General features: G+C 42.2%; 4 protein-coding genes across 10 annotated transcripts; 3 read left to right on the forward strand and 1 right to left on the reverse strand.

Annotated features, from left to right (window-relative positions):
• Window positions 1-4,662: 4,662 nt before the first annotated feature.
• Habp4 (hyaluronan binding protein 4) lies at window positions 4,663-29,969 on the reverse strand. Of its 2 annotated transcripts, XM_052156958.1 has the most exons (8): window positions 29,509-29,969; window positions 21,486-21,648; window positions 17,525-17,683; window positions 17,135-17,203; window positions 15,508-15,591; window positions 9,453-9,624; window positions 6,885-7,070; window positions 4,663-5,973 (listed from the first exon to the last, which is right to left on the reverse strand). In XM_052156958.1, exons 1-8 carry the CDS (start codon window positions 29,852-29,854, stop codon window positions 5,917-5,919), a joined length of 1,236 nt encoding a protein of 411 aa, XP_052012918.1. In that variant the 5' UTR covers window positions 29,855-29,969; the 3' UTR covers window positions 4,663-5,916. The 2 variants fall into 2 exon arrangements, with proteins under 2 accessions (XP_052012918.1, XP_052012919.1); XM_052156959.1 differs by lacking the exons at window positions 4,663-5,973; window positions 6,885-7,070 and adding an exon at window positions 7,092-7,289.
• An 8,528-nt stretch (window positions 29,970-38,497) lies between these two features.
• Znf367 (zinc finger protein 367) lies at window positions 38,498-58,447 on the forward strand. The gene is made up of 5 exons (XM_052156834.1): window positions 38,498-38,969; window positions 45,435-45,585; window positions 45,866-45,985; window positions 47,885-48,023; window positions 55,931-58,447. Exons 1-5 carry the CDS (start codon window positions 38,580-38,582, stop codon window positions 56,151-56,153), a joined length of 1,023 nt encoding a protein of 340 aa, XP_052012794.1. The 5' UTR covers window positions 38,498-38,579; the 3' UTR covers window positions 56,154-58,447.
• Window positions 58,448-62,442: 3,995 nt separating this feature from the next.
• On the forward strand, window positions 62,443-89,950 carry Slc35d2 (solute carrier family 35 member D2). Of its 6 annotated transcripts, XM_052157095.1 has the most exons (14): window positions 62,500-62,587; window positions 62,676-62,800; window positions 63,149-63,219; window positions 67,609-67,642; window positions 69,741-69,827; window positions 71,499-71,566; window positions 74,165-74,236; window positions 75,361-75,429; window positions 79,069-79,171; window positions 80,419-80,511; window positions 83,037-83,104; window positions 86,846-86,924; window positions 88,042-88,124; window positions 88,737-89,950. In XM_052157095.1, the coding sequence occupies exons 5-14, from the start codon at window positions 69,741-69,743 to the stop codon at window positions 88,837-88,839; spliced, it is 825 nt and encodes a 274-aa protein (XP_052013055.1). In that variant the 5' UTR covers window positions 62,500-62,587; window positions 62,676-62,800; window positions 63,149-63,219; window positions 67,609-67,642; the 3' UTR covers window positions 88,840-89,950. The 6 variants fall into 6 exon arrangements, 5 of the variants coding, with proteins under 5 accessions (XP_052013051.1, XP_052013054.1, XP_052013053.1 ...); XM_052157096.1 differs by lacking the exon at window positions 62,676-62,800 and having other exon boundaries at window positions 62,527-62,587; XM_052157091.1 differs by lacking the exons at window positions 62,676-62,800; window positions 63,149-63,219 and having other exon boundaries at window positions 62,443-62,587.
• A 6,789-nt stretch (window positions 89,951-96,739) lies between these two features.
• Window positions 96,740-131,245, forward strand: Hsd17b3 (hydroxysteroid 17-beta dehydrogenase 3). Its single transcript, XM_052157459.1, has 11 exons — window positions 96,740-96,881; window positions 98,631-98,677; window positions 111,361-111,436; window positions 113,638-113,745; window positions 115,405-115,472; window positions 121,361-121,396; window positions 125,386-125,420; window positions 126,580-126,661; window positions 126,803-126,868; window positions 130,284-130,430; window positions 131,135-131,245. The coding sequence occupies exons 1-11, from the start codon at window positions 96,740-96,742 to the stop codon at window positions 131,243-131,245; spliced, it is 918 nt and encodes a 305-aa protein (XP_052013419.1).
• The last annotated feature ends 12,934 nt before the right edge of the window (window positions 131,246-144,179 follow it).

The following is a 144,179-nucleotide window of genomic DNA, read 5'->3' on the forward strand; positions in this document are numbered from 1 at the left end:
GCCACCCTCCTGGCCTCAATTACATTTGCCTCTTTAAAGGTCCTGTCTCCAGATGTAGCCAGCTGTAAGGTACAGAGGGGTTAAGGCTTCAGAACTCAATTTTAAGGTGTCCAGGAAGCAAGTGAGTGAATTCCTGTTATGAGATCACCCCATATGCACCTCTGCAACAGCTTGAACAACTTGGAGATTTGTTAGACTAGAGGATAAGACTCAAGAATCCTATAGACCATGGATCTATAAAGATTGATTTTAGTAGATAATAGTCTCGTTTCTGATATTTTTGGTATGTAATCTTATGCACCTGAGTGTGATAACTCACATTGTCTTTACCTGAAGGTGGGAATAATCTCTATGCAGGTAAGTCTTGGCTTGTACAGAGGTCTTGCTAAGGGATTGTGAGCAAAAAGATAAGCAAAAATGCTACCAAGATGGCACAACAGATAAACACATTTCCCAAACAGGTCTGGTGACTTAAGTGCTATCCTAGACCCACATAAAAGTAGCAGGAAAGAACTGACTCCACAGAACTGTCTTCAGCTCTCTATAGAATGCACATGCCCCAGTCCCACCACACACACACACACACACACACACACCCAATGCCCTGCCCTGCCCCCATAGAATGTACTTGCCCTATCTCAACACACGCACATAAAAATTTTCTCTTGAAAAGCAAAGCCAGTTTTCAAGCCTGTGTTATATCCTGCATGAAGAAGTCGTTTGATAGAAGCATCTGGAGCCCAGACTATTTTGTACAAAACTTGGCTTTGGCCATTTACTTATTGATTGTGCTTAGCTAGCCTACAGAGATCTGTTTCTACTCATGAAATGGGGATAGTAATAGTCCATCTAGATAGGGTATGAGTGATCTGTGATAATGCCACGAGCCACTCAGTGCAAGAGCTTGGCATATATTAATATATCCGTATTATGTTAAGTTAAAAAATGAAAATATTGCTATAATGCTTTTCAAATGGATGGTGACAGCTCCCATTAGCAGCTATTGGGACATGCATGAGCTAGTTAGTAAAATAACAGGACATTGACACCTAATAATTGACACCTGAGGTCATGGGGGACTTTTCCTTTTTCCATTATCCAGTGTTTTTTGTTCTTGGTAGTTGGCACAGTATGACCCCATCTCTATCATATTTGTCAGGGCAAGGGGTGGACCCTTCTAAGCAATCTGTACAGTCTCCTTCCCAGCTCCCTTTCTGAGTGCATTGGTTTTGTGTGTGTGTGTGTGTGTGTGTGTGTGTGTGTGTGTGTGTGTGTAAGTTCTTATGTGCTGCCCTGTACCACATCTGCTGCCTTGCCTTGTTTCTAACTAAATCTCATCTTTTTGCCAGCAAGTCTGCATGGCTTTGACGAGCTCCTGGATGACCAATGTTCTGTCCAAACGGAAATGGCCAGGTAAGGAAGCTCTTGGCCTGGAGGGCCAGATATCATAGAGTGATACCAGTGGCTTCACAGAGCAGCACAGTTTTGGAACAGAGGCTCTGGGTAGGAAGAGAAATCGGAGGAGGTGATGGTGCAGGCTGGTGGGTAGGTGGTGCTTTACTGCGTGTGGAACAAAATCTTTTCAGATAGGTCAATTCTTCCTTGTGTAGGAAGGGTGTCTAGAGAATGCAGGGTGTCCATTCCCCTCCTCCCCAGTTTCTATTTCAGGGGGTCCAGCTGCCCCCCACCCCCAGAATGGCAAAGCGCATGTAGAACTTTTGTTAGAAGCATCAAAGCAGCTGCCCAAGCACTGTAGGGATCCTGTTGAGATAGTGATTCCTTGCCCTTAGATCAGTGGGAAGGAAAAAGACCTCACTTAGAGATAGTGGAGAAGTGGAGTTTCTAAGGACTGAGGTTCCAGGGTGGACCTCAGGTTGTCTAGCCAAATGCCTTCCTGTCTGAATCTAGATGTCTTTGCAGTAACCTGTGTCTATTATTCCCAGCCCCTGGGAATAAAGGAGGTCTGCTGAGGGTCTTGCTGGAAAACACAGGAAACACCTTAGGCCTAGGGTTGACAAGTCCTCTGGCATTGTGGATGGGAAGGGGAACCAGTGGCTGCCACTGTATGGCTTTATTCATATGGAGTGACAGTTCTGCAAGGGTCTCATTGGACATGCCTTGCCTTGAGCACAATGGCTTGCCTTGGACTGAGGATGAGAACAGATTAGAGAACAACTTAACCATCTCCTCCTTTTTCAGTGATGGCTGGCTGTCTCGGGCTGTAACCTTTCTAGACCGGCTATTGATGTGGCTTGGGGTCCGCAGGGCCTAGCCCTCTGGAGGTCCCTCTGACTTCGGTGCTGCTCTCCCCACTGCGATTCCTTGTCCAGTGCAATGTAAGCCTGATTTTTTAGGCTGGTGCCTCAGCCACCCAGCAAATGTGTCTGTCTCATTCTTCCAGTATTTCCCCTGGGTGTCACAATAGCTCTGTTGGTGGTTGAGAAGGGGGCCAACTTGAAGCCCAGGTTTGGAACTGGTGAATGCCTCAGTCAACTTCAGCAGTGTGGCAGGTTCCACAGATATACAGTAGGCCTGGGAGGCACTGCTGGGGTTTACAACACCTACTTGCCTGCAACCCCCAATACATTATAGAGATTCTTGGTGAACATCCTTTGCAGTGTTTTCACGTCATTCACAGTTCTCTTCCCTCACAGAGTGCCTGGCATATTATTATATACCCTTTCTCCCCTTCCAAAAATGACTCTGTGGCCCCATTCATTATCAACTGCATCCCTGACCATTTGGGCCTTGGTGTTGTACCATGAGGCCACCCAGCTAGTGCCTCAGTGTGTCACTGGTACAGTTCTGTGGATTCTGTGGGTTCATCATGAATGAGCACACAGGTACCCTTTGGTTCCTTTAGTACTTGACAACTCTCAGTAATGCCTCTCTATTCTCCTGACTTAACAAATGCTTCTGTTCCCAGTTACAGTCAGTACCAGGAACTGGGTGTTCTTGGAAAGAATACTTTGTCACTCTTTTCTGGGTTGTAGGTACCTTTGTGCTTTGATTAGGGACATTCCTGTTACCAAGTCACTGGAAACTTGACCCCTAGTCTACCCCAGTACCCCTGGTAGTGGCCCTTGTAGCTAAAACAAAAGCATGCCACACATATCCCACGGATTCCTGTGTCCTGTTAGACACACATGGCCTTTTGTCTCATGATTATAGTGTCTAGGACACTGGGCTCAGGGACAGGCCTTTGTCTGCCTGGTCCTCTTTTCATCTCTGGTCACCTTTGTGGATGATCAGGCACCTACAGGGCAGATGTCCTCCTTTAAGAAGATACTCACACTTGAGCCACAGATAGGTGGGTCATCCTTCAGACTGCAAAGAAGCCCAAGTGCCCAAGAGAAGATATAACTGGAGCATGATGGGAGCACCCATGCCTGTGGGATCTGAGTTGCACTATTTCAGTAATAGTTCTGGTGGGTGAGGATGTGGTGCTTTACAGAGAGGGGAGGTGGCGGTTGGCATGGCCCCTGAGGCAAAGTGTCTTGGTGTGGGCCTCAGTCATCAGGAGTTCTGCACTTTCAGGTATTTAAGGAAGGTTTCAGGTGGACCTGTTTTTTTCTTAATCCATTCCCTTACTGTATTATAAACAGGTGACTGACTATAGGACAGTACCAAGCCAAGTTTTCAATGTGGTCCACTCAGGATTGTCCACTGAGTGTCCTTGGGACACAGTGGGAGCATATCGGACCCTAGAAGGTTGATCCTCACAGGAAACTGTGTGGGAGGTAGCAGTAGCAAGAGAATGTGGGCAGACCTTCCTCTCCTTACAGTACTGCATGGTATGTCTGCAGTGGACAGCACTTGTTCACAAGAGAGTATAGCTACTTTGAGACAGACCCTCTGCTGAATCCTTTGTAGCTGACATCTCTAGCAGCAGCTTCTGGGTCACAAGTGCCACAAGTCATCATCCTGAGACAGGAAACATCTGTGCCAGCCACACTAACCTATTTAGACATGTTGACATGACTCATGACCATGCCCCAGCTGGGCAAGCAGAATTCCTTTGCCAGGCTGTTTGACAGCCCATGAACACTCAGCTCAGATGCCTAAAAAACCCTCTAGCTCAGAAGTGATATCCCTGCCTTGCCTCCAAATTCGAAGACTAAGTTTCTTTGGTGAGGCTGATCAGCTTCAGTTTTAAGTTACCAGCCAGAAGCTCAGGCTGAGGAGCTCACCTCATGACATGTCTAGGAAATTCTGAGCTTAGGTCCTGTTTTGGGTATACATCCATGCAGAATGAGCCTGCTGATGACTTTATCTGCCTGTGACTTCTGTTCTTCTGGCTTGTCTGGAACACTCAAGCTGTGGCCCACGCTACAAGCAAAAATTATATCCATTTCCCCCATTAAATCAAGGTGGCCCCTCGGTAAAAAAGCCTATTGCAGGGGCATCTGCTGTCTGATGGTATGAATCAAGGCTGCATTGCTTCAAGCTTTCCAGTGTCATTAACAACTCAAAGGGGAATGTTCTTAAGAGAAAGCTTGCTTCGTAGACCTTCAAAGCCAAGGGGAGGCTGAATGCTTCACAGAGCAGCCATCACTACCTCAGTGACTGTCATGACTAATGTCAATGCAGGCTTCTTCAGTCAGATCACAGTACTCACAAGCAGTGTGCCAGCCCCAGGAAAAATGAATAAGGCAGTTAAAATACCTTTGTACTCATTCATTTATTAAACATGGGGTCAGAAGCAGGTGGTCACCCAAAACAAACATCCTCAACAGTTCTATCTAGGGCTTCAACTTTGATAACTCAACCAAACCTCGAGTTCAGTTTTTATACAAAGTTCAGAGGGAATACAATACCAACCTTCATTTACACCTGGGTTCCAGTTCAGCACCATCTCAGACTTTGCGACCAAGAGAAGGAAAGCACAGGTCTTGGGAGTAAGGTTCCATTGCAAGCACAACAAACTTCCCTAATCTCTACAGCTGTCCAACACCTTGGCTGGTCCTTCCCACATACAATGAATCTTCCCTAGTTTTGCCAGTGGGTGAGTGGGTGGCCCTGGGTCTCAAGCTGTTTGGGGTGATTGAGCCTCTGAGGTGGTCCCTAACCCTAAACCTCCACCAAAGGCCTTAACAACACAGGAACTAGAGCACAGCCCAGGGGAGGGGCCAGCCCATGTTCACAGTCAGTAAGTTCGATTGAGTTACAAGTCAGTCTGCTCAGAATACACAATGCTGAATTCCAACACTAGGGTTGAGGGAGAAAAAGATACTTTTACCAGGAAGCCTTTTCATTTGATTAGTGAGTTAAATAACATAATTATACTCAACAGCCACCTAAACCCTAAGTCTGCACACACATACTAAGGATGTGTGCACACACTGACCACGAGGTAGTTTAATTCACCACTGAAAACCAGTACTTCCTCTGCTTCAGAGTGGTTGTCCCTGATACACAATGTCTAAACCACAACTCAGGAATTTTCTCAGAATTGAGCAATAACTGGTGAATGGTGTCAAAATTAGGGTAGGACTGCTCTACATGAGCAGTTCTCCATGTCTTCACATGTCCTGAAACACTAAAGGACTTTTCTCATCTTGTTTTTCAAGACTCACTCTGTAGACCAGGCTGGTCTTAAACTCAGGATCTGCCTGCCACTGTTTCCCAAGAGCTAGGTTTAAAGACATGCACCACCATGTCCAGCAGTTCTATTACTCTGTACTTCTGTGCTGGAATTGTTAGAATCTATGTACATATTTTAAACATTATTCCTTACAAAAGTCTCCATCTGGGGAAAGGGCTTGACCTCATGGGAACTCCACATCCCACAGAGCAAAAAAGTGCAACAATTTCACACGACACGGGAAAAGCAACATCTATTGTTCTTAGAGTCTGACTCTTCTCGCGGCAAGGAAAGTCTCTTCATAGTGCTGCTCTGCTGCAGGGGAGTGGCTGTTAGGCCAGGGCGGGAAAGTCCTCAGGGTCATCCGGGTTGGGAGCAACATCTTGGGTCTAAAGAAAAGAGAGGTCCTTATTGTTACTTTTGTCCTTTGCCTGCGTGTACACCTGTGTGAGGGTGTTGGAACCCCTGGAACTGGAGTTACAGACAGTTGTGACCCGCCATGTGCGTGCTGGGAACTGAACTTGGGTTCTCTGGGAGACCAGCCAGTCCCTTTAAACCACTGAGCCATCATCCCTCCAGCCCTTTACCTACCCAGCTGTGCCCAGCACCAGACAGCTTACTGTGTGACACATGTAACCCCATTCCACCCTGCCAGCACTGATGGAGCCACAGTGGAAGGAGACCACTTTACCTGCTTTGAGGGCCACTGTCAGGAGCTATCTCCCTTTAGCCCTTTAAATAACTGTTTAGTGCTGGAGAGTTGCCTCAGTGGTTAAGAACCCCGGCTGCTCTTCCAAAGGATCAGGGTTTGATCCCCAGCATTCACAGCCATCTATAACTCAGATTCCAGGGATCCAAAGGCACCAGGCATCTATGTGGTGCTCACACACACACAGGCAATATACATATACATACCCATAAACCTTATTACATGCTAGGTACCCACCAAGTAGGCAAGGATGAATTCACACAGCTTCTCACGGAGAGCTAGTGTTTTAGGTAAAGACATGAAGTGGGGAAATTAAGTCATAGAAAGTCCAGTGCTAAGCAAGGTTTTCTGCAAAGAGCTCTCCCTGACATGAACCTTGGCCTAGGAGCAGAAGGCAGATGTGACGCCTGTGGCCCACCTGAGGGAATTATGTGATTATGTCAGTAAAGTGACAGTGTTCAAAATTGCTCCAGATCAGACTCTCACTAGCTCTCGGAGGCAACCAGAAAACCAGACCATTGTAGCCTAAAGCAGTTGCCCTCTTCTTCAGCAAGCCATTGGGGGGGGGATGTTTACAATACAGCTACTTACCACCACTTCTGCTCGGGGGCCATAGTTTTCTGTTCTTCTGATTCTTCCTCGGCCTCCCCGGGTGCTGCCTCTGGCTCCCCGTCCAGGGCGAGGGAGGTTACCAAAGTTAATCTCCAGCTGGGATGTGATATCATTGGCAGCTTTCCGGAAGACATGAGACTCATCCTCATAGTCATCCTTCACGATCTGAAAGTTATAAGGTCAGATGAGCACAGGCTCAGCAATGAGCATTTTTAATGTGCTGCCCTAGTGGTCTGTGTGACCCTGTGGACAAGGAAGACCCTGGATGTGTCCCAGTCCTGAATGTCTGTGCTGGACACCAAGACACTTGTCTAACACAAGCAAAACTATACCTCAGGCTGGCCTGAAACTTTGGCGATCCTCTTGCCCTCAGGCTCCCAAGCACTGAAAATATAGGCATGAGATCCTAGTTAGTCTTAATCCAAACACCTTTGAATTTACTATTCAAGTAGAAGTAAATCCTGCTAGGTGTAGCAGCTCACTCCTTTAGTCCCAGCATTCAGGAGGCAGAGGCAGGTGGATCTCTGAGATTGAAGCCAGTCCAGATCTACAGAATGAGTTCCAAGACAACCAGGGAACTCAGAGAAACCCAGTGTTGAAAAAACAAAAACGAGATTTGGTTCATGCTTTAAGAACAATCCCTGGCTAAATTCTGCAATGCCCAGAAGATTAACAAAGACATTCACTTTATTGAAATCAACTAATCAAGCTCAATGCCTCAGCCAACTTGGTTACCTCAAATATTCCAATAGATCTCTGGAGCCAGGGAAGATGGATCTGATGTAGTTTGAGGAATTGGCTTCTATTTTTACCTGTTTCACAACCTGAAGGCACAGTGGTTTCACAGGAAGCTTTATCCTGCCTCTGGTGGAACATCCCAAAACTTATTAGTAAAGTGTCTTAGACTTTGAACTGACCAAATAGAGGAGAGTGGGTATGCTGTGCCACCAGTTACGGCTGACAGAAGTATACCCGAAAACTGCCATGATGTGGATCTCAAAGAACCCAGAAGTCTTGGCAGGTGGTGATACAATCTTAAAGAGGTAGGGTACGGTATACAAGGGAGTACGGCTTTAGTCTATATCCTGGATAGAGACACTTGGACACTTGGCTGGGGTTTGTTTTTTGGACATAGTCTGGCAAGCAAATAAGGTTTTCTGCTATCTGTTTGCATTTTGATGTGATAGGCCCAAAGCCACAGAGCCATACAACCTGAGGCTGAACCCAAACCTTTTCTCACTATAAATGACCTCAGGCATTTTGCAACAGCACTGGGAATCTAACAAACGCAGACAAAAACTACACAGTGTTCTGAATTTCTGACTGCAAGTCAAGGAGTAATATCCAGCAGGGAAGATTGACTGCTTGTCACAGCCATCTGCATGGTTTCATGCTGCGACTGAACAAGAGGAATTCTAAATTCTACACCTGGTGCTTCGGTGTTCCTTTAACTTCAGCAACAAACAAATGCAATTAAATACCTTGTCATTAGAGACTGATACTTTTCCCTGGAATATCTATCTCTGTTCAGGCATCTGGTAAAAAGCCTGATGTTGGTTTCTGGAAATAGCCAAGTTGGTAAAGTACTTGCACAATGATTTGAGTTTGTATGCCCAACACTCAATTAAAAACCTGACTGTGGCAGGGCACATCTATGGCTGCAGCACCAGGAAGGCAAAGACAAGCCTTCTTGGAGCTTACTAGCCAGTCTAGTTGCATCGGTGAGTCTCAGGTTCACTGAGATCTTATCTCAAAAAATAAAGTGGAGAGTGACAGGCACACACACAGGGATAGAGCTATACAGAAACCATGAAGAATAAGGTCTGCACAACACTGAAGTCCTTAATAATGCCTTCAGAGCAGCAGGTTGTAGAATGGTACCTGACCATGCCATCAGTAGAAGTCCAGGGGCTTCTCTATTGTTTCTAGAGCTAGATAGAGGGAGCAGCAGGGCTACTGAAATACTGTACAAAGGGATCATAGAAATTTAAGTTCCCAGCTATTGCTTCAACTGATCAACTGATCCAATGGAAGATAAGCAATCATGCTCGTGCACACCTCAGGATGCTGAAGCCAGAGGATAATGAGTTTTACACTAGACAAAGCTACATACTGAAGATGTTGTCTGAAACCAAAGAACCTGAGAGGACTGCATTCTAATTACCAAAATGCAGAGTCAGTAATGTTTGAAATGTCTCCTCTGTGCTTTCACCAAGAGAGCAAACTATCAAGGCTGGCAGAGAATGGTAGTACATACCAAGTTCTATTCCTTTCCATCATCCTTGATGATGCTTGAGCAGAAACAAGAATGGCAAGTGGCAAGCCAACAAGATGGCTAAGTGGGTACCAAGTCTGATGACTTCACACGTTCCTGACAACCACAAGTTCTCCTTTGACATGTATTCCCCAAATACAAAATAAATGATTTTGGTGGTGGGGAGGGGAAAATGAGAATGCCAAATGGCAAGGTCCTATTTCCACACTGAGACTGGTCTATTATGTCCCTGATGAGGTGAATAGTACAGATTTTCCCTGAGACAAGCTTACATCATCTCTGTATCTGGACTTGTGAATCACCACTGCCTTGGAAGGAACTGTGGACTCTGGCTTCCGGATATTGAACTCAGGCTTTGGTCTGGTTTGTTCTTGAAGGTTTTTCCACTCATCTAAGGTCATCTCTTGGACTTGATTTTCCTCTTCTACCTCCAACTCAGGAACTCTGTAAGGATAATCATAAGAAACAGATTTTTTTTTTTTTTTTTTTTTTTTTTTTGGCTGATGGAACCAAATGACTACTTCAGAAAACCAAGTTAAGCATTTGTGGGACTGCATCAGAAATGTAAATTAGGTTAAAAGTAACCCAAACCCTTATGAGTTATCTCTACCACCCTATGCCTTCACTGTAAACTGAAGGTACATTCTGTGCTCCACAATAGTCTGTGGAAATGATGTCATCTCCATCACACTGCACCACCATGTACCCTTCCTGAAGGCAGATGGACAATATGATAACTGTGGGAAAAAATAAGAGATGCTGTGGACACAAGGTAATAGGAAGCCATGGACAGAAGTCTTAAAGCAATGGGTCACAAGTGCACTTTTATAGATCTCTTCCTTATACATGTTTTTGATCAGTTTTCTTATGGACCTCGAATTTTCACTTTTTTTCCCCACATTTGTCTGATATCTTAATGAGAACCCATTGAAAAGGTTTTCATGTTTTACTTTCTTCTCTGACTCATGGTTTTAAGTGAGGTTTTAGTGATTTATTTAATATTATGTACATTGGTGATTTGACTGCATGTATATCAGTATCAGGGTGTTGGATCCTCTGGAACTGGAGTTACAGATAGTTGTGAGCTGCCATGTTGGTGCTGGGAATTGAACCGGGGTCCTCTGGAAGAGTAGCCAGTGTTTTTAACCACTGAGCCAACTCTCTAGCCCCCTGGAGACTTTTTATTGTAGACTTTTTTAGAGTGCTGTGAGTGGAGCTCAGGGCCATGTGCTAAGCAAGTATTCTAGCCCCATTCTAGCTAACAATTCGAAATGTTTAAAGCAGGCTGAGTGGAGGAATTAGGAGCACCTGAGTCCAAATCCCTAGCATCCTGTGCCCTCTTCTGGCTTCTACAAGTATTGCATGCAGATATACATGCAGGCAAGATACACAAATTAAACACTTTTCTCTTTCTTTTTTTTTTTTGAGACAGGGTTTCTCAGTGTAGACCAGGCTGGCCTCAAACTCAGAAATCCACCTGCCTCTGCCTCTTGCCTCCCAAGTGCTGGGATTAAAGGCATGTGCCACCACCGCCTGGCTGTTAAACACTTTTCAAATGTCCACTGTCATTAGTCATCAGAGAAATGTGGATCAAACCACAAGGAGTTACACCATCCCACATCCAATAGTCAGCTAGTATCAAAAAGGCATTCAGGGTCTGGAGAGACAGTTCATCAGTTAAGAGCACTTGCTGTTCTTGCAGAAGACTTTGGGTCTTAGCATCCACTTGGTGGCTCACAAGCAGCTGTAGCATTGGTTCAAAGGAATCTACTGCTCTTTTCTGGCCCCACAAGTACTAGGCATTCTTGTGGCACACATATATACATACATACATACATGCAAGCAAAACATACATGTAAAAATAAATCATTTTTTAAAAGGAAAAAAGGGGGGGTGTCTTTAAAGGCAATTAACAAGTGTTGACAAAGACATCAAAAATTGGAACCCACATAGGAGGTGTGATGTATCAACTTAGAAAACAGTCTGGGGGCTGTAGAGATGGTTCAGTGGTTAAGAGTTCTGTCTGTTCTTCCAGAGGTTCTATGTTCAATTCCCACCAACCACATGGTGGCTCAAAACCATCTATATTGGGATCTGGTGCCCTCTTCTGGTATGTAAGTGCATTCATACATAGTATAAATAAATATTTGAAAGAAAGAAAGAAAGAAAGAGAAAGAAAGAAAGAAAGAAAGAAAGAAAGAAAGAAAGAAAGAAAGAAAGAAAGAAAGAAAGAAAGAAAGATAGATAGATAGATAGATAGATAGATAGATAGATAGATAGATAGATAGATAGATCTGGTCTTAATTTTTACAGTCGAGTATAGTGGCTCACATCTTTAATCTCAGACCTAGGCAGGCAGAAACAAGTGGATCTCTATGAGTTTGATGCCATCCTGGTCTACACATCAAGCTCCAGGACAGCTGGGACTACATAGCAAGTTCCAAGACATCCTACATAGATATATTCTCAAAATAATTTTCTCCCTAGGGGCAAGAGAGATGGCTCAGTGGTTAAGAGCACTGGATACTCTTCCAGAGGACCTGGGTTCTCTCAATTCCCACCACCCACATGGCAATTCACATGGCTGTCTGTATGAGGGGGATCCAACACCCTCATACAGACAGATATGCAGTCAAATCACCAATGTACATAAAATTAAAATGAAAAAAGTATTAAATTTTCTGAGAGTTCATTATATGATCCAGGAGTTTTGTACCTGAGAGAAATGAGAACGTGCATCCGTATCAAACACGTACATGAATGTTTACAATGGCTGCTATGCATAGCAGCCTCAAACTAGAAACTACCAGTATGTCTGTCAACTGACAAGTAGATAAAATAGGGCTTTTAAAAAGTATTAACATAGGCCATAACATGACAGAAATTTGGAAACATGAAACAAGTGGAATAAGCCAATGTGTCTTTTCTGTGTGAGATCCCATTGATATGAACTCTTCAGAAGAGGCAGGCTCACAGACAAAGCGGGTCTGTAGCAGACGCCCTCAAACATCAGAACACAAGGGAAGGATGGGTGTGACACTCCAGTAAACCAGCTAAGTTGGAAGAATAAGCATGGATTTTAGGTTGTTCACTAAAACACTGGCATACAGGACTTTATGCTCTTCCATCAAGTTCTAAGCCCAGGAGGTGAAGGTCCACTGTGTCTGAATGGGGAAAGCCCCAATGTCAAATGAATCAGCCAGACCTGGGATAGCAGGCCATCGATCACATCAAGGAATGGAATTTTTAAACCATCAAAAATGACACAATTGCTGGGAAATTTCTGTGATTTTAAAGTCTGACAGAGCCACAGAAACGACCTCTCCCTGAAGATTCCCACATAACTCACTTTCCCAGCTTGTAGAAATGAGTGCATCTGTGACTTTAGTTAACGCAGTCTAAATAGGCACGTTAACTGTGAATCCTATTTTAAAAACACATTCTTAGTTGTTTTGAGCAGTAAATTCACAGCTGTCACAACCGTCAGTCACTGTCACTTTTGTAAGAGATGACACTGGCAGATATTTATATAGCATCCACGTTCTGGGCCCCACTCTAGGTGGCCCCTCCCTCTTTCCTACTTGTAGATAGGAACACAGCTGAGCATAAAACACAGTCAGCCCTCACAACTCCAGCTGATTATTTCTTTTAACAAATGAGGGCAGATTAATAACTGGATCAAACTGGCTCAGTCTGCTCTGGCAGCTAAAGGGGGAGAAAGGGAGAATCAGCAGCAGGGTGAAGGGCAAGAATTCAGCAAACAGGGAAGCATGCCTACACCTGCCAGCGGAGTGAGGATAAGGTGTGCTCAAAAAAAACGTGAAATGGGGCCCACAAAATGGTTCCTGAGAAGGCACAAGAGTGATCAAACTTGAGGGTCCTATGGGGGCCAGGCCATTTGGGACTGTGCACATCACGATAAAAGCAAGGAATCAGGAAGCCACTGGAAGGGTCTTAAGGGGTCAGAGAACTTGACACTTGAACGCCTGGTGCAAAGAGAATGTAGAGGCTCAGGAGCTGCAATGGCAACCGGACATCAGAAGTTTAGGTTGTGCTGGTGACAAAGATGGTGAACAGATAGGGGCACAATGAAGGCCTGAACTGGGGGTAGGAGAGGACTGAAAACAGGACTGCCGAGGGAGACTTATCGGCTTCTGCTTGGGGAAGCTGATGAGTGATAATGCTGTTCTGGAGCACAGACACCTGCTGAGGTTCAGAGGTTTGTGGGGAAGCAGGCAAGCAGTTCAGTCATGCTGAGCATGAGAGATCGGTGGGGAAGCTGGCATAGGTATGCAGGAGACAGACACACAGACCTCAGAACTTGGACTTGGGTTGAAGGATGGAGGCAAAGACCTGTATTTTGGTGTCAAAACATACATGACAATTTAAGAGCAGGGTACATAAGATCACATAAAAGATGGAGGAAGAGAACAGGCCTGAGGCAAAACTAATGAGTCATGAAGGAGATGCTCAAGGCGAGGAAAACCAGAGTGCAATTAGCCAGAGGGCTGAGCTTCAGTCAACACAGATTCAGACTGAGGCAGCCGTTAGGCCTGGTGAGGTGGGGGTTGGGGGTAGTATTCAGATGGTGATGACAATGGGAAGCAGGCCTGGAGTTATAGAAACAAGTGATAGAGGAATACAGCCCCATGCAGGGTTAAGGGGAGACTTCAACACGAGACTGCATATACTTAAACTGTCCAGAAGACCAGAGCTGGGGAAAAAGAAATGCACAAACTGAGGGTTGAGAAGATCAGTGGGAATGACCCAAAACTGCAAGAGGTGGGAGAGGAGATGGTGCTGTGCTTTGTCTTTGGGAACGGGAAAACCATCAACTTCCCATCTGGGGAATTTCCCTAGCTGTGGCAACGATGTGGGGAAGTATTGTCAAGGTTTTAAAGATTCCGTGAAGTAGTGATGCTGGACAGTGCTGACTGTTCATCTCAGAAACCACAGTCAAGAGGGGGGCTGGTGAGATGGCTCAGTGGTTAAGAGCAGAGTGCTCTTCCAGAGGTCCTGAGAAGTTCAGTTCCCAACAACTGCAGGGTGGCTCTCAACTACCTGTAATGGGATCTGATGCCCTCTGGTGTGTCTGAAGACAGAGACAGTGTACTCATACATACACACACACACACACACACACACACACACACGAATTTAAAAAGAGAAAAAGATATTACCAAGTGGCTGGCAAGATGGCTCAGTGGGTAAAGCTGCTTGTTACACAAGCCTAGTGACCTGAGATTGAACTGATCCCTGGAACCCACATAAAGGTGGGAGGAGAGAAACAACTCTACAAAGTTGTTCTCTGACCTCCACATGGGAAACATATGCACACATAATAGGAATAAAGTAAACAAGCCAAACAAAGACAAAAAGCTTTTACAAAAGTTCCAAGCACCCTGCCTTGTGACTTGCTTGACTATGGATTCTGATAGGGAGAAGGCTGAGTGAAGAGTTATCCAGGAGGTGGCCTTGCCTTAAGAGACAATGCTAGGACACAGGAGGGTCCTAAGTGTTCATTGGCTAGCTAGCTCAGCTAAGATACGGAGCTTTCATTCATGAGGGACCCTGGCTCATTTACAGGGAAAGGAGGCTTGGCTTACAGCTTAAGTGTGCTGGATATGGAATAGATAGAGACGGTCATGAAAAAAAGGAAGACAAGAATAAAGAGACAAGAGCAAGACAGAAGGGACAGAGGACACATTCTTAAATTTAACATACTCTCATTAAAAACAAAAAAACTATCAGATTACTTAATTAGTTTGATCATTATCCATTAACAAATAAACAGAATCACCCAGTGTGATATTAGAAAGGATTCAGCTTTTAAAACCCTTAAGAGAAAAGTCTAGGGAGATGGCTCAATGGGTTAAAAGAATGCTTGCTTGCTTTAGCTGGGTACGGTTGTACACACCTTTCATCCCAGCATGGGGGGGGGATGGGGGACAAACAGAGTACATAAAGACACCCTGTCTTTTTTGGAGAGTACTTGAGGGGCTGATTATGAATGTCCAACACCCACATAAAAAGCCAGCACTGGAGAGTGGAGATAGGAGGAGCCTAAGAGTTCGATGGCTAACCAGCTTAGTGTGAGAGTGGGATCTTTCATTTTGTGAGGGACCCTGTCTCAAGGCAATAAGGTACAGAGCCATACAGAAAGATAGCTGGGATCTTCCTCTGACCTCCACATTCACGCAAACACCAGCACATTCACTACACCCACACCTTTGTGCTCAATAAACATAATATCCAATCAGAGAAAGAGAGAGAGATCATTAAGAGACATTACAAGATAACCCATAGGCATAAGAAGCAGCTCCTTACTTGGCTGCAGACTCCTCGTCAAGGGCGCCCTGGCACTCCTCCATCATCAAGCTCTCTTCCATGGGTGCAGGTGGCTCTGTATCACTGAAAAGCATCAAGAACATTCATCACAGAAGTCTCATGCTCTCCGATGCCCTTGTCTAGTTAAGGCCAAGGAAACACATTTTAGGCCCTGCTTCTTAAGGGCAAATCCTTGAAGGGATCACATCCACATCACATGGAAAGAAAGGAAGGAGTCAGGAATTCTTAAAAATATGTTATTTCAAGCCGGGCAGTGGTGGCGCACGCCTGTAATCCCAGCACTCTGGGAGGCAGAGGCAGGCGGATTTCTGAGTTCAAGGCCAGCCTGGTCTACAGAGTGAGTTCCAGGACAGCCAGGGCTACACAGAGAAACCCTGTCTCCAAAAAACCAAAAAAAAAAATCCAAAAAAATATGTTATTTCAAAAATTTCAAAGGTAAATAAATGAAAATTAAAAACAGAGACGATGATTGGGGGAGGGGATCCAAACTCCTATTATACTGGAGAATTCCAGCTTTTTTTACTTTGTGTGTATGTGTATATATATGTGTCTATGTATGTGTAGCTATATATGTGTATATATACATGTATGTATATATATACACACATATACATATATATACACACATACATACACATATACACATGAATTTTTTTTTTTTGAGGAAAGGTCTCGATCAATGTGTAGTCCTTTGGGCTTAGAACTCACTGTATATACCAGGATAGTCTCAAACTCACAGAGTAACCTACCTCCCTCTGCAATGCTTCCTCCCTCCAAGTGCTTGGGATCAATGCCTGGCAAGAATTCCATCTTTTAACTTTTTTTTGAGGTTTATTTTATGAGCAGAAGTAATGAGTTCACTGACAGTATGGGTCAAACAGTGAGACACTGTCTCAAAAAAAATACATTCTGAGATTTGCAAATGTGCCACATTATATGCTTAAAATAATGAACATATATGTGGTCATCTAACAAGTATTACTTAGCCAAAATTAAGAGAAAATAATAGACCAGACCCAGGGGCTTGGTATGGTAGCATATGCTTTTGATTGGGAGGTAGAGGCAGGATGATCTCCATGGATTCTAGTCTAGCCTGGTCTATACAATGAGTTCCAGACTAGCCAGGCTACATTGTAAGACTCATGAATAAAATAAAAAAGTAAGTGCATAAACACATAGACTTTTAAAAGCAGTTTTGAGTCTAAGTTTTAAAAAAACTGTTAGCCAGGCGGTGGTGGCACACACCTGTAATCCAAGCACTCTGAGAGGCAGAGGCAGGCAGATTTCTGAGTTCGAGGTCAGCCTGGTCTACAGAGTGAGTTCCAGGACAGCCAGGGCTATACAGAGAAACCCTGTCTTGAAAAAAAACCAAATCCAAAAAACCAAAACAAAAAACAAACAAACAAACAAAAAAAACCAAAACTATGTTTAAAAAAAATTAGTTTTCTCCTGATTCGGTCGGTCCTAGGTATGTACGTACATACATTTCATATGTACACACACTCATGCACACAAAGTTAGCCTCACTAAGAGAACATTTTTAAGCCAAGGTTCAAAGACTCCCACTCCATGGCAGGCTCTCAGAGGAAACATCCTTGTGCCTTACCTAGTATCTTTACCTGATCCCCAGGGACGAATGCCACAGCCACCCATACTGTCCTCCATTCTGTTTGCTCTGGAGAAACAGAATATTTGTGTTAACTTGAGGTGTAGGCTGCTCCTCATCAGTCAGTCTCCCAGTCAGAGAACCCTGCCCAGGGCGTCTGCAGAGAAGGCTCAGTGCATACTGCTCTAACAGAAGAACTGAGTCTAACTTCTAGTTCTCACATCAGACAGCACACAACTGTCTGTAATTCTAGCACCAGGGGATCTAAAGTCATCTTCTGGCCTCTGTAGGCACAGCTCATGCACACTGTAACTTGAACCCACTCACACATCTCATATCATCAACAGACATAAAATCTAAAGTGGAAACAGCACAGGCAAAGGAGCTTACTTATCATTGCTACTATATCTTTCAAAATCTCGTTTCCCTCTTTGGTCAAAGGAGTCAAAAGCTCTGTTCCCAGGACCGCCTCGGCCTCTGTTCCTCAGGCCTCCTCTGGGGCCTCCACGTCCTCTCAGTGGTCTGTCCCGATCAAATCTGTCAACCGGTCTGGGAAAAGATGGGTATCATGAAATGTGGTGAAATGCACTTGAAAGGTCTGAAGACTTTTTGAAACAAACAAACTAGAAAGCACTCATGGTTGTAATTTATCAGAAAGTATGGTAGCTTGTCTAGACTAATAGTTAACCACTGAGCATCCTGTTCCTGGCACTGTCGGAGCACTGTACATACAGCACCTGAATTCTCACAACCAAGTTTAATACACAGAACTGCTGCTAAAGAGAAGGGAACCCAAAGCAGCATAGAGAGGGATTTGTCAGAGGTCACACAGGTGCCAGGCAGGGAGCATGGGCCCTAGTTCTCACCTGATAGGGCCACAGTCTTCACTCTCTAGAGCCTTACTTCCTCATTTATATGCAACGATTGTGCTAGTTAAATGTGAAGGTTCTTTCCTGTCTTGGTACTAAATTTTAATTTGGAAATATTTTGTATAAGAGAAATGCTTCAGTTTTAAATCTTGTCCTTCCAAATCTTCCTTGTAAATATATGGCCACAAGGTGGTATTTAGAGTTGAAATCATTAACATACTAAACCTTCTTCTACTCTGTGACTTCACACAAATGCTCAAAGACAGTAAGGATTTTGGTGTTTTTAAGATTTATTTGATTTTAGTTTCTGTGTATGCCTGTGTAAGTCTCTATATATGTAAACATACCTATGTGGGCCCTTGGAGGGCATCAGATCCCCTGGAGCTGTAGTTACAAGCAATTGTGAGCTGCCTGGTAAATGTGCTGGAAACCAAACTCAGGTCCTCTGGAAGAACAGCAAGTTCTCTTACCTGCAAAGCTACCTCTGCAGCCTGATACACTAATTTCTTAATAAGTGTATATACAAGGAATTCAGTTAAGTTCATTAGAGACCCAACGGAAAGCTACTGCTTGGTTGAGAGAACATCTGCATCCAAGATCCACGCACAACAACATGACATGACTGTTCTCTGCATCTGATCCTGGTTCAGTCAATCCCTCACACTTAGGATGTGGCTTCTGAGGGAAAACACGTTCTGCTTAGACAGAGTCAAAATCCTTGTCAAACTAGTCTAGACCAGAGCCACTCCAAGTCTCTATCTCTGTTTTTCATCTGTAAGTTGGCAGGGCCAAATTTAGATTCTTTTAAGATAACAAAGATTTTGTAATTCTGTCCAGTAATTTGTATCAAGAAATTCAAAGTTGCTGGGCAGTGGTGGAGTGGGCCTTTGATACCAGTGCTCAGGGGGCTGAGGCAGGTGGATCTCAAGACCAGCCTGGTCTACAGATAAAGTTCCAGGGACAGCCAGCGATGCACAGAGAAACCCTGTCTTGAAAAACAAACACAAATTCAAAAAGAGAACACTTTAATTCAAATAAGCAAAAAACAAAACAAAACATCAACCCAGATTACAGCCCAGTTTGCAAAATATAATGTGGGAGATGCCGTTACATATTAGTGACAAACCAAACCAGCAACAGTGGTTAGTCACTGTGGGTCTAAAGCTCCCTGACCCCAATTTTGTCTGTTTTTATGCAAACAGTGCCCATTCAATCTTATAAAGCCTAATGCTTTATAAGACATATAGGACACATCCAGATAATGAGTCACAATACAGCATTGAATACAGGTCTTCCATCATGTGCATTAATACACAACTAGAAACACTGAGCAAACACTGTTCATCACAGGTGGAAAACACTATTGTGTTTCATTTCAGAAGAAATGAAAGCATATAGAGCAGTCAGTGTGTATGCACTACCATCTGTGGTAGTTTGAATGAAAACAGTCCTATAGGGTCATGTTTGACCTTAGTTGGTGGAACTGTTTGGGAAGAAGTAGAAGGTGTGGGAAGATTTAGGAAGTGTGGCCCTTGTTGAAGGAGTTATGTCATGGGTGTGGGCTTTGAGGTTTCAAAAGCTGTGGGACCATAAAAAGTAGTGTGGTCCCAGTTGAGCTAATGCTAGAAGCCCTAGAGACCCTGAAGAGATGGTAGGAGCTTTGCCTGTTCCTGAGCACCAGGCCCCTGTCACTGGCCACAGCCCCCCGCCCCATTGATTTATGGCCGTCAGTCACGTAAGGGCAACACCCCGAACCCCTCCACATGTAGAGAACATGTGGTCACGTAGGCTCAAGACAGATCTTCATGCTAGGGAGGTAGATAGAGGCCTAAAGGGCTTAGCCAATAAGCTTTCCTTCCTAGATATTCCTCCTAGCAAAAGGTATTTAACCTCAGTCCCACCTGGAGAAGTGGAGTATGGTATTACACATCCACTTTCCGACAAGACAATAAATGCCTTAGAACCACGGATTGCCTCTTCCCTGCCCCACCCCAGCCCTGGGCTAGATCCAGCCCAAGGGCCCCCACTCTTTCTCTGCTCTTCCACAGCTTCCAGCAGCATATGTCCAGGAGCCTGAGAACCAGATGGTCCTGAGCCAGATACAGCTAGCTGGTCCTGTGCCTCAAACTACACTTCCCCCACCACTGAAGCAGTATCCTGGAGCTTCCCTACAGTCCAACCACCTCCCCAAGCAGCCATGCCCTGTGGCGGAGTGGAAGTGGGACCAACAAACCCTACAAAAAGCCCTTATTATTCCATTGCTGTTCATCTCAGCCTTGTGGTTATGGCTCAGATGTGAGCTCTCAGCTATTCAGCTATTGCTTCAACACCACACTTAACTGCCATGCTTTCCAACACAATAGTCATAGTTTCATACTCTGAAACTTTAGGGCCCCAGTTAAATGACTTTAAAAAAAAAAGTTGCCTTGGTCAGGTGTTTCTTCACAGCAATAGAAAAGTAGCTGAGACACACACCATTTACCACCTCTGTAGATCAATAGGCAGGAAAATGGGCCAAAGCCTGAAAGGTGATCATCTTGGGTGGCAAGATGGGTTGGGTGTTTATTTGTTTTGGTTTTGTTTTTTCATGTTTTCTTTTTATTTATTTTCTTAGTTGTGTGCATGTGCACCACAGTGCACATGAGGTCATAGGACAGCTGCTAAATCTCATCATGATTATATCCCGAAGCCCAAAATTAGTTTCCTAACTTCCAAAGAATTTTTAATCTTTTTATTATACTTCTGTGTTTTGTTTTGTTTTGTTTTAAAGATTTATTTATTATAAGTACACTGTAGCTGTCCTCAGATACTCCAGAAGAGGGAGTCAGATCTTGTTATGGATGGTTATGGGCCACCGTGTGGTTGCTGGGACTTGAACTCAGGTCCTTTCGGAAGAGCAGTCGGGCCTCTTAACCGCTGAGCCATCTCTCCAGCCCTACTTCTGTGTTTTTAAATGAGGGGTTTTCAGGGCCTGGATAGATGGCTCAGTGGTTAAAACTATTGACTGCTCTTCCAAATGACCTGAGTTTGGGTTCCAGCACCCACATGGTAGCTTGCAACCATCTGTATCTCTAGTTCCAGGGAATCTGACACCCACTTCTGGCCTCCATGGGCACCAGGCACTTCATGTGGTATACATACATGCAGGCAAAATACACATACACATAAAATAAAAATAAAAGTTTTTTCCCACATACCCCAAATACTTCTGTTCTTTGAACTTTGTGTATGGTAGGCAGGTGATCAACCACTGATCCATACCCCAAGCCCACAATTAATTTTTAATTGTATAATCATTTCCTGAACTAATAAATAAATAAATGGCAGAACCTTCATATTCTATTGAAGGTAACATGCATGACTTGTGACTTACCTTGGCAGATTATTCTTAGAACTGCCACCACAGAAATGTCAGAAAGCCCAGTAGTGATCTGCAAACCTCAGGGACCCTGGCCACCCTAATGGAGGACTGAGGTACGTACTTTTCATCGGTAAACTTCTCCGCTGTCAAGTCAGCCTGTCTCTCGGTGTCATAGGGCCGGTATTCCCTGTAGGACCTTCGCTCTGCTCTATCAAGCACCACGTCTGTCCCCCTGTTGTCATTCCATCCTTGCTGCTCCCCTCTCCTAGGAGTCCGCTTCTGGCCTGCCGGGAGAATGAGGGCAAAGCTGGAACACAGCATCCACAGCAGCACGGGTACAGCATGGGCATGGGGTTTAGAGTTTTCTACCAAAAGCCAAAGTCACTGGAAAGTGGGTGTTTCAGAGAGAAACGGTTACTGCCTACTGCTGCCTTGTCTACTAATTATCAATAAGACTTTACCAAGTTCTAGAAATGACAGGGTTAACCCATGCAAACTATAGATTTAGAGAATGTTACCACTGAGCCTAGGCCAGCCTTGAATTGATCCACCTGTGTCAGGGGCCACCATGTGTGGCTAGTTTTCTTTCTTTCTTTTTTCAGCGCCTCTCTGTTGTTAGGTATATTTTATTGAATGGATGGTATTTCACAAACAGCTTAACAAGTCATAGTGATAAAGCCTATGTAAGGAAATTAAAGGATAAAAGCTGTACCTCAGACTGAACTTTTAGAATCCCGGCTGTAGTCAGGCTTGGTGGTCCATGCCTTTCACCCCAGGCCTCGGGAGGTAGAGGCAGATGGATCTCTGAGCGAGTTCCAGGATGCCAGGACTACAGAGAGAACTGGGCCTTGAAAAACCAAAACCAACCAAACAGCCAAACAGACAACCCCCCTTCAACCAAAATAAAAAAAAAAATCCCAACTACCAACAAACCAAGGGCAATTAGGGGCTGTCATCTAACATGAAAATGTTTTTTTCACACAGGGTGTGCATGATTATTAAGATTTTCCTGGTTTTAAAATATGTCTCATTTATAAATGTCACACATTTACATACGTGACACCACCCATTCACACACACTCCCTGACCCATTCACGAGGCAGCCATTACTGACATAGGGTGGACTGGCTGGCTTCGTGTGTCAACTTGACACAAGCTAGAAGCATCAGAGGAAGGAGCCTCGGTTGAGAAAATGCCTCCAACTCTAAGGAAATGAGATCCAGCTGTAAGGCATTTTCTCAATTAGTGATCAATAAGACCCATGGTGAGTGCTGCCCTCCCTGGGTTGGAGGTCCTGGGTTCTCTAAGAAATCTGGCCGAGCAAGCCAGTAAATGGCCCTCCTCCAAGGCCTCTGAATCAGCTCCTGACCTCCAGGTTCCAGTACTGCTTGAGTTCCTGTCCTGACTTCTCCCCATGATTAACTGTGATCTGAAGAGTAAGCCAAATAAACCCTTTCCTCCCCAACTTGCTTTGGGGTCATGGTGTTTCACCGCAGCAATGAAACACTAAGCACAGAAAATCCAGGCCAGCTGGGGCAAGGCTGCTGCCAACTTCTTCCCCTCTCCCTTTTTTCTCTTCTCTACTTTTTGTGGGTTTTTTGTTTTTGTTTAAGACGGGGTTTATACATAGCCCTGGCTGTCCTGGAACTGGCTATGTAGACAAAGCTGGCCATGAACTCAGAGATCCACCTGCCTCTGCCTCCTGATTGCTGAGATCAAAGGGGTACACCACTACTGTCAGGCCCTGTTCTCAGCTTTTTATTCGTAGCTTTTTAAACTCAGAAGTTTTAAGCTATCTGACACTGTAGTATGTTGTGCAGAGTTTCACCGCTTTTTACGATCCCCAAAACACTATGTGTAGCTTCTAGTCCAATGGCTTTCACTTTCTTAGTAGAACTTATTCTTTGCATTGATTTATAATTATAAAAGGTTTAATTTCTTCAAATAGGTACATTTTAACTGTTACATTCTGTTGCGGTTATTAATAAAAAGGTGCCACCTCGCCAGGCCTCTCTGCACCATGTCCCGGCGGGTCTCTGGACAACTCTCACTGCATCCCAGCTGTGTTTCCTCCTACCATATATTCTGTAAATGGCAGGAATCCCACGTTTCTGTCCAGCACCCATGCCTTCCAAGTATTTAGTAAAGCCTGAGTCTTAAACATCAATAGTTAACCAAATATATTTATGAATATAAAACTCCCAATTACATAATGCCAATTTACAATGATAAAGTATTATGCCAATATTTCTAACCTCTCCAAAACACCAGAAACACATCTGATGCCATCTGGATATCTGCGTCTCCACTCTGCTCCGTCTCTCCCTCTCCACTCTTCACTTCCCTTAGCTCCTCCTGCTCTCTCCCCTCCAGTCACCGACCTCTCACTGCCTCAATGTGAATGGACAGGAAATATCTTGCAACAACATTCTTCTCATAGGCAACATAAATACACTTATACACACATTCTTATGAGATACAGTCACATATATATTTCCACAGTATTTCCTACTTATTCTTTAAAGTCTAACATGCATGTATATATACATATATATGTGTATATATATAATCAGTTATTTTAAGGCAATAATCATGTTTGTGATATCATTAACTATACACTTAAAACTATACAGCTTATTACTTTTTATGCACAGTAGTTTTTGAGTGTGATAAACTATACCACAAACATAAATTCAGTTTCTGTCTCTCTTTGAGTTCCTGGCTGGCCTGGAACTCCCTATGTAGATCAGGCTGGTCTCAAACTCACAAGAAGTCCACCTGCCTCTTGGTGCTGGGATTAAAGGCCTAGAAGCCTAATGATTTCAATGTCACATGGCTAAAAATATTTAAGTACAATTTGTATTACTAAGTGAGTTTATAACCTAAGTTTGTGGTGTGCTTAAAACATCAAAAGATACCATAACTACAGCTTTTATTGGAAAAACTTACGTTATCAAGAAACCGAAGTTGGGTGCTAGAGAGGTAGCTCAGTAGGAACAGTGCTTTCTGGGCAAGTATGAAGGCCTGAGGTCAGAACCTCACCTACAGAAAAACCCAGGGTGAGGAAGCATGCCTTTAACACCAATACTCAGGAGGCAGGGAGAATCCATGGCCTCTAGATACATACTAAGTTCTAGGTTCACTGACAGAACATGTCTCTTGTGGGCTGGAGAGATGGAAGAGTGGTTGGGAGCATGGGATGCTCCTCGAGAGGACCTGGGTTCAATTCCCAGCACCCACATGGCAGCTCACAACTCCAGTTTCAAGGGATCCAACGCCCTCACACAGACATATATGCAAACAAAATACTAATGCATATAAAATAAAATTTAAAAATCAGTAAAATTTTAAAAAAGATCCTGTCTCATAAAAATAAGGTGAAAAGTGACAGAAGATACCATTGACCTCGCTCACACACACACGCACACACACACACACACCTCTCTCTCTCAAAACTGGGAGGGGTGACCTCAATATCTAAGGCTAAGGGAACATTACAGAAGAGGTGGAAAGCCTGTAAGTCAGATGACCAGGATTATCTGCTGTTAGACAGTATCTTCTAGACATGATAGAATGCTGTACCCATGAAATTTGCACAAGAGTTGCATAATGACACCAGATGACATGCCAATGTGGATGGGGGAACTCTCACAAAACACCACTCCTACATGAAGAACTACAGACAATCAATGGCCCCTGAGAGAGGGCGAATCAGTTTTCTCCAGGGACAAGTCCCCTTGATAGGTTATTCAGTCCTAAGTGGCCAACCCTAAATATATGTACATTTGAGCAACAGGAAATGGATTGAGTGTGTGTGTGTGTGTGTGTGTGTGTGTGTATGTATGTATGTATGTATGTATGTATGTAAAACTAATATAGAAGGGGTCATGAATCTCAGCAGGGATAGGGGCACTGGAAGATTTGGGAGGAAAGGAAAGAATTATATAAATATGATACTCATATATGTAATTCTCAAAAATTTTAATCTAGAATTATTGGAAGAGGTTTGTGAAATACAAAGGATAAATTATCATCCTGGAAATTAACAAGCTGAAAATGTAAAAAGGTCTGTGACATCCTAGTCATCAGCAGTCATTCCCACTTCTCCTCAGTATGAAAAAGAACTATCAGGGCTGGAGAAACGGTTCAGCTATTAAGAGGACTGGCTGCTCTTACAGAGCACACCCCCATGACATGTGTCATGTGGTATACATACATACATACATACATACATACATATATACATATATACATACATACAGGCAGACACTCATGCACTGGCTGGTTTTGTGTGTCAACTTGACCCAAGCTAGAGTTATCACAGATAAAGGAGCCTCCTTTGAGGAAATGCTTCTACAAGATACAGCCATAAGGCGTTTCCTCAATTAGTGATTAAGGGTAGGAGGGCCCATTGTGGGTGGTGCCATCCCTGGGGTGGGAGTCCTGGGTTCTATAAGCAAGCAAGCTGAGCAAGCCAGGGGAAGCAAGCCAGTAAGCAGCACCCCTCCATGGCCTCTGCATTAGCTCCTGCCTCCTAGTTCCTGCCCTGTGTGAGTTAGTTCCTGTCCTGATTTCCTTTGCTGATGAATAGCAATATGAAAGTGTAAGATGAATAAACCCTTTCCTCCCCAACTTGCTTCTTGGTCATGATGTTTTCTGTGCTGGAATACAAACCTTAAGACAACTCATACACATAAAATAAAAAATGTATTTTTAAAAAGAACTATTGGGGCTGGAGAAATGGCTCGGTAGTTAAGCAAATTGCTGCTCTTGCTGAGGATCTGTGTTTGGTTCCCATCAACCACATGGTAGCTCACAGCCATCTGTAACTTCAGTTCTGGGGATCTGATACCCTCTTTTGGCCTCTGTGGGAATTATATTGTACATGTACACACATGCAGGCAAACATGTTTACACATTTAATAAAAACTGAGTCTTTCTTTTTAAGAAAAGAACTATTGTTTTAATTAACTTCTGATTTCCTACTAGTAACTCAGATTTTTTTTTTTTAAATTATGTATCTCCATTTGGCTACAGAGTTACTTAAGTGCTTTTTCTCATTTCTTTCTGCTTTCTCTAAGTTATTCCTAATTATATCAATTAAGTAAATTCTCTTCCAGGGCTCCTGTGTATAAAATGAAACTTTCGATGCAATTTATTATAATAATTATGAGTACCTTGCAAACATTACATTTTTCTAAAACCCCAAAACAAAGTAATCAGGGACAGATTTTTATTCCTCCACAACTTGGTTCTAGAATCAAAATGCAGCTGGATCTAGCTTCTCTTTGCTGGATCAGCAGCTTGGAATTGGTGATGTAGATGCTGCATTTCCCAGCCCTTTCCAGGAAAGATCTAGTCTATATGGTATATAGAAGTCTGATGACTTCTAGAAACTAAAGCCCAGAGAGTAAACAGAATACAGAGAACATTTATAGTAAGATTGCCTATAAGACAAAACTGGATGTTGGCTTATCCACCATAACCTTGAAAGTCTAGGGAAACAAGAATGAACTGGATGATTCAAGAACAAATTTATTCTTGGGCAAGGCTCATCCGAGAGTTATCATTAGACAGACAGACACTAAAATAAATATATGTCCATTGGAAAAACAATGACTTCCACACCATTTTGAGTAACTGATTCTGTTACACAGCAAATGGGCAAGGTATTTGTCTATACTACACATTCAGACATGCAACCTTTAATTTTTTCTGACTGCAGAAAAGCCTGGTCTTTTATGTCAGTTAGTGCTCACAAACGCCTGTGGCGTCTCTCTGTAGCCTGATAGATATATTTAGAACAGGAGGTACAGGTATTAAAATCATGCACACTTGAAAAAAGAAATCTTGTTAGAAAATTCTAACATCAACTAGGTCTCAAAAGTCAGAATGCCTACACTGTGAACTGAAAAAGAAATAAAGTTCTAGGTATACTAGCTTACAATACCAAGTAGAGAGAATGTTGCAAGAAAGAAAAGAAAAGAAAAGAAAAGAAAAGAAAAGAAAAGAAAAGAAAGAGCCCTCCTGTACCTGTGTGCATGCATTTATGCATGTGCTAGCGTGCCTGTGAGTCCAGAAGCCAGAGGGAAACCCTGAGTGTTCACCTCCGAACAGCCTACGTTACTTTCTGAAATGGCATCTCTCTCTGGGAATCCAGGCTCATGGATTCACGCAGGGATGGAACTCAGATCCTCATGTTTTCAAGACAAACATTTTCTGATCTAACTCCCCAGCCCTGCCCTGTGCTTCCATTACATAAATATATGTATATAAATGCATAGTGTTAATCATAAAAATAAGAGACCCTTCTGCTAACTTAACTTCATACATTTTTGAGATTGCTTGAAATTTCTGTACCAAGAGCTGGGGCTCAAGCTCATAGTAGATCACTCGGGGAACACATTCGTTCATCATAACACAAATATTTTTAATTTTACAAAGGCTAAAAATCAACGTTTCAGCCAGGTGTGGCAGTGCACACCTTTAATCTCAGCGCTCAGGAACCTCAACACTTGGGAGACAGATCCAGGAATATTTCTGTGAGTTAGAGGATAGATCGGTCTACAAAGAGAGTCCCAGAACAGCGCAGAGAAACCCTGTCTCAAAAAACAAACAAAACCAACACTTTAACAGTAGTAACTGGTACACTTCCAAAGGCTAGTATATTTTCACTTGGTAAAAAAGTAAATAGTAAAAAATTTGGTCTTTCTCAATTCCTTCCCTTCCCATTTTCCTAAATACATTTAAGAGAAACTCAATACAAGATGTACAGTATGGTGCATTTCCATTTTAAAAGGAGTCCTAAATTCACTAAGGTATCCATCTTCATTAATGATTTTCTGAATCTCAATCAATGTCTCAAATGAACTTTATAGGTAAAGGTAAACATTACCTAGCTGTACCAGCTAAAGCCTCAAATGTGATGCCAGAGATTGAACGGACAGTTTTTCTCTAGTAAGGACTTGGCAATAATGCCCACATGAACACCTGCCTACCCAGTGGTCAAACTACACTCTAATTCCAATAACCTTTCTTGCCACCCTTAGGGCTATAAACTCAATATGGGAAAACAGGGCGTTCATTTGGTGAGAGCTTGGCTGCAAAAGCCTTGACGCAGCTCAGGTGACAGCCAGAGCTGAAGCAGCCTCCCACGCAGACAGTACACCCAGCGGAGGGCTGACCCCTTCTGCTTTAGCAGTAAGGGTAACTGAGCATTCTGCTTGCAAGGGTTAAAACCGATTCTAAAAAAAAACAGTATTCCATCACAAATTACACGCCCCACACAATTTGTTCCTTCTGCAATCCATGTCAGCTAACACCTGGAGGCTACTATATGAAGATGGAAAAAAGGGCTAAGGCGCAGAGAAGCCAGAACCCCAAGCCCACCCCACTCATCCTGGGCTCAAGTTTGCCTTCCCGGGGCTCCCACACCTAAGGGTGCCCAGGCCTCCCTGGATTTCGAGGCCCAGAATCTGGGATCCCTGAAGGTTTCAACAGTGCATCGCTTACAGAGCTGAGTCCCGCAGAGGCCCAGAGGCCGGCAGGGAGGATGAAGGATGCAGTCAGCTGCAGATGTGGGAATCCCAGCTGCGCAACTCTCAGGCTGTCAGTCCCGGCTTCTCAACGGAACCAGGAATGTCAGGAGGGTGACCCCAGAAGAGTCACGCGATGCCTTTTTGCCCATCAAGAACCTCCAGCTCGGCCCACCCGAAACGGGTGGCTAGGGACAACCCCCAACCCCGAGGGAGGGTGATTCCTGATCCCTCCTCGTGGATAGGGACCCAGGGAGTGTGATCAAAGCCCCTCTGTCCACCAAAATTCATGGCTCTCCTCACTGTCCCCCATCTGGGATGAGCCCACCAAGAGTGAAACCCTGGCCCCTCCACTGAGACAGGGTGACCAGGGAAAGTGACCACCCAGGAGGATGGCCCTGGATAGTCATGATCCCTCAAAAGTGGCTCCCGAGAGTGATCCCACGAAACGTGACCCCGAGAGGATTATAATCTTGAAGGGTGGCCCCTGGAAGGGTGATCCCGGGTCCTGTGCACATCAGGACACCCAGCTCTGATTCGCCCACGCAGGACAGGTCCCCGTGACCCGAGCTAGCGGCTGGATGGGTGACCTCGGTGCCCACGGCGTACCTGGCGGCTGCGGGCCCCCAGGGCTGTCTGGCTGCTGGGCGCCGGGCGCCGCGAGGCTCTTGCGCTCCTTCTGCGACTCCCTGCGGCCGCCTGCGCCGGGCCTGTGTCCTGAGGCCACAGCCGGGCTCCTGCCGCCACGGTGCCCGGCCCCACTGGCTGCCGCCGCCTCATCGCGACGCTTGCGCTGCAGCTGCTGCTGGCGCCGGTGCTCGGCCTCGCGCAGGATGTCGAACGGGTCCGACTCATCGTCCAGCAGCTGATGGAAGCGGTTAGCCACGACGCAGCCGAACGTCTCCTGCATCGCGGCGCCCGCGGCGGCTACCGGGCTCCCGAGGGCCCCCTTCATGACGCCGCCGCTGCGGGCGCCGCGGGCAGCCCAGGCCAGTGAGGTTCAGCGAAGCCGCGGGCGAGGACCCATGCTGCCGCCGCCGCCGCCGCCGCACTCCCGGCCCCGCGGTCGGCTCCTCCCCGCCTGAGCGCCCCAGCCAATGAGCGCTGGTGGACACGCCCTTCGGCCCCGGCGCGCACGGAGACCCAATGGGCTGCCGGTGTCTGTGACGTCACGCCCCACTTTATCCTTCCCACTCTATGGCCTGTGGGCGTGGTAGTATGCTGGGGTGGAGCTACCACGAGGAACACAGGGAGGCTGCCTGTGTTCTCTATCTCAGTGCACCAGAGGGGAGCCTGGTTGCGCACTACCACACTTCACCCAAGTGACCTAGTCACGAGCCTTTCAGCGACTTGCGTGTCTAGGGGAGAGCTGTAGACTGAGGGAAAGTGCCTAGAGGAGAGGCAGCGTTCTCAGCTGTGAGCTGACCCAGTCAAGAAGCTTGGAGAGACTTGAGCTTCAAGAGGTGTGACAGAGTCAGGAGACCAAAACAGCCCATTGAAGCGCAAAGAAACAACTCCCAGACCCACTGTGATGTTGTGATGAGTGCGGGAGTGGACAGGGTGAGGTTTAGATAGCGGTTTTTCTTTTGAGACATTCAGTTAAGGCCTGGCTTCTGGGGAATGAAACTCCAAATTAGATGACATGCTTGTTGGCAAGTGCCTTTGCTCTCTGAGCCATCACTCTCCTGAAAATTAATTTTGTAAGTTAGCATTCAAAGTAATGATTCTTATGGTATATGTGTGTGTTTATATGTGTGCATATATGCATGTATATGTCACTACACTTGTTCTAAACTGTCCCCCCACCTCCTCATTGCCCCTTTCCATAATGCCATCCCTACCTGCTAGTTCCCTTCCTCTCTCCCAAGTAGTTTTCACTTCATAGTACATGTGAAAGGAATAATTAAAGACAGGTATTAAAAGGTCTGAGTTTTACCGTTGTCCCACTTCTCTGTGCAAAAAAATCGAAAGTGATTTTTGTCTCAAATTGTAATTTCCTGGGCTTGCCATTCAGGAAGCTCATAGGTTCTCAGTAAATTGTCAGATGGCTAGAGATTTTAAGATAGTTGGCCATTTCTTTCTTTGAACTAAAGATTAGTGCCTGTATTTTCTAGCCAAAATTGGAAACAGGTATTTAGATGAAAACTTGTATTATTCTCAAAGGTGCTATTCACAATAGCCAGGAGGAAGAAACAATCCAAATGCTCATTAACTGGGTAATGGATAAATAAAATGTGGTACAGCAGCAGCTAGGTTTGGGGGGTGAGGTCAGAAAAAGAACAAGTGTTAGCACACACTACAGAACAGATGAACCTTGGACCATTGTGTGAAGAAAGGTTAGAAGATGTCAGAGATAGGTAAATCCATAGTTTTAGTTACCTTTGCATTGCTGCACCCACAATACCAGACAGAAACAACTTAAGCAAAGATTTATTTGGTGTCCAGTATCAGAGGCATTTAGTCCATCTTAGCAAGAAGACTTGGTAAAGCTCTCAGTTCATATTGGGAGCCTGTGGTGGAGGCTGTCTTATCATGGTGGACCATGAAGCAGAGAGCAAAACAGGAATCAGGCAAGGGAATATATCCTACATAAAGGCCCTCCCCCAAAAACCCCATAGTCTCTCCAGACAGCACTACCAGCAGAGGAACAAATTTCCAGAAATCAAGTCAGGAGTTCCTTCTTTCACACCCACAAATCCAATGATTTGGTATGTAGTGTACACTCAAGGCATTTACATTATATGTGAATGCAATCCAGTACTACATTATTCTGTTGCTCATGTCACTGTAGTCACAAGAGTTTTTTCATTGGCTCCTCTGTTGCTCTGATACATAATGAAGGCTGTGTGTACATGTGAGAGTGTGTGTGTGTATAAGTAACAATAATTATTTACTTCTGGCAAATCTTGTATACATTTCCTGGACTGGTCTTAGCATCAGCTATTTCTCCAAAGAGACTTGGTTTTTATTACTGATGATTGATTTTTAGAGATCAAAACTGTAGAAAGAATAACTTTGTAAATATGACATCAAAGGCACAAGCAAGTTACACTTTATCAAATTTAGGATCCAGTCATCAAAGTAAACTACTAAAGAGATCTAAAGACAACCCATAGGGTGAAAGAAAAATATTTGAAAATCTTTAATACTAGGGTAGTATTTGGAATACATGAAATTAAATAAAAAGCCTAATAAAACTAGAGAGTTTCAGTATTATTATCCCACAGGTTTATAAATAAAAAAAAAACCATGAAAAGGTGTTCAGTGGCATAAGCTGTAAGGAAAATGGAAATGAAAGCCATGTGTGACAGTCTGACACACTTTTAAGGATAACTTTCCTATTTTTCCATTGTATTTTCCCTCATTTTCATGTTTGTGTGGTGTGCATGGCTACATGTTTCGGCACATGTGTATGGATGTATGCACCTGTGGGCAAGTGCCTGGGAAGGTCCAAGTTTGAGATCGGGAATTATTCTCAATTCCTCTTGCACCTTATTTAAAATAGGGCATCTTACTCGAACCTAGAACTTGCCAATATTGCTCATCTCCCTAGCCAGCTTGGTTAGGGGATCCCTGGGATGGCTGTCATTGTTTGAAGGAAAGTAAAGCACATATTAGTAAAGATGTGAAGAGGCCTGCATAGATTGTTGGTGGGATATAAAGTGGTGTGAGGATTAGGAAAAGAAACAGTACAACTCCCCCCAAAATTAAACTTCATAGCTTCCATATGGCCTTCTGCTTCATGTACACATGTTGGAGGCTAAATTTAGAAGATTTAGAAATTCAATAGAATCAGGGAGAAAAGGAGTCAGAAATGAAAACATGCAACTCTAATTCATATATAAATAAAAACCTATATACAGAAGACAGTGACATTATTAATAATAGCCCAAATTTGGAAGCTATCTAATGCTTAGCAAGTGATGGGTAGAACTTTTATGTGTGTGTCTATGTGCATCTGTGTGCTTGCAAAAGCCAGAAGAGGGTTTTAGATCCTTTGGGCCTGAAGTTAAGGCTTGTGAGCCATCTGCTTGTGTCTATGGGAAATAAAACTTTGGATTTTTACAAGAACAGTAAGCACTCTTAATTATAGAGCTATTTATCCAGCTGTATTTCTCTAACATCATACTAAATAAAAGGAGCCAGACATAATATGCCAAAAGGCAATAAGAGTATATTTGTGGGAAATAGAAATTATAAGGTTCATATAGACAGAAAGTAAATTAGTGGTTTCCAAGGGGTGGTATAATTTATATATTACAAAGTCTCCCGTTGAATTTTTTAGATTTAAATTTTTTTGTGTATGAGTTTTTGCCTGCATGTGTATGTATGTATGTGTATGTATGTATATCATGTGAGTGCTTGGTACCCACGGAGACAAAAGAGGGTGTAGGATCCCTTGGAACTAGAGTCAAGGATAGTTGTCACTATGTGGGTTCTCAGCACCAAACTTGAGTCCTCTGCAAGGGTGACACATGCTCTTTACCACTAAGGGTATATATCCTTCAGCCTCCAAGTCTCCTGTTGTAAATGTAGAATTCCATTTAGCAACCTTAAAATTTTGCACACCATCATTAAAATCTTTTTGACCCCCTTCATCCACTTTTGAAAGTACCTCTGTCCAGCCAGTCAGTCCTCTTTTTACTACTAATTTGTATTCTAGCTCTATTGATTTGTAAGTGTATGACTTTCTTAAATATTTTTATTGCTTTTGTTGAGCCCTCACAGTGTCTGTCTTAGCCAATGCCCTATTGTTGTGAAGAGATACCATGACCACAGTAGTTCTTCTGAAAGCACTTAATTGAGGCTTGCTGACAGTTTTAGAGGTTTAGTCTATTGTCATATGGTAGATTGGGGCTAGGGTGCTGACAACAAATTCTACAGAAGTTTGCTGAATCATAATTTAATAAGCTGCTGCTTGGGGCTGGAGAGATGGCTCAGCAGTTACGAGCCCCAATTGCTCTTCCAGAAGACCAGGGTTCTATTCCTAGTATCCACATGACAGCTCACAAGTGTCTGTAACTTAGCCAGGCGGTGGTGGCACACGCCTGTAATCCCAGCACTCTGGGATTCAGAGGCAGGTGGATTTCTGAGTTTGAGGCCAGCTTGGTCTACAGAGTGAGTTCCAGGACAGCCAGGGCTATACAGAGAAACCCTGTCTCGAATCCAAAAAAAAAAAAAAAAAAAGTCTCTGTAACTCCAGTTCCAGATAATCTGGCACCCTCACACAGATATACATGCAGGCAATATCAATGCACATACAAATATATCTTTAAAAAGCAACTTTTTTTTTTGAGACAGGGTTTCTCTGTATAGAGAGACCTCAAACTCAGAAATCTGCCTGCCTCTGCCTCCCAAGTGCTGGGGATAAAGGCATGTGCCACCACTGCCCAGCCAAAGGAGGGGGGGAAGAAGCCACTTCTTAATCAACGGAACTTGCCTTTTACATTAATGTTGTGATATGAACAATGATCAAGATCCCTCCCTGTTATTGTGCTAAAACACTCTGATCAAAAAAACAACTTAGGGGAGAAAAAGGTTTCTTTCATCTTATACTCACTCCCAGGTCATAGTTTATCATTGAGAGAACCAAGGGCATGAATTCAAAGCAAGAACCTGAAAGAAGGATCATGGAGGAATGGTACTTGCTGGTTTACTCATGGACTGCTGTTTTGCTAACCTTCTTATACAATCCAGGAACACCTCCCCAGGGAATAGTGCTTCTGACAGCTTAGACATCCACCACAGAATTGCCTCAGGCAATCTCATCTGGACTCTCAATTGAGACTCCCTTCTCAAGTGCTTCTAAACTGTGTCAAGTTGATAGTTAAACCGAATTAGGACAAATAGCATTGGTTTTCTCTCCCTTCTCCCACTTGTCCTTTCTCTATCCTTTGCTTTGAAACTGACTTCTCAGATCTTCCCAGAAAATAAAGTAACAAAGTTAGCCTGTATTTCTTTTACTGGATGGTTCTTTAAATTGGACTAGGTTATAAAATCAAGGTTTGTGTGCTGTTCTTCATAGACTCTTGGCTGGGGGGGGGGGTAATAGTCTGTTTAGATGTAAGGTAGTGATTTCATTCCTGTAGGTGTAAGTATATAAAGTATTATGTGCCTCATTCTACTTAATTTCCATGTTCCATTTACTAGACACCTCACAGATATGGTGGTACTTTGTTAGCCTTTATTAAATGCCTCTAAATATCACAAACATGAACTGTGTAGTGTTTCAAAAGCAGAAGATAATATTTGTTGTAAATTAGAAAATTACTTTTAAATAGGTCCTTTAATTCAGGGACTTTATTAGAACCTAGTAAGGATCCTATAAAATTGCTCAGGATTAATGAAAAGAGGGATGTTTGTAGACTGGGGACTCAATGAAAGTCATACATATTTATGTGTATATGCTGGTGTCCCTGAGTTCAGAAGAGGATGTCAGTTTCCCTGAAACTGGAGTTTCAGGCAGTTGTGAGCTACCAGACATGCATTGCTGGGAATCAAACCAAGGCCCTTTGTAAGAGCAGCAAGTGTTTCTGAACAATTTCTCCAGCCCTTCAGCTTCCATTTTCAGAGCTGCTTCATGTGCATTTTTAGATGTGACAGTAAATCTCTATGTATTTTTTTTAAAGATGTATTTATTTATTATTAAGTACACTGTAGCTGTCTTCAGACACACCGGAAGAGGGCATCAAATCTTATTACAGATGGTTGTGAGCCACCATATGGTTGCTGGGATTTGAACTCAGGACCTTCGGAAGAACAGTCAGTGCTCTTACCTGCTGAGCCATCTCTCCAGCCCCCACTCTATGTATTTTTAAATTATGTTTTGTGTCTCACACAGGATAAAAATTGCTTTGATAGCAAGAGAGTCATGCTTCTTGATATATTACATGTTCAAGTTGAAAGCCCCTCTTTACTTTCATTTTAAGGCTTTAAGATACATTGTAAAAGGTTTGACATATAGACTTTTATCAAGAAGGTTTTTTTTCCATAGGGGGTCTGAGGATTGAGTCCTAAACCTTACAACACATGCCTAGGTATACCACTAAGCCACAACCCCAAGGGACTACATTTTGAACACTGAAATGGTGAAGATGGTCTTTTGTTGGCTTGGTTTTAGTTTTTGGAGACAGTGTTTCTCTTTGTAGCTGTAGCCCATGGCTGGCCTCAAATTCAGAGCAAAGGTCTGCCTGCCTTGGCCTCTGCCACCTGCTGGGAGTAAAGGCCTGCACCACCACCCTGTCTTTAGTCTCAGCAGGAGACCACTGCTCGCCTGTGATGGGTTTTAGTGTCTTCAGAGTTAGTGTACATCCTTAGGCTTAATTATATCTAGGGCAGAACATAGACATCAGGAACATAAGAACACATTGCATATAGCCCCCTGATGGCATGAAAGCAGAGCAAGAAGCAGTTGAGAGTGACTTCAGTTCTCCCAGAATCAAACTCACCACATTCCTGGCATGTTTTTCATTCTCTTATGGCTGGAAGCAAGTGGAGTTGCCAGGTTACCCTTCATCAAGGGTAATTTTTAGAAACATTGTCAGTGTTCTGCTTTCTGGGTGATTCATCTTGCACTCAAGCAGGTGAGTGTTGAATAGTAACTATTGGCCAGTGTTTAACCTGTGGGTTCAACTATCAGATTATTTATAGTTCCCTTTTAGTGGATTTGAAACAGTGTAGTAAGGATTCTGTCGGTTTATAATTTTATTCCATTGTGAGAAACAAAAGCTGAACTTTCAGTTTCCAGATTGACTTAAAATAACAGACTGTATTTTCCCCACACACATACAGTAAATACCCACCAGCCTCCAGGAAAGAAATACAATTTAAAATGTTAAATGTGTATATGAGTGTTTGGCTTCCTTGAATTTATGTGTATCATGTTCATACATTATCAGAGGAAACTACAAGGGGAAGCAGATCACCTGGGATTGGAGTCATATGCAACCACCACTAGGAACTGTGAATAGAACCCAAGACTTCTGGAGGAGCAGCAAGTCCTCTTAACCATGGAGCCATTTCTTTGGCCGCTTTGTTCTCTATTTTTTGAAAAGATACTTTCACTTGTCCCACTTCAAAGATACAAATTACTCAATGTATCTTTTTGAAATATTTTCACTTCTGTTCCCGTTACTTTTTATTTAGTCAAATGATTTAGGTATCTTGCTAGGTATAGTTTATTTACCCAAAATAAAGATGTAGTTAAAAATAAGGCCCACACTATTGGCTGCTTTGTTAACTTAGGCAGTTGCCTCTAAAACAAAACTCTGGTGGCGAAATATAGGTATAGCTTTGTATTTGATGGAGTTTAGTTACCAGTTCTATCGCGTAACCACTGGATATCGCTTAACCACTGGATATAAAAACCTTTACTGAACCTCTACTAGGAACAGGCTGCCTGGGAAACACAGCAAGCAAATGAGTTCGTTACCAGTTCTATCCTTTAGCCGCTAAATAGATTTAAAAAAATCTTTGAACCGCTACCAGCATCAGACTGCCTGGGAAACACTGCAGGCAAGTCTGGCCGACCGGGAGCTGCCTAATGTGCGAGTGGTCGCTGGTGCGCCCCACCGCGGTTCTGAGTCAGGCAGCAAGCGCCAGGAGTCAGGGAACCCTGAAGCAAGGCTGGTCACGGGACTCCATTAAGAACCCATGCCCTTAGGCAGGCGTGGTGACGCACCTATTTAGTCCCAGCACTGGGAATGGGCGCGGGGGGGGGGGGGGGGCTCACGGGATCTCTGACTTCGAGGACCTCCTGGTCCCTACAGAGGGAGTTCCAGGGCAGCCAGGGCTGTGTAAAGACCCTGTCTCAAAACAAAAACAAAAGAACCGGTGCCCTGCTGGCGCGTAGCTCAGCGGAGGGAGGGGAGGGACAGGCGCGGCCTCAGCCCTTTAAACTGTCTGCGCGCGGAAAGCGCCCTATAGCCACAGCGTTAGGGTTAGGGAGGGGGTAGAGGTTGGGTAGAGCGATGGGGAGGGCCCTCTTGCCCAGCAGTGACCACCACTGCTCCCCACCAACTTCTCCAATCTGCAAACTCCTACCCTCTTTTCGACCCTTCTTCTTTTGGTGGGGGCGGAACCCAGTATTCCCGCCCCGCCCACCATCAACCACCACGCCCCTTCCCGCAGCTCCTCCAATCAACAGCCTCCTTCTTCCCCCCACCTTTGCAGGAGTGCCAGGGTGGGGCTCCCGACGGGTGTGTCTGAACGAGACGCGCGCTCCTACAGACTTTCGAACAGTGTTGGCCCTCAAGACAAAAAAAAAAAAAAAAAAAAAAAAAAAAAAAAAAAGTATGAGAGCGGCGGCCAATGACGTGGCAGAAAGGACCCGCGCTCGAATTGGTTCCGCCCCCTCCGGACGGAACACAGCCTGGACCCGGCTATTGGCTCTCGCGACCTGTCAATCGTCGCGGTGGCCAGCCGCAAGGTCCTCGCGGTGACTGGTTCCGCCCAGGCGCGAAATGTAACGCGGGAAAAGCCGAAGTAGGGACCGCGGTGGCAGGTTGTTATTCAAGGGGACTCGGCGCCTCGCGTCCCGTTTTCCTGTCAGCAACGCTGCTGCAGCCTGATCGTCCGGAGCCGCCTGCCATGAGCCGGCGGCTGTAAGGCGCCGAGACGTAGCAGCGCGGGCGAGCAAGGCAAGCTCGGGCCGAGAGCGCGAGGGCTGCAGACGAGCCAGCATGATCCGCGGCGCCCCGGCACCCATGGCGGAGCCGCCGCCGGTCATCTTCTGCCACGACTCCCCGAAGCGCGTATTGGTATCGGTCATCAGGACCACGCCGGCAACGCCTCCGTGCAGCAGCGTTGGGGAGCCCGAGCCGCCGCCGCCGCTCGTCCCCACTAGCCCCGGCTTCAGCGACTTCATGGTGTACCCGTGGCGCTGGGGTGAGAACGCGCATAACGTGACGCTCAGCCCGGGGGCGGCGGGCGGAGTCGTTTCGGCCGGACTGCCCGCGGCGGCTGAACTCCCGACGCTGCGGGGTGCGCCGCCGTCCTCCGCCTCGGTGGCCGCCGTGTCGGGCGGGGAGGACGAGGAGGAGGCAAGCAGCCCAGACAGCGGCCACCTCAAGGTGAGTGGCTCGGGCGGCCAAGGCACGGGGCCGCCTGGGGCCCGTTAACGGCGCGGCTCGCTAGCGGGGCGGGGCCGGGTAGGAAAAGCGGGGTGGCGGGGGCGGTGGCTGACAGGACGCTGACGTCACTGCCGCGCGCCAAAACCGGACTTTTGGGGGGGGCGCAAGGCGGTCATGTGATGGGTGCGGCGCGAAGGTTGGTCTGAGGGCAGCAGGTGCAGCGGGATGATGAGGGGGAGGCTCGCTGTGTCCAGATGCCTTGCACTGCTGTGCTTCTAGCCGCGCAGCCTCGGCCTTAGATGTGGAAAGAAAGGTTGTGAACTTTTGGCTCCAGCCTATATTGGTGCGGGGGCTAGGTAGCTTTCTGTGTCCCTGACTGGCCTGGGACTATCAGAGTTCCACTTTTCCGAGTGCTGGAATTCAAGACTAGCGACGTCCTACTATACACTTCACATCCTGAGCTGCTGAGGGTTGGGGGGTGGGGGGTTGTTAAAGCGTCTTCCTGAAAACTATGTATAGCTAGCTAGCTAGTGGAAGTGTTGGTACACAGTGACTGCTCGGAAGGACCCCGGACTGTGTTTATGGGGCTAGACTTACTACTTTACATTCATCAATGCTCAAGAAAGTATCGGTAAATCTGTGTGTCGAATAAATGTTATTGCAAGATAAATACGCAGTTTTCTTTTGTTGGTTGAATGCCTGAATAACATAATTTGCTACAAGAGTAGCAAATTACCCAGCGGATTAAGGGATGCTTAGTTTATAAATTGAAGCAAGTTTGGTGACATTATGTATGGTCAGTAGCCAGAATGTTGAAATTTTTGGGTGAAGAAGTAGGTACTTAACTAGTGGTATTATTATAGAGCAGTAAAGTTGAAACTTGCACCACAGTGCATATTTGAAAGAACGGTAGAGATGTTAGTACTACGTAGTACCTGTGTTGGTGTAAGGAATAGCTATTGTTGCTGGCTTTAGGTATCCCCTCCTAACATGTCATCTTAGGTACTTTAGATATATCTATAACTTTTGTATTAATTTTTTAGTCCTTAGAAAATACATTGTGCAGTTAAATGGTGGAAGGTTTTTGTATTTGACTTTTTAAAGTTGTAGTTAATTTATGTGTCTGCACATGTGTATGCCCGAAACTGAAGTTAGTTTTATGAACCACTTTGAGGGTGCTGGGAATCTAGCTCAAGTCCTTTGAAAGAGCAACGAGTGCTTTTAACCACTGAGCCATCTCTCTGCTCCCTTTGCCCATGATTTAATCTTAGTTTTAACTCAATTTGATTTTTGGATTATCAAAAAAAAAAAGCCATTGTAAATCAGTGGTTCTCAACCTTCCTAATGCAGTATCCCTATAATAATACAGCTCCAGTTGTGGTAACCCCAACCATAAAGTTATTTTCGTTGCTACTTCATAGCTGTAAATTTGCTACAGTTATGAATCATAATGTTAATATCTGTGTTTCCCAATGATCTTAGGTGATCCGTGTGAAAGAGTCGTTTAACCCCCAAAGGGGTCTCGGCCCCATAGGGTGAGAACCAATGTTTTGTATTTATGTTTTTCCAGACTGGGTTTCTCTGTGTAGCCTTGATTGTCCAGGAACTCAATCTGTAGACCAAGCTGGCTTAATCATAGGTGTGTGCTTTTTTTTGGCTTGAATCAGACTTATCTTTACATAGATCTGTGTAAATGTTCTCATAGTGCATAAGCTTGAGTTTTATTTTTACATTTTTACCTCTTTCAAAGGGAAATATACCAGAAGTAATGTGGAAATGAAAGGGCTGATATGTATGTATATTTTCCCCTTCTCATAGAACACTTAATTTTCAGAATTGATTTGATAAGAGTCTAGTTTTTTAATTAGTGAAGTGATTCAAGTGTCACTCCAGAAGTTCATCTAAATCCTAAGATTCTAAACTAGAGAACACGAATATGCCTTTATTTGAGAAAATGACTTTATTTATGGTCAAGATGCTGTTGGTGTAAAGAGGGAGAGGGAGTCCAGCCCCCTTTACGTTGTTTTGACTCAAAAGTTCTTACGGTGATGATCTAGGCTTTGGGTGAGTGATGATGCTTGACTGCTGAGTCTGCTCTTTCCAGGAGATAAGTGTATAGTGTAGCCAGTGTCAGGAGTGCTCCCATCACCCTTCATTATTTCACTCTGAGGCACTAACAGCTGTGAGTGAGAGCAATGTTTATTTCTGCTTGTTGCTATGACTCCCAGGGGAGGTATTAACATCTGAGTTGTACACACCCTATGTCAGCTTTCTGCTGTTCTTTTGTTTGTCCTTACCCTACACTGAGTGGATAAAGAATGTCGATCACCTGCTAGCATGTTTTGGACCCTCATTTCAAGATCACTTAGCACTATTTGTATATATAACATTATCTTTTGTGGTTGAATTTTAGGAGAGATCAAGAACAGCTCTAGCATCCTTGTCTTCCTGGGTACTGTATCCTGATGTCTGTGCCCCTGTACTCCCTGCTCAGACTGCATTCATGATGGATGCTGTAGGGCACAAAGCCTGCCCCTGCCTGACCTGTATCCACTTTTAATATCCAACATCTAGATTGCCTATAGTCTTTCACATAATTGATTTGTATATTGTGACTTTGATCATCATAGAAACACTTATTCTACTTGGGAGGCAGAGGCAGGCGGATTTCTGAGTTCGAGGCCAGCCTGGTCTACAGAGTGAGTTCCAGGACAGCCAGGGCTACACAGAAAAACCCTATCTTGAACACCCTCCCAAAAAAAAAAAAAAAAAAAAAAAAAAAGAAAGAAAAGAAACACTTATTCTGTTAGCATAGTAGCTACCATTTATTACCTGGAATTGAGTGGGCACTTTGGTTTTTTGGATTTGGTTTTTTCAAGACAGGGTTTCTCTGTATAGCTCTGGCTGTCCTGGAACTCACTCTGTAGACCATGCTGGCCTCAAACTCAGAAATCCTCCTGCCTCTGCCTCCCAGAGTGCTGGGATTACAGGTGTGCGCCACCACTGCCCAGTGAGTGGGCACTTTGTAATGTTAGGATTAAACTACCAGGCTGTCTATTGAGCACTCTGGATTTTTTAATTCATCAAATATTGTTTACCTGCTGAGAATGAGAAAAAGAGTCCCCAAGATAAAGGTCAAATGACAGGTAGCAGAACTTCTGACTCCAGCAGAACTCTTGTTCTTACTCTAGATTATATTGTTCCCATATGCACACATGTAAATGGACTTTTAGAGATTAACTTTTAAAATATTAAGTTGATATAAGTATATATAACTTATTTATAGCTTATCCATATCAGTTGAGATGCTTTATATAAAGGCACATAGCTTGACATTGAGTATTGAAGTAGAGACTTGGAAAGTTGTGAATACAGATCAGGTGGGAAGTAAGCAGATCTGAGCAGCATAGGGAGTTTGGATCCAGACCCAAATGTGAGGAGGAATATATGACTCATACTCCCTCATCAAGGCTCACAAACATTTCTGAAGATCATCATCTGCTGCTGCTGCTATTTCTTTTTCTTCTTCCTTTTTCTCCTCCTTCCTGATTTATTTTACTTTATCTTAGATAGGTTCTATTGCTGTGATAAAACATCATGACCAAAACCAACTTGGAAGGAATCACTGAGGGAAGGCAAGACAGGAACCTGGAGGGCAGGCCCTGATGCAGAGGCCATGAAGAATGCTGTTTACTGGCTTGATTCTATGGCTTATGGTGTCTTATTACACAATAGAAATGCTAAGTTAGGCCTTTTATTTGAATTTGTCAAAAACATTGAAGGACTTTTTAGGTCTTCTGTCTTCATATAATCATATATATTCATATAATTACCTCTATTGTCTAGAGGTTGGGAGATTCTGTATGCAAAAGTTTTTAGTGGTGTAATCATCCAAAATTTCATGTTGACATTGTTTTTTTCTTTGAGTCAGTAGTCTTGACAAGATTTGTCCTTCAGTCTGCAGATAAAATTATTGGATGCTGATGAACATGCCTAGAGACATGTTTTTTTTCTTGTTAAGATCAAAATGAGCCGGGCAGTGGTGGCTCACACCTGTAATCCTAGCACTCTGGGAGGCAGAGGCAGGTGGATTTCTGAGTCCGAGGCCAGCCTGGTCTACAGAGTGAGTTCAGGACAGCCAGGACTATACAGAGAAACCCTGTCTAGAAAAAACCAAATCCAAAAAACAAAACAACAACAACAACAAAAAAGATCAAAATGAGAATGGCCTGTTCAAGTAATATTGGGGCTGGTGAGATGGCTCAGGATCCAAAATGTTTGCTACATGAGCATGAAGGCCTGAGTTTAGAGCTTTAGCATTCAGCATCCACATAAAAACCGTCTGAAGCACATCTATAAACACAGTGAGAGAAAGAGTGAGGGTATAGAAATACAAGCAGATCTCAAGGCCTCTGGCCAGCCAGCCTAGTAGAAATGGTGAGCTTTAGGTTCAGTGAGAGACCTTGTCTCAAAAAATATGGTGGAGAGAGAGGAGACACCTGACATTGATCTCTGGCTTCTAGATATGCACACACAGGCATGCACACATATATAGATACAGCTCATTTTTTTGGAACATTAGATGATTGTTTCCAATCTTTTTCCTTAATTAAAAGAATGCATTTATTTAACTATTATTACCTACATGTGGCAAGTATGTTGTATTTATGCCTATAATTTATATATATATATATATATATATATATATATACACACACACACACAATTTGTGCATCTCTTACAACTTGGCATGTTTTATTTTTCTCTGGTATCAAAGAAAATAGTGGGTAATTTAATTTTTCTTTTTTTTCTTTTGTATGTTTGTTTGTTTATTTTTTGAGACAGGGTTTCTTTGTGTAGCCCTGGATGTCCTGGAACTCACTCATTAGACCAGGCTGGCTTTAAATTCACAGATCCATAGCACTGGAGTTAAATATGTGTGCTACCATTCCTGGCATGAACTTCTTTCAAAGAGAAAAATTTTACTGAAAGAGATTTGGTTAGATAGGTATAAGGCTAAGATTTAAGCTTTGGAAACCTATAGGTTTTTTATATGGAGAACAGTGACATCTCTTAGCTGTGCGTAACACTAGTAGCATTGTCCTTTTTTTCATATAACCTATGGATGTAACAACTTACCTGGAAAACATAAAAGGAATTTTTTTAAAAAAAAATGCTTATTTTAGGTTAGAGAAGATAGTACAGACTTCCCAGTTTACTCGTTTGCTTGAATATTAAATAAGTGTAATACATTTGTGACCATGTTGTTACGCTATTAGCTATTCAAGTTGTCTTGGGATTTTTTTTACTTGTTTTTTGAGGTAGACTCACTATGTAGCTCAGACTGTCCTCAAATTGGTTTTTGTAGCCCAGGCAGACCTCAGACTTACTTGCAATCATCCTGCCTCAGCTCCTCAGTGCAGGGATTTACAGGCATATGTCATAATAGCTTCTTGATGTTTTTTGTTGTTTCTTTTTTTTTAAAGACAAGGTTTCTGCTGTAAAGTCTTGGCTGGCCTTGAACTCTCAGCGAACCCCACCTACCTTTGCCTCCCAAGTACTGGGATCAAAGGCTTGTACAACTACAACTACATGTGTGGCCTTCTCAGTTTTTTTTTTAATTTATGTAATATTAAATTAATATTTTGAAGTGTACCCTGAACTTTTTTATTTGTCTTTTAAACTTATAAGAATGTATTTTGAATTACCTTAGCTTCAGTGGGTAAGCCTGTTAAAACTACTTCTGTGTAGCTCATCTATCTCCTCTTATTGATGTCCCTTTTTAGTGCAGAATATTAAGATGAAGCTCCAGGCCACTGGCATAGGCAAATGCCTTATTAGAGCAGGGGGTGGGGTTGGGAGCACGGACAGGACACACACTTTGTTTTCCTTACCCAGCTGTTGCCATCTCTGCCATAGCCTCCACTTTCTTTGGGTAGAGCTTCTGACTGGGTTCAGGATTTACTGAGGCACATGCTTCATTTTCTGTAAAATCTTCTCCCTGACTTTCCCACAGGCTTTTCCTATGTCTGCTTGCTTTAGGTGAACCCAATTTTTTGGTTTAAAGAGCAGCAAGTTGTTTGTGAACAATGCCTTCTAAATAGTCTTATGTCCTGAGAGATAATCTAGATTAGATGAGGTAAAGATAAGTGCCTTGTGTCAGTCCCCCAGGTCATAGCAGAATAGGTTCTCTGCAAGTGGGAACACACTAAGAACAGAAACCTTTTGAAGATTTGCTACTAGGTAAAAAAAAGAATGGACAAGTGAAAGTGCTTTAGGGGTGTTTGCTGATTTAGTATTTTTGGAGTTAAGACTGCTGATTTTAGTAGTTTTCTGTTATCTGTAGAGAGGTGGGGTACTAGAGCCACTAATTCTACAGTTCTTGCTGATGCTATTCAGTTTGTGTCTTATGCTGCTTTAATGATTCCAGGAAATTATATTAAAGTTTATAAACAATGTTAACAGGATGGAATCCGACGTGGAAGGCCCAGAGCAGACACTGTTCGGGATTTAATAAATGAAGGAGAGCATTCATCTAGCAGGATTCGCTGTAACATCTGTAACAGGGTATTTCCGAGGGAGAAATCACTCCAGGCTCACAAAAGGACTCATACAGGTAAGATGACAATGTTGTAGAAATGGCTAGATGTGATACTTGATTAAAACTTGATTTAGTACTTAATTTGCGAATTAATGTTATTTAATTAGGTTTAATAATGTTCATATAAATTGCCTTATATTTTCTTATATTGCCACTATTACTTTGAAGTTTTAAAAATCAGCCACTGTACTCAGTTGCTTTTTGGTGGGGAATGGTGGGTTCTGACTTACGTGAAGAGGATTTTCCTCCTGCCCCTTCTTGCTCCCTGATGTCTGATTTATGATGTCTATCTTAGGTGAGAGACCTTACCTGTGTGACTATCCAGACTGTGGAAAAGCCTTTGTTCAAAGTGGACAGCTCAAAACCCACCAACGTCTTCACACCGGAGAGAAGCCTTTTGTCTGTTCAGAAAATGGTATGGTGTTAAGGTGATATTTTAGAAATAGCTAGTAACCAGCTAGTAGTTAGAGTAAGTTTACTTAGAGTTTTAGTAATCAGCTGATAGATTTACTTAGATCTTTTGATAAGAGAAAAATTTTGATAAGCTTTTATAAAACTTAAGCTCCCTATCCCCTAGCTATGGATTGAGCCCACACCTTTACACATGGTAGAAAAATATTCTCATTGAGCTACACAACCAGCCCAAGCTTTAAGAAGTGGAAAAATTTAAAAAAAAAAAAAGCTGGGCGTGGTGGTGCACACCTGTAATTCCAACACTTGGGAGGCAGAGGCAGGGGCCAGCCTGGTCTACAGAGTGAGTTCCAGGACAGCCAGGACTCCACAGAGAAACCCTGTCTCGAAAAAACCAAAAAAAAAAAAAGTGGAAAAATTCATAATAAATGTAACCTTTGAAGTAGGCTTTTATTTTGGTTGGTAAACTATTTAACTAGAGTAAGTGTATCTTTTCTTTTTCTCTTTTCTTTTTAAAGATTTATTTATTTTATGTGAGTATACTGTCTCTCCAGACACACCAGAAGAGGGCATCAGCTCTTATTACAGATGGCTGTGAGCCACCATGTGGTTGCTGAGAATTGAATTCAGGATCTGTGGAAGAGCAGTCAGTGCTCTTAACCTCTGAGCCATCTCCCCAGCCCCGTGTATATTTTCTTAAAAGGACCCATTTTTACATCCATCAATTTGAGTGTGTGGCAATAAGGGGACTTACATTCTAGGGATCAAATTTAGGTTATCAGGCTTGGTGGCAACATCTTTACTCAGTGAGCCATCTTGCTGGCCCTCTTAAATGGTTGGTTGGTTGGTTGGTTGGTTGGTTGGTTGGTTGGTTGGTTGGTTTTTTGGTTGGTTGGTTGGTTTAATCACAATTTCCAAAAAAGTATAAATACACACACACACACACATACACACACACATACATTTCAATATAGTCCTGTCCCCCTTTTTTGTAGGTTTTTTTCCCTTTATTTTAAATCTTATAAATGTTTACAGGCTATTTATTTTTAGTTTCCACATATGAGAGGAAACTTTTTTGTTTCTTTCTGAAACAGGGTCTCACTGTGTAGTATTGCATGGCCTGGAACTTTCTATTAAACCAGGCTGGTTTCAAACTCAAAAGAAATCCACCTGTCTCTGCCTCCTGAATACCAGAATCAAAGATGTGTAACACCATGCCTGACTCATTAGAAAACCCTTGTTTTGCTAGTATCTAAAATTTATCTTATGAGTATGTGTTTACCATATGTGTATATGTGCACCATGGTTAGAAAGGGCATAGGGTGTTGTGGGGGCTGGAGAGATAGCTCAGCGGTAAAGAACACTGGTTCTGAGTTCAATTCCCAGCAACCACATGGTAGCTCACAACCATCTGTAATGGGATCTGATATCCTCTTTTTGTGTGTCTGAAGACAGCTACAGTATACTCACATACACTAAATAAATACATCTTTTTTTTTAAAGATTTATTTATTTATTATATGTAAGTACACTGTAGCTGTTTTCAGACACCCCAGAAGGAGTCAGATCTTGTTACTGATGGTTGTGAGCCACCGTGTGGTTGCGAGCCACCATGTGGTTGCTGGGATTTGAACTCAGGACCTTCGGAAGAGCAGACAGTGCTCTTAACCGCTGAGCCATCTCTCCAGCCCATAAATAAATCTTATATATATTTTTATATATATATATATATTTTTTTTTTTTAAGGGGGGGCATTGGATTCCATGGATGTAACGATAGAAGCTTGTATGGTTAGAGAATTCAGCATCTCTCTGCCTTCCTTTGTATATATTGAAGCTGGACATATTTTGTATGTGTGAATGTTCACGTTCTGGTGGTGAGCATTTCCTTCTGTGTTTTAAAGGCTGCCTAAGCAGATTCACCCATGCAAACCGCCATTGTCCAAAGCACCCTTATGCCCGGCTGAAGAGAGAAGAGCCAACAGACACACTCAGCAAACACCAGTCTACAGACAACAAGGCTGCTGCTGAGTGGCTGGCAAAGTAAGGCTGTTTGTGTATGGTCTCTCAGGATGTCTTTGGGGCTTGGGTTTATGTTAGAGTTTGAGAATTCTTTAAGTTTAAGTAAATTACTTAGGTATGCTTTATAAAATGGTTCAGAATAATCTTTAATTTCCTGTAGAGTTGTTATGAGTGCTTGGGATCCGTGTGCAACAGAAATAATAGTTTGTGTGCCCCAAGCCCAGTGTTTTTAATTTTCTTTGTTTCAGTATAGAAAAATATGGAACACTCATGAATTTGCAAATCATGGCAACAAGGAGATCAGCATAAAAATCTTTCTCTGAGAATATTTGACTTAAAAACTTGTTTGTTAACATCACTGAAGTTTCTCTGTAGTGCTGTTGGGTCCCTTATTGTGCTGCTACAGCTCTTCCCGATAGCTGTGTCACAGTGGGCAGGTGTTTATTGATAACCATGTCACTGTTGTTTCAGACTTCTCTGCTCTTGGCTGGAGGCCTCACTTCTTCCTTTATTCATTCTGCTCATCTTTTTTTCTTACTTGGGCTAAATATCATTTGAGGAAAGATTTACTTGACCTTCCCTGGGAACTCCTAGAACAAAGTCTGGGACCCACTTTATAGATAGATTCCTGAGTGTGGAACCCAAACCCTTGCTGTAGTACTCAAAGCCCCAGTGACCTGTCAAGTTTCTCTTGTTCTAGTCCTCAAGTTATACTGAACTTAACAGTTCATTTAATGCTTCTTATGTACTGCCAATATTCCTAGTGTGGTGAGATAGATTTCCTAAAGTGATACAGGTGTATTTTATTTATTTGTAAACAGAGTCTCACAGTGTAGTCCTGGCAGGTCTAGAACTTGCTATGTAGTAGGCTGCCCTGGAACTCAGAGATTTATCTGTCTCTGCCTCTGATCTGCCGGGATTAAAGGCATGTACCTTTAATCCCTCAACAAAGATTAAAAAGCTTTGTTGAGTATTATTGATGTATAGGTTGTATTAAAGTGTACAGTTTGATACATGTGACATTTTTGTCTACATCATAGAACCACCATAGTCAAAGTAATGGATGTATCTGTCATCCCAGGTTCCTCATGTTCCTTTATAGCACCTTTTTTTTCTTTCTTTCTTTCTTTTTTTTTTTTTGGTTCTTTGGATTTGGTTTTTTTTCCGAGACAGGGTTTCTCTGTATAGCCCTGGCTGTCCTGGCACTCACTCTGTAGACTGGGCTGGCCTCGAACTCAGAAATCCGCCTGCCACTGCCTCCCAGAGTGCTGGGATTACAGGTGTGGCCCACCATCACCCGGCCCTTTATAGCACCTCTTAACTGCACTGCTTCCAGCTAGCACTGATCTTTGGGACCATAAACTAATTTGTATTTTCTAGGGCTTTATAGAAATGTTATCAAATGGCTGCTTTAACTCAGAATCATCATTTGAGGTTCACGCATATTGATTGTTTCAACAATCCATTCCTTTATTTCAGGATACTAATTTATTGTGTAGCTTTACATCAGCTTGTTTAGTCGTCATCCTTTGATAGATGTTTGAGTTGCTTTTAGTATTTTAAATAAGGCTATGAGCATTAGTATACAAGGCTTTATATTGGCACTTGTATATGGTGACACTTATTTAAATAAGCACTTTAGACACCTAGTGAGTGGATATTTACATTTTCTCTTGTGACTTATCAAGTGGCTACAATAAGACTAAGCTAGAATTAAAACTAATGTTAAATTTTTTGGATAAAGTGTATTATTGACATTACTTTCTTGGTCATATTTCTTTTTTCTTTTGTTTTTGTTTGTTTGTTTTTGTTTTTCCAGACAGGGTTTCTCTGTGTAGCCATTCCTGTTCTGAGCTCACTCTGAGACCAGGCTGGCCTCAACTTGGAGACCTGCCTGCCTCCATACCTATCTGTTGGTCTTATTTCATTGGTTTAATGTTTAATCCCATCAAAAGTTACCATTGCCTTCCCCACCCCACCCACACACACACCCCCAAACCACAAAGCTTGGTAGTGGTGGTTATACAGAGAAACCCTGTCTTGAAAAAACAAAAACCATTATTTTGTTAAATAAAAGGGCTTTTCCCCCTATGGTTCTGAAGCTTCTGATGAGGGCCTGATGTGTTAGGTAGGTTCCTAAGGTTCACTCATACATAATGTAGGTATAAATAAAGGTAGGGGTCTTTTGTTTGTTTGTTTCTTGTGTTGGGGATTGATACATGTTATGCAGATGTTCTACCTCTGAGTTACTACATAACCAGGGCACCATATAATGTAATGGCAAACATGATTAGAGAATGCAGTGGGAAGTCTAAAACAGCAAGTGTCTGATTATAGACACATGAACAGGAATCTTTACTCCTAGTCTAAGTTCCCTGTATAAATGGGACTCCCATGTACTACCTCTGAATAGTCACAGAAAAACATTACTTACTAAGGAACTACTTTAACAAAAGTTCATTTTTATTAGTGTATATTCATTGGATATTGTAATGGGTTTCATAAAATACATGCAAGTCTAGCAAGTGCTTTGATCACAGCAACCCTCGTGTCCTTCTTTCCTCCTGGTCCCCTTCATTCCCACAGTCTTATTTCTACTTTCATAACATATAAATAAATAATTTAATGAGGCTATATAAAGTCTGAAATCCACAAATGAGAGAAAATGTGATATTTATCTTTCTGTGACTACACAATTTTGTTCTTTACGGCTGAATAAAATCCATTATGTATTGTTTACTATGATGGGACCTAGGAGAATAGAGGCAATAAATAGAGGCAATAAATAACTGAAATCTCATGCAATAACTAACTTTATTCAGAGCATCAGACAATTTATACTCTGATAATTAAGAGGAGTAACATAAGTAAAGTGTATAATCACAAGGGCAATATAAACAAATAACAATAGCTAGTTGTAATGAATAATCTGAAGTAAACTCACTCCTGTCCACTACACCTGGGAGGTGCACGAAAGCATGTGTATTTGAAGAAACTGAGATCTTAAGCCTCGCTAGGTGGTGGTGGTGGTGGTGGTGGTGGTGGTGGCATAGGCCTTTAATCCCAGCACTTGAGAGGCAGAGGTAGATGAATCTCTGAGTTTATGGCCAACCTGGTCTACACAAAGAGTTCCAGGACAGCCAGTGTTACACAGAAACCTTGTCTCGAAAAACAAAAAAACAAAAAAATTAAGACTCTGTCTTGGTTTCTTGGCGTTTTCTCATTAGCACTCAAGAAATCTCACGTGACTTCATTCTAGCACCATGTTCTGAATTTTTTAAAGGAAGGATATCCAGAGAAGTTTCAATTTGAGATGTTTTGGATAAATTGTCATTTGATGCATGAATATCCTTTAAACAAACACATTATAAACATTATGAATAATTTTAGAATAGTGAAAGTATTGTCTAATACTCTGCTCCTAAAAATAGGAATCAAAACTATGCTCAATACTATTAGAGACTAGCTTGAAAAGAAACTGAGAAGAGTAGTTGTTTTGGTCTCTTGCCCATATTTGCCCTTTATTAGGAACACAATATTATGTTTTGTTTTTGTTTTTTTGTTTTTTTTTTAGGACAGGGTTTCTCTGTATAGCCCTGGCATAATATTATGTTCTTTGCAAACGGGAAATTATTCAAATTCAAGGAAAAATTATATGTGGTCCCCTTTTCAGATGAATGAATAGGTCTATTATATTCCCAAGGTCCAGTCACAGAGTTATTCATTAGGAAAGATAACAGGACTGGGTCCATACAATCTACAAATTGAAGGGCAAGGAGGATAAGGAGCATAAGACTAATACATGAGCTCAGAGGCACTTATCAAAGATGCATAGGCCAAAGCAGCTTGCATTGCCAGAAAGAGATTCTCAGGTGACATAGGGCTCTGTCTGTTTGCTTCTTCCTTGGTGCAAAGGGCCTTATCTTACCCCAGACTGGCATAAATGACGTAGGATATAGTTTATATCTCTTTTTGCCCTTTAGCTGGAGCTTTGTTATCTTTCTAGTGACTTCCACTTTCTCCTTGCCCTCCACCATCCTTGATGGCCTGGGGCAGGAGGAGCCAAAGAATCTATAATGTTTCAGTGGATCCATCTGCAATGACAGATGCAAACCTCTTCCCATTTTTCTTATAGCGAAGTAGAAATAGAGCAGGTTAATAACATCAGCTTGCTTATTTCTTTTTGCAATAAACAAGGGAGGTTAGAGTATGCACAAAAATGAGTCTGGCTAGAAATAATCCTACAACATAAGCAGAATCTGAAATGATATTTAAGAGTTGTTACAGGATATTTGATGTCAGTGCCTTATTTTTCGTTTTCATTGCTGTGAAGAGACATCATTACCAAGGCAACTCTATTTATAAAGGCAACACTTAATTGGGAGCTACCTTATAGTTTCAGAGGTTCAGTCTATCATCATGGCAGGAACCATGAAAACATGGTGCTGGAGAAGGAGCCAAGAGTTCTACATCTTGATCCAAAGGCAGCCAGGAGAAGACTCCCTCAGCAGGCAGCTAGGAAGAGGTTTTTTTCATATTGGGTGGAGCTTGAACATAGGATTTCAAGAGTGTACCCCCCCACAATGACATGCTTCTTCTTACAAGGCCATACCTCAAAATAACACTTCCCATGGGCCAAGTATATTTAAACTACCATACACTGTGAACAGCATTTACTGAAAGGCTGTTTCTACTTGTGTGTCTCAGCTTTAGCATACACCTTTAATCCCAAACAATGAAGATAGTAAAGTTAGTTTGTAGAAGGATGTCTAATTGAATGGCAGACAGTAGCAAATCAGAGAAGGATTTTACAGAATAAGATATGACCAACTCTCACTAGAAGGGAGAGGAGAGAGAAGCTACTTACAGGAGCAGTGCAGAGAGGAAGGAGGCAGTTTTACTGGGAGAGTTTTACAGAAACAGGTTGAAGAGAGAACAAGCTAGACACGTGAAGACAGAACGAGCCACAGAATGAGAAGGGCCTAAAAGATTAGAACAGATTGCTAGAGTTATTTTGAGGCTAAGCAGGGCAATTCAAGAGAGGCAGAGAGAGAAAAGCCAGATTGAATCAACATGGAGAGGAGTTTGAACCAGAACAGCTGAGTTGAACCAGCCAGCCAGAGTTCAGAAAGAGCTAGAAAGGGATGAACTTAACTCCGCAGCAAGTCTCAGAAAATGAAAAATTCTAGGCATAGATAAGATTGTACAGAGGCTAGAAGCCTCCAGGACTAGGCCTAGGTTAGCAGACTGAAGCAGTAAGCTTCAGAAATGACAACTATCCGGAGAATAAAAGTTATTTTGCAAAGATTTTATGAATTAACCATAATAGATGAATTAAAACAGGTAATTCTACCTTTTGGGGCTGAAGAAAAGTATTACTAGATAAATGACAATCTGGAACATGAATCCCTCCCATACTGTTAGATGAACCATCAATAAAAAAAGTATCTACCTATGGAATGGGAGAAGATTGGATACTTTTTATAATCACAAATTCAGTTTATACGAGAAAATCCCATAGATTGCCAGCTGGACCATGATTTCCTATACTCCCATAGTAATCTGCTGGGGTTGTTGGTAGCATGCCTTTAATCCCAGTACTCAAAAGGCAGAGGCAGACAGATCTCCCAAGTTTGTGGCCAGCCTAGTCTACAGAGCTAGTTACAGGATAGCCAGGGCCACACAGAGAAATCCTGTCTTGAAAACATCAACAGCAAAAAGAAAAAATCCATAGACTTCTGTAATGCTTTTAAAAATTGATAGTTGGTTTAGGGTAATATAATACAAGAATCAATATAATTGTTAGCATTGGATCCTCCCCTAATTTACTAATTGAACAAGAAAAGGAAGATAAGCAGTTAGTTATGTTATGGTTCTTATGGTGTAAAAAAATCCATTACAAAGGTTCATCCTTTTGTGCTATAATACCTGTAGGAGATTTTGTGGGGAAAATAAGTTTAAAGGCAGTCAAGGATCCACATGATATATACAGTTGCCTCTTTTAGTCTGATTTCAAATAGCTAGTTCTTTTCTTTTTGAGATAATATATGGGAACTAGCCAACACTGACTCTCCTTCTAGGCTTTTAAATAGATTGGTTAGTGCATTGGAAATATACTAAACAGCTCATGGGGCTTGGGGAGGAATTGGTAAATGAATTTCATTTCCTTGCTGTACACTGGCTTACCTAGGTTATAAAGTTAACTTTTCTTAAGCTCTCCTAATTCCTCATCAAAAAATGGAGAGAATTCAAAATTAGATTATCTAATTTCTCACCCCATGCTTCTGGGTCATTTTCAGGCAATGGATGATCCACATCTGATGGAAGCTTTAGTAAAGGGGCTGAGTGAGACATCACCAGCATAGTTATTGGTGGAGCTGTTTTTACTTTGAATTTTGTTTGAACAGGGAAAATCTTTTTTTGCCTTTTTTACCCATTTTAAGGTTTACTTATTCAGTTCATATTCATGCAAGAAATTAACCGTTTCTTTCTCATGATTAATATATTCCTTAAGTGTTTTGATAACAGTCCAAATTAATGCCCAAGTGACCCTAAATTGAATGAGATCTTTTCGCCTTCTTTTTATGCCTTTTCAATATTCTTTCAGACTCTGTCCTATACTACATCTAAAACTCCTTACTCTGGGGCTGGTGAGATGGCTCAGTGGCTAAGAGCACTGACTATTCTTCTGAAGGTCCTGAGTTCAAAGCCCAGCAATCACATGGTGGCTCACAGACATCGGTAATGAGATCTGACTCCCTCTTCTGGAGTGTCTGAAGACAGCTACAGTGTACTTACATATAATAAATAGATAAATCTTTTTTAAAAAATTCCTTACTCTGAAAACAAGTGATTATAATTATAAACAATTTGCAAGCAATTTAATAGTTGTGATTTTAATACTTGTGTTCTTTCTTTTAAAAAACGACGCATAAGTTTGATCGTGGTTCTTACTCTCTAATCTCCTAGCTGACTCCGGGTCCTTGTTACAGTGTACTTGGTGGGACCTGGGAGAATGGAGCCAATCAATGAGGTGAACTAATGTCTCATGCAATAGCCAACTTTATTCTGAGTGTCAGATATACTCTGAGAGTTAAGAGTAGTCACAAGCGTAAAGTGTACAATTACAAGGACAAGCCTCATATAGCATAAACATGTTTTTCCATAAAGACATATAAACAAATAGCAATTGTTGTAATGAATATTCTGAAGTAAGCTCGCTTCTATCCACTACACCTGGGAGGAGCACAAAAGCATAATCCAAAAACAATTCCTTGTCTTTGAAGAAACTGAGGTCACAAGACTCTTGCTTGGTTTTCTTTGGAGTTTTATCACAAGGACTCAGAAATCTCACTCTACTTCATTCTTGGAATGTGTCACAACAATGTTATATACCACATTTTCTTTATTTGATCATCTGTTCACCTAGGCTTGGCTACTGTGAACAGTGGTAGCACTGTAAACAGTGCTGAACTACATGCACAAATATCTCCATTGTCTGTTGACTTGGGTGTGGGATATCTGGGTCATATGGCAGTTGCATCATGAGTATTTTGATGAACTTCCACAAAATTTCAGTAGTGGCTGAGCTATTTATATTCCTGTCAGTATGTAATGGGTCAGTAAGATGAGATATCAGTGTAAAACATACATGTTTATTTACTGTTTGTACTTCATCTTTTGTGAACGATTTTTTTTTAAAGTATTTTGTGTTTGTACCTGAGTGTATTTGTGTGCAGGAGTTCATGGGGGTCTGAAGACAGCATCAGATCCCCTGGAACTGAAGGTACAGACAATTGTGAACTGTCATGTGGGTCCTGGGAATCCAATCCAGGTACTCTTAACCTCTGAACCATCTCTCCAGCACTAAGAAAATACTTGGCAATCTGATATCTGCCATATAAACAATATGTTTGCCTTTTACACAGGTACTGGGAGATGAGAGAGCAACGTACCCCTACCCTAAAAGGCAAGCTAGTTCAGAAGGCTGATCAGGAGCAGCAAGACCCTCTGGAGTACCTCCAGTCTGATGAGGAGGACGATGAAAAAAATGGCGCCCAGCGTCGACTGCAGGAGCAACGAGAGAGGCTGCATGGGGCTCTGGCACTCATTGAGCTGGCCAATCTGACAGGGGCACCACTCCGCCAGTAGCCCCCATACTGACTCTTCACTGTACAAAAGTACTGCCCAGCATACTTACAAAGTAGATCCTTGGGCATAAGCTAAGCACCTTATTTGCTTATCATAGGCTGCTATTCTGTAGAAACTTATGAAGAATGTTGTTGCCTCAGATGGGGTGAGAGAGAATTGCACTTTTTTTTTTATACGGAAATAGATTTGATGTAAAGTTTAAAATATTTTGTAAATATGGACTGCAGTTACAGGGTAGAAGCTACAAGTTGTGGGAAGATAGGTTTTGCAAGTTTAATGCATTCATTGGAAGCAGTTCTCACAGGAAGCACTTTGTGAATAAGACATTTGTGTGAAAAAACAGATTGGTAAAAATAGCCAAAGAAGGTTGAAATAGATTATTTATAAGATCAATTTTAACAGTGTATGTTAGTGTGTGTGACAGTACTGTAAACACTGAAGCAGAACAGTGTGAGACATATGTATAAAATACATATTTTTAAATTGCAAATAGCATGGCCAATAAGTCTATAGAAACAGGAGGTCAACTATTTGGAAAGATGATATAAGTTATGGACTTGGAAGAAAAAAGGTATTTGAGGCTCTTGGTAAGATGGGTACTAGTTTTTAAAATTGGTATAAAATGAGTCTTATTCCATCTTTCTGGGCTTTTTAACTCACTGTAATGCTGATGTTTAGAAAGCACTCATCGCTCAGCTTGTTGACTGGGGACTTTTGCACATTGCTCAGCTGCTGGACCTGAGTGATTAATCTTGCAAAGTCTATTGTAACCTGGCAACTGGTGCATGTATGTGTACACCAGTGAGATCTATTATGGGCCCTGTAATGAGATTGGCACTTGTGTTTTTATTAATAAAAGGGACATCTGCAGGGTTGTTTTGTAGTGAAATGTTTTAGGTCTTTTGATAGTAAACACTAAATTTTAATTGTTCTGCTTGTTTATCGTTATTAGCGGATGGAAGCCTCCATATTTATATTTTCAGTGCATATTGCCACCTTTCTGCTTCACTTCAGAATAACATGCCAAGCTATTTTGTGTTCACTAAACTTAGCTATCAGTTAAACACTTGAGTAAATATTGGCTACTCAAATATGCAGGCTTCTGAGATAGTTTTAGCTGCAAGTGTCTTGTCTGGTGGTTCAAAACCATTTTCTCCAAATAGATGAAGTTATTGAACACATTGTGTACTAAGGCATGAATAGAATGTTAGGGGCTGAGCAGCCACCTCTTTTATGGAGTCAGGAATCTATCACTTGAGCTTTTGTTAAAAGGTGAATGAAATTATATGCAGAGCATAGTGATTTATAGACTTCTTAATTGTAGACTTCAAAGTAATGGGAGGAAAAATGGGCTCCTCAGTGCCTTTTTTAAAATTTTTCTTTTCTTTTTTCTTTTTTTGAGGTAGCATCCTACAAGTTTAGATTACACATTACTGAGAATGTAGGCTAAAATCTCAGTGGTTGCAGTACACAGGTAGTTAAATTGTGTAGCCTTGGAGAGTGGAGGTAAGAAATGTCTTGAGAAGCGCCAATGTGAAACTGAAGTTGTGGTAGAATAATGTGTATGACGAGGACATACTTTAAAATGGAATTCCTCTGTACAGTCAATTTCAGATCTTTAGGGGCTTTTTGTAATGAGAGAATTTATATTTGTAATGGTCTAAGAATGTTATCTGTAATCTGGTATGTAGAATTTTAACTTGGAGCACTTATAAATATGATAAGAGACCATACATAGCATCTAAATATTCTTGGTTTGGGGTTTGATATTTTCTCTAGAATTTTCCTCAGATAAGTGGGAGTGTATGAACCAAAACGCAGCACTCATCAGTCTTTAGGAAATTTTAAATCTGATCAACTCACCTTAAGGACAGCAGTACAATTGAAAAATTCAATTAGTCAATTCGCAGATAAGATTTAAGGCCTTCAAAAAGTAAGGGCTTGTTTTGTTTCTCCAATTGACTTTTGTCAGCCATTGTAGTTAATATTCACAAGAATTTCTTATTTGTACGATTGGACAGTTTAAGAAATTATTCCAACTGCTTACCATTGGCCATGTTTTAAAGGTTTTATATATATATATATAAGCTATGTACTTAGACAAAATACATTGGCATCTAAAATTTGAGGTGTGTTATGACTGCTTTTTGTTTTAAAAATGTGGTTACATTCAGATTTTTGAAGTGTTTTATGCTTCATATGGCTAAGTTGTAGTTTTGCAGAGTTAACAGCATATTAATAAACATGCTGTAATTTTAAAAGATGCTTTGAATAAAATTTTATTTTAATTTAAAGCGTAAAGTACATGAGTCATTCTTGCAATTTTTATAATTTGTTTATCAAAAATATAAAATCTATAATAGATGATTAGATAGATAGATAGATAAATAGATAGATAGATAGATAGATAGATAGATAGATAGATAGATAGATGATACAGATGATTAGATAGATCCAAAAAATAGAAACAACCCACAACCTGACATCCTTCATCTCGCTTGTCTCAGATAGCTTTCTTGAGGTTGCAGGTTGACTTCAGAGTATCATATACACTATGCAAGCATCCTGCCACTGAGCTACATGTACCTAACCTTCAGGGTTTTTTTTTTTTTTTTTAGCATATTATGGATTACTGTTTCTTTAAAATTAATGATTTGAGACAGAGTCTCACTTTGTAATCCTTACATGCCTGGAATTCACTAAATAGATCTGCCTACTCAGTGCTGGTTTTGTAGACGTACTTTATTAATACTGGACTGGACTGTGGATGTTAATTTTCCTTCATTCATCAGAGTGCTAAAATTATGCTGGGGCTGGGGAGATGGCCCAGTGGGCCAAGTGCTTGCTGCATATGCATGAGGACTGGGACTTGGTTTCCAGCACCCACATAAAAGCTGGGCAGGGTGGTATAGGCCTCTAACCCCAGTTCTGGGCACATAAACAAGTAGATCCCAGGGGCCCTCTCGCTTATCAGCCAGCCTACCTGAACCGCCAAGCTCTAGGTTCAGTCAAAATAGGGGAAGGTGAGAAGGACTAAGGAAAGATCCCAGTGTCAAACCTCTGGCTTCCTGTGCTGGGGTGAGTGAGTGCATCTGTATACATATATGTGCACATATGTATATACTGATGTTAGATCTCAAACCAGGACAAATAGCTAACTGGGTTGGCTATTAACATATCAAAGCAAACTGGTCACTAGGTTTTTCCATCACCCCTCAACTCTTACCTGTTGCATGGATCCTCCTGACTGGCATACCCTGCCCCTTACCCTGAACTCTGCAGTCAGAAGCTAGGTTGCCCATACCCCAACTGCTTTTCCCTATGTAATACAGCCATTTTGGATTCTTGGTCTCCTGACTTCCCTCTCCCCGCCTCTCCTTACATGGACATGGTTCGGGGTCGTGTTCAGATGCCTCTGCCTCTGGCTATATCTTCCTTTTATCTACAACAAACCATCTTGACACTCACGTCCTTTTTTATTTTTTGTTTTCATTCAACTGTATTAGTGGAGTTAATTAGAGAAGAAAAAGATTTGTTATGTAGTGTTTAGGTATGTGCACACACACAAGTGCATGTGCTTGTGTGGAGATAGATAACCAGAGGATAGCATTTAGAGTTGGTCTCTCCTTCCAACATGTGGTTCAAAGGATCAAACTCGGCTTCAAGCTTGGTAGCAAGTGTCTTTTATCTACTTTGCTAACCTGGTTAGCAAAGACAATGAGGTTCTGATGTAGTTAAATATTAACTATTGCCAGCCCTATATCAGGTCTTAAATTAGGGCAATGAGTGGAGATTTCCTTTTACTCAAGGGTGTGGAGTTTGGAATCATCCTTCGAAGAGCCCATTAGGTTTTCTTTTCACCTGGGTTACTTTTGGTTGATCTTTCAAGATTACCTTGCCCTGATGGTCAGGTCCAAAGGGTACCCCAATTTCCCCCAAAAGGGCAAGTGCATTGATTCAGTCCAAAATTGAGTCCAGGCCCAACCCAACCTGGACTATAAAAGGATTTTGGCAGTTAGATAAAAGCCCGCATTCCTCAGAAGGGCCTTGTGACACCATTGTTCCTGTGGCTACACACACCTCCAGGTTCCCTCAGTCCCTATTCACAAGTACTTGTTAAAACCTTGAAAGCCCCTACCCTGGTCTTCTGCCTGCCATGCCCCCTCAAGCTCTTCATCCCCTTTATAACCTGCTATTCTTACTGTTCCCTCGCTATCTTCTAGCTCACTGTCCTCTGACTCCTGCTGTCTCCACCATCCCTTCCCACTTCCCTGGCCATGCCTAGTCTGTTGGCAATTCCATTCTTCTTTCTCTTTCTGCTCCTACAACACAAACCTCAATGGTACGAGCAGTCATATTGGCAGTTTGTTTATTGTGCCCCGCCAATACGTCCAGTGCAGAACACCCAGAAGAGACACTGATGGACTAAGGGATACATCCATCCTCTCCTATCCAAACCAAGCTGCTGATTTCCCCAGAGGTATGGATTATTTGTTTCTGCTGGCTTTTATCCAAGTGCCAGGAATCTTCCTGTGGTCCAGGTTGAGCTGGGTCTATACTCAATTTTGAACCAAGTCAGTGAGCCTGCTCTTTTACCAGGGAATGAGGACCCTTTGGCCTAACACTGGTGTGTGCAGAAGAACTCAGAAGCGCTAGTTCGGCTGTGGAATGCAAGTTAATACTAGTGAAAAGTTCAATATGTCTGAACATGAGAATTTGAAGATCATTAAGAGTGCCTAAGTATACAGGCTTCAGCTGGTGTTAGTACCTGGGGCTCCATACATGCTAGACTGTAAACATGGTTTAAAAAATATTGCTTTGCAAAACTTATGTGAAGAGTGACCAAAACCAACAGATCTATGGAGGAAATCAGCCAAAGTGACTACATTCATATTTTTAGGGTTTATCTTATTAGAAAAGGATTTGTTGTTAATTCTGCATATGTTTGTGTGTATCTGTAAACACTGATTACCTATGTCAGCCCATGCCAGAGGCATCAGATCTGCATGAAGCTCTGGGGTTACAGGTAGTTGTGAGCTTGGTGTATGTGCTAGAACAGCCTGGGTCTTCAACAAGAACAATAGGGCTCCCAACTCTTGCTCCATCTCTACAGTCTGTAATTACATTTGAAAATCTTATGTGCCGCTGGGCAGTGGTGGCACATGCCTGTAATCCCCCCCACTCTGGGAGGCAGAGGCAGGTGGATTTCTGAGTTCAAGGCCAGCCTGGTCTACAGAGTGAGTTCCAGGACAGCCAGGGTTATACAGAGAAACCCTGTCTCGAAAAAACAAAATCCAAAAAACAAACAGAAAATCTTATGTGCCTTTGTTTTCTTTCTTTGAGGTAATTTGGGCTCGTCTGGCCAAAATTTTCAGTGTTAGGCCACTTCCCAAAAATTCTGCTCAGCTTCCAATCCAGCTGTTGGCAGACAGTTCTAGCATTTTTACACAGCTGGGCTTCAGCTTTATTTAATGGATATCTTAAGCATTTCTGAAAGGCTAACTTTCAGATGTTTAAAATTATTATTTAGAGTTAAAAATATGAGACACTTCATTGGAAATAACTACAGTCGTTCTGCAGTTCTGAGTATGTATTCACAAGAACCCAGGGATCCTGGGGCTGCTATAAAAGTGGGCCTTGCATGAAGGAGGCCTGAATTTACCAAAAATGTCCAGAGGAAGAGAAGCCGAATACATGGCATTTATGGTGGCTGCCAGTCAGTCTTAGGCATTTATGAACGAGAAACAGAAGTATTCCACACAAGCACTTGTCCTGAAGTATGCCTGGAAGCATTTTTAGGAACAGTTGTAAATTGGGAATACCCATCATGCCAACCACCTCGGTAGATGGGGGCGCTCTAAGCACCAAATCCTATCCAGGGAGAAGCACACAGCACCACAGCTGACACAGACCCGAAGTACCGACCTGGAGTACTCTGGTGAACTCTTGCCCTATGTGGGGATATTGAGTTCGGATTTGCGTGTTTGCTTGGTTGTGTTCACTTGTCAAGAACGCATCTGTAACTCGCTACTCAGGCGCGTCCTGCAGGATATAAGTTTTACTTTTTTAAACAAAAACAAAAAGGCGGAAACGAACTTAAGCCTTTCTCCGGGTGCCGGCTAAGTTTTCAGCATTCCTAGGCGGTGGGTACCTCCAAGGAGAGAAAGCACGAGAGAGGCAGGGGCAAGGGGTGCGGGGAGGGCGTTGATCAGAGTTCGCGCCCCAGCTCTTCCTGTTCCTGTCGCACCCTCTTCCCGGGCGCTGGGGGCGGGACTGCGGGGCTGGGTTAGGGCCGGGCAGCGGAGGGCAGAGATGGAGGAGCCAGACACAGCGCGGCTGCCTTCTCGCCTGGCCAGGCTGCTGTCGGCGCTCTTCTACGGCATATGCTCGTTCCTCATCGTGCTGGTCAACAAGGCGCTGCTGACCACATACCGGTGAGGCTGGTTATACGGGATGCAGGGTGGCCGGGGCGTGGAAAGCCGTATGTGCTCTGCTTTTACCAAGTCACTCACTACCCAACAGAGTCCAGTTGCGATCAAGAGCACAGCACACACCAGCGGGACCTGGAAAGCTACCTTTGCAAGCCTTAAATAAGTACACCAACTGAGAAAAAAGTGACTGATTATTTTGAGACAGGCATTCATCAGGTAGCTCACACTGGCCGCGAACTCAAATCCTCATGACTCAGTCTCTCTAGTGCTGTTATTACAGGTTACAACATCATAAGCATAAATGTATTTTGAGCAAATTATTACCTTTTAATCTTTGTGGTGTTTTTGAGACGGGGTTGCATGCACCCCAGGCTAACTTCTGGACTAATAGTTTTCCTGTCTCCACCTTCGGTGTGTAACACCACACCTGTTTTATACAGTGCTGGGAAAGCAAGCCAAGCTTTTCATTCTCACTGAGCTACATCTCCTGCTCCAAGCAAAACAAAACAAAACAAAAATGTATGTTCCACCGATTACATCTGGACTTATGATCTGTTTATATAGGTTAAATCATCCATTTTCAAATAACCATCATATTTCTGGAGAACCAGAACAAATAATTACAAGTTTACAAGGTAAGATTTTTTGGATCAGAGTGGAATGCACCAGCAACTCTGTGCTTCTTTGAACTTATTTGTACGGATATAAGAATATCCTATTTAATTCTACTGTGTGGTAGAATCCGGAGAGAACTGTGGTTTAAATCTGGCCCCGGGGTGATTGCTCTGCTCCCTACCTCTAGTCCATACTTGACACTTTCCTTAGATTCAGAACCTAGCTGACTTGTACAGGCATGATATTGACCTCCCGGGGCCATGCCTATGCTGCCACAACCCAGGGCTCTTTGTAAATCCTGCAGGTCTGCCTTTTTGTCTTATATTTGGTAAAACTCAGACCCACATCAGGTCCACAGGTTGTAAGTCCAACTGAAACTATTGAGTACCTACTATGCTGAACCCATGGTGGGTGCTGGAAAAAAACGGTGTGGACCATGTGGAACATGTTCGATGGGAGTTTTGCTTCAACAGTAGGGAGTAAACAGGTTCAAGAACTGATAAAGCATTCCAGATGTGACCCGAGGGAGAGGAGGGTCAGAGGTTGGTGCCAGAACATCAGGCAGAAGAGAGCAGCAAGAACTTGGCTTCCCGGGAGAGCAGAGAGAAAGTTGACATAGCTAGATGATGGGAAGGGAGTGACTAAGTTACAAGGAGACCCCATTAGAACCCCATGAGAACTATACAGGGGGGTCAGGGACAAAGCCTTCATTCATTTAGTGATACTACCGTGTGCCCAGGATGTGACAGCCATATTCTCAGGCACTTCATAGGTAACTGAAGTGAATAGAACAGGAAAAACCCTTTAATCTCACATCCTAGTGTACCAGCAATAAACTAGTACCATTGAAAGTTGGGGGGGGGGGGCGGCATGGGGCCAGAGGACAACTTTCAAGAGTCAGTTTTCTCCTTCCACTGAGTGAGTCCCACGGATGGATCTCAGTTTGTTAGGCCTGGCAGCAGCCTCCTTTACCCACCAAACCATCTTCCCAGCCTAGTATTCACATGAGTTGGCTCACAGCTACCTATAACTTCAACTCCAGGGCATCTAACACCTTCTCACAAGCATATGAATAAAACTAAATATTTATTTAAAAAACCCCATAAACAGTATGTTAAATTAAAGTGAATATACACTTGAGCCAGTAAATACATCTAGTGTAAGGTCATAAAAGAAAAAGAAAAAGAAAATGTCAGGGTCATGGTGAGGCTATTGGTAGTGCTTGCCTAGCATGCAAAAAGCTGGATTCAATCCCTAGCACTACACAATAGTGGACACCTGCCACTTGGGACGTGGAAGCAGCAAGATCTATCAAGTTCAAGGTCATCTTGAGCCATAAGAGACCTCGTTTCAAAGTAAAATAAAGAAAATGTAAAGGGACTGGAGAAGTGGCTCTGCAGTTAAGAGCATTGAATGCTATCACAGAGGACCCAGTTTGGTTCCCAGCACCCATAAGTTGGCTCACAACCATTGTAACTCCAGTTCTAGGAAATCCAGGGCTCTCTTGTGGTCTACTTAGGTACCAGGCATGCACATGGTGCACATACATATATGCAGGCAAAACACCTAAACACAGACAATAAAATAAATCTTTAAAAAAAATCAAAATCTACAATATAAACAAGGGTGCCATGGGCATATTTGGGAGAACCTTGTTCTGTCAGCCAAAGGCACTAGAGCTTGTGGGCTGCTGACTGGCTGCAACATTAATGGCTCTAAGAAATACATTCTTTTTGTTTCAGCAGGAGCCAGTGAACATTGGCCACTGCTCTGAAGACAATGGATGTCTAATACACTGGCCCTATTATCTTTAAAACTTTGAGTTTCTAGACTAGGGGATGTATGTAGTCCAGTGATAAAGTGGTCACCTAGCATATAAATCTGGAGTTTCATATCTATCTAGCACTGAGGGAAGAGAGGAGGAAGATAATTATGAGTGAAGTTTTTACTTCAGAAAAAGCTAAAGGGATTTATACTCCTTGTAAATACAAATTCCTCACCCCCTGCATTTCTGTAGTGTAATGTTCTACATTCCAGCTCTGTTGAAATAACATTCACTCTCATTTCAAGATTCTTGAGGCACACATATTTGAGAAGAAGGTTGGAGTGATTTAGTTACAATGAGCCATAGCAACTCGACCCCAGCAATAGCTGTGTGAGCAAGAGTGTGTGCTAGAGGCCGGAAGGGAGAAGATTTTGGCAGTTCTCTGACAAGACTGTGGGCATGGATGGAGCTCAGAGGCCTTTGTCTGTTCCATTTTGAACAGATTATTTCTGGTTGGGGTACAAGCCTTGTGTATGGTCTTAGCTTTTTTGTTAATTTAAGTTCACACTTGTCCTGGCTAGTTTATTGCCAACTTGACACAGGTTAGAAGAGTCATCTGAGAAGAGAGACCACTTTGAGACGATGCCTCCATGAGATTGGCCTATAGGAAGCCTGAGTGGCATCTCCTTAATTAGTGATTGATGTGGAAGATGCCACTCCTGGGCAAGTGGTCCTAGGGTGTGTAACAAAATAGGCAAAGGGAGCCAGTGATCCTATCCTTCGTGGCTTCTGCTTCACTTACTGCTTCACCATAGTTGTGTGTGTGTGTGTGTGTGTGTGTGTGTGTGTGTGCTTGATCTCTTTTTAGTGCTGCAATTCAAGCTCAGGTCTTCATGTTTGCACAGCAGGCACCTCACCCACCAAGTGATCTCACCAGCTCAGTCTTGGGTGCATGCCCTTCCCACCTTTGCTCCCACGGAATTCAATTCACAAATTGGAGAATGGGGCTTGGTGGCACCTACCGTTTGTTCTCAATACTTTCACAAATCTGAGAGTTCAAGGGGTAGCTTAGATAACAAATGGAAGGTATTTAAGCAACAGAAAAACGCTCCTCAGAAACAAATCCCCCCAGAAATGAACAAAGAATGATCCATAGATAGGCCTCTGGGAGCATTGTCCTTAAATATCTGGTTTTTTGTTTGTTTGTTTGTTTGTTTTGTTCTTTTTTTTTTATTTGTTTTTTCGAAACAGGGTTTCTCTGTGTAGCACTGGTTGTCCTGGAACTCTGTAGACCAGGCTAGCCTCGAACTCAAAAATCCACTGGGATTAAAGACAGGTGCCACCACTGCCCTGCAAATGTCTGTTTTACCATTTTGGCTTTTTGGAAGGGCATTCTGTTATTATCATTGAAAAGGATGCAAATGAAAGAGAATCCTTAGAAGAACCACCCCTGCCCCCACTTTAAACTTACCATAATTATTAGAATAGTTTCAGATTTGGATGGAGAGATGAACACACAGATATGCATGTATAGATGGAGACAGATGATACATAGGTTGAATTACAGTTTTGCAAAAATGCTTCTTGTAAGCATTATTCCTTTGCTCACTTATTTCTAAATATTCTTTAATCCAGAAAGAAATGGGAGGGCATGCTATTTAACTTTTTGAGTGTAACCCCTGTCTCTGCCTGCCTACCTTTTCTAAAGATTTGTTTTTCTTATTTTAAATATGTATATGTATCTGTGTACAGGACTGCTATGGCTCTGGGAATGGAGTTATTGGTGCCTGACCCATGGGGGTCCTGGGAACTGAACCAGGGTCCCCTGGAAGAGCAGTAAAAGCTGTTAACCACTAAGCCATGTCTATTTGAAGACAGGGTCTCACTAACTTACTCAGGCTGGCCTTGAAGTTGGGATCTTTCCGCCTAACCTTACAGCTAGCTGAGACGTGGACCTGCCTGCACCAATAGAGTTTATTCTTCTTTAATTTTTAATTTCAGGTTACAATTTCCTACGTAGAGGTATCTTAGTGTTCCATTTTTGTGAAGAGACACCATGACCACGGCAGCAATTGAGGCTGGCTTACAGTTTCAGAGGTTTAATCTATTATCATTATGGGGTGTGGGCAAAGCAGCATTCTGACATGGTGCTGGAAAAGTAGCTGAGAATCCTACATCCTGATTCACTGGCAAAGAGAGACAGAGACAAGGCCGGGCATGGGCTTTCGAAATCTCAAAGTAACACATTTCTTCCATCAAGGCCACAGGTCCTAATGCTTCTAATTCTTTTAAATAGTGCTACTCCCTGGCAACTGAGCATCCAAATAAATTAGCTTATCGGGTCCATTCTTTTCAAACTACTGCAAGATGTCTTCTTGTATATGGTATTTTACATTATTTATTTATTTATATCTTTATTTATTGTATTACTCTGCTTTTTCTTATGTTTTACTTTCACAGAACAAAGGAAAACTGCCAAGTTTAGCAACCATCAGTTTTTTTTTAAATGACAAAGAAATGGACAAAAGAAAAAATGGAAGTTTCAGTGTCTTATCTCTGCCACAGTTCTTGGTTTACTTATTTTCTTCAGGTTTTTAAATGTTGCTTAACTTATTTTTTTGTTGTTGTTCTATATTTCTTTTAGTTTTCCCTCACCAATTGTTCTTGGAATTGGACAGGTGAGTTGAAAAATGCTAAAGACCTAACTAGCCTTTGGTATAAAAGCTATTTTAAGTGCTCTTGTTTAAGGCTGTGGTTGGCACACGTCTTGACCTACACACACATGCTGTGGTACACCAGTACCTCACAGGTAAAAATAATAAGATGGGGTATTTCTGATGTACCTATTATGTTCTAGAATTATAAGATCGTTAAGACTTTTTGTCATTAATTTTTTAAAGATTTATTTATTATTATATGTAAGTACACTGTAGCTGTCTTTAGATATACCAGGACATCGGATCTCATTACGGATGGTTGTGAGCCACCATGTGGTTGCTGGGATTTAAACTCAGGACCTTTGGAAGAGCAATCAGTGTTTTAATCACTAAGTCACCTCACCAGCCCTTATTGTCAGTTGTCATTATTTTAAAATTGTGTGTGTGTGTGTGTGTCCGTCCATGTGAGCACAGTTGTCCATGGAGTCCAGAAGAGGGAATTAGATTCCTTATAACTGGTTACAGATGTTTTTTCAGCCTCACAACATGGGTGATGAACCAAGTTTAGGTTCTCTGCCTGCTCTTAACTGGTGAGCTAGCTCTTGGGCTCACAACTAACAGGGATTAATTGAAACAATTTGGTTGTGCTGGCTAAATTGAAAAGAAAAATCTTTTTTATAGATGTATTTTATTTTTATTTACTTTTGTTTTTCGAGACAAGGTCTTAACACTGTAACTCCGGCTGGTCTGGAATACACTGTATAGACCTGGCTGTCTTTGAACTCTCAGAGATCAGCATGCCTCTGCCTCCAGAGTGTTGGGATTAAAGGTGTACATCACTACACTTGGCTAAGACTTATTTATTTTTAATTATGTATGTTTGCATGTGTTTATACGTGGGTATATGGGTGCAAGTTCAAGTACCCAAAGGCTGGAAGAAGTCATAGGATTTCCTGGCTCTATAGTTCCAGGGAGTTTTGGACCACCAGAAGTGGCCTAAACTCAGGTCCTTCAGAAGAACTGTAGTTGCTCTTGACTGATGAACCATCTCCAGGCCCTGAGAAGAAAAATCTTAATGTTGTTCTTCAAAAAACAAAAACAAAAAAACAATGCCGTTTGACTTTCTTTTTCTTTTTTCTTTTCTTTTTTTTTGGTTTTTCGAGACAGGGTTTCTCTGTGTATCACTGGCTGTCTTGGAACTCACTCTGTAGACCAGGCTGGCCTCGAACTCAGAAATCCGTCTGCCTCTGCCTCCCAGAGTGCTGGGATTACAGGCAAGCGCCACCATGCCCGACTTCCCTTTGACTTTCTTTAGGGCATTTTTACTAGCCTGTGTTAACTGTACAAAGCAACCAGTCTTATATTTTTAGTGTGTATAAATACACTTTAATCGTTTCACCTCTAACCCTCCCTTTCCCCTTCCTCTTTCAAAAAATCCCTGTCTGGTTTCATATCTTTAAATAAGTGCATGTGTATGGAGCCTGTACCTTCCCACCCCTTTTGAGACAGGGTCTCTCTATGTGGCCTCTTGTTGTCCTGGAACTCACTATGTAGACCAGACTAGCCTCAAACCCACGGAATTGCACCTGCCTTTTCTGGGATTAAAAGTGTGTGTGATTGCCTGTAATCCCAGCACTCTGGGAGGCAGAGGCAGGCGGATTTCTAGGTCCGAGCCTACAGAGTGAGTTCCAGGACAGCCAGGGCTACACAGAGAAACCCTGTCTCAGGGAAAAAAAAAAAAAAAAAGTGTGTGTGACCATTCCTGCCTAGGAGTGTTTCCTTTTCCTTTGTGAAATTTGTTTCCTTCCCCCCTGGCCTTTAAAAGGAGAAGCTGACAAACATGCTCAGTTTGTGGGAAGTACGGCCACTCTCTGAGGCAGCCCTCCTTTTCTTCATCAGCATTTCCAGAACCTTTGAGGTAATTGATCATACATCTCACCTGTTCTTCTGACGGGACCTATCCAGCAGTGTGAATTTTAGCTTCCACGAAGTCCCTCCCTCCTTCCTGGAAGAGTTTTTAGATTAACTTTTGATAAACATTTGCTTCTGGTTCTGTCAGGGCACCTCATGCTGCGTCTTTCCAGATGACGTTTTGCTAAGTTTCTTTTTCTCCTTTTAGATGGCTACCACCATAATGATACTGTATGTGTCCAAGCTTAATAAAATAATCCACTTCCCTGATTTTGACAAGAAGATTCCTGGAAAGGTATGTGTTGAAAGACTAATAAATAAAATAAAACAAATCAGAAAAAAAAAACCCAAAAAGTAAGCAAACAAAGACATAAAAACAAAAGCTAAATAGGATTTAAAAACTGACCTGCAAGCAGGGGCCTGGTCTATATACTTTGGATTACACTTCCTGCTTATACTCAGTAGAAAGCTTTTTTTTTTTCTCCTTCTTTAAGATTGGCCTTCGTTATGTGTCTTAGGTTGGCTTTGAATTAAAAAATCCTTCTGCTTCAGCCTTCTCAGTGCTGGAAGAGAAAGTTCTTAATAAATATTTTATAAATAACTATTTATATAAAGCAGTGAAGATAAAAATATGGTTGGGCTGGGTTTGGAGGACAGCAGTGAGCAAGTGTGAGGCCTGAGTTTGGATACCTTGCGCCTATGTAAGCATACCTGCACTGAAGTAGAAAACAGAGGAAAAAGTGAATATATGTAAACAACCCAAATACTCTGAGTTTTCCGAGGCAGAGTTTGCAAACTCTTTGGCTAAGGGCCAGGCTTTTTCTGCCACTGTACGGCAAAATCAGCCCTGTATGATATATAAATGAGTCGGTGCAGTTATGTTACAATAAAACTTTATTTCAGGTCAGATTTGCCCTGGTTCCTAGTTTACTGTGTATGCTTTCAGATTTCATTTTAGTTTATACTGATAGAAGCGATGAGTAAAGAATAGAATATACAATTTGATATATTGGATACACGTAGAAATATACATGGAAGCAGCATTAAAAGATCTGACTTCCTCCTAGGAATAAGGAGTAGAAGAAGTTTTAATCAGATAGTTGTAGGGAACCAGGCATGAGGCAGATATTAAATTCTTAAAGTAATCCTTTGACAGGTGATATGAAATAGCTTATGGTAGTATTTGGGCTAAGAGGTTGATGTTTCTTAAGGGGGAGGCCCTTGAATGACTTCTTCATATATGTATTTATAGTTGATAATCTTAGGATGCTAGGTCCGATGCAAGGGTGGGAGTGAATAACTTCCAAAGGGAGCAAAATTAGTCCAAGATAATTTCTGTTGTCTGAAATATTTTAATTCTCTGCAATCTTGAAGTTTCCCTACTTGGCCTTCTAGAATCTTCAACACAGGAACAGCTTTTTCTATCTTTCTCTTCCAACTTCTTCCCCGTCTCTACTCCCTTCTTTGGTAACATAAGTTCAATAGAGTGGATTTAAAGTAAGGAACATTAATGATACTTTATTAGCCTTTTTTTTTTTAATGTAGGTTCAAGTTATCCACCTAAAATTGCTTCCCAACATCCTAACTTTCCTGTCTTTTACCTTCTTCACATGTGGGGTACATGTTGATAGTCATGACATCTTTGGTCTCAATGTAAGGACTTAAGTATTTTATCATGAAGCAGGGTTCTGTGGGCTTTGGGGGCTCCATTTACTTTTTGGTGTATAATGCAGTGGCTCAAAATAGTCATTCATGGTGAACAGAGGTCAAACAGTGCTGGCTCAAGGCTCTCCTTTCCTGGGGGACACAAGGAAAACTGTATTAGTTAGGAGGCTGGTTTGTGCAGGTGAGAGATGGTTGCTTATCTGTCTCTTGCTGTCTCAGAACATGCCCATGTACTGTACACACCTAACATGCATACACGTGAGAATGAGGTTCTAACCGCATCCTTTTTCTTTTATTCAAGCTGTTCCCTCTGCCTCTTCTCTACGTTGGAAACCACATAAGTGGCTTATCGAGCACAAGTAAATTAAGGTACAGTCCAAGGTGACCACATCCAGTGGTTCAAACACTCAAGTTTGGTTTTCCAAGGTTTTGCTTGGGCATCATCCTAATTTGCTTTCTGTTGCTGTGATAAGCACCATGGCCCAAAACAGCTTGGGCAGGGAAGAGTGTATTTTAGCTTTCAGGTTACCATTTCTTGAGGGAAGGCAAGGGAGGGAGGTATAGAAGAGAGTGAAGATTCCCAACTTAAAGTGCCAATAAATATCTTCAACAAAATTAAAGAATAAAACTTCCCTAACCTAAAAAAAGAGATACCCATGAACATACAAGAAGCCTACAGAACTCCAAATAGACTGGACCAGAAAAGAAATTCCTCCTGTCACATAATAATCTAAACACCAAATGTACTAAACAAAGAAAGAATATTAAAAGCAGTAAGGGAAAAAGTCAAATAACATATAAAGGCAGACCGATCAGAATCACACCAGACTTCTCACCAAAGACGATGAAAGCTAGAAGATCCTGGGCAGATGTCATACAGACCCTAAGAGAACACAAATGCCAGCCCAGCAAAATTCTCAATTACCATAGATAGAAAAAATAAAATATTCCATGACAAAACCAAATTTACATGATATCTTTCCACAAATCCAGCTCTACAAAGGATAATAGATGGAAAACACCAACACAAAGAGGGAAACTACACCCTAGAAAAAGCAAGAAAGTAATTTTTCAACAAACCCAAAAGAAGACAGCCACACAAACAATTCCACCTCTAACAGCAAAAATAACAGGAAGTAACAATCACTTTTCCTTAATATCTCTTAATATGAAAATTAATATTACTAACATCAAATTGAATAATTTATTGAAATTCAAAAATATGAGGAATTAGAAATTTGTTGGCAGTCACCCAGTTTTCTTTCTAATTTGGTAATTGGAGAAATAGGTCTAATATTGTACATCTATATACATTTTCTGCTTGTAAGTGATAGTGTCTTACTGTGTACCACATAATGGTCTTGAAATCATGCTACTCCTATCTCAGCCTCTCTATTAGTAGGATTGTTTATTTGATGTTTTTAGACTATACTATGGTTTTCAGAACAGCTTACATATTTCAAAACTATTTATACAGCCAAAAAAGTAGACAATTAATCTGGGAAGTGGCTTGTAAGAGAACAACAAAGAGTAAGACTGAATGTTTTGCTTGATATTTATAATTATTGTATCAACTTTGAAGAAGATAACCTTATAAGTTAATATTTTTCTGAGATGAATGCTTTTCAAAATCATCACAGCCAATGAAACAGAATCTTACCCTCACTGAATGTCTGTGCCACCCTCAAAGCAGAACCAGTAAACAGTTGAATGACTTCATGGATAGACCATCTTATTACACACACCATTTCTTAAATGAATGTAACCTGTTCCCTGTGGGCTGAGAAAGATGACAATCACTCAAGTCAAATAGCTTTGATCATAACAGAAAATCTGTAAACAAATAATTCTGCGTACAATTCATTCCTTGGCACAGCAGAACTGTCAACTCTTAGCTTAGCTACTATGGAGGTAAAATCCTTTGGTGATGTGAGGAACATTGAACTACATACTTATCACAATGAACTCCAATGTCTACAACCTGTTCTTATTTTGGGTTTGTACCACAGTAAGAGCCAAGATTTTAAGCTTTACTAAAAACAAAACAAACAAAAAGACTTTATCTTTTTATGTTTATTTAATAACATGTCCATAATTTTTATGATTGGTAGAAAAATATATATTGTGTTGAACATATTAATAAAAATAAATTTAAAAAATCAAACCATATGTATGCTGGGAGCTGAAATTGGGACATTTAGAAGAACAGCAAGTACTCCTAACTACTGAATCCTTTCTCCAGGCTCTTGAAGTTGTTATTCTTCAATATGGGTTTGGCTTTCTTGGTCCCTGGAATTTCTCTATTCATTTTTGAAATTAATTTGCCAATTTCTGCAAAGAGAAAGCTAGGTGAGATCTGATAGATTTTGTGTTGAATCAGCGGCCTAGTCAATGTTTCCGTTGCTGTGAAGAGACACCAAGATTACTGCAACCCTTATAAAGGAAACCATTTAATTGGGGTTGGCTTACAGTTCAGAGGTTTAGTCCATTATCATTGTGGCAGGAAACAAGGCAGTGTGCAGGAAGACATGGTCCTTGAGAAGGAGCTGAGAGATCTACATCTTTATCCACAGGCAACAGAAGTGACTGTGAGCTACACTGGGCATAGCTTGAGCACATGAGACCTCAAAGCCCATCCCCACAAGTGACACACTTCCTCCAGCAAGGCCACACCTGCTCCAGCAAGGCCCCATCTCCTAATAGTGCCAGGAATTCAAACACATGAATGAATCTATGGGAGGGTCATACCTATGCAAGCTACCACGATCAGTTTGTGAAAAAATTATTCAATCCCTATTTTTATGACCTAATATGATTTTTTAATGAGAAATATTACAGTGAATGTCAACTCATTATATTTAATTTGGAAAATGACCTTAATTAAATTAAAAATGTTTACCATGTTTAAGAACAAAAATAGCAACTGATACTATGTATCTGATGTTAGTGTTGAATTTTTTCTGACAGCTTGCCGATGTTCACTGTGCTCAGGAAATTTACGATTCCACTCACTTTACTCCTGGAGGCCATCATACTTGGGTAAGATTAAATTTTTTTTTATTTCTTTAATGTTTCCCAAGAACTGTGTTTGTGTGGGTGGAGGTATATTCATGTTACATGTGGGAGTGTGAGACTATGTATATAATATACATGTGGAAGACATGGGTTGATATCCTATATTTTTCTCTATTCTTCTCCACTGTCATTCGAGACAGGGCCTCTTACTGAACCTGGAGCTCACTGATTGGCTAGATTGGCTGGCAGGCAAGTCCCTGGATCTGCCTGTCTCTGCCTCCTAGGCTTGTGCTGTGGTCTAGATTTTCACTTGAGTTTTGGGGATCTGACCTCAGATCCTCATGTTTGATGCCTGCTGAACAAGATTTTATCTACTGAGCCACCTCCCCAGTCTCTCTGTGTTAATTTTTTATCCCACAGATTCTCACTATGGGGTCCTCTTTCTGAGTAATTGATTTGAGTTGCTACTGGTAGCAACTGAAGTAAAAATTATTTGTTCATTTAAAGAAAAGTCAACTGTTTCTATGATCCCCTAGTATCTTAATGAGGATAATTTAATGTTTATTTTACAGAAGACAAATGGTATTGTAGTAGGAAATTATAAAAGAAGTAACAACCATCCTTAAACAGATACGACTCTGTGTGCTGAGCCGAATAGAATGAATAGTGACAAAGAGCTGCCCATAGACAGGGGAGGCAAGCAGAAGAGCAGGGGACACAGTTCTGATGTGCCATGCCCTGGTGTCAGAACAAGTTAAATCTTGTAAATGTTGATATATATTTGTCTTATGAGGATACTCAGGCTGACCCCTGAAAATGCAAATTTTGATTTTGCTGTAAAGATTTTTAGTTAAAGGTACAATGTCTTAAGTCTTAGACTATGCATCGGATCTTCTTCTGTATTTTGTTTCAACATCTTTCCAGGGAGAGGAGAAAAAAATCACTTTATAACTAGATTAAGGGAACAGCTCAAGAAGTAAGTTTGGCCTGATTTACATTTCCAGAGCCTTCTCGACAAGAACATGTTAGATGTCAGATTTTAGCTATGGAGCCACTGATATCTGTTTTCAGGGTTTTGGTTTTTTTTTTAATTAACGTAATAATATTTTTTCTCTCCACCTGTTCCCTTTCTTTTTTCTTGACTACAGGAAACAGTATTCATTGAACATCATCCTCAGCGTTTTGGCCATCATTCTTGGGGCTTTCATAGCAGCTGGGTGAGACTTGGCCCTGCCCTGCTGTTTAGTAGCTTCTCTGTGTCGTTGACAATAAGCAACTCTGTCTTATGGATTTTCCTCCTTCATCTTTCTGCAGCTGGATTGGGCAGCTAGGAGACAAATCTGTTGAGTTGGTAGCATCCCTGTGTGTTCCTATGAGCATAAAATGAAAAAGAAAAGGAAAAAAATGCCATGGGTAGTAAGCGTCAAAAGTGGCCCAACACAGCTTAAAATATTACAAGAGGTTTTTGGTGATTTCGGGGTTTTGTTTGTTTGTTTGTTTTTTGTGTGGGTCTTGAGTGCAAATTCTGAAGATGACAGTGTTCTGTTGTAAGTGTCACATGGTATTAATATAACTACCCTTGACAGAAGGTGACCAGTTTACTTTTGCCATTGAATGGCCTTAGTTTATAAAAGTTCTATTTGAGGTGTTCTCAAGTATTTAGTTTAAAATAACAGATTAGGGCTTGGGGTGTAGCTCAATGGTAGAATGTGTACTTAGCATGCACTAGGATCCATGTTCATTCTATAGCACCCAACACACACAGAAACACACACACACACACACACCTAAAACAAGCAAACAGATTTATAAACCTACTTTGTTTGTTTGTTTTGGTTGGTTGATTTGGTTTGCTTTTTGGTTTTCTTTTGAGATAGGGTTTTTCTACATAACCCTGGCTATCCTGGAACTTATTCTGTTCCTTCGAGTCTATTCAAGTCTATCAAGTTCATACAGGTCCAAGCTGGTCTTAAACTAAGACTTCTGCCTCCCAAGTGCTGTGATTAAAGACATGCATCAACATGACATGCAGAGCCAGTTGTTTTATTGTTCCATGATAACTGGTAGAGTGTGGTCATTATTACATATGCTGGTATGTTCCAGAACAGGCCAAGGCTAACTGCTAGTTCAGACTTTTTCCCTTCTTGATTTATATGTAGAAGCAGGGCAGGGGAAATGCATTTGTGTTTGCAGAGGTCAGGTCAACATCATTCCTTAGGAGTTGTCCATTTTGTTTTCTTTAAATTATTGTTTTTAATTTTTTAATTGATTTTTTTGTGTGAATTACATATCATGCACCCCAATCCCAGTCATTTCCCAGTCCCTCCATCTCTGCCCTCCATCCTTGTAACCTCCCCCAACAAAAGAAAAGAAAACCATCTTGCCATGGAAGCTGTAGTGTGTCACGTTATGTCATACAGTATATATACCCTTTTGTCCAAACAGCTTGCCCATTTTGTTTTTCTTTCTTAAGAATTATTTATTTAGGTTGTGAGCCACCATGTGGTGGCTGGGAATTGAACTCAGGACCTCTTCAAGAAGAGCAGTCAGTGTTCTTTTTTTTTTTTTTTTAATTTATTGGTTTATTGGTTTTTTTTAATTTTTTAATTTATTGATATATTTATTTGCATTTCAAATGATTTGCCCTTTTCTGGACCACCACTCCCCGAAAGTCCCATCAGTCCCCTTCCCTCCCCCTGTTTTCCCACCCAACCCTTCCCACTTCCCTGTTCTGATTTTGCTCTATACTGCTTCACTGAGTCTTTTCAGAACAAGGGGCCACTCCTCCGTTCTTCTTGTACCTCATTTGATGTGTGGATTATGTTTTGGGTAAGATCCTGCTATACCACTCCTGGGCATATACCCAAAAGATTCCCCAGCATGTAATAAGGATACATGTTCCACTATGTTCATAGCAGCCCTATTTATAATTGCCAGAAGTTGGAAAGAACCCAGGTATCCCTTAACAGAAGAGTGGATGCAAAAAATGTGGTATATCTACACAATGGAGTACTATTCAGCCATTAGAAACAATGAATTCATGAAATTCTTAGGCAAATGGATGGAGCTGGAGAATATCATACTGAGTGAGGTAACCCAGACTCAAAAGGTGAATCATGGTATGCACTCACTAATAAGTGGATATTAACCTAGAAAACTGGAATACCCAAAACGCAGTCAATGTTCTTAACCACTGAGCCATCTCTACAGCCTCCCCTCTCCCATTTTTTTTTTTTTTTTGAGTCAGGGTTTTTTACTGACTTTGAGTTTGCTGATTCAGCTAGGCTGACTGGCCACTGAGCCCCAGGGAGCCACCTGTCTCCCTTTCTCAGCTCTAGTATCTCAATCAAATGTTACCATGTCTGGCTTTCTAATGTGAATTCTGAGGATTGAATTCAAGTCCTTGTATTTGTGCGACAAACACTTTACCAACAGAACTACCTGTCCAGCCCCCAAAGAAAAACTGTAGACAGATTGAATTTAACACTCCTGCTGCTCAAAGGGATCCTTTGCAAATCTAGACCTAGTTTCCGCCAGTGATTCCTGCAAGCTGTGTTTATGAATAAGAAGCAAATTTAGATCGATAGAGTAACCAAAACATGCTGATTTGGCATCAGGGTTGTTCTGAACTCAAAGGTAATTGAGAACTGAGAGATACAAGGAGGCTTTGATCTACCCTTTGTGCCTGACAGCTGGGTTTAGCCTCCTTTTGTGGAAGTTGACCCCTCCTAGACTAACCAGAGCAGCCACATGTACGTCTGAACACAGACAGTTGGCAGTCAGAAGAGTCTGCGTAATTCAACTCTAAAATAACCTTTCCCTGCCGCTGCTTCCTCGTGTGTTTCCTGATAGGTCCCAGTTTGTCTTTGGCACTGAAACCTTTGCTAATATATTACATAAATCTCTGTATCCAACTGTTTTGAGTTTCATTTTTCGTGTGGACTTCTGTGCATGAAAAACACTAAAGTGATTTTTATTCCTTTTTACTTGTCTGTTAAGTTAGCAATCCCCAACCAATGAGATGAAATGTTACTTGCCTGTGGTTTTATGTACTACAATGGAGTATTGTCTGAGCTGCAGACCCTCCTGGGCAAATTTAGTAAAATCCTGTCTTGGTAACAACCAGGTAACCAGCTAGTTAGGTAGCTAACTAAATTCACAAGCTCCAGAGGGTATATGAAAGGTTTGTCTTCTGACAATTTATATTATGGGGTAAGCAGGAAGTGAGGGTGGGTGAATCACATCACAGAACTTGGTTGTCTGCCTCATCCACATGTCTTTTCCCTTCAACATTTTTATGTTAGTGCTACTTATTTAGGAAGGAAATTGCTGAGGTGCTCTGGATCCTGGAAGGAAGGAACCTTGGAAGACTTGCATAGGCATATAGGCTATGCTTCACCCTTTGACAGACAGGGAACTGTCTGGGCACCAGATGGAGGTGTCAATCTCAGGCTGTCCCTGGGGATGGCCCTGCTTATAATAAGCAGGGCGCCTGGTGGGTGAGGAAACGATGTCCTCAGGACAGCCATGGCTCACTAATTATTGTGCCAACCTATCAGTTAACAAACAAAGGGTTCACAGTTAAAGCTAGACAGTTCAGGTCCCCAGGTCTTAAAGCTAAGTGTAATTAAATGCAGGTCACCTGATCAGCTGTCTTGTTCTCAATTGGGAGGGCCTGGAGGAGTAATTCCCTCACTGCTAGTGGGGGAGTAATTTGCCTCAGAAAAGATGATAGATACCAGCACCACACATAGATCTGACCAGACCAGACCAGACCAGACCAGACCAGCAAGCATGCTCCGAGGCCAGCTTGAGAGTGTCTTTATAATGCCTTCCCTTCCTGTTCTCCCTGCCAGATCTGACCTCACATTCAACTTGGAAGGCTACGTTTTTGTATTCTTGAATGATATCTTCACCGCAGCAAATGGAGTTTATACCAAACAGAAAATGGACCCGAAGGTACCAGACCTCCCCTCCTGCAGCTTTATGCCTGTGCCATCTGGCTCCTGGAATGACATGAAAAATGACAATGAGCGTGCTCAGTTGGCATGTAACTCCATGCATGCCCTGTGATCTAGAAACCACTGATTTTTTCTTAATTATCTTGTCTGTATAAGACCTTGTTATTCTTGGTATTGCAAGAGTTTGATTGAAAATTAGGTAGGGAGAAAAAAATGTCACTATTTTAGAATATATATATATATACACACATATGCTTTTCAAAATATACATGAATATATGTATATATATGTATACATATATATTTATATACATTTTGAAAAGCAATTTCATTTTTATAAAGCAGCATCATTAGTGACAGTGACAGATTCAGAAGGAGGCAGGACAGTGTCACGATATTAACTCTGAGAGCATTAGTCTATGCTATAGGTTTCCAGCTGTAAGCTTCCATAACTCACAGGCCATTACGCCTTCAAACCTTCATTTCTCCAAAGCCATTCCCTCATGAAGTGAGATGTCTGGTGGTCATTTGTCAGGTCCTCCAGTACTAACCATCTCTTCAGACTGCAAGCTGTTGGGGCTGCCTGTTGTGCTGCCCCAGCCCTCACCCAGCCCCAGCTGTGACCGGAAGCTGTCTGGGGTGAGCCAGCATATGGGTCTTTGTTCTGGGCTCTTTGTGCTTTGTGAGGGAGTTCTCCTTGACTGATGGTTGCTTTTCTGTGAGCTATTTTTAAAATCTGTATGCCCATTTGTTTCTTTGAATGGTGACAGTTTTACAAAAACAGGTTCATTGCCTTCCTGAAAATACAATATGTCACCCCCTACCCCCATATTTTTTTTAGAAGTGGGTGGCCACTTCAGTGAAAGCAAGCACCATCGGCTGCTATTCTTTAATGGATAGAGCAGATGTTTTAAAAGAATTGGTTAACATTTTAAATTTCCATTATCTCATTTCAGATCTGCTACTTTGAATAACATGCTTAAGAGTAGAGTGTAAGAGATGAGTAGAGCCTCGAGCCTTCTATTTTCGTCCATTGTACATGTGCTTGTTGGTGTAGAACAAACATTTATTCTGAGGTTACAACACAGTGCAACAGTCCATTTTACAACAGACATGGGCCAAAAGTCTTACAGTTCATCGCCAGTTTTTTACACATTCTAATTATGCATAAATAGACAAATCGGCCCAGGAGACACAATACCTCATAGCTCTAGAGTTGAATGTAAAAATTGTCTTATTCTTACAGGAACTGGGGAAATATGGAGTTCTTTTCTACAACGCCTGCTTCATGCTCATTCCAACTGTCATTATTAGCGTCTCTACTGGAGACTTTCAGCAGGTAAATATGAACCGTGCTATGAACATGGTTAAGGTGGGTGAGGCTGAGCTAGGTTGTGCTACGGTGAGTGTATTTGTTCAGTGCATTGTTGATTTCGTTGTATGTTTTATTCTGTGGGTAAATAGAGAGTTAGCCCCATTGTTAGTAGGGAGGTAACTTATTAAATTCTCATATTCTAGGAGATTTTTGCCTCCTGATGTGGTCCCAGATCACCCACTGTTTGCCCTCTCTGACCTCCTCAATTCAGACTCTGGAGATTTAGGCAGAGCTCTCTGAACTGAGCAATTCCCAGGCACTGAAATTGCAGATGGACCAGAGAGCTTTGCAGAATTACTATTCAGAATATATATATATAACTAGAAAAATACACTGAAAGATCTAAGAGCAATATCTAGGGCTAGGCATGTAGCTCAGTGGTAGAACACCAGCTGGCATGCACAGGACTGTGGGTGGGTTTGATCCTCACTGCCACGAAGGGAAGTTGGGGGTCAAGATATTTTTTTTCCTCAAATGATAAAATACAAAAGCTATAATGTTTAAAATACAACTCATTTGGGCTGGAGAGATGGCACTTGTCGCCAAGACTGATGACCTAAGTTTGGAGACTCATTACGCATATGGAGAGAGCTGACTCTGGCAAACTGTCTTCTGAATGCCATGTGTGTACTGTGTCTAAGCCACATACCTAACACACACACACACACACACACACACACAAATGTAATAGAAAACCTAAAGATAAAATATGAGTACACTTTTAAAGTATTGGATGACAAGAGGTGACCAGAGATGTAAGATATACACTGTAATTAGTAATGAAAATGAGAGAGACCCTACCAGGGAAAAGTGATCTGTTTTCACTCCATAACTCTCTGAAATGTTCACTGAATCATTCCAAGATCTTTTAGCTGGTTGCTTGGGGCCATGGCTGAGTCCATTTTAGATTATGAACTAAATATGATAAAGAAGGGAGTTCATGTACGTCCATATAAAGTTTGAGCTAAAGTTGGAAGCTCACGGAGTGAAATATTCTCTGTCATTGGAGGAAGAATGAATGAGTCGACGGGGAGAGATGGAAAGGCCAAAGGTTTTTGGTGACTCACTACTCTGGGAAGCGAGTCTGGGACTTTAGACTTACATAGTCAGTAGATTATTAACTGTGCTTTGATTCTGCCTCTGGGAAATGAAGTCAGAGATAAAAAAAAACCTTCTGTTAACAAACCCCAGGTCCATGGGAGATATTCATTTGACCTTCTCTACAGTAGGGCCAAAATACATGTAGTGCGTTGCAACTGAGGGAGAGGGATTTTAAAACATTGATTTTTTTTTTCTGACTGACCTCCCCCCAAAGTGCAAAAGATTCATAACCCAGCATGCTTTGTAGATTCTGTTTCTTCAAATGTTACCAGTATAGATTCATTCTTCTCATTCTTTTTTTTAAAATTTTGAATCTTACAATTCTTTTTTTAATTATTGGATATTTTCTTTATCTATATTTAGATTCATTCTTAAAGATAGAAAACTAGCATTTATTAAAGTGCGGGCTGGTGAAAAGCATATATATTTTAAGAAATATTACTAAATAACCCTCTCTGGGTTTATGGTGTCCAGAGTAAATAATTTTTATTTATTGTTTATATAAATACTTCTAGCTCTTGGTTTTTAACCTATTACAATTTATTTGATTATTTAATTATGTATGTGTGTGTGTGTGTGTGTGTGTATAATGATGTCTTAGTTAGGGTTTTACTGCTGTGAACAGATACCATGACCAAGGCGACTTTTTTTTTTTTTTTTGATTTTTTTTGACTTTTGTGTTTTTTTTTTGAGACAGGTTTTCTCTGTATATCCCTGGCCTGGCTGTCCTGAAACTCATTCTGTAGACCAGGCTGGCCTCGAACTCAGAAATTCACCTGCCTCTGCCTCCCAGAGTGCTGGGATTACAGGCGTGTGCCACCAACACCCAGCCCAAGGCAACTCTTATAAAGACAACATTTAATTGGGGCTGGTTTACAGGTTTAGAGGTTCAGTCCATTATCATCAAGGCAGGAGCATTGCAGCATCTAGGCAGGCATGGTTAAGGAAGAAGTGAGAGTTCTACATCTTCATTTGAAGGCTGCTAGCAGAATGCTAGCATCCAGGCAGCTAGGATGAGGTTCTTATAGCCCATGCCCACAGTGACACACCTACTCCAACAAGGCCATACCTCCAAATAGTGCCACTCCCTGGGTCAAGTGTATACAAACCATCACAGATGTCCTCACAACATGGTGCACACAGAGAATGAGAAGACTACTTGATAAGTAATAAAATCTTTTTATGATGGAAACTTTCAAACATAAAAGTTTGGAAAGCAGCTTAATAAGTCCTTGTTTAAATAGTTATTGAGTTTTAATGCATGTCTCTTTGATAGAAGTGTGTAATTATTAATACATTAACAGCACAAAAGGTGGTAAGGTTATGCCAACAGGATTTAAACAGAACTGTCACTAACTGCACAATGGATCTTTTTCTTGTCATCACAGGCCACTGAATTCAGCCACTGGAAGAATGTCTTATTTATCATCCAGTTTCTTCTTTCCTGTCTTTTGGGGTAAGAAACTGTATGTAAGTAGAGAAGTTGGTTGATGGTATTTCTTGCCTGTCTGTTCTGCCAGAATCCTCTTTCCTGTGTTTCTCTTTTCCTGTGTTCCTGACTTTGGGCAGTCATCCCCCTTGCACTCCCAACATACCCACCAGCTCTGCATTTGCAGGTATGGACTTTATATCCTTGTGGGAACTGGGGTTACAGGAGACACAAGTCATCATGTGGGTGGTGAGAACACAATCCAGGCCCTCTGCAAGAACAGCAGGCACTCTTAACACCCTGAGCTGTGTCTCTAGTCTCTGCTACCTCTCCCTTTAGCTTTGTTGGATTTAATAGTCTGGTGATGGAGTTCTTAATGTATTACTCTTTCTCTCTCATTCTCTGAGTGTGTGTGTGTGTGTGTCTGTCTGTCTGTCTGTCTATCACCTATGTGCCAGAGCACATGTGTGGAGGTTCAATCTTAGATTTGACACCTAACTAGCTCTGGGTTTGTGGACAAGCTGCTTAGCCTCTCTGGGCCTCATGTTGCCTTATCTTTGAAATGGGAATGATGAGCTCTAGAATCAGATCCATGTGGATGGATATGCATACTAGAGGATTTAATTGTAAAGTGGACCTGGGATGGACTAAACATATAGAAAGTAAGAAATGCAAAGCTGTGCACTGTGGAGCATGCCTGTAGTTCCATCACCTGAGAGGTTGAGGCAGGAGATTCTTTTTGTTTGTTTGTTTGTTTGGTTGGTTTTGGTTTTTTGAGACAAGGTTTCTCTGTAGCTTACTTTCCTCTAGATGTTGGATCCTGCCTTTCAGAAACAGGGCTCTTATGATCATTTACAAGATGAGATAAGTCAGAGAGAACATGAAAGGCTATACCCCCAAGGAGGAGACTCTGGTTTATGTGACCTACCTGTGACTGTGGGTCACAAATCAAAGAGGAAAAACAAATGAATCAAAGATGAAACATGTGGTATCATCATTAGTTGCTTTTTTCCCTCGATGTGACAGACCAATTTAAGGATTCACTTTGGCTCACTGAGAGTACAATCCATTTGGCAGGAAGGGTGGCAGGAGAGAGGCAGCTGGCACTTTGCATCTGTCGTGAAGCAGAGAGAGGTGAATCCTGATACCCAGCTTATTGCTCCTTTTTATTCACTCTGGGACAGAAGTCCATGGGATTGAGCTGCTTCCATTTGGGTTAGGATCTACCCTCTTCAGTTAAACTTTTATGGAAGCCGCCTCCCAGCAATGCCCAGTAGAATTTTTCCATGGTGATCCTAAGTTTAGTCATGTGGACAAGACTGACTGCCATGGTACCATTACATTCAGTAGCAGATGTGTAAATTGGTTTTTATTGTCTAAAGGTGGGTACTGCACTCAAGTATGGGCTGGCATGTGTTGTACAGAACTCAAAAATAAGTAAGTAAATAAATAAAAACAGAAACCAAGTGATGAGATTTCCCATGTGTGTGGGATAGTTTTATGTCAACTTGACACAAGCTGAAGTTATCTGAATGGAGGGAACCTCAACTGAGAAAATGCTTCCATAAGATCTAGCTGCAGGACATTTTCTTAATTAGTGATTGATGTGGGAGGGCCCAGCCCACTGTGGGAGCAGGCCAGTGTGTGTCATCCCTGTGTGGCTTCTGCATTAGCTCCTGCCTCCAGGTTCCTGCTCTGTTCGGGGTTTCTGTCCTGACTTCCTTCCATGATGAACAAGTGAGTGCAGTGGAGACATAAGCTGAATAGAACTTTCCTCCCTGAGTTTCTTTGGTCATGGTATTTCATCACAGAAATAGTAACCCTAAGACACCATGTGTGGAATTCACGGAGGCTCTTTTAGAACAATGTCTTGGTCTTATCCAATGCCCTTAATAAGTAATTTCTGCATGTAGAAATGTTTCTTTCAAAATAACTTAGCATGTATGTGTCCATGTGTGTAGAGTATGCACATGTGTGTACATGTGTGTACCAGTGATAAGTCGACATTGGGTATCTCACCTATCAATCTCCACCTTGTTTTTTGACATACGATTTCCCACTGAACTCTGATTTGGCTAGACTGGGTGGCTAGCAATCCCAAAGACCGGCAGTCATCTCTCTATCTCCTAGTCCTGGGATTACATGTGTGTACCATCCAACCTGGCTTTTTTTAAAAAACAGATGTGCTTGAGAGCTAAACACTTGTTCTCATCCTTGCCTAGCAAACACTTTACAAATTTAGCCCTATTTATAAATAAGTTTTATATTCTTCCCCTCTGAGGACATCTAGTGGGTATATTGAGAAGTGCAGCCTCTCTATCTCCAAACTGTGTTAGTCAGGACTGGGGTTCATTCCCAGCAACTCCAGTTTGTTAGCCAGTATCCCCTCCTCTAGCTGGCTGCCCATTCTTCTGGCAGATGGAACTGAGATCTTGGGGTCCTTGTTCCTGAGTTTGCAGGCAGGCCAAAGTGTTTTTCAGTGTGGCCTGACTAGAACCTGGGCTTGGGATTTTTCAGCAGAAATAAAATAGAATATCCATGCTTATCCTTGTAGATGGCTGAGCTTAAGTTTGGAAGTCACAGGATACAGCCCGACTTGAGGTTTCCTAGGCTCCACGGGTGTATGCTGGGTACTTTGAGCTCCTCCTGGTTAGGTGGTGTGAGTCAGCTCCTCAGATCAAGGTCAGGCAGAGCTGCACTTGGTGACAGGAACATAGGGCTGAGTTTCAGAAACTTATGCCTGGATAATATTATTGATTGAGTTCATTAAAATTATAACAATTGAAGGCACACATACACACATTACGTATTTGGGGTGTGGGTGGTCTCATGTGACCTAGGCTGGCCTTGATGCAGCCAAGGCTACCCTTTAACTCTGGAGCGTCCTGCCTCTAGTACCGTAAGCCCAGTACTGAGATAATAAAGGGCAAACAGTACCACGCAGGGTTCTAGAAACAGATGTTTCTAAAGTGCCCAAGTTCAGCGTCTAAATATTAGTACCTCATTTACAAAACTAGTAACATTTCTATAAAAACAAGGATACTTGGCCGGATGGTGGTGGCACACACCTTTAATCCCAGCACTTGGGAGGCAGAGGCAGGCAGATTTCTGAGTTCGAGGCCAGCCTGGTCTACAGAGTGAGTTCCGGACAGCTAGGGCGACACAGAGAAACCCTGTCTCGGGGAAAACAAAACAAAACAAAAACAAACAAACAAAAAACAAGGACACTTGGCAGGCATAGTGGTGCGTGCATGCCTATAATCCAAGCACTTGGAAAGCACAGGCAAGTGTTTCTGAATTCAAGGCCAGTCTTGTCTATACATGAGTTCCAGGCCAGCCAAAGCTACATAGAGAGATCCACCCTCAAACACATCTCAAAACAGACCTCGAAGTAAAACAAAACAAAACAAAAATGTGGTAGGTTACCAAAAACAAAGACAAAAGACTCCCCAACAAAACAGAAGCCTCGTGAAAATAGAAAGGGAGTTACTGAGAGGGGGGCAGCGGGAACCGGATGTAATCAAATCACACTGCAAACACGTATGAAGATGTGGAGATGGTATCTGCTGATAAAGATCCTTTTCTTTCCCTCACTTTGTGGACACACCATGAGAAACGCAGGACGTTTGGCTTATGCACAGCTGAATCTCCCCCCCCCCCCAGCCCCTCCTTCGTGTAAAAAACCCAATGACGAATATCTAAATCTGGGCTCTAGAACCTTCATGGCACCCAGAGCAAGCCGGTGCTCACGCTGTCTCCTGCCCTCAGGTTTCTGCTGATGTACTCCACAGCTCTTTGCAGTTATTACAACTCAGCTCTGACCACAGCGGTGGTTGGAGCGATCAAGGTAAGGGATGGAGCCTTGCGCTCAACACCTGGGTGGGAACCGGATGGAAACCATGTGCTGAAAGCTACTTTTTGCTGTGGACAGAGATGCAGTGAGTGTGGAGGCTTGTGACTCTAGGGGGCGCTGTGTGATCCCTGCTGCTAACCCCCCCCAACTCCCCTTCCCGCCACCTCCTGCAAAAGAAAGTGTTTATTATTTAAAATTGGAGGCAGGTGAGGGCATAATTTGGGAAAAACAAGTAACAACTTGAAAGAAAAAAAATCAAATATCTGTGATCACTTCGTTATCTGGAATTTGTTTTGCTGGGAGAACCTGCCCACTAAGAAGACAAATCCTTCTGAAGGAATGTTTTTAGTTCTTATACTCAATGATAAAGCAGTGAGCTTGGATTGGTAGGTTCCTTGGATTGGTGCAAAGGTGCTTGTGTATGCCTGTGTGCATTTGAGAACACAACTTTTTTTTTTTCTAAGATTTACTTATTTATTTTATGTATGTGAGTACAATGTCATTCCTTTCAGACACACCAGAAGAGGGCATCAGATCTCATTACAGATGGTTGTGAACCACCATGTGGTTGCTGGGAATTGGACTCAGGACCTCTGGAAGAGCAGTCAGTGCTCGTAACCTCTGATTCATCTCTCCAGCCCAGAGGATACAACTCTTGAGCAGTGGGGAGTGGTGGTGGTCTGAATTCTAGTCCACATTTTTTTCTCTTCACATAAGGTCCTAAAGTGAGTGAGCAAACCTTCCCTGCTCCACCCAGTGGCTTCTTCACATGGCTTGTAGAGTTCTACTTAGAACTTAGAGCTGCCTGCCCTGTTTAGGCTGGGGGTGACAGGGTTAAAATTTTCTGTGCCAGTGATGGTGTAAAGATGGGAGCAGCTATCAAGAAAATTACAGCTGTGCTCTCCCACCTCTTGCCTGGAATGTGGGAAGGGTGAACAGTGCAGTTTTCAGTAACCACATTTTAGTTGACTTTATTTATAAAGCCATATGTCCTTAGGTATTCTGTGCAAGCCTCTATGCAAAGTAACCCAACATCTGGCCTCAGGTGTCACGTGTCTGCATTTCCCCTGAAGTTCCTTGCTTTTCAATGATGAGCCCCCTCTCTTTGCAGAATGTATCGGTTGCCTACATTGGGATGTTGGTTGGTGGAGACTACATTTTCTCCCTCTTAAACTTTATAGGGTTAAATATTTGGTAAGTGAGACTTTTAAATGAACTCACAGTAAATAAGGGATTTCACACGATTACTTGGTATATAATAAGCAACAAAAGCAAAGAGAAATGGTTTTACTATTTGCCATGCTCAGGATGGAACCAGAGCCGTATGTGTGCCAGGCAAGTAGGTGCTCTGCCACCAAGCTGCATCCCCTGTTCCAGGCCTGTTGTGATCATGACCCTCATTTTTCACATGGTCTCTGGGAATGTGTGTCATAAAGGATCTCAGGGCTAAGGTCTAAATTCACTTCACACATCTTCCTCCCGCCATGTGGATCACATTATCTTTTGAAGGGCTGTGTCCTGAGGATGCTGTTGGCACTCAGATGCTTTTGAACACATTTTTGGGTTCTAGGCATGGGTGTTATTTGTAGAATCATTACATGTTACTTTATCCAGTAAAAATTGAGCACTTGCCTTCTTTTCCTGTCTCCAAACATTTGCAGAGAAAAAATTTCTCAATCTACCAGTCTGCGAGGAAAAAAACCTCAGAAATCTTAATAGTTGTTTTCAAATCAAGCTGACTGTAATTATATTATATTGCATTAACAGTGCCTGTGGGATTTCTCTCCCTTTCTCTTCTCTCTTCAGCATGGCAGGTGGTTTAAGATACTCCTTTTTAACACTAAGCAGCCAGTTGAAACCTAAACAACCTGTGGATGAAGAAAGCATCCCTCTGGATCTGAAGAGCTAGGCTGAAGACGGGGTTGCAGGCCTAGCAGCCTCAGCAGGAGTGGGCAGCCCAGAGGTCCCACACATGGGGCAGTCACCTGCTTGGTCAGAGCACAAAAGGAATGTCTTCAAAATACAAAGAAAGCTACCTCACATGTCACTGTGCAATGAGCCCCAAGGAACCTACAACTCACAGTACAGAGCCTTCCCAACTAAGCTCAAAGTCAGCCACGGGGCCCTCAGTATGTGCTGAGGAAGATGTTTCAAGGGTGACTTTGCTTATTAGCACCATGGCCTTAATTTTAAAGGCCTCAGCCAAGGAAAAGGAGGGAAAACTTTTTGTTGTTGAACCATCTCTTTATCTTTGTAAAAGTCATTCAGTTTTGATTTATGCTGTGTTGGTATTTTTTTTCAAGTCATCACAGTGAAATAAAGTCATTTCTATATATGCCACACTGTGATATTGCAGTATGGTAGCAAATAGAAAGTCAGTTATTCAGTGTCTAAGAATATTCCTGGGGTTGAGATGGGTAGAGTGCTTGCTGTGATCAGGAGGCAAATGAGTTTGATCTCTTGCACTCATATAAAATCCAGGCATGGAACATGTCAATAACCTCAGCCCTGGGCAACTGATACAGACATATCCTGAGATTCTGGCCAGCCAGTCTTAAAGGGTAAGCATCAGGTTCAGTGAGAGACATTGTCTCAAAAAATAGCATGGAGAGTGACTGAGGAAAACACCCATCATTAACCTCTGGTCTCCACATACACATGTACATACATACATACATACACAATGTGTACACATTGCTCCACCTTGAAGGAACAATAAGATACCCTTTTAAGGACAAATCTTGACAAAACTTGGCAAAAACCAAAAAGTCATCAATACATCTCCATAGTCTTAGGCATTTGAATGTGTAGTCCCTGGTTGGGTGGCCTTGTCAGAGGACGTGTGTCACTGGGGTGGGCTTTGAAGTTTCAAAGCCTCAATCCATTTCAGGTTTGCTCTTTGAGCATCCTGTTTGTGGTTTGAAGAGTTCTCAACTGTTCCTGCCAGCATGTCTGCCACGACTCCTGCCATACTGACCTCTCTGGAACTGTAGGCTCAAATAAACTCTTCTATAAGTTGACTTGGTCATAGTTCTTGCTTTTTGTTTTTGTTTTTATCACAGCAACAGAGAAGTAACTAATACAGTTGGCTCATCTGTCTTGTTCTGCCCAGCTCCCTCCAGGTTTGTTCAAGGAAATTTGAAAGTTAGATGTGTGTGATGACTCCCCAATCCTGCTGGCAACAGCTGGATTTATAGAAGTAGAGACAGAGGTAGCAGCAACTGAAGGAATATGTTTCCAACTACTTGATACAAGTGTGTGTGTGTGTGTGTGTGTGAGAGAGACAGACAGAGAGAGAGAGAGAGAGAGAGAGAGAGAGAGAGAGAGAGAGAGAATACACCATGGCGCCATGACTGTGGCAGTCAGAAGACAACTCTGTGGAGTTAGCTTTCAAGTTCTTTCACTTTTCTGTAGGGTTTAGGGATTGAACTTGGCTCAAGTGCTTCTTCCTACTGCCCTCTTGTCAGACCAATGATGGTCTCACTGTGTAGTCTGGCTTTATTGGTATCTTAAAACACCCCAATAAAAGCAACTTAGTAGAGAAGCGCTTTGTTTTGGCTTTCAGATCTAGGGTACAGCCCACTCTGAGGAGATGGTCATGATGTTAGGAGCTCGAGGAGCTGGTTATGTGCCCATAATGAAGGAGCTGAGAGCAATGGGTGGAGGTGTACAGCTTGCTTTCTCCTTTTTACAAAGTCTGGTACCATAACTCATGGAGTGGTGCCATGCATATTCAGAGTATGTCTTCCTATCTCAATGAACTTAATCTAGATGATCCCTCACAGGCAAGCCTTGTCTCCCAGAGGATCCTAGATCTTGCCAAGTTGACAATGTTAATGGTCACAATATCCTGTTTTGCTTATTTGCTCAAGGGTTGATGGACCCTTGGGATGTTTCTACCTCCAGGCTTTTGTGAATGATGCCACTGTAAATATAGAAGTACAAATACGTCTTCAAAACCCTGATCACAATCATAGCACTCAGGAGGTTGAAGCTGGAGTGGGCTGTGGTGAGTTCAAGGCCAGCCTGGGCTGCATAGCAACACACTGTCTCAAAAAGTAGAAGGCTCTGCTTTCAATTATTTTGGATTTATACATAGTAGTAGAATTCTGATTTTTCTTTCTTTTCTTTTTCAAGATAGGGTTTTTCTGTGTAGCTTTGGCTGTCCCGGAACTCACTGTGTAGCCAAGTTAGCATTGAACTCTCAGACCTGCCTGCCTCTACCTTCTGTGTCCTGGGATTAAAAGTGTGTGTCAACATGTCCAGCTCTTGTTTTAATCTATTGAGAACCTGATACATTATACTTTTTTTATACCTACTGTCTCCTCATCTTTCACAACAAACATTTTAAAAAAAATTTTTTTAGTAAGCATGCTTATAGAGTTTTGGTTTGGACCTGCATTTCCCTAATTCATGGTGAACATTTTTCCTCATGTGATGGTTGATCATTTGGGTATCTTTGTCATGTTCATGTTCATGTGTGTGCAGCTGGCATGCACATGTAAGTATATGGATACCACAGGTTGATGTCTGGTGTCTTCCTCAATCATTTTCCTTTGTCTGTTTTGAGCCTGAAACTCCCCTTTTTGGCTAGACTAGCTGGCCAGTGAACCATTAGGATCTTCCCGTCTTTGTACATCTAGTGATGAGATCACAGATCCAAGTTCCTCATACTTGTGTGCCAAGTGTTTACCACGGTCATCTCACACCTCGTCAAGCCACTTATTTATTTATTTATTTATTTATTTATTTGTTTATTTATTTATTCTCCTTCTCCCCCTCTCCCTCCTCTCTCATCTCCCTCCTCTTCCCATTTTTCCTCCTCTTCTTCAGGTGTGTGTGTGTCTGTGTGTGTGTGAGAGACCTCTTAACCACTGAGCATCTCTCCGGGGGTCCACCCCCACCCCCCGTATGTACTCGTTGTACTCTACCAACCCATCTCCCTTCCTTCCTTCTTTCCTTCCTTCCTTCCTTCCTTCCTTCCTTCCTTCCTTCCTCTCTCTCTCTCTCTCTCTCTCTCTCTCTCTCTCTCTCTTTCTTTCTTTCTTTCTTTCTTTCTTTCTTTCTTTCTTTCTTTCCTCCCTATTTAGTCCTGGCTGGCTTGAAACTCCCTATGTAGATGGCCTCAAACTCACAGAGGTCTGTTTGCCTCAAAGTTCTTAATACTGAGATTAAAGGCATGCATTACCAGGCCCGACTCTCCATTTCTTAATAATATTGCCTCTTTTATTACTACTGTGTTCTAGAGTGTTTTGTTTGTTTTTGAGACAAAGTCTCCTGTCAAGGATGATTGAATTAATGACCTCCTCTTCCATCACCAAAGTGCTAGAATTAGTTATGGGCTACTGTGCCTGGTTTATGTGGCTATCAAATCTGGTCTCATGTCTGTTAGGGTATTCTTCCAACTGAATGGCATTCTCAGCCCAGCTTCTGTTTACTTTTTTGTTTTTGTTTGTTTTTGGTTTTGGTTTTTCGAGACAGGGTCTCTCTGTGTAGGCTGTCCTGGAACTCACTCTGTAGACCAGGCTGGCCTCGAACTCAGAAACCCGCCTCCTCTGCCTCCCAAGTACTGCGAGCGTCACCACTGCCGGACTCTTCTGTTTACTTTTTAAGACTTAGAACATGACACTCGGGCTTCCAAACTATCATTTAGAACATCCTTTAGTATCTCTTCTGAAACCCTAAGACCAGAAATTACTCATCCAGAGAACTAAAAAGCAGTTTTTGCTGTCTTTCAAAGTTGTTTTCCTTATCTCTAAGTTTTATTCTTGGAATTCTTTCAGAAAGGATTTTAAGACTTTTTCCATGCCGGGCGGTGGTGACGCACGCCTTTAATCCCAGCACTTGGGAGGCAGAGGCAGGCGGATTTCTGAGTTCGAGGCCAGCCTGGTTTACAGAGTGAGTTCCAGGACAGCCAGGGCTATACAGAGAAATCCTGTCTCGAAAAAAAAAAAAAAAAAAAAGATTTTTTCCCCCTCTCCACATTTGGCCAGCAGAGGGCACCCTAAGAGTAGCATTTGTATCTGGGTGAAAAGTAGCCCTTTTCACTCTAGAAAGGTAACCTAGAAACTTGGAATACCAAGAAATAATCCACATATTAAATGATGTCCAAAAAGAACAGAGGAGTGGCCCCTGGTTCTGGAAAGACTCAATGCAACAGTATAGGGGAATACCAGAACAGGGAAGTGGGAAGGAGTTGATGGAGGAACAGGGGGAGGGAAGAGGGCTTATGGGACTTGCGGAGAATGGGGACCCAGAAAATGGGAAATCATTTGAAATGTAAATAAAGAATACATCGAATAAAAAAAAAAAGAAAGGTGCATACCAAATGGAATCTCCAATCAGTGTTCTGAATTACGGTGTGTGTGGGGGTGTTGGGTGCATGAGGCGGTAGTAACTAAAGGGAACTAAGAGAGGAGTTGCCTCTATTGAACTGGCCTATGGACACTCTGGGAAGCACGTTCTTAGCTTTGGGTAAAGATACTTGCTCCACAAGTCTGATGAACTGAGTTTGATCCTCAGAACCTATGATGAAAGGAGCAAACTGGATCCAGAAAGCTGTCCTCTGACCTCAACATGTACTCCAAAGACACTTGGGTCCCTTCATTTGGCTATCAGACTATTAAAAGAGTGGTCCCCGGCGAATTGGAATTTCCCTGGGGAAATTGTTGGGGAAGGAAAAAGCTGAAACTTAGTGCCAGCCACAGAGGAATTTGTCTCCCATGAAGAGATTTTAAGCATATATAAGATGAGCATCAATTTGCCCTGGGCAAACTCTCTGAGACATTTTTCTGAGCGCTGGTCAGAGTTGTGGCCTCACACACTAGTTAGGCCACCTTACAGGATAGACTGGAGCCCAGACAGTGATGGGTCAGGGACCAGGGCTTCTTACTTATGTGTGACCCTTGTTCTCTATTTAAGAGTTAACCTGCTGGGACTGAGGTCAGCCGGTGAACATTCTGGGAATGGAGGGGCATTTCAGGATTCCTAGCCTGGCCCTACTTCCTGTTCTCTGTCTCTCTCCAATTCTCACCCAGTGTGTGACTAGAGTGTGATCAGTCTGCTTCCTGACTGCCATACTTGTTTCATACTCCTGCCCTTACGTTTTCCTGCCATGATGAACTGTATTCCTCTGGAACTCTAAGCTGGAACAAACCCTTTCTTCTCTGGATTTCCTTTTGTCGGGGAATTTTATCATGGTACCAGAGTAGTTAATACAGGCTTTCATCCGTGAAATCCGTGTGATTTCAAACATTTCAAATGCCAAAAGAAACACAATGTCCTTAAAAAGAAAAGTCTTGTCTTAGTTACAATTTCCACTGCTGTGATGACCAAACACCATGACCAAAGACATTTGAGGAGAAAAGGGTTTATTTAGTTTACACTTCCACATCACTATTCGTCATCAAAGAAACCAGGACAAGAACACAAAAAGGGCAGGAACCTGGAGGCAGGAGCTGATGCACAGGCCATGGAGGAATGCTGCTTACTGGCTTGCTCCCCAAGGTGTGCTCAACCCACTTTCTTGTAGAACCTAAGACCACCAGCTTAGGGGTGGCCCCACCTACAATGGGCTGGGCCCTCCTCCATCAATAACTAATTAAGAAAATGCCTTACAGGCCTGTCTGCAACCTGGTTTTATGAAGGCTTTTTTTTTTTTTTTAATTGAGACTCCCTTCTCTCAGATGACTTTAGCTTGTGACAAGTTGAAGTAAGACTATCCAGGACAAATCCCCCTTCAAAGGAACTGACACTGCTTGAAACAATTTGGAAGAAACACTCAGGGACACTCTTGAAAGATGTGCTTTTTATTTAGAACAATAAGTAAAATCATAGGCCTTTAGATTTGCAGGGAGAACCAGAGAAAATACAGCTAAGAAGAGGTCTCTTAATGTCTGAACAAATAGGTCTCAGTCAGAAATTAAATGATTCAAGCCAATAAGCATAGCACAGTTATAAAGTAAGGCAGCCACCTGGAGACTGGAGCTAGAAGGGCATTTTATACCAAAGACACAGATAGCTTGCAGGAGGAACTGTGTGTGGTGCCAGTCCTAGCTGTTCCAGAGGCTAAAGGATGAGATGGAGCATCAGTGAAGCAGCTCTTTGAAAATATAAAACTGGCAAACCTTAAGACAAATTGAGCAAAAGAGAGAAGACCCCACAATTTAAAGTTAGAGGAAAGGGGTATATTAAACAGATATCACTAAACCCCAGAGGATTATTTAAATTGTATATTCTGATTAACTATAAAACATAGAAAAAATGGACAATTTTTTAGACATATGCTATATCACCTACAGAGTTGAACCAAGAAAATAGAAGCAACCCAAAAATGATAGTGAGCAATGAGACTGGAGGAGTAATAGTCTCCCAAAAAAGAACATCAAAGTACTAGGTGGCTTTAGTGCTGAATTGTACCGTATCTCTAAATGTACACCGCCCCACAAAATTGGAAGGGAAGGCATGCTTCTACACTCATGGCAGGGAGCTAGCTCCACTCTGATGCCAGAACTGGGTGGCAATGCCACACAAGAGCAAGCCACAGACAATTTCCCTGCTTTACTTTGGTGGTAATGAGTTCTTGGGTCATTGTTTGGCAACAGTAAGTTCCTTGAAGCCTAAGTGGCTTGGAAACTTTTAGTTTCTAGTAGAGCTTCCTGCATGGACATATATGTAAATCAGGAATAGTACCAGAAATAGCTAGCTGGTACAGTTCAGGAGCTAAATTTTAAATTAAGTTATATTAAATTTAAATATGACCATATATAGAGATGGTGGCTACTGTGTTGGTTTCTCCAATGTCTTCTCTACTTCTTGTCCAGTAATATCACATGCAGCTTAATATTTAATAGCTGATAATCAATTTACTAAAATGATTAACTCAGATATTTGCAATGATGACTTTAATCTCAAAAATCTGGCTCAGCAACCATGGAGGAAATCTGCCCATACCCCCTCATGTGTCCCTCCTCCTTCTCTTTCAAACTCATGGTTTCTTTTTTCATGAATTGTTATTGCATTGCTATTTTGTGTGTGTCTCTGTGCGCGCGCGCGCGCACACACCTAAATATAACCTGCTTAGTCTGTATAATGTTTTTTGTTTGTATGTTTTCAGGGATGATCATTTGGTATTAGATAATCAATTGGTGTGCTCTTCCCTGGGAAAGAGTACTTGTTAGTTGCTTGTAGTTCGTGTATAGGGTTGAGGCCTAGTGGACTATCCCAGATCTACTTTGGCCATGCCTACTGGTGCTGTCCTCGTTTGGTCAGTCATGCTGGTGACACTTTATGGTGTGGCTTTTGACAAAATATTCATAAGGAAAGACTCTTTCCAAGTGGCCAACAGTGCCTTCCCATGGGACTGCAGAACTTCCCACAGGATCTATTGCCTCCCGCATCCCCACCACTCTAGGGATCAGGTTTTTAATGCGGAGGCTTCCTTTGGAGACCAAATCATAAGACCAAGTCTCTTCGGAGACTCCAGACCTGAGTATCCCAGAGTGCCATATTTCCTCTCTCTGGGCTTCATTTTCCTTCAAGTCTACTGTTTCCTTTACCCAGCACCTCCACAGTCACAAAAGCCTAACCATGCTGTAAAGATATTATTAAGAATACTTGATTCAAATGCCTGTGAACCACAAGGTTACATAAAGAAGTTACTCTAATCTAAATGCTCCCGGATACATGGAACACACCCAGAGCCTCCTGAAAGATCTGGCGGGCTCCCAGGCTACTTGCCCTGGGAGTCACACAGGGGGCAAAGGCCAGATCCCAGCAGCATCTCCAGCAAGACAGCTACAGAGGAGGCCATGGAGAGGCTCTTCATTTCTGTGGGGCTATTCGTGTGCCTGGTTTGCCTGGTGAAGTGCATGAGGCTCTCCCATTACCTTTTTCTGAGCGTCTGCAAGGCTGTACCAAGGTCTTTCCTGCAATCAATGGGACAATGGGCAGGTAAGAGGACTCTTTGAGTTTTATTTTCTTATTCTTATGTCTCAGAATGCCTCTGTGACTTCACACAACATGTAATGGTGTGGCTAGACAGCGTGTGTGGAATTAGAACTGTCTGAAAAATCAAGGTATGGATCAGGAGATGGGGAGTGGGGACTGCCCCTCAGGTTTCATTCATGCGTCTGCTACTTTGCTAGATTTACTTCTTTTTGGAGTCTTTCTGATAATACCAATAATAAACCAGGTAGAAATATTGAGTTCTCATCTACAAATTTACAGATTTCCAAACCCTTGGCTGGTGTGTTTACATTTTATTAAAGGGAGTTTCAAAAAAAAAATTGAAATCCAAATGTTAATTTATTTTTTAAAAATGCATTCTGTGCCTCTATTCACTAAACTTGGCAACTTCATAAACTTTCTCATGGGTTTTTAAAAAATAATCATATGAGAATTGTTTAGGATGGACCCATGGATTTCTAACATTTCTTATACTTCCACTGTGTATGCACACGTGTACATATGTATACATGAGTATATGGTATGTATACACACGTGTTTGCTGCCTTTATTAAACGTACTAAGCCACTGAACTTGTGTGCTCTGGATCTGAATACCCTACCGGGCACATTCACATGCCCATGTGTCTGTGTAACTAGAATTCTGCACAGCCACTGCCCATGTAGCCTTTCTAAGAACATTCCCCAAAGAACAGTTAAGATGCAGTCAGAGATTCTGTGGCTTCAAAATGAAAAGTATCATCTTAGCTTGTTTGAGAGTTAAGAATGAAGAACATTATCATCAGCAAATGAATGATGTCTTCAGGCACAGACAAACCAGGGAGGGAACAGATTTCAAATAGAGAACAAGAAATTCCAGGAACAAGGCTGGAAAATACACAGAGAAAGTACACTGGTATTCGTGCTCAATAAACTTGAATCTTTTGTTAACTTTTCTAATGAAAAATAATGGGTTTTTATGAATATTTTGAAAACTGTGTCCTAAAAAAAGAAAAGTGTGTCCTTTAATGCTTGGTGCCAAGGTCAGCTGCAGGTAGGTATATTTGTGGTGAATTGTGAAACGTAATTGTGGACATCTGTCTCCAATTTTGGAAACGAAGGGCTTAAGGGCCTGTGAGATTGTTGGGTAGTAGATAGTGGTATTGGGGGGTTAACTATCCAAGGTCCCCAGGTCCCTGCATCCCCCTCCCCTCCCACCCCCCACCTCTCACCCCCACCAGATTCCTGTGTCCTCTTTGTCAGGTTCCCTATCTTCCACAGGCATTGAGGGCCGCTGACCTATAGGGTGGAGGAGGGAGGGGCCAGACTTCACTTCTCAGGAGGAACTCTGAGGTGTTCTTAGGGTAAGCGCTGGGCAGGAATGAAGCAATAGCAGGGTTATGCTTGCTCTTGAGGTGCTAAGGTTGCACTGCCCCAACCTTAAGAAGCCTGGATAAAATACTTATTGGCTTAGTACTTGCCTGCATTTCATAGCATGTTTTCTAGGCTCACAGATCCCTCCAAAACTACACACACACACACACACACACACACACACACACACACACACACAAGCCAAAACAGAAAACCCCTTCACTTCCAGTGTTCTGTTCAGGTTACCAGAGACTGGAAACCTTGGAATGAAGCAATGTGGCTTTGTAGTATTGAGCATTCTAGATAGAGATGTATAAGAGTCTATGAGAGAGAGACTTGAGGATGTGTCCTCTTGCTTCAAGGCTGTCACTGTTTCTTTCAGTGATCACCGGAGCAGGCGATGGCATCGGGAAAGCTTATTCATTTGAGGTGAGGTGGCTGCTTTCTGTGGTGTGGATTTTGGTGACTGGGCCTTGCCATATCTTACAGGCTGACCTCAAATGGATCTCCTTCCTTAGCTTTCTAAGTAGCTGGGACTACAGGTGAGTTCTACCAGCCTAGCTTTAAAGCTACCCTCCAGACAATGATCCTTATCATAAGCATCCACCCCACTCAACCCTTTCCTGTGTACAAAGGTTTCCTATGTACATTCATTTAAGAAGTAAAATACCAGAGCCTGACAAATACAGAGGCAGGAGTTCGCAGCCAACCATTGGACTGACTTGGGGGTCCCCAATGGAGGAGAAGGGACTGAAGGAGCTGAGGGGGGTTGCAGGTCCCTGGAGGGAGCAACAGTATCAACAGGCCAGACCCTCTGGAGCTCCTGGGGACTGGACCACCAACCAAAGAATGCACATGGAGGGACCCATGGTGCTGGCCACATATGTGGCAGAGGATGGCCCTGTTGGACATCAGTGAGAGGAGAGGCCCTTGGGCCTGAGGGTGTTCAATGCTGCAGCATAGGAGAATGCCAGGGTGGGAAGACAGGAGTGGGTGAGTGAGGGAGCAGCCTTATAGAGGCAGAGGGAGGTAGGATAGTGTAGGAAGTATCCAGAAGGGGAGACCTGGAAAGGGGAAACCATTTGAAATGTAAATAAAGAAAATATCCAACCAAAAAAAAAAAAAGTAAAATACCTTTAGTATGAGAGTAGACTGAAAAAATCACAATCTCATCCCTTAGACACTTAAAAACATTTATTTTATATGTGTTTATGCATGTTTATGTGTGTATACCACTTATGTACCCAGAAGAAGGCATCAGATCTCTTTGAGGTGTTACAGGTGGTTGTGAACCACCAATGTAGTGTTAGGACCAAACTCTGGTCTTCTGGAAAGGCAGCAAGTGCTTACAACCACTGAGCCATCTTTCTAGCCTCTGGATGCTGTTTCAATCTAGCCAGCCAACAAATAATGACACATAAAGGTACCAATGCCTCCATTTAGGCTTTAGGAATTCATGGGGCATTTGGTGTTTTCTGGTTGAAATTGCACCATAGTGTTTAGATACTAAAATGTACCTTATTTAAAAATGTAAACCCAGCCTGGCATGGTAGTGCACACCTTAATCCCAGCACTTGGGAAGCAGAGGCAGGAGGATCTCTGTGAGTTCAAGGCCAGTTTGGTCTACATAGTGAGTTCCAAAAAAAGCCAGGGCTACATGGTGAGACCTTGTCTCAAAATAAGTAAGAAAATAAATCCCTTTTATTTATTCTATACTAATAGTAAACATGCTAATTCAAAAATTATTTAAGTAGATTAGATGTATCAAGTATTGCTTTTGTTTCAAAAACACTGGGGAGGCAGAGAAAGGGATTCCCCCAGGCAAACTGATTAACCAGACTAGATAATCAATGAGGTCTGGGTTCAGCAAGGGTTGTTGCCACAGTGAATAAATTGGAGAATGATTAACAAAGAAACTTCAGGTGTCCACATGCATATGCAGCCACATACATGCTAGGCTAGCCTGCACACACTTGTGAGCCCATGTGCATTTAACACTCTCACACATACACCATACATGTGCACAGTAAACAGTGTGTAAGTCTTGATTAAGAATACTGTAAAATTTCACTGAGAGGAGCCAGTCTCCTAAACAAGGAAGATAGACAGATATTCAGAACTTGTCAATTTCCTCCAAATTTCTTTCAAATCTCATGTCATACATTTCATTGCTTTTTAAAGTTATGTTTAATTGTTAGCATTTCCTTATATCAAAAATATTGTCTTTAACTTTATTTATGTGTTTTTCCACATTTATTTATTTGTATCTCTGTGTATGTGTGTGTGTGTCTGTCTGTCTCTCTGTCTTTCTATGTGTGCGTGCCACAGTGTGCATGTAGAGATCAGAGGACAACTGCAGAGTCCATTTTCTCCTTCATCAAGTGGGTTCTGCAGATTGAACTCAGGTCATCAAACTTGGTGACAAGTGACACTACTCATTGAGCCTTCTGTCTAGGCCCCCAAAATATTATCTTTAAGAGGCTATGCAATATTCTCTCAAACGAAGGCCTGTGACTCAGCCATTTTTTTTCTCACTGGAAATTTTAGGTAAATTCCCTAATTTTTCTTCATTCTTTATAAATCTGGAAACATGTCTCAGTGAACATGGAGGGGTAGAACTGTGGACACACAAGCTCCTGTGGTCTTAGTGAGTTGTAGAGACTCGAAGTAAGCTCTGTCACCCTAGCTTGTCCAAGTTCTCATACAAATGTCACCCACTGTAAGCTGGGCAGTCCAGACAGCTCTTAGTCCCCCAGGCTCAGAGGCCCCATGGTGGGTACTCATGTCTCATCCTGGGCTACAGAGGGCAAACATCTTAGTGGGCCTCCAGGAACCAAGCTCTGGGAATATTCTAAGGGCACTAACCGTACAACATGGGTTCTACCCTTGTGAGCTAATTTACAGCATGTAAAGACTTCACCTTTGGCTGTTTTCAAAGTAACATTAAGATTTCAATATGTACATTTTGAGGGCATGCAAATATTCAGTGCCAATGAAGCACAGAACAGCAATCCTACCTCTCCATCCCAAAGACTAGAGTCACAATAAACTACCCTGTGATATGACAGCTCCAGGGGTCCTGGAGCCACTCTATACACACTTTGGGTGTGACACATCTTATTATACCATTTCAAAGACTCTGGGTGCTGGTACAGAGCATTTGTGCCTGGTGTCTATCCCAAATGAAAAATGTGTAGCCTTTGGTCATCTGAGTTCTTCGTACTTATCCTAATTCGTATAAGGATGTCCTCTCAACCAGTACTGGCTGGTCCTTGATGATGAGTGGTCACATTTGACTGTAGAGAATAGAAAGAGGGCTCAGCAACAGCTTTCCAAAGCAGTGTGTCTTCTGTTACTAAAAACTGAAAAAGAAAGGGTTGGTAAGGTGGCTCAGCGGGTAAAAAACATGTGATGCTCAGCCTGGCAACCTGAGTTTAATCCCAAGATGGAAGGAAAGAACCAAATTCAGAAGGTTGTTCTCTGACTTCCATACATGTGTTCTCCGACTCTGTGTCTCTGTCTCTGTCTGTCTGTCTCTCTCACATGCACACACACACAAACATATATCCCATCCTCCACCCTTCTACCCCAACATCTCATACTCACATTCCACCACATACACTCCATACCATCATCCCACATTACATATATATATATATATATATGTGTATGTGTATATGTATGTGTATGTATATATACACACACAGATATATATGATGAATGGATATTATATATATATACACACATATATATATGATGAGTGAAATATATATATATATATATCCATACAATCTCACACTAACATACACACACCATCACACCCACACTCCACATCCCACAACACACACATGTACATACATACATCCTATCACACATAGACCACATACACAAACATTCATAACACACCAAACATACACCTACAGAGATACACATACATACCCACACTACTCCACATACCACAGACACCCACAGCACATCAAACATACACCCACACAGACATATATGTACATCCCGCACTACACCACACATGCACATACGTATACACACACTCTTCCCTATCCCCACTCCTGACACCAAAACATACCACACCACACCACACCCATGCACATACACTAACTATAATAAAAAATGTTTACTCAGAATGATGTCTCTCTCATTGCTATGACTTGGAGCTTAACTCCCCCCTAAAGGCACATTTATGGCCTGTGGAGCTACTGGGAGGTTGTGGAACATTGGGTAGACCTAGAAGGGAATGGGACTTTTGAGATGTGGTTGTAATTCCCAGCTGCTCTGAAGTGAGTAGCTTTCCCCTGTTAAGTTTGCTCACCACAGGTCTTTAACAAGGGGGTCCTTGACCACAGCTCGGCACTCCTGTAACCTTGGGCCAAAGTAAACCTTGAAGCCTTTTAAGTTGTTTATCTCAGGTACTCTGTCACAATCACAGAAAACGGATGCACTGTGTCCCATTTTGCACATTGATTTCCTATTTCAGATCAGGGTTCTGGAAAGGCCCGAATCACCCACCAACTGTGGCCTTCCCCTCTGAATGCTGTGTGTCGCTGAGCTACCTGGATTCCGCATTCAGTTTCCCCATTCTTCCCTCAAATCTATGCGAACCTGACTGACTTAGATAGAGATCCCAAGTCAGTGCTGCCTGAGCAGATCATTCTTTTACCATCTTATAAAGCAAGGGTCAGGAGTCAGGGGCTGGGGGCTGGATGGGGAAGTCAGAGCTCACCCTGACCGGATCTGCTGATGTCATCTGGCAGATGATGTCATCCCTGGGCTTCTGAGTCACTGTCAGCACCAGGGAGCTCTGTGAGACTCATGTCCTGATGTTCTGTTCTGTCCTTGACTAATTCCTGCTTTCTTCTGTACAAACTTTTCATCTTTCCTCGTGTCTTATTAAAAGTTAATTTTTTTTTCTGAGCTCATGCAGGCTTTTATTCCTTCTAGAGAGTCCATTTTTCTCTCTGGCTAACTGCTTCTTCAGAGAAAGGGGTTCAGTATGGGATGATCTAGTCTCTACAGCTGAGAACTGACCAGATATTCTGACCTCTGACCATCATTGGCTAAATCTGTGTCAACCAATGGGAAATGGTAGCATTCTCACCTGGGCTTCTGCACAGGCTAAACAGGACAAGGAGGGCAGAATGCTGTGTAGAGATTTCCAAGTTTACCTTCTATTTGTATTGAATGCTTAAATTGTGTTTCCTGGGGCTGGAAAGATGGTTCACTCATTATGAGTGCTTGCTGCTCTTGCCAAGGACCTGAGTTTGGTTCCCAGCACTCACATTGTGGCTTGTGAACATCTATCACTCTAGTTCAAGGGGATCAGGACCTTCTGACCCCCTTGAGCAAGGGTCAGGAGTCAGGGGCTGGGGGCTGGATGGGGCAGTGTGTGCACATGATGCACAGAAACTAAGACAGGCCAAATACCCATACACGTAAAAGAAATAAAATTTAAAATTGTGTTTCCTTTTCAGATATTTTCAGAAAATTTCATATATTCACATACATTCTATGTCTCTCTGTCTTAATCTCTGTCTCTGTTTTTGTGTGCATGTGTGTGTGTGTGTGTGTGTGTTTGTATGTACTGGAGACTTTGTTAAGATTCTCTAGAGAAAACAAACCAATTAAGAAGATGGAAGGTGGGAGGGGGGAGAGAAAGAGTAGATGAGAGACAAGAACAGAATATGAATAGTTGGGGAGGGATTTTTTTTTTTTTTTTTTTTTTTTTTTTTTTTGGTTTATCTAGGCAGGGTTTCTCTGTGTAGCCCTGGCTGTCCTGGAACTCACTCTGTAGACCAGGCTGGCCTTAAACTCAGAAAACCGCCTGCCTCTGCCTCCAGAGTGCTGGGATTACAGGTGTGCGCCACCTCTGCCCAGCTTAATTCTCTTCCTTTCATATCCAATGCTTACTCGCTAATTCTTCATCCACAATCCACACCTCTTTGTAAATGCCTGATTTCTCCAGCCTTAGAGGACTTCTGTTTGAGGCTCTGGTTCTCCTGACAACAGCCTCTCTTGCCAGGTTTCCCTTTTTCTGATTCCTTGATTAGAGAAAGTGAGCTGCCTTGGGATTTGGTTCTCATTCTGATTTATCCGCTGCTCCAACTTAATTAAATAACTGGAAATTTCAAAGTAATGCTTAACGGCAGGAATAGGGGTGCATCTCTGGCTTTCGGGAAGCCTATTCTGTGCACATTTTAGTTTAATCCACATTCATCTTCAAAGTGGTGGGAGAGGCTTTGCCTCCGGTTAAAGGAATTTCAAGTATCAAACAAAGCAGGTGGGGGGTGGAGGGGGACACTTTGGAAGAGCTGGGCTGGGAGGCACAGGGTGGGCTTCCACCTCTGAGGCCCTTGTCTCCTCTATCTGCACCTGAATTCCAGCCCTGTCTTCTATTCTCTGCCACACAGAGGAAGCCCTGTCTTGCTCCCACTACTGGGTATAGATTAGCAGCCACAAGCACCTTCCTTGACCCAGGCCCCCATTCAAGCCAGCATGTGCTTGCAGAGATTCCGGACCAGTGGGCAGTGCATTCTGGGAAAGGCCTTGCTTCTAGGGGCTTAACTCTCTGAAAAGGGGCTGAAGACTCGCATATGGGGCCTGTCAGCCCCGACTTTCTCAGAATAAGATTGAGTCCTGCTTGAGCAGACAAAGGGGACAATGCTGCCCAGACAGCACAGTGCTGTCTGAGCTGCTTTTGGCCCAGACCACTTCACATGCCGCATGGAAACTCTCTCCAGGAAAAGGCGCCACCAAGGAGAGGCTAGAGCCCACAGGCAAAGAACACCCTTTGTACTAAAAATGCAAATTGTTTTTCATTTAATGGACAACTTCCCCTTTGGGAATCCAATGAAGTAAACCGGGAGACAAAAGTCCTTCATTCTTAAGTCACCTTTGTGACAGATTCCAACTCTCAGAAGAGGTGGGGGTGGGGGACTCTGTCAGCCCAGAATTGCCTGGGTTTGTTTTTTCCTCCTAGTTGATATTTTATTTTTGTCAATATATCATATTTTTTAAAACAGTTTGGTGAAATCCTATTCTAGTTTGCATGTCTCAGAAGCAGGTTGATAGTTCTTTGTATGTTTAAGATTGGAAAAGATATAAAGAAAACAATAGAAAAGCCTCATATACATGAAATAAAAACAAATAAGTCTCTCTTTAAAAAAAAGAAAAGAAAAGAAAAGAATAAGATTCTTTTCCTTCAAAAGGCTGGATATTTCAGTAAACGAGATAGACTGACAACAGTCAAATAGCATGCAAAAGAACATAGATTTCAAACCATCCTAAGCTTTGCATGTATGAGACTCAGAAGGGGGCAAAATGGCTGAACTTTATGTAAGGCATAGGAGAGAGGGGGAAAGCAGGAGAGAGGGGGTGAAGGAAATCAGTGATACAGATGAGGGTCTCCCAGGAAGAAGCCACTGTGGTTCCTGCTGGGCAAGTGTCACACTGCAACCTGTTTGTCTAAGTGTGAGGGGGAGAAGCTGCTCTGTCTACACCTTATGTTCCCTTTATGGATATTTATGTGTGTGTTGTGTTTGTGTACATTAATGTACACATGAATGTCCCTGAATTGGAGCTGGAGTTACAGGTGGTTGGAGCCATCCGATGTAGGTGTTGGGAACCAAACTCTGGTTCTCTGAAAGAGTAGTATGCATTCTTAACCACTGAGCCATCTCCTCAGCACTTTGGTTTGTTTTGTTTTTAAATAATGACTTAATTACTTTTTCTATTTTTACAAAAGGATGGCTTTTAGAAATGCTTGTTTGGAAAGACTCAGTGAAGCAGTATAGGGCAAAACCAGAACGGGGAAGTGGGAAGGGGTGAGTGGGAGGACAGGGGGAGAGAAGGGGGCTTATGGGACTTTCGGGGGAGTGGGGGGCTAGAAAAGGGGAAATCATTTGAAATGTAAACAAAAAATATATCGAATAAAAAAAAAGAAAAAAAAAAGAAATGCTTGTTTTCAAAGATCTGCAGTTTCTCTTAGTAACCAACTCAAAATATGCTACAGAGTATAATTAGTGTGAGATATTCGACACATCTCCCTGGGGAGCTGTGATCTTAGCACAGACATGTGGACAGCTCTGCTTTTCCTAAAGGGTCTCAGGGTTTGAAGCCTCATGCCAGGTGCAGCCTTCAAGGATGACCATTGAAGTTGACTTTAGTTGTTTTTATGATGTGGTGTGTGTGTGTATCTGTGTTACAGTACAAGTTAAGAATACTACCTTAGCATCTATATATCTGTGTTACAGTACCAGTTAAAAGTACGACCTTAGCAGTAAGTCTGATAGCAAGGCTAGTATTGATTGTTCTTTATGAGACTGATATGATGTCACCCAAGAGAAGCTGAGGCCTCTTATTCATCAAACTATAGCCCGAAATGTAGTATAAAGTCAGCTCATTGTCACATTGATGTGAATTCTTGGTTGTTGATGGCCAGAGAAATCCAGAAGCAAGAAATACCATTCAAGGTCATTATTTTCATTATCTGTGGTTTGGGGGCTACTCCCCAGCATCTAGGAAGACTCCCCACCCACCCACAGTCTAGCAGACAAGAACAGTCATCGTTCTGAAGGCAATGTTCCTGGTGGCTGCAGAAAATGGCCCAGAGTCCATCCTTGCATTAAAGTCAGCAACACAAGGAAAAGAATTATCTTGTCCTGACCTTTGAGATCACTATCTCTTTCCTTCTGTATAGGTCTGTCTTCTCCCAGTAGGGATGTTCTCCTTAATATATAGTCTGTATAATGCCAGTTACCCCAGTCTCCAGTTTAGCTTTTCCATCTGTCCTTGTTTTAAAATATTCATCCTTGCTGAAAGCGGTCCACTGATTTTTCAGTGTTGTAAGAGCTTACTATTATTGCTCTACTATAGCATTCCGGTATGTCCCAGTTTGCTTATGCCTTTCTCTGTCAGCAAACACTCATGTTTTCCTTATTTATGTCCCCGTCTCCAAGAGGACAGGCATGTAAATGGACAGCATCTGTAAGAACAGAACTGCCAAGTCACAGGCTGTTTTCTGATGGCAAGCGTTATTACTAAGTGATGGTGTTTGTTCTCTAGAGAGTCCAAAGTGTCAAGGTTATAGGCTCCCCACAAAAAGAGAAAACTTGACCTTCTTTTATTCTTTATTATGTAATTTTGGAATGATTGATTTTTTTTGAATGTTTGATAGAATTTACCCAGAGGATAATTGGTGATTGGAATTCTCTTGGTGGGACAATTTAAAATACTTGTTTATATTCTTATTGCCTTATTATACTATTTTCTTTGTTTGTTTGTTCTCTCCCTCTCTTGTTTGTTTGTTTTTTGAACAGCGTTTCTCTGTATAACAGATCCCTGGCTCTCCTGGAACTCACTCTATAGACCAGGCTGCCCTCAAACTCACAGAAATCTCTGCCTGCCTCTCTGCCTTCCTAGGATTAAAGGCATGCACCACCTAATTTCTCTTTTTTGTTGTTTTTTTGTTTTTATTTTTTTGTTTTGTTTTGTTTTGTTTTTGAGACAGGGCCTCTCCACATATGGGACTATGTTGATTGGTCTGGCCTCAAATTTACAGAGATCCATCTACCTCCTGAATGCTGAGATAAAAGGCATGTGCCATCATGCCTGGCAACACTTGCTTTTTGGTTTCTTTTTTTTTATTCGATATAATCTTTATTTACATTTCAAATGATTTCCCCTTTCCTAGCTCCCCACTCCCCGCAAGTCCCATAAGCCCTCTTCCCTCCCCCTGTTCCCCCATCCACCCCTTCCCACTTCCCTGTTCTGGTATTCCCCTACACTGCTGCACTGAGCCTTTCCAGAACCAGGGGCCACTCCTTCCTTCTTCTTGGACATCATTTGATATGTGGATTATGTCTTGGGTATTCCAAGTTTCTAGGCTAATATCCATTTATCAGTGAGTGCATACCATGAGTGATCTTTTGAGACTGGGTTACCTCACTTAGGATGATATTCTCCAGTTCCATCCATTTGTCTAAGAATTTCATGAATTCATTGTTTCTAATGGCTGAATAGTATTCCATTGTGTATATATACCACATTTTTTTTGTATCCATTCCTCCGTTGAGAGACATCTGGGTTCTTTCCAGCTTCTGGATATTATAAATAGGGCTGCTATGAACATAGTGGAGCATGTATCCTTATTACATGCTGGGGAATCCTCTGGGTATATGCCCAGGAGTGGTATAGCAGCGTCCTCCAGAAGTGTCATGCCCAGTTTTCTGAGGAACCACCAGACTGGTTTCCAGAGTGGTTGTACCAGCTTGCAACCCCACCAGCAGTGGAGGAGTGTTTCTCTTTCTCCACATCCTCACCAACACCTGCTATCTCCTGAGTTTTTAATCTTAGCCATTCTGACTGGTGTGAGGTAAAATCTCAGGGCTGTTTTGATTTGCATTTCCCTAATGACTAATGATGTTGAACATTTCTGAAGGTGCTTCTCAGCCATCCAAAGCTCTTCAGGTGAAAATTCTTTGTTTAGCTCTGTACCCCATTTTTAATAGAGTTATTTGGTTTTCTGGGATCTAAATAGCTAAAACTATTCTCAACAGTAAAAGAACTTCTGGGGGAATCAGTATCTTGGACCTCAAGCAATACTACAGAGCAATAGTGTTAAAAACTGCATGGTATTGGTACAGTGACAAGCAGGTGGATCAATGGAATAGGATTGAAGATCAAGAAATGAACCCACACACCTATGTCCACTTGATCTTTGACAAAGGAGCGGAAAACATCCAGTGGAAAAAAGATAGCCTTTTCAACAAATGGTGCTGGTTCAATTGGAGGTCGTCAGCATGCAGAAGAATGTGAATTGATCTATTCTTATCTCCTTGTACTAAGCTCAACTCCAAGTGGATCAAGGACCTCCACATAAAACCAGACACATTGAAACTAATAGAAAAGAAACTGGGGAAGACCCTTGAGGACATCGGTACAGAGGGAAAGTTCCTGAACAGAACACCAATAGCTTATACTCTAAGATCAAGAATTGACAAATGGAGCCGGGCGGTGGTGGCACACGCCTGTAATCCTAGCACTTGGGAGGCAGAGGCAGGTGGATTTCTGAGTTCGAGGCCAGCCTGGTCTAGAGAGTGAGTTCCAGGACAGCCAGGACTAAACAGAAAAACCCTGTCTTGAAGAAAAAAAAAAACAAAAAACAAACAAACAAAAAAAAAAGAATTGACAAATGGGACCTCATAAAATTACAAAGTTTCTCTAAGGCAAGGGACATGATCAAAAGGACAAATCAGCAACCAACAAATTGGGAAAAGATCTTCACCAACCCTACATCTGTTTTTGTTTTTAAGTGGTTATAAAGTTCCTCAAGTTATTTCTCTCATATCAGTTTAGAAATTTATATTTCTAAATTTAAATTATATTTATAATTCCCTCTCATTTATAATTTTAAAGCCAGGCAGTGGTGGCACATGCCTTTAATCCTAGCACTTGGGAGGCAGAGACAGGCAGATTTCTGATTTCAAGCCCAGCCTGGTCTACAGAGTGAGTTCCAGGACAGCAAGGGGTATACAGAGAAACCCTGTCTTGAAAAACCAAAAAAAATAAAATAAAATAAAAAATTACAAAAAATAATTTTAATTTCCGTATATTAGTGTTTTGCAAGTATGTATTTGAGTGTATCATATGCATATCTGTTGCTCACAGAGGTTAGAAGAGGATGCTAGATCCCTAGGAACTGATGTAGTTGTGTGAGTTACCTGATGTGGGTTCTGGGAACTGGACCTGTGTCCTCTGCGAGAACAGCAAGTGATCTTAACTGCTAATCCCTGCAATAGCCTCTTAATCAATTTTTAAAGAATGTTAGCAAGAATTGTGTTTATTATTTAGTTCATAGGACTCAATAGGAAGACTCCACCCCCATTTCAGTAAGAAATTGAAAAGAAATTCAGAGAAGAAACCTAGAGAGACAAGATAGCTGGGCTCAGTCAGGCCCCAAAGGCAGTGTAGTCAGATGTTTCTACAGCCCTCAACTGTTCCATGGTTGCTTTCTGGGACTCCTGTGGTGAAGACATTCGATGATATTGTCTCTAGGGCTATTACTCAGGTTGTGAAGCTTTCATTTCTCTGTTCCTTTTTCTGCTTCTACCAAAGCAGTGCCACAACTACCTGCCATCCTTTCAACTGATGTGTTTATTTCTTTAATTAAAATAAAATTAAAATGTAATCTCTCTCTCTCTCTCTCTTTCTCTCTCTCTCTCTCTCTCTCTCTGTGTGTGTGTGTGTGTGTGTATATATGTATGTATGCAGATAAATGTTGGAAAAAGAAGGAAGGAGAACAGTAACTCATGTTGAATGACTAAGGAATCACTTTATTACCAGGGAATAAAATTCAACTCTGTGGAATTGCAAACAGGTGCAGGGACCATGGAACCCAAGGAAGATTTAAAAATGCATGCGTATTGTTAGAACATCCACAAACAGGAGTCTGATAGTCTCTGACATGCATCTTGAATCTCTGGGTGTGTAGCTCTTTGAGATGATTTGTCAGAAGATAACCAGAGCTCACAGTGCCCAGTAGCCAGGTATTGTAGGTAAGCCCTTCTACCCTGATGGTCCCAACAGTGGTGGAGGGATAGCTCAGTCCTTGCAAGCATAGGGCCTGAGTTTGATTACAGAACACACATGAAAATGCTGGACAATGCTATGCATGCTTGTGGTCCCAGCACTAGAGAGGTGGGGGTGGAGAGACACTTGAGGATTGATGGCCAGAAAGTTGAACCTAGCTGATAAGTCTCAATCCAGTTAGTATCTGTCTAAAAAAAGTAAGGTTTACAACTACTGAGGTACAACCCCCAGGCTCTATAGTTGGCTACAGTGACTCCCAGATGGGAGCTCTCAGGTAGCCGGCCCATATAAGAAGACTTCTTACAGTGGCTCTGGTCACATAATGTGTACACAGCATGACTGTTAAACTGTTGGTTTCAGCTTCACCCACAGCCGCTGTTTCACTCATAGCTCAGAACTTCCATCACATAGTAGCTTAGGGGAAGCAGATGACTCACACTACAAACAGGTATGTCATGCTAAGGCCTCCCCTCCACTTACCGTCTTTCTGGTCTTTCCATTCCTGCCTGCAGCTGGCCAGACATGGGCTCAATGTTGTACTTATCAGCCGGACACTGGAAAAGCTACAGGCCATTGCAGAAGAGATTGGTGAGTGAGGAGGTGTGTGTACAGAGTTGGCCAAGCATGGCACTGACCTTCCTGTTCACGCCACATCTGTCTCCTGGAGCCTGGGTTGTCTGTCATCTCTCCTCTGTGCCCTGTTGGGCTCAGGGTACAAAGGCAAGGCCAAAGTGTATGGCATAGCTGTCACTTACCCTGAGTTGTGTGGCCTGAGTGAAGCTGGAAGAGGCTTAGGCACAGGAGGGCCATTTTCTCTGGGCCTTCACCCTTAGAATTAGCCCTGCTCACCCAGAGCCCTTAGCTTCTACCCCTTCCTTAAAAGCCAGGAACCAGGTCACTTCTTTGTAGAAGGGTGAGAGGATGCTAACTGATGGTCATCAGGTTAAAAAAAGAAAATGATGGGGCTGGAGAGAAGGCTTAGAGGTTAAGAGCACTAGTCGCTCTTCTAGAGGATCTGGGTTCAATTCCCAGCACCCCGATATGGCAGTTTACAACTGTATGTAACTTCAATTCCAGGGAATCCAACACCCTTATACAGACATACATGCAGGTAGTACACCGATGCTCATGAAATTAAAAGTAAATAGTTAAAAAAAAAGAAAAAGACATGACTTAGGACTGCCATATACAGTCACAAAGGTTATATATAATACAAACCTAAAAGACAAATTTTACAGATAATATTTTATTAGTTTAAATTGTTTAGATTATTTTAGCAAAATGACCATAATCCTTATTTTTAGGTATTCAACTTTTAATAATTATTAAGTTAATAACTAGCCAGTTTATCAATACAAAGGTGTGAATCTTTAATTATGAAGACTTTTAAAGCCATATCAGGCTGTACTCGGCCAGCCTTGTTTCTTTGGGGGAGGTTCAGAATAGAAAATGGTTGTGGGGGTGGGGGTTATGCAGCCAAACTGTGGAGGCCTGATGCCCTTGAACTGATGAATTTGGCTTTTGTTCTGTAGCTGAATAGTAGAAATCCCTCCGATTAGGACCAGACATTCTTGAGCATTTGCCTCATAATTTTAAATGTGCTTTTTATCAGGTTATAGGAAAGCAAGACATGTCTTTTACATTAAAGGATCCCCAGCTGTCATGCTGTGTGCCATAATTGCTTGATCCAGAGGAACTGAGTCTAGACACAAAGCTAAGGCACTTCTCAGGGAGTCTGGAATGCTCTACCTGTAGCTGGTACTGCTGCCTACAATGCCTTCACAGGGCAAATCAGCACAAACAGCTGATAAGGCATGAAACTCGTTAGGAGTGAAGAATAGGTCCCTTGGACAAGTTAGTCAGCTGCTCTGATCCTCAGTTTTCTGCTCTGGAAAATGGGAGAAAGAATGTCTGCTCCCTCAGGGTTATAGAGGGGCAAGCTGTCACACAGGTGGGTTGTAGAGGATACCTATAAAGGATCCTTGTGTCTGTGCTGAAGGGATCTGAGTGCATCAGACTAGTGTTTATAGCCTTCTTCCAGGGGCTCACACTTGAGTATGTGTCAATCACCTGATGGCTTGTAGAGATCAGTCTGGGTCATTACAGTGTGTCTAAACCAGCAGGTCTAGGGTAGAGACAGAAATCTATGGGTCTAACAAGATTCCCAATGATTTTGATACTACTTTGGGAAGCACAATCCCAACTCTTTCTAAAATGATTTTGTTCTTTTCTTTTTTTTTTTTTTTTAAAGATTTCATTTATCTATTTATGATATGAATACACTGTAGCTATTTTCAGATACACCAGAAGAGGGAGGACATCAGATCCTATTACAGATGGTTGTGAGCTACCATGTGGTTGCTGGGAATTGAACTCAGGACCTCTGGAAGAGCATCTAGTGCTCTTAACCACTGAGCCATTGTTCCAGCCCCCGATTTTGTTATTTTCAATTGTGTGTGTGTGTGTGTGTGTATGTGTGTATGTGTGTGTGTGTATGCGTGTGTATGCGTGTGTATGCGTGTATCTCTGTGGGAATGTGCACATGTGTTCAGGTTCCTGAAGATTCCAGAAGACGCTGTCATCCCTGCAGCTGGCGTTGCAAGTGTTGTGAGCAACATGATATGGGTATTGGGAACTGACCACAGGTCTTCCTTAAGAGTAGAAACTATTCTTAGCTGATGAACCATCTCTCTAGTCTCACAAAATCTATTTTTAATGCTGGGAACTTCAGGGTAAAGAGGGATGATTGTGCTCCTGCTTGCTAGAAATGTCTGTGATCTCTCACGCAGAGAGGATCACTGGAAGCCGTGTGAAGATTATACAAGCAGATTTTACCAGAGAAGATATCTATGACCATATTAAAGAACAACTTGAAGGCTTAGAAATAGGAGTTTTAGGTAAGTAAATTAAAAGTTCAAATATTGATGTTGCATGTAAGTATGATAATCACCAGTGACATTTTATATTGTTACCAAAACCTGCAACTATATTGTAGTATTAAAGTGAACATTGAGGGCCCTTTTGGGAGTGGGCTGGTGATAAAGATACTTGTCACCAAGTCTCATGACTGGAGTTCGATCCCTGGGATCCATATGGCAGAAAGCAAGAACCGAATGTTTCAAATTCTGAACACTAAACATACATTTACTCATACACACAGACAGGAAAAAAAAACGACCTACTTTTTACTCAGAAATCAAGATGTTTTTCTGTATTTATAGACAAGACATCTTGCAGTTGATTGCAGGTTACACTGTCAGCATTAATAGAAGAAAGTAAGATTTGAATTTTAAAGTCCTTATAAATTTAAGCCATAATTACATTTTCACAAGTAAAAATACAAAAACACATCAGTTTTAGAAAATCTGGAAAGTATGGATAAACACACGCAGGACACATTTTTAAAGTTTCCCCAAACTTGTGACAGTGTTTTGGTGCATCTCCTTACAGGTACGAATGGGGATTTTCAAAACTGCTGGAGTGTAACTTGTCTGGTGGAAGGCAATTCCATCCCCAATGTCTTACAAACCAAGCGTGCTGGTGCACACTGTAATCCAAGCACTCAGGAGGTGGAGGAAGGAGGATTGGAAGTTTAGGGTTATCCTCAAGTGCATAGTTAAAAATCCTTATATCACAAATGTTGTTTCCTAATGTCTTTAAATTCTAAATTGCCAATGTGTGTGTGTGTGTGTGTGTGTGTGTGTGTGTGTACATGTGGAGGTCAGTGGCCAATGTCAGCTGTCTTCTGTTACTCTCCACATTATATTTTGAGCCCTGGTCTTTCACTGAAACCAGAGCTCATTGTTTCTGTTAGGCTCACTGCCCAGTAAGCTCAGCAGTACTAGGATTGTAGATGTGCACTGCCATGTGTTTGTGAGCCACCCAGTGTGGGTGCTGGGAACTGAACCCTGGTCCTCTGCAAGGGCAGCAGGCACTCTTAATCAGTGAGCCAGCTCTCCAGACCCCAGCTTGCTTGTCTCTGCCCTCCCTTTCTCCCTCCCTTCTTTTCTTTTCTTCTTTTTCTTCCTTCCTTCCTTCCTTCCTTCCTTCCTTCCTTCCTTCCTTTCTTTCTTTCTTTCTTTCTTTCTTTCTTTCTTTCTTTCTTTCTTTCTTTCTTTCTTTCTTTCTTTCTTTCTTTCTTTCTTTCTTTCTTTCTTTCTTTCTTTCTTTTTAGTTTTTTAGATTTGGTTTTTTCCAGACAGGGTTTCTCTGTATAGCCCTGGCTGTCCTGGAACTCACTCTGTAGACCAGGCTGGCCTCAAACTCAGAAATCTGCCTGCCTCTGCCTCCCAGAGTGCTGGGATTACAGACTGTGCCACCACAGCCCAACCCTACCTTCGTTTCTGTATTAATGTAGGTACTGGGGATTAAACTTAGGTTCCCATTTTGTACAATAGTATTGTATTGAACAGGTCTTCTCCCTAGCTTGCAGTCACTTTCCTTGTTATTACGTCATATTGCAATGAGTACTCATGTACAGATATCAATTTGTACATGTTTCTGTAGGAAGATTTCCTATCTGCTCTCATACCCTTTGCTTTGACTCTTTCTGCCAGTCAACAATGTTGGAATGCTCCCCAGCTTGTTCCCAAGCCATTTCCTGAGCATGCCCGATGAGAGCCAGGTGAGCCTCTGTCCTTTCTATCTGCTTGTCTCTCAGCCAGATATGAACCCTGGCTTGATTGCCAGGGCTGGGGGAAGGGGGATGGGAATCGGGTCAGGCCAGACTCTGCTGCATGGTGACTGTCAGGATATCTTTCTTTTCACCTCAGAACTTGACACACAGTCAAGCATGTACCTTTTCATCTCTGCTCTTCTCTGCCCATCAAAAAACATCCTAACCATGATACCTTTCTTTTAGGAATCTGTGCTCCACCTAACAAATTTATGGCTTTAGCGACATGGGAGCTGCCAGCACTTGGCCATTTCTATCTTCCTAGGTGATAAGATGTAGCCAATTTTCAGTGAGAGGGAAGTTTACATGCCTCTCAGTATCTGGGGGATTAACTCTCCTTAGATACTGAAGCCCATGAGCCTTCAAGTTCATGATAAAATGGCATCTTGTTCACTGCCAGGCTATACATATTTTTCTCTAGGTGACTTATCTCTAATATGATTTAAATGTGTGAGAACAGTTGTTAAGCTATAGTGTTTACAGAATAAAGACAATGCAAGTCAGTACTTGTTCAGTTCAGTTGTGAATTTTTTTTTATTCGATATATTTTTTATTTACATTTCAAATGATTTCCCCTTTTCTAGCCCCCCACTCCCCGAAAGTCCCATAAGCCCCCTTCTCTCCCGCTGTCCTCCCACCCACCCCTTCCCACTTCCCCATTCTGGTTTTGCCCTATACTTCTTCACTGAGTCTTTCTAGAACAAGGGGCCACTCCTCCTTTCTTTTTGTACCTCATTTGATGTGTGGATTATGTTTTGGGTATTCCAGTTTTCTAGGTTAATATCCACTTATTAGTGAGTGCATACCATGAGTCACCTTTTGAGTCTGGGTTACCTCACTTAGGATGATGTTTTCTAGCTCCATCCATTTGCCTAAGAATTTCATGAATTCATTGTTTCTAATGGCTGAATAGTACTCCATTGTGTAGATATACCACATTTTTTGCATCCACTCTTCTGTTGAGGGATACCTGGGTTCTTTCCAGCATCTGGCAATTATAAATAGGGCTGCTATGAACATAGTAGAGCATGTATCCTTATTACATGGTGGGGAATCCTCTGGGTATATGCCCAGGAGTGGTATAGCAGGATCTTCTGGAAGTGAGGTGCCCAGTTTTCGGAGGAACCACCAAACTGATTTCCAGAGTGGCTGTACCAATTTGCAACCCCACCAGCAGTGGAGGAGTGTTCCTCTTTCTCCACATCCTCTCCAACACCTGCTGTCTCCTGAATTTTTAATCTTAGCCATTCTGACTGGTGTAAGGTGAAATCTCAGGGTTGTTTTGATTTGCATTTCCCTAATGACTAATGAAGTTGAGCATTTTTTAAGATGCTTCTCCGCCATCCGAAGTTCTTCAGGTGAGAATTCCCTGTTTAACTCTGTACCCCATTTTTTAATAGGGTTGTTTGGTTTTCTGGAGTCTAACTTCTTAAGTTCTTTATATATATTGGATATTAGCCCTCAATCTGATGTAGGATTGGTGAAGATCTTTTCCCAATTTGTTGGTTGCCGATTTGTCCTTTTGATGGTGTCCTTTGCCGTACAGAAACTTTGTAATTTTATGAGGTCCCATTTGTCAATTCTTGATCTTAGTGCATACGCTATTGGTGTTCTGTTCAGAAATTTTCTCCCTGTACCAATGTCCTCAAGGGTCTTCCCCAGTTTCTTTTCTATTAGGTTCAGAGTGTCTGGCTTTATGTGGAGGTCCTTGATCCATTTGGATTTGAGCTTAGTACAAGGCGATAAAGATGGATCAATTCGCATTCTTCTGCATGCTGACCTCCAGTTGAACCAGCACCATTTGTTGAAAAGGCTATCTTTTTTCCATTGGATGTTTTCAGCCCCTTTGTCGAGGATCAAGTGGCCATAGATGTGTGGGTTCATTTCTGGATCTTCGATCCTGTTCCATTGATCTGCCTGCCTGTCACTGTACCAATACCATGCAGTTTTTAACACTATTGCTCTGTAGTATTGCTTGAGGTCAGGGATACTGATTCCCCCAGAATTTCTTTTGTTGCTGAGAATAGTTTTAGCTATCCTGGGTTTTTTGTTATTCCAGATGAATTTGTTGACAAAATTCAGCATCCTTTCATGCTTAAAGTTTGGAAAGAACTGGAATTCAAGGCCCATACCTAAACATAGTAAAAGCAATATACAGCAAACCGGTAGCCAGCATCAAACTAAATGGAGAGAAACTTGAAGCAATCCCACTAAAATCAGGGACTAGACAGGGCTGCCCCCTCTCTCCTTATCTTTTCAATATTGTACTTGAGGTACTAGCTCGGGCAATTCGACAACATAAGGAGGTCAAAGGGATACAAATTGGAAAGGAAGAAGTCAAACTATCATTATTTGCAGATGACATAATAGTCTACCTAAGTGACCCAAAAAACTCCACTAGAGAACTCCTACAGCTGATAAACAACTTCAGCAAACTGGCAGGTTATAAAATCAACACAAGCAAATCAGTGGCCTTCCTATACTCAAAGGATAAGCAGGCTGAGAAAGAAATTAGGGAAATGACCCCCTTCACAATAGCCACAAACAGTATAAAGTATCTTGGGGTGACTCTTACCAAACATGTGAAAGATCTTTACGACAAGAACTTCAAAACTCTGAAGAAGGAAATGGAAGAAGCAAATAGGAAAACCTCCCATGCTCATGGATCACCAGAATCAATATAGTTAAAATGGCCATTTTGCCAAAAGCAATATACAGATTCAATGCAGTTGTGAATTTTTTAAAAAGTTAAATTAAGTAAATATATTTTAGTAAATATTTTTTCTTTGAAAATTTTAAGTTTAACTTTAAAGTTTGCCTTTTGACAAATTTCTTAGATGCATCTATGTATAGAGATACATAACCCTCTCTTCTTATTCCCTCTTACTCTTTCTGGAGTCTTCTTCCCAGTAAATTTCCCTCCTACTTTTATGTCTTTAAATATTTTAATATTTTAATTATTTCTTGGGAAATATTCACTCTTTCAAGTTCTCCTAGAGCCATCTCACCCTTCCCATCCTTTCCAACTTTGAGTCTTTCTTCTTCCTCCTTTTCTACCTCCTCTTCTTCCTCTTCCTCTTCTTCTTTTTAAAATAACATAAAATCCAATTTGTGCTGCCTACTGATCATCCATTGGAATGTGATTGACCTAACAGGGCTACACCCTTAAAGAAACTCTCCCTCTACCAGAAGCCATCAGCTGTTAAGAATGCTTCAGCTTGCACTGGGGACTCATTAGCCCTCAACACTCCATGCTGGAATCTTGGCTGGTTTCATCTTGTACAGGCAACCACTGCTGTGGGTTCCTAAGTTCAATGGCCATGTTATACCCAGAAGACATTGTCATATCTTATTCTTCTCTTTTAAATGAACTACTGAGTTTTATTAGGATTGCTTGCATGAACAGCCCATTTAGGTGGGCTGCCACTTCCTAGGGCATGGGTAATTTATCAGTGGCTATACTACTGACATAAAAAATGACACTCCCCGCCAACAGCAACCAGTAGCACCACAGGGAGGTACATTTTGAAGGTTTTTAATTCATAGTTAGTTGAACCCAAGAATGGAGCCTGTGAATGCCCAGGGCTCACTGCACGTGGCCTAGATTCTGTGTGGCTGGAGACTCTGGAAGTTCAGAGAGGTCTGACTCACAACTGACATTTAGGGCAGGAGAATTTTTTTTAAATGTATTGAACAGCCCTAGAAGGCACTTGTTTACTGACCCTTTCCACAGTCCTGATCTTTGAGGTGTGTGTGTTGGGTGCAGGTGGGGGATTGCCTCAGTCTGAGCAGGCTTCATGCTTCCATGCCTCAGTTGAGCAGGTGTCCCTCTGGTCCATTTAAACCCCGTGTCTGCTGCTTGGCCTATGATGCCAGCTGGCCTAGTTTCCTTTCTGTTGCTGTAGTAAAAACATTCTGACACAACGCAACTTGTGTGTGAGATGGGTTTATTTGACTTATATTTCTAGATCCAATCATCACGGGAAGTCAGAGCAGAACCTTGACATCTTGGAGGAATGCTACGTGCTGACTTGCTCTCAGACTCATGTTTGGCCAGCTTTCTTACATAGCCCAGGACCCATCTGCCTAGGGACAGTTCTACCTGTCATGTGCTGAGCCCTCCTGCATCCACTATGGTCAAGGCAATACATTCAGATATGCCCACACGCCCATCCGTCCTCAACTGAGACTCCTTTCTCAGGTGACTCTGGGCTGTGTCAGGTTGATCATTAAAGCTCATGAAAACACTAGGTTGTTGATGCTCAGCCCCACCACATACCCCTCTCCAAGTGTGATCTCTGTTTCAAACTCTCAATTTCAAGACTGTCTTTCTCTTCAGCAGCTTCCATTATCATGTTGCTCTTTCTGTCTGTGTTTGGGGTCCTGTCTGTGCCTTCCTCTTTCCCTCTTTCCATCCCTTGTGTAAGATGATTCTCGTATTCCTGAGGGAGTTACTGACTGGACCAGGTGTTTCCAGGTTCTTGGTTTCTTGTTCAAAGACACACACACACACACACACACACACACACACACACACACACCAATTGAAGACATACAAACAGATTGCAAACCGGCAAGAACTTCTTAAGAAGAAACTAAAGAGTGCAGATCATGTATGCCGCACAAGTACAGCCAGCACCTTGAGTTGGAGTACTCAAGACTGGTCATGTTTGGAGACTTCATTTATGGGGTTAGGAAGAAGAGGAGGTGGTTTCTGAGGGGCATCACTTAGGCAGTTCTCTGTTTTGATCAACAGGCTTGGATAATGTCAACCTTTGCTCACTGAATGTACTTTCCCATAATGGATCTGATTTTAATCGTATGCATGTTTGATTATACATAGATAGAAGATGGCAAATAGTGCCTTTTCTCCAAAACTTCACTCAGAGGACTGATTCCTTTACTATGCATGCATCCATAACTGACTTCTGCATCCTAATTATATCTTGGAACATACCTGCATGGAAACTGAATCCTCAAGGACTTGTTAAAGAGTACATGTGAATTAGGGTGTGCTTGCAGCCCAATTCAGTTGAGAGTCCCAGGCTGATAAGTGCATCTCTAAGAGAGAGTTGTGTACATAACCCAAGCCATGGTTCCAGGTTGCTAAGTCTTCCCTATGTTTGCCTGCTCTTCTAGCATTTTCTTTTCCTGTCTTCTGTAGCCCAGAACCTCTAGCTTGCATTATCTGACTGTTCATCTTTTTATCCTAGACTCCCCAAGCTCACCCTTCTTCCTCCAGCTCAAAATTCAACACTAGCCTCCATGATAAAAAGATTCCTCCCAATAAACCCATATGTTGTTGAAAATATCCTAAATAAAAAAAAAAAAAACTGCTCAGTACATCTAACCTCCTGGCCAACCCAGCTCCAGATATGGCACACTACAGAAGGATGGGTTTTCCTCAGGGAAGAGAGGCTGTCTGGGATGTAGTCAAGGTCCAGCATGGCAGAAGGGCATTATACCACATGCCACCAGCCCTGGAGAAACTACACATTCAAAATTTGAAGTGTGATTTCTATTGTATGTACACTGATTTTGCTTCATCAGAAGCCATTCCAACCACCAGAAATCAGGAACCATCTATCTTCTGTTGACACCTAAGGCTCTGTTATTTCCAGAATTTTCAAGGCAGCTCTCCTGCTGAGGCTAACATGTAGGTAGGACCATAGAACAGATGTCACCGAGCCTTAGCTAGGAATCAGAATGTTTAGGAGCACGTGAGGGAACCACTGGTACTCAGCTGTGGCCCGCTTGATTCTTTGTTAACACCAACTTCTCCCTGGGATAGCAACTCTCTGAGGACTGGGCTAACTGTGTCTAATTATTTATTGCAGAGTCTCATCCACTGCAACATTACCTCCGTAGTCAAGGTACGTGATGAACATGTGTGCTAAACACATTAAAATACAGAGACTGAAACACTGCACAAACTTAAACTGCTCTTGGACACAGGCTAGGCCTTACCTTTCCCCTGCTTTACTCTGTTCTCATGAGGAAAACACACAGCTGGGCTCATTTTCTTTAGTATCTGAACCCCATTTTTTTTCATTTGGAATGCATCAGACCTGAAGATACCAATACTTCCTCAGGATTTCAGAGCAATTCTCTTAAAATTTAATATTTTAAAAAATGTTTAGTTGTCTCTGTGAAGATAAAGGCATTCACTATATCAGGAAAGATGACAAAGAGCCTGTTGTTCAGTATTTGTTGAATTAAACTCAAGGCCATCTGTATAGTAGACTCTTCTTTTTTAAAACTTTAATTGATTATCTTATTTTTTAAATTATGCATATTATGTATAACTGCAGGTAGGTAGGTGCCTATGAACACCAGATGTACTAGACACCCTGGAACTGGAGTTACCAGTGGTTGTGAGCTGCCTGACCTGGGTTCTGGGAATGTACCCTCTTAACCTCTGAGCCATGTCTTCAGCCCAGTAATTTCTTATTTGTGGTTTAGTTATCTGTGGTCAGCCATGGTCTCAGAACATTAAAAGGAAGAGTCTCAGTCCCTTCATGAAAGAGACTAGAGACCACATTCACATAACTCTTGTTTATACTATATTATTATGACTGCTATATTTTATTATTAGTCATTAATCTCTTGTTATGTCTAATTTGTAAGTTAAACTTACTGTCAGTTGTGTTGGTTTCAGGCTTTATACTCAGGATTTTAGAATGTACCCTAGACATATCACTGTTGAGTATGTGTTCTAAGCTCAGCTCAGCAGGTGATTAATTGGACAGCACAGAACAAGTTATCCAACCATCCTGAATTTCCAAGTCTGTATCTCTTATAAAAGTATTAGATGGAGCAGCTGTGGAGATGGCTCTATTAGCTGTCTTGCAGGCATGAGGATTTGAATTAAAATCTCAGGTATGATGTTATGTTCCTATAATTCCAGCAATGGTAAGACAGGAGGCAGAGACAGGCAGATCTCCTGAAGCTTGTGAATCAGCTAGCAAGACATACATAGTGAAGTCCTAGTCAATGAGAACTCAGTCTGTCTTACACAAAAGGTGGAAGGTGCTGCAGACCCTGAAATCGGTCTCTGACTTTTCATACATGCCATGCATGACCACCCACACCCCTCCCTTTACACAGAGATACACAAATAGTATTAGATGAAGCAATGTCTCAGGTATATTGAGCTGTTGGGTCCTTTCTTTGGGTCAGTTGCAGACTCATTTATGCTAGGATTCTCTCAAAGCTAGTCCATTTATACCTCTATGTGAAGAAGAGGGCCTACATCCTGGAAAGACAGTTTAGAAACAGGTGCTGCTTAAGAATGGATCATGTGACACGGTGAGGTGTTAATTCTTTAGTGTGAACAGAATGTTTCCCCTTCCTCTAAGTTCATAGAGCCCTCTGCCTCCACCACACTACACAGCTAATGAGTGAGCTCTGAGCTTTCTGCCTATGCTCACTCCACAGCTGGGCACCCAGCTTATCCATGAAGTTCACATCTGTATGTGGCAGTCTTGTTGATCTCTGTTGGCAGTCAATAGACCTGCAAGGAGAAGCAAGGTGGAAACTCTGATTTCGGGTTGCCTGGTGCATGTGGGTCCAGTTTCAGGGTCTGGAACACAAGATGGCTGAGGAGAACCAGGTTTCAAACATCAGAAGAGGAAGCTGATCAGCACCCTTCTCCACAGGCAGTAATTTCAGGTGGATAAGCTCCCTGGCAATGGTTCGTCGTTGGTTGTTTTTCTATAACGAGCTGGAATGTTACGGCTTCCTGCTTGGTTATTATCGAGTGCTCACGGGGTTTGTGTGCTAAGCAATCTGTGGCTTTTTAAAGCTCTCAGCTCATGTGGCTTTAAGGTTTATGTGGTCCACTGTTGAAGCTTATCATTAAAATCTTTTTTACATTATTTTGAACATTGATCTTTCAATCTTGGGTTGTTTGATCAGCTAGATGTCCCCTTGATAACCTTCTGATTCCTTTACTAAAGAAATGCTTTGATTTGAATTTTTAAAATTTTATTTGTTATAGACACTAAACTCCCTAAGCAACAAAGAAAATAAATTAAAGTCAGCTTCTAAATATACCATGCACTCATTAGCCTGGTTGGCTGGAAGCATGATTCACAACTCCCAATGATTTCAAAGGTGCTGTCTGGCAAGAATATGCTCTTGCTGGTCAAGGGCAGAAGTAGGAGAGAAAGTTTGAGGAACTAGGAAGGTGGGAGGATAGACTTTATCTTTAATTTTTTGTTACTGTGCAAATGGGGAGATGGCTCCGCAGTTAAGACCCATGTTTGGATCCTTAGCACCCACATGAAAAGGTTGAGTGTGGCTGTAACTGCAGTGCCTGGAAGCAGGGACAGGATTTCTGGTGCCTTCTGGCTTCCAGCCTAGCAAAAAACAAGTGGGTTCTAGGTTCGGAGAGAAGCCTTGTCTTAAAGGAATAAGGTGAAGAGGGATAAGGAAGACTCCTGGTGTTCTTCTCTGGTCTTTGCATGTATGAGCAAACATGCACACACATACACACACAGACATACATATATACACATACACACATATACATACATACAAACACACACATAGACACATACACATGCACACACATTTACAAGCACACACATATACACATGCATACACACACACACATACACACACACACACACACACACACACACACACCTGATAGAAGCAACTTGACAGAAGTAAGGATTCCTTTGGCTGTCATCCATTATGGGGGTGAAGGAGGGCACAGTGCATCAATCCCAGGAAAGCAGCATGAAGGAATCGTGACACAGCTGGTCATGTTGTGTCCAAAGTCAGGGGCAGAAAGGAAGGAGTGCTGATGCCTAGTTCCCTCTCTCCTTTTTATTCAGTCCAGGACTCCAACCCGTGGGATGGGGATGGTGTCACTACCATTCTCAGGGTCTGCCTTTCTCAGTCACACATGTCTGAAACACTCTCATATATGCACCCGGATGTGTATCTTTAGGTGACTTCAGAGCCTGTCAAACTGAGGATGAAGATTAACCACCACAGAGACGAGACTCTGGGAATTTTGGGGGCAGGAACTGATGCTGTCCAGTGCTGTCTGCATAACTGAGATAGTTTGCCCAGTAAGGCTAAGAGAGCCCCTCTGGGAGACACTGAGGATACTCAAGTGTGTCTATCAAGATGAAAGTGTGGTGCCCTGGAGTTTGTACCACTCAATCTAACCTCTCATTCTTTTCTCATTTTCCTTGGAGGCAGAGGCAGTTTTTACTGAGTTGTGAGTCTTCCTCACTACAGTCCCACCCACCCCAGCCATCTGGAAGACCATCTGGAGACTCTGTGGGACTGACATAGTGGCCTGGTGCATGTGGTTCAGTGGTAGGAGAGTCTCTCTAGAAGCTGTTGCAGGGACCCTGGGCAACACAGAAACAGGAACACATTATATCTATGGCTGTTGGTCTCCTTGCTTCCTCTCGCCTCCTTTTGCAGACCTGCCCTGAGTAGGTTGATCTGAGGAAATGTATAGGAGATGCTATATTCTCATTCAGTGTTCTGCTAGTTCCCAGTTCCACCTCATGGGTGAAGTATGCAATGGCTGGCATGCTATTTCTTCATCCCTGTAATAAATCCTGCTACCTTAAGCCAAGGCTCCCAGTTCCAGTGCCCTTGTGTTCCAGGAAGACTTCACGGGGAAGAAGCAAGAGGCTGCTGGACAATTTGCCATCTGTCTAGGTTGCTTGCTGTGGCTTCTAGCCAGATTCTCAGGTTGCCAGAATGGCCTCTAAGGTTCGCCAGCAATTTTCAAGGTCATCTAGGAAGATTAAGCTCCTCCAACTTCCTCCAAGGACCCTTTCATTGCTACTTAGTTGCTTTGTCAAGGTCTAAACTTGGCCTTCTCTTATAGATGACACAGCTTGTTCTCAAAAACATGGAATCAAGGTAAGACCTTTCCCAGAAGCAGTGTGGAGCAAGGTGGCTGTCCTGCCTTAGCAACCATCTTGCTTGGGGACTTAGTAGTGGAGGGTTCATCAAGTTGTTGGTTTAGTTGATGCTTAAAACTGGTGAAGACATAACACTGTGATTATTGGGGAAAAAGAGCTCATTCTGGGCCAAGCCAGCTCTCCACATGTGCGTATGTGAAGGTCAATGTAACTTGTTTTAAAGGGAGATTGAGAGCAGCCATTTCAAAACACATGGGCTTTAAAAGAAAATTAACTCATGTTGAATATAAAAGAAGCAAGTTGGCCTCAGACCAACACCATGTCCTTTTAATTGTGAATTCCATCTTTTGTCAGAATGAGTACTCTGTTTCCCTGGTAACTGCCCCTTTCCGTCTCTCCAATAGTCCACATTTGGGTCACCTTATTACAATAGCTGTTAGGGCTTTTCATCACCTGTTATTCATTAAGAGCAAATAGTTGATATTTTAATTTTTCTAGAGTAGGAAGGGGATAGCTTTGTATTCTAATTTGCAGTTTCTTGCTACCCAACTCTGGGCTTCTAACTGGGAAGATTAAAGATAATTTCTCCCAGTAGCCGAAAGGCTGAGGCAGGAGGATCACCACAAATTCAAGGCCAATCTGGGTTCCATAGTAAAGCTGGGGTTGCCCTGGCCATATAGCAACATAGCTGTGTTTCAAAAAGTGAAATGAACAAAAAAATTGAATTTCGAAAGATGTAAGAGCCCTGAAGAGCATAGGGTTGTTAGAGTGAACACATTGCATCTAGGATAAATTGTACCATGTGACACATGTCCCTGCTGTGACAGGTTAGCCCTGAGAGTCCAAAAGGACCCAGGGCATGTGGTTCCATTGAGGCTGAGAATCCCTTACCCTTTTCCTCTAGTCTGAGCCAATTTGCCTTTTTGTAGCTCAGCAGGGAGACCATTGTCTTAGCAGAGCTCCTGTTTGGAGTACCAAGCCCTTTCTGGCACAAGACTGCACAGTGACATCACCATACAGTGTCCTCCTTTAGGCTTTGGGGACGGTTTCCCTTGCAGTTCATGAGCCACAGAAATCCAGAGGGTGGGTTCTGACAGCTCCAGCCCTCGGGTGTCTTTGCTGTGGGATAGAGTGCAGCCTTTGCATCTGTCTTTAAGGCGGAGAGGCCTCATCTTGAATATTTCCTCCGGAGCAGCCCTTCGTCCCTGGCCTCTGTACAGCCTGTACTCAGCTTCCAAAGTGAGTGACAAGTTACCCAAGTTTCTTCCTTCTTCCTCCAAGCAAGTAGTACCTGTAATACTCTTGGGAACCTGAGGGAGCTGTCTCTAAGGCAGGAGGAAGCAAGCATCAGAACCTGAAGTGTTTTCTCTCTCATTGCAGGCTTTTGTGTGCACATTTTCCAAGGCTCTAAATGTGGAATACAGACATAAAGGAATCATTATCCAGGTGAGGTGGACAATCACAGGCCCTTCCAAGTGGGAACCTTGGTTAGGTGGGTGGTAGTCCATCATCCTTTGCAAAATAGGCTGTGCAGGTGAAGATGGACTGGGTCCTGCTATTGGCTTCCCCTGATCAAGACCAGGCCAATTGTTGCCTCCACAATCCCTCCTGCTGCTGAGATTTCTGCTGGCCTCCCTCCATTCTGGGTGTTGGGTGGTGTAGTGGGAAATGGTTAAAATATAGTTCCACCCCACCAGGTCTCAGCTCCAAGTCCAGTAGTTAACCAAATATATTTATGTATATGAAACTCCCAATTACATAATGCCAAATTACAATGATAAAGTTTTATCCCAATATTTCTAACCTCTCAGCATCTGAAATTCATCTGACGCCATCTAGATCTGCCTGGCTCCTCTTCTGTTCCCTCCTGCAGCTGCCAGGCTCCCTCTCTCTCCGCCCCTCCTTCTCTTAGCTCCTCCTCCTCGCTCCCCTCCAATCACTGTCCTCTCACTGCCTCAATGTGAATGGATAGAACATATCTTGCATCAGGGTGGAGAGGGGAAGTGAGTATGCATGTGGTTGCTTGAAAATGCTTGGAGGGCTGTTCATATACCTCAACTGGTAGAGTGCTTGCCTAGCACACACAAACTCTGAGTTTCATCCACAGCACAGCATGAAAATGGATGTGGTAAGGGGGCTGCAGAGATGGCTCAGTGGTTAAGAGCACTGACTGCTCTTCCAGAGCTCCCAAGTTCAATTCCCAGCAACCACATGGTGATGTAATGGGGTTCGATGCTCTCTTCTGGTGTGACTGAAGTCAGCTATAATGTACTTATATACATAAAATAAATAATTCTAAAAAAATGGATGTGGTGGTATATGCCTGTGATCTTATAACTCGATAGATGGAGGCAGGAAGATTGGGAGTTCTTGGTGATCCTTACTACACAGCAAGTTTAAAGTTAGCCTGAGCTACCTGAGATATCTGGGGAAAAAATGCTGTGGACCCTTTGTTATGTGGTGCTGTATTAGAATAGACAACGTGGGTTGGTCTAACTATGGTTTCCTCTCTGATATGTGGAGAAGGAGCCAAAGGGAGCACTTGACCTGTGTTGGGACTAGGGGAGGGAAAGGGATCTTCTTCCCTAGAGGGGTGTTGATCTGTGAGGGGTTATGGGCATTCCAACACTCTAGTCTTGGGCAGTGGGAGGAGGAACAGAGCCATTATGTGGAGACTGCTTGCACTAATTGAAACAGGTTGTTACTGCTGTCCCTGAGATGGGCAATGAGATAATCTGAGTGTCAATGATTTACATGTGCCTGGTTTAATAGTACAGTCTGGGAAGGAGATATTATTAGAGATGAAATAGGCATACTTGAAATTATGTGTGTGTGTCCATGTATGAGTAGGTATGTGTGTGTGTGTGTGTATGTAGGAGGAGTCTGAAGACAACCTTAGTCATTCTTTCAACAAAGTCACTCATTACCAACTTATCAACTGAATTGACTCTTGCTCCCTTGGCTCTGAATTTTATCCCAGTTCTGTGGCATCACCCAAGCAATACTGGGTAGCTTGCTTAAATTGTGAGTTAAAAGTCAGTTTTTCTGTCCATGAAATGGCCTTTATTATCACCTTACCTTTTAGGTTACCATATTATATCTAATTATAAAATATTTACTGAGCCCTTATTTTAGTCACAAAGGTGTTTTCTCCACCAAAGTTAGCTATAACAATGAAAACATTATTATTATTTTCCTCTCTAAAAACCTTGGATTTGGAATTTTTCTCAAAGGGTAACCCATTGAGAACCTGGAGGCTGGGAAAGACTTTTGGATCACAGCATTCATTTACATAAGAACCAGATCAAGTAGACCAGCTGGCAAGCAATTGGATTTAGTTATAAAGCAACATAATTACAAATGAGATGTGATAAAGCCAGAAGAGCTAGAATTGGAATGATTTTCCCGAAAAATTTTATTATACCTGAGAGAGAATGTGAGCAAATGAGAGAGAGAGAGAGAGAGAGAACACAAAAGTGAGTGTGGAGATCAGAAGAGTCAATTTCTTTGTACTATGAGGGTCCCAGGAGAGCATGTTTAACAGCTCTGTTTTTTTGTTTTTGTTTTTGTTGTGTTTAGTTCAGTTTTGTTTTGTTTCTCTCAATAAAGATTTGAAGGTCTCTGCATCTGTAGTAACATCAGAATAATGGTTTCAAATCCTCCATCAGGTTGCAACATGTTTAGATATAAATCAAAGCACAGCGTTGGACTCCCAGAGTGCAGGCAGTGTGACGGTTTATATTTCTTACTACAATAGAAAAGATTATGTGATCCCAGAACTCTGGGAGGCAGAGGCAGGTGGATTTCTGAGTTCGAGGCCAGCCTGATCTACAGAGTGAGTTCCAGGATAGCCAGGGCTACACAGAGAAACCCTGTCTCAAAAAAAACCAAATCAAAAAAAAAAAAAAAAGAAAAGAAAAGAAAAGAAAAGAAAGAAAGAAAGAAAGAAAGAAAGAAAGAAAGAAAGAAAGAAAGAAGGAAAAAGAAAAAGAAAAGATTATGTGTATGATCCTAACTGGGGATCAGAGAGGGAGTCCAGAGTACCTGAGGTGGCTCCTGCTTTGGTTATGTGTATTAGAACAATATACATAGAACCTCAATCATTTAGCTTTGGCAGACTTAATACAGGGTATGCAATTAAACTTGATTTTTGAAGGAATGTGAATACACTTGTCTGTTGAAGAGTTTTACTAGTAGCCCAGTTGGCCTTGAACTTTTGATTCTCCTGCCTTAGCCCTAGAACAATAGGTAGATGCCACTACTCCTGGCTGATTGACTTTCTAGCATAAACCCATTCAATACAATACTTGGAGTATAATTATGCTGAATTTATGCTTGTCTGAACTTCAGTTTTGAGTACCTCTTTCTTTTTAACATTGTTATTTTGTGTGTGTGTGTTTGTTTTGTTTTGTTTGTAGAGCTGAGGACCAAACCCAGGACCTTGTGCTTGCTAGGCAAGTGCTCTACCACTGAGCCAAATCCCCAACCCTTGAGTTCCTCTTATTTGTGTATGCAGTTCTGGGAATTGAGCCAGGACCTCCTGCAGACACCCTACTACTACTCAGTACCCTGAGCCCTCCCTGAGGTTCTGTTATAACTCTTGTCCTGCATTTTTATTTTCTGAGTCTGGCACTTCCCTGCATCCTCTGGTGGGCATTTGAATACCTAGAGATGAGCAGTTAAGGCCTTATCTTGAACAGTCAAATCCCCTCTTCTCCAGTTTTGTGCCAGCTTTGGGTCTTTTATCAATGAGCTTAGAATATTTCACAGGCAGAAAGGAGCATGGTGAAATGTGTGTCTATGCTCCAGTCTCTGCCACAGTAGTAGATGGTTCTGTATCATACTCTACTTTTCTCTGCAGGTGCTGACCCCTTATTCTGTTTCAACCCCAATGACAAAGTACCTAAAAACCAGCATGACCAAGACCGCTGATGAGTTTGTTAAAGAATCCTTGAAATATGTCACAATTGGAGCTGAAACCTGTGGCTGCCTCACTTATGAAATCATGGTAATCAGTGATCTCTTTTGAAGCAGCAGGAGAGGGCTATATGCTGGCATCCTGGGCAGGGTGGGGCTGGCTCTTCCTTGCTAGTGGGATAGCCAGCCATTTTCTTTCACAGCAAGCTTATAGGACCAGCATGCCTCAGTACAGCCAGGGAAAAGTAGTAAGAGTTGAGGCCTATGTGCTCAGCCTATAAGTAACCCCAAAGCTCCACTTCTCCACTTAGAAAGGTATCACTTAGTGGCTACTGGAAGTTCTTTGGTAGGAAAGACAAACACCTGGATCTTTCTTGTATTAGTTCCTGCATTCCTCGGCTCTGTGTTTCAGTAAAGTTGGGCCTCTAAAGAAATGTTAATCAGGTTTTCCTTCCCTTCAAATAAACATGGAAGAAATCATGGTAGGAATAGTAAAAAGGTACCTTAGAAATGGGGCTTCAGGAAAGAACAGCAAATGCTCCATAGGGCAAAAAAGAGGTGTAAGAGGTAGTTGACACAGAGTGAGTTCTCTTGATTTAACATATACTTCAGAACAATCAGGATGGCCAAAGGGCATTTAAAATGACAACTTGTGCCTCTAAGAAGTTCACCTTTGTAAAGTCACAAGACCTTAAATATTAGAACTATACTTGAACTGCCCATAGTAGACTCCAGACTGTCTGATATTATTTCTTTGCTCTGCTCTTGTCTCAGACACACATTTTTCTGTTTCAGGCAATAATTCTGAACCTGATCCCTTCCAGAATCTTGTATAGCAGCACCGCACACAGATTTCTCCTGACAAGATACTCAGATTACCTGAAGCGCAACATCAGCCACAGATAGTTGGGGGAAGGCAGTGTATGTCTGGGGGTGGGTAGAGTTGGGGTTGAGTGGGGGTAGGGTGAGGTGGGACTGGAGGGAGAGTTGAGAAGGAGATCCAGAGTTCTTCATTGGTAGTAGTGCCCAGAGGCTGACCCTTTACCTCCTGAAAGGAAACCATGCCAGGCATAGTGTGCAGTTGTCCGAGTTTGGAGATGTCAAGAAAAGCTGGGGTGTAAAGGGTGTATTTTCTAAAAAAGGGAGACTGGCATCAAGGGAAACACTGGAAGAACCCCCATAAAGATAATAAATATGCAAAAAAGAAACTGCTGAGTCTCAGAACATTTAGAAGGATCTTACCTAGAGGGCCGCTTTACAGAAGTATGTAGAACTTAAAACTCAAACAATACCTGATGCTGATAAACTTTACCAGGACTTCTGTGAGCCCAGAGCATACAGTTTCTCAAATATGGTTTCTCACAGGTTCAGAAAACTGGATGGGGGCAAGTGTTAGGGCAACAACTAGTTCAGGTCAGTCTCTAGTCTTCCCCAATCCTCTTCATTTCAACAACAAGATCATCGGGTGTATCTATTTTATTCATATTACAGTCTATGTAAGATTGTGCTGATAAAGATAAAAGTGAAGAAAGAAATTTTAAGACATTGCTTTGAGGCTAGAAATGTGGATCTGTGGATGAAGCACTTGATGAGCAACCACAAAACCTGGGGTTTGAATGCTGACAACCCTCACAAAAGCCAGGGATCTCAAAAACCCATGAAGCTGAGATAGGGAATCCCTGGGAAAGCTGGACAGTTAAACTAGCCCGAACTGGTGATCCCTGAGTTCAATAAGGGACCATACTTCAATAAAGTGGAGTGTGATTCAGGAAGATGCCCCGATGTTGACTATGGACACCCACATGCACATTCATGGAATTCTTGCATATCCATATCCACATGTGAACACTTACCGTACAAATGGAAAAAGAAAACCCAAACACACATCTAGGCATGATTGTGCACAGAGTCATCTCAGCACTCAGGAGACAATGATGGGAGTATCTCCACAAGTCTGTGCCTTGGCTGCAAGACAACTAGTGTTGCTGCTCTAGTCGGTAGATACATCTGGGAGAGCAGAACCAAAAAATGAGGTGGATTAAAGTCTCATGCAATATCCAACTTTATTCAGAGCATCAGGCAATTCATATTCTGAGGGCTATCAAGGTCACATGAGCAAAGTTCACGAGAGTTCAAACTATATACAGTCACAAACATTTTTAAACAACAAAAGCAATAGCAATGGGTAGTCCTTAGCAAACCCACTTCTATTTATTTTACCTTGGAGGGGCATGAAGGCACAGAAGTCACAAGACTCTTGTTTTCTTGAAGTTTTCTCACAAGCTCTCAGAATCTCACACAGCTTCATCCTTGAACCATGTCCCAACATATAATAAGACCCTGTCTCAAAAGACAATAATACAGCAAGTTAACCTAAGAAATAAACAAAAGTGAATTCTCTAATGCAGATGATGCAAATGGTAGAAATGAGAGCTTCTGGGTCTCCAACTCTTAAGGTGCTGGGAACATGGAGGTGATATGTTCTGCTCTAGAGCTAGAGTCCTCTGAATGATTATGTTCTTATATGTCCTGTGACTGAAGGGGTTAATGGCTGGGACCCAGTTGAGGCTGCTAGCTAGAGCCTCCATGTGGCCTCTGATGGATGCTTGTTCTTCCTCACACCACGGTGGGTGACTGGCCTCTAAGCATTCCAATTCCAAAGAAGACCTTGAGGTTTGTTGTCTTGCATAGGTTAACCTTACCAATCACAATACACCTTGTCTAAACCCACCAACCTCCTATATGAGAGCACACAAAGCCTGCTTCTACAGCTTTGGTAATGTAGCTAGCTGCTGAGCACTTATCGGGCATGAATGAGCCTCAAAATGGGCATGAATGCATCCCAGCACTGCAAGCAAGCATACACGATACCTCTCAATTGGGGTGGGGTGGGGTGGGGTATAAAAATGTAATAGGAGATATTATCTTGGATCATCTTTGGAAGATACAATGTGTCACATTAATTAATCTTAGATTCAAGAGTTTGTCCTAACATACATACACCAATCCCCTCCGTGAGCCTGTGAGGCATTTTGTTTTTTTAACTGAGATAAATACAGGAGGGCACAGCCCACTGAGGGTGGTGCCATCACTGGCATGTTGTCCTGGGTTGTATAAGAAAGCAGACTTATCAAACTATGGAGCATTCCAAGCTGGCAGCTGAATTTGGACTGTGTAAGAATTTCCCTACAGGGTGCTACTGGTTTTGACATCATGGAAGCTACAAGCTTGAAGGAGGTCAAGGAGAGAAGCTAAGGGTTGGTATAAACATACAATTTTCTTAACCTACTTTAATAAGACTTCAAACTCTACTCTAGCCCACTGCTCACCGGAGGTAGTAAAAGAGAAAAGTTATTAGGACATGGGGGAAATAGTTCTTTGAGGGTGAGTTCAGTCTTTGCTTTCAGTATATCAACAGTTCAGACCAGTAGCAACACCAAATATGAATCAGCAGCTGCAGTACAGTCCGGTTGACAGTCTCCACACACAAACCAGCAAGGGCAGTTCAATCCAAAAGAAAGCACAAGGCTCGCCAATTGGCCCTAGGCTGTTGAAGCAGCAAGAAGCCAGAGGAACCTCATCAGAAGTTCTTTGGCAAGTTTCTCTCAATGGCATTACCATAAGTGGAACTTAGCAACGTGGTGTAAGAACCAATACATATGTGTTCTTAGTGAAGAAAGTCAAGACAAAGCAAAGCAAACCAATGCTTGAGCTCTCACTGTCTGTGGGGTCTTATTTATATTCCTTCATCACAAATCCTTTCACGTGTTTGCTATAGCAAAACATTCTTCCACCTGTGTCTGCTTCAGCAAAACATCCTTTTCCTTGTGTGCCCCAGTAAAACATCATTTGACATAACTGACTTTCCAAAGAAACCAGAGATTTCCACTTTAGACTGGCATCATGAAGTAGGGTCAGAGTCCTTGAGAAGAGGCAAGTGTAAGACCTGAAAAAAATGAGGGCACCCCAGCACCTCACACCTCAGAAGATGACATCCCAATCACTTGCGAGAAATAGTCTTGATGCAACAGCAAGAGGATTTTTATTTCAGAGCCTCTGGGATGCACTGCTGTACACTGTGCATCCCAGAGTGCAGAATTGAGACAGCTTTTGTGGATTTATAAAAAAAGCCTCTCGCATCACAGGCCAATCATTCCTTAGCATCAAGAGCCTGCATAGTGTGATTTGTACCACTCCATAGTTTTTAGGCCAATCAGTGTAAATTATCCGAGCCTGCCTATGTGGACCAATTAGTTTCCTCTCCGAGGTCTATAGCTGTGTGAACTCCTGGGTAGGGGGGTGATGGCATAAGCAGTTTACAGAAGCAAGATAAGCAGCTAATTAGCTCATTTAGGATCACTACTCAAGGCCCTTTTGCCTAGCTCCTAACAAAGGGCGGGCTCTGGAATGCGGCCTTCCACCTAGTTTCTAACAAAGAGCGGGTTCTGGCATTTGAGGTGTTTGGGGCTCCTTAGAAGGCTGGGGTTAGAGCTTTTTGGAGCAAAATAGCATTTTAAACTTCTGACTTCTTGGGGTCATTTGCGAGTTAGGCACTGGGGATTTTTAGGCTGTAATTCTCATCCTTTCACAAAGTGGACATTGGCAAAGGTACAGCCTCAGTTGTGGTGGAGATCCAAGCATATTGGAGATGACAGGACTATTAGGTGACCACCGAGGCGAGTGAACAAGTAGTGTATATTCTGGATGCCAGAGCCAGAGATGTGGAACTTCCCAAGCCATTTGAAAACAGAAGATTGTGTGTGAGTCCCATATGTAGGACTGAGGGACCCTAAGGACTTTTCCCAGTCCCACACTCTTCTTATAGCTTTCTCCTCCCACCTAGGGGTCAAGGCTAGGCCAAGTTCCATTCTCTACCCACAGGAACATTCTTGAGTAAAAAAAATCTCAGAATGTACTGATAGTCACCTGACCCTCTGCAAAGTCCCAGAGTTCAAATGCAAGGCACGCTTGCTAGTCAATAGATTTAAAGGTCAATATGCTTATCCAATATGTTTGAACTGTAACCTTGCTGATGTAACCTGTGCTCCTAAAAAGTATACTTGCTTATAATAGCCATTCGGGGTTGCCTTCTCGTCACTTCCCTTGAGGAACTAATTGAAGGTTGACCCCCAACTCACTGGAAAATAAACCTCTTGCTTTTGCACTGATCTGCTTCTTGGTGTCTCACTAGGGGCATCTTGAAGTACCACTGACCGAGAGTCAGGGATCTTACAGGACACTGAGCTTTTTATACTGTTGAATTTTCCATTTGCTTTGAACTACTGTAACTGTGCCCTTGATCTTCCCTGTTGATATAAGAAACTATTAAACTTTCTTTTTTAATTTTAAGAGAGTGCCAAGTTCCAGCCTCAGCTTGAGAGAGGGTCTTGAGGTGAATGGAAGCAGCTGAAGAAGGACTTGGAGTCAGGGATGGTGCAAACTGGCAGCTCTGTGATCTGCTTGAGATAGCTCTCTTTTGCAGACCAAAGTCCAGTCTTTTATTTGCATATAAGTTACTTCCTTAGAGATCCAATATCAGTTTAATCACTTATCCCAGGCTCTCCTTTGATCTTTCCAGGAATCAGCATTTTATGACCTTACCCCTTGACAGAGCGCATTCAAGGCGAATGAATCAGAGAGCAAGCACTTTTTATTTTTTTAAACATAGGAAGTCCTATGCATTTCCATAGGTACAGCACTTGTGGTTGAAAGTCAAGAGATGGAGAGTCTATTTTATGTGGGAAAATTAGCTTTAAGTATAATACTTTTTATAATTTTTTTTGCTATTTAGCCAGCTCTTGTTTTGTGCCAATGTAAGCAGCACTGAAGCTCATTTTTCTAAGTCTTAACTACCTCAATATAGTCTTTTAATCTTTGGATTTTTTTCTTTTTTATCTCAGCAACTCCAAGGCTTATTATTGGAAAGTATTAAGCAATCCCAGAAAGGAATATTATTAAGCTATCATCTTTTTTCTTAATACCAGACCTTTTGTCTGTCTCCAACCTCTATTTGGATTGCACATGTAACTACCTCCTCTAGGGAATAGAATATCTGGATCAGATTTAGTTGTCGATGGCTTCTGGGGAGGAGACCACCATTTTACCACTAATATTACATAACCATCTATCTGAACTATTCCTTTCTCCTTTGCAATCAAGGTTTTTTTCCTCTATTGACCATATTGTGTCCCCTTTAATATCTTTCTAACTAAGCTGACTCACTAGTGCAGCTGCCTCTGTTCTTTTGGGTCCATCAAGCCCCTCACACAATTCATATTGCATAATTATATTGCATAGTTGAGAAATCCTTTAAAGAACAGTTCTTATATTGATTTATGCATTCATGTTTTCAGAGTTCTTTCCCACCGCCTTTTCTGAAGGTCAAAGCAGCATCATTTTTCTGAGGATCACGAGACACATTCTCACTTCCTGGAATCATACTGTTTCTGGTTATCATTGAGTCATTGACCTTGGAAAGGAGGACATTACCTGAAGGAAGAACATGAAGTAAAACATATGCATTATTATGCAAACAAGTTTTATACTTAGAACAACTGTCAGCTCTTGAGGAGATCCATGTCTTGCTGGCTTTGATCCAGAGGGGTTGGGTGGAGAACCTTGTCATACCATCTTTTCTGAGGCCTTGCCTGACCCAGTAAAAGAGTCCACAGTTAAGTGACTTTGGATTTTTAAAGATAACTTGATAATTTTGTTTGTTTGGCTTTTTTATTTGTTTGCTTGTTTGTTTTTTTTTTTTCAAGACAGAGTTTCTCTGCAGCCCTAGCTGTCCTGGAACTTGATTTGTGTACTGGGATGGCCTTGAATTCAGAGATCTGCCTGCCTCTGCCTCCCTCCTAAGTGCTGGACTTAAACGTGTATACCAGCATGCCCTGCTGATAACTTGAATTTTTTAATCACCAGATTTTTTAAAGACTGGGATTTTTAAAGTTATACTGTTTTTGTGCTGTGATAGTAACACAATCCTGGGATAAACAAGGAAGGAAAGGTTATGGCTCAATAGTGATACATTTGTGTGTCAAATTGAAAAGGGATTAATTGTACTGTATTTATTTATCTACTTATTTATTTTTGTCAGCTTGCCACACAAGCTGAAGTCACTTGAGCAGAAGGAACTTCAGTTGAGCAATTGCCCTAGTCATACTTGCCTATGTACATTTCTGTAAAGCATTTTCTTGATTGATCATTGATGTGGGGGAGACTAGTCTCTTTTGGTTAATGTCACCCTTGACAGGTGGTCAGAAAACATACTTATCAAGGCACAAAGAATAAGCCAGTCAGTAGCTTTTGTCCATGGTCTCTGCTTCAGTTCCTGCCTCAAGGTTCCTGCCTTGAGGTTCTGTCCTGACTTTCTTTAGTGATGGAATGTGACCTGGAATTTGTAAGATGAAATAAAGCCTTTGCTCCCCTAAGTTTTGGACAATGTTTTATCACAGCAGTAGAAAAGCACACTGACTATGGTTTGGGTAAATGTCTTCAAAGATTCACATGCTAAAAGTTTGGTCCCCAGCCTGTGGTGCTATTGGGAAGTAATAGGGCATTTAAGAGGTGGGACTTTAGTGGAAGAAGTATAGCATTGCACTAGTACTACTAGTCTGCAAAAGTGTGCAGTTCCTTCTCTGGCCATACACACACCATAGTGCTCTTCCTGACCACAGACCTGAAAACAGTGAGGCCAATTGATCATGGAATGGAACTATGCACCGTTCTTAGTGGGTTATCTCATGTGTTATGTTTTGTCACACTGAGAGAGCTAATGATAATGTGATCTACAAGATATATTAGGGTTGCTGGAACACTTGAGGCTGCAAGCTGGACATACCTGCTTGGGAAGTAAAGGACTCCATTTCAAAGACAACTAGCCAGTTCTGGCATGAGAACGCTGACTGCCATCCTGGAGCCAGAAGGACTTAATCAGGTTGTGCTTCCTTTGAGGCCAAAGGTAGGCTTCTCCATAGTCGGCCACTAGACTTTGAGTTCTCTGAGCCCTGGCTCCATACTGCCCTCTAATGGTATTGGAGAGAAACTACGGGGTTGCTCCTACCTCGTCCTTTAGAAATTTCGTTGTTGGGTCTAACTTGTTAACTTGAGGGAGAGGATGTTCTTCAATTTCTTTCTCAAGATTTTAAAGCAGGTGAAGTGTGCAGGTGTGTGTATGTGCGTGCGTGCGTGCGTGCGTGCGTGCGTGCGTGTGTGTGTGTGTGTGTGTGTGTGTGCGTGCATTCATTACAAGAAGGGACAGGAAGGAAGAAGATGACAGGAGCTGTTGTTTGGGTGGCATAGATTCTGATGAGAAGTCTGACAGTGGTAAGAGTGGACAGTTTCTTCGTCTCTTTGGACTGAACTCACCACATCACTCAAGAGAAGGTTGGTTTCATGGTCTTTCTTTTTTGGTTAGATTGGAAATAGGTTTTAAAAAATAAACTGATTTTAAAACCATATTTAAAAGGTAAATTTCCTAGTTACAAACAAGTAGCTAGGTCAGAAACTATAGGAAAGAAAAGGAGAAAAAGAGCCACCTCTCAGAATGAACCATCCTTTACTCATGGTAAATTGAGTTTTCTTTGAGTTTCTTATTACATTTATTTATACTCCCTCCCCTTCCTGTCTCCCTATCCCCCTATGTGGAGATATTAGAGAATGACTTGCAGAATTCAATTCTTTCCTTTTACAGTATGGGTCATGGAGCTTGAGCTCAGGCCATCAGGGTTAGGGACAGGCATGTTTATCTGCTGAACTATCTCGTTATCCTGTAGATTGCTTTTTCTAATTCCTTTATGTGTTTGCAGTAGACTCAGATTATTGGTCACAAACAGCTAAGCAAGAGGTGCTTTGCAGCAATCAAAACATCTGCTCTTATGACCAAACACAATTTATCCTTTTGGTTTGCATGGATTTTGATCTTTAAAATTTTATAGATAACATTATCCGTCCTTGTATGCATTCCACTTTGTTGTTGTTTATACTTTAAAAACTCATGGGCTACACTTTTCAACTATTTAAAATGTGCAATTCATGGGCTGGGAAGTAGTTGGCTCTGGGGTCAAGTGCTTGCTGTGTAAGCATGCAGACCCAAGTTCAGGTCCCCAGTGCCCATGTAAAGCCCTGGTCATGTGCTTTAGTAAATGCAGTACAGAGGGGCAGAGACAAATGAATCCCAGAAGCTCATGGAGAGGGGCTGAGGAAGACATGTGTTTATTGCTGGCTTCCCCAAGAACACACCCAGTAGTGCACACACAAACATGTATACACATTCATAAGCCACACACATACAGACACACACAGATGCACAAAGACACAGAACACACACAGACACACAGAATATACAACTCAGTATTTGTAGTACCTCCTTAGTAGTCTAACCACCATCACAACTAATTCTAGAACATTTTTCATGACCCCACATTGAAGTACCACAGCCATTAGCAGTCACTCTTTATCCCATATAAGTCTGACACACCCTGACCAAAACAACCACTAATATGTTTCATTTCTTTATGTATTTAAGCACACTTAAAAAAATACAGGGTCATGTTTTATATTCCTGACTGGCTCCAAACTCTCCATCCTCCTGTCTCAGCCTGAGTGCTGTGGCTTTTCTGAAAAGTTAATATAACTGGCTTCTGTTACTACATTCATTCCAGCAGAGTGTTTTAAAGGCACATCCATGATAACCCACACACCAAGACTTCTTTCTATTTCTGGTTGAATATTCTGTTGTTGAAATGTAGTCTGTTTTACTTATTAGTTAATAAGTTAATGGACATCCAACTTGCTTGTGCTTTTGGTGCCCTGGATGAGAGTTGCTCAGAGCAATAACAGGTATGGTTTTCACCCTTTTGGGTATATTCCTATTGGTGGACTTTAATTAATTAATTTATTTAATGTAACTACACAGTAGCTGTCTTCAGACATAGACACTCCAGAAGAGAGTGTCAGATCTTGTTACAGATGGTTGTGAGCCACCATGTGGTTCCTGGGATTTGAACTCAGGACCTTCGGAAGAACAGTCAGTGCTTTTAACTGCTGAGCCGTCTCTCCAGCTCAGCTTCTTAACAAAACACCTAATATCTCTCTTTTGCAAGAGAATGAGTGGGGGTAGAAGGGGGGTATACAGGTAGTCGAGGAAGATGTTAGCTATCCTGACTGTATTTCTTTCAGACAGGGTTGCTCACTGAACCTGGAGATAGACTGACAGACAGCAAGCTCCAGAAATCCTCCTGTCTCCAATCTCCACAGCATTGGGTCACGGACACATGTGGCTATGCCTAACTGATCTATCTATGTATCTATCTATCTATCTATCTATCTATCTATCTATCTATCTATCATCTATCATGGATGCTAGGATCAGCACTCAGGCCCTTGTGCTTGTCTAGCAAGTCTTGTGCACTGAGAAGTCTGTATTTTCAGGCTGCTTGCCTTCTGTCCTTAGAATCTGTGACAGATCCCATTTGCTTCTCTGATATTTGCAGAACTTATTTCAACGTTGCCTAATCCTAGACCTAGAGGAAGTTACAGAGCTCCAACTAGCCAGCAATTGCCCACAGCTGCATGTATTATAGATACAGATGCCTTGTCTTGTCACTGCATGGAGAGAATTAGGTGTTGTATCATGTTCAATTCAGTTGTTAGCTTGTATCAGAGAGGCTTTAGGAAAATCTTCAGGTCAACATTTAAACATTGTTTCCTATTCTTCACACAGAATAAGGATTCCTAGACAGGAATGTCTAAACAGGTGTGCCAACCCCAAGTCTACAAAAACATCAGACCCTACTATTATTCAAGAATGTTCTGTAGTTGTCTCTCCTAGAGTAGTTGAAATTAGGCAGTCTGGGCTCCTTTCTCTTCTTCAGGTTTCTCTTACTTGGTACCATGCTTGTGAGAGTTATCCACATGCTTCTGTTCATTCTTCCTTCTTGTTGAACCTATTTCATACAAGACTATATCCTAATTCATTTTCTTCTTTTCCTCTTGATGTGTGTTTGGTTCCCCAGTGTCAGGCAACAATACCCAAGCTGCTACGAACACACTTGCCTAAGAATTGGCGGACATATGTTTCTATTTCTTGTAGGTTTATCCTTGGGAGTAGATTTACTAGGTCAGAGGGTTGGTACATTAAACATTTTATTTTAACTTAAAACATACAAAATTACATTCTTCTGCCAGTCTTTTGATGTAGGGCCAAATCCTTTCCTTCTGGGTCCACTGCCTGGATTTCTTACCTACATCACACCCACAGAATGTGTTGGCTGCAACATACATCTTTGAATTCTTTAAGATAAAAATAAGAAATCAGTGATGTTTAAAAGCAATCAAAATGCAGAATCTTTCTGAGTTTTCAGAAATCCCTTCAGCAATTTCTTACAGTTGTCATGTCCATCTGAACTCTTATAATGCTAACTTCCATTCAGTTGCCCTTGCTGTGGCTTGAATGTGACCCTTGAGTTGATCTGTGAAAAATTAGTCCCTGAAATAACATTGACATTTGTAAGTGAGGCCCTTGAGCAGTTATTGGAACATGAGGACTGAACTCTGTCCTCATGGTCATTGGAACCCACTCACAGATCAGCAAGCTACTGCTCATTAAAAGTAAATGCCCTCGCCTGATGCCCATTTGATGCAGGCATCATGCCTCAGGCCAGCAGTCAATAACCATCTATTCTCCATGAATATCTGGTCTCAGATAATTTGTTATAACTAAAGAGAAAAGAGCAGCAACAACTGCAGTAGCAACAACAACACCGTTGTTGATCCTTCTAGGTATTAACTCTAGTTTCTAAGATTACTTTTTTTTTGCCCAAACATCATTATTTTAGGTACTTTAATTCAATCGTGTAATTATAATAATAGTACTGACATTGACATGTCTGGGGACACAGTGGCTCTTCAGAAATACATAGCTCAGTCAGCAGGAAAAATGTAAGGCATACAGCAGAGGCCTGAGCCTGCTCACTGTCTTAGTTAGGGTTTCACTGCTGTGAACAGACACCATGACCAAAGCAACTCTTACAAGGATAACATTTAATTGGGGCTGGCTTATAGGGTCAGAAGTTCAGTCCAATATCACCAAGGCAGGAGGAGCATGGCACATGCAGGAAGGCATGGTGCAGGAGGAGCTAAGAGTTCTATATCTTTATTTGAAAGCTAAGAGAAAAAGACCCTCTTCTAGGCAGCTAGGATGAGGGTATTAAAGCCCATGCCCACAGTGACACACCTACTCCAAGTCTACACCTTCAAATAGTGCCACTCCCTGGGCCAAACATATTCAAACCGTTATACTCACCAACCCGCAATCAGGGTAGTTAAGAGAGAACAAAGAATGCCATTTTGTTTTGCTTCCGAATGCTGGGTGATAAATTATTTCCCAGCACAGTAATTGAAAGCAAAGCTATTTCTTTAAAATCATACTTGTGGATACTGTAGGTGATAAATTTAGACAAGGAATAGTGAGAAAGTCTCGTATTTTCCTCCAATAGAGGCCTGTGAGGAACAAGGGTGACCCTGAGTGGGAATAAGGATCCTCTGGTGTTCTCTCTGTCCACATATTCTGCAGCTGCTGAGACTGGAGCTGCCAGTGAAGTCCCTCCAAGGGGCCTGAGCCTCATCACAGCATAGAGATCTTCCATGGCCAGTCAGGGTTTCAATAGTGAGCTCAAAAGAGAGTGAACTTGTAGTAACTGTGAGTGAATTTGTAGTAATTCTACTGTCTTTGTTGTCGTTGTTGTTGTTGATCTAGCATAGAGACTTCTACTGGTTATAAATATGTAATTAACTTTTCAAGGGATTCTGTTGTTGTTGCCATTCATACATCTTAGATAAAAAACATCATCGACTTTTAAATCCATTTTTAAATTGGATATTCGATTTTCTTATTGCAGGGTCAAGAGTGTTCTGGATAAAGGCTAGATATGATTTCAAATGCATTGCTTGTCTCTGTAAGCAGGATCCAGCACCTCCCCACCCACTGATGCCAGATGAGGGTATGTAGCTGGAGCCATGGGCCCACCCATTTATACTCTTTGGCTGGTGGTTTAGTTCCTTGGAGCTCTGAGGGCTTTGGTTAATTGATACTGTTGCTCTTCCTATGGAGTTACAATCCCCTTCAGCTCCTTCAGTCTCTCCCCTAACTCTTCCATTGGGGTTCCCAGGCTCAGAATAATAGTTGGATGTGAGTATCTGCATCTGTCTTAGTCAGGTGCTGGCAGAGCCTCTCAGAGGCCAGCCATACCAGGTTCCTATCTGCATGCACATCTTGGCATCAGCAGTAGTGTTGGGGTTTTGTGTCTCTAGATGGAATGGATCACATGGTAGGGTCTGCTTGTCTCTTCTCTTCTCTTCTCTTCTCTTCTCTTCTCTTCTCTTCTCTTCTCTTCTCTTCTCTTCTCTTCTCTTCCTCCCTCCCTCCCTTCTTTTCTTTTCCCTATCAAGCTTGCTTAGATTTCAAGTTTGTTGAGTAGTGATAATGAATAATTTCTCAGCCCCCATCTTAGGGGAAGCATTCAGTCTTTAAGTATCTATATCTGGGGCTGAAGAGATGGCTTAATAGTTGAGAGCCCTTGATGCTGTTGCAGAAGACCCACGTTCTGTTCCAAGCACCCATACTAAGCAGGTCACAACCACCTGTAACTCCAGCTCCAGGGCACCTGATGCCCTTTTCTGGCCTCACAGACACCTACATATATGTGGCATACACACATACATATAACTGAAAATAAAAAACTAATAAATTTATGAAAGTAAATATAGATATTGGTATGTAACATCACTCTTAATGGACACATATTTCTGGTATATTTAGTAAATTCCTCCATCAGACTCA

Source organism: Apodemus sylvaticus, chromosome 14, assembly GCF_947179515.1.
Source record: "Apodemus sylvaticus chromosome 14, mApoSyl1.1, whole genome shotgun sequence".
NCBI lineage: Eukaryota > Metazoa > Chordata > Mammalia > Rodentia > Muridae > Apodemus > Apodemus sylvaticus.

Bases quoted from the DNA above. Each gene is read 5' to 3' on its own strand.
- Hsd17b3 (XM_052157459.1), top strand. From the start codon at position 96,740: ATGGAGAGGCTCTTCATTTCTGTGGGGCTATTCGTGTGCCTGGTTTGC. The intron at 125,421-126,579 runs GTAAGACCTTTC...TCTGTCTTTAAG, and splicing joins CTCAAAAACATGGAATCAAG to GCGGAGAGGCCTCATCTTGA. The intron at 126,869-130,283 runs GTGAGGTGGACA...TTTTCTCTGCAG, and splicing joins ATAAAGGAATCATTATCCAG to GTGCTGACCCCTTATTCTGT.
- Znf367 (XM_052156834.1), top strand. From the start codon at position 38,580: ATGATCCGCGGCGCCCCGGCACCCATGGCGGAGCCGCCGCCGGTCATC. The intron at 38,970-45,434 runs GTGAGTGGCTCG...CAATGTTAACAG, and splicing joins CAGACAGCGGCCACCTCAAG to GATGGAATCCGACGTGGAAG. The intron at 48,024-55,930 runs GTAAGGCTGTTT...CCTTTTACACAG, and splicing joins GCTGCTGAGTGGCTGGCAAA to GTACTGGGAGATGAGAGAGC.
- Habp4 (XM_052156958.1), bottom strand. From the start codon at position 29,854: ATGAAGGGGGCCCTCGGGAGCCCGGTAGCCGCCGCGGGCGCCGCGATG. The intron at 21,649-29,508 runs GTACGCCGTGGG...TTCTCCCGGCAG, and splicing joins TGGGGGCCCGCAGCCGCCAG to GCCAGAAGCGGACTCCTAGG. The intron at 5,974-6,884 runs GTAAGTAGCTGT...TCTTTTCTTTAG, and splicing joins GCCCCCGAGCAGAAGTGGTG to ACCCAAGATGTTGCTCCCAA.
- Slc35d2 (XM_052157091.1), top strand. From the start codon at position 62,466: ATGGAGGAGCCAGACACAGCGCGGCTGCCTTCTCGCCTGGCCAGGCTG. The intron at 71,567-74,164 runs GTACAGTCCAAG...TTTTTCTGACAG, and splicing joins TCGAGCACAAGTAAATTAAG to CTTGCCGATGTTCACTGTGC. The intron at 75,430-79,068 runs GTGAGACTTGGC...TCTCCCTGCCAG, and splicing joins GGGGCTTTCATAGCAGCTGG to ATCTGACCTCACATTCAACT.